A 144,179-nucleotide genomic window follows, 5' to 3' on the forward strand; every position below is an offset into this window, starting at 1 on the left:
GATATAATCCAATAATATCATTATTTATTTGATGCTTACATTGTCCTATATTTGACCAATGGGGGTCTTCACTAATTTGGCTTTGTGTCCATTTGCAATACTGAACTGTTTTTAGAGAAGCTTTACATAGCTTCTAATACAAATAAAATACTTTTAACTCACAGTATTCTCAAGAGATAACACGCCAATTTTACAAGAATTTAAAACAGACAGACATACCTGGAAAGGATCCATAAAATTATACCTAAACCTCCAACTTGTCAATATATAATTACATTTGAAAACTCTGTTCTACCGAGCATTATTCAGTTATGATTATATCAAATAATCAGAATAAAATAAAATATATCTAATTTGCATATCTCAATATTTTACACATTTGCATTATATTAACTGCATTATGCATAATTTCTACATTTTGTAGCATGTCTTATTATATACAGAGGGTGCCAAAAAATGTATACACATTTTAAGAAAGGAAAAAACTGTATTAAAATTGTAATAACATATACCGATAACAAAATATGAATACAAGAGTGTGTATACATTTTTTTGGCACTCCCAGTATTATATAATATCTAAATTTAAATTTAATTATACAAAAAGTGCTTGGTGAGGAGTTTGACAGTGACACTGGTATAGTTTATAATAGCTTTCGGATTTGTTGTTGTTGTTGCAACTCTGCCACCAACATTTATTGTGATTTTCATTTTGTCCCTTAGGTATTTTAGGTCTTATTTTCTTTATCAATAAAATGGATGTGTTTACAATGAGGGTCAACTGTGGCACCCAACATGAAAGTGCTTTTGTATATTATAAATGCATATAAGCTTTAGATATTTTGGAGTGACTACAGATCTCCTATGGAATCATATTTATGGGGAAATCCTCTGGTACTCTGAAATTTATTTTGCTTTTAACTGTAGGTAAAGAACAGCCTTATCTTATCACAAGGCTGGACTACAGGGGGTAAATCCAAATAATCTAGGCTTATTTCTATTCCATGCCTTATTCACCTTACCTATGTTGATGATGTAATTATTTATCAAGTTACTTTGACTAACTTTCATGGTGTCGATCATGTATTAATCCTGTGCTGAGTGTCATTAATACAAATATAGATAAGGCAAGGACTCTGAACTCAGGGAACTTATCTAGTGTGGAAGACAGGAAAACACCAAAATTTACAACGCAGACTGTGATGAACGCTGTCAGCTAGAATTTGGATTTGACTGTGTGCAACAGAAAACCCAGACAACAGTGGTTTAACAAAAAATAAGCTTCATTTTCTCCTCACAGAACAAGAAATACAGAGGAAGTCAATCCAGGTTTAGTAGAATAAGTCAAGAAAATCAAGATAAAGGTCTGCATGATTCTTTTTGGTCTTTCATGGTTGGTGGCAATATGTTGTTCACAGTTCTTGTGATTGCATCCACATTTCAGGCATAAAGTAAGGAGAAATGCAAAACAACAACAACAACAACAACAACAACAAAGCTGGGATGTACCATTTTAATTTGCGTCCCTTTTAAACTTTCTCAGAAGCTCCACCGACCAGCACTCTTAACACATTGACCAGATTTGTCACCTCTACCATGGTCACTTCTACTGCATGGGAAGCAGGAAAATAAAGTAGTATCTAAACACTTTGCTGCCAACAATAAAACTATGATTCTGTTGTAATGGGGAAAATAAAAAGAAATAACACTGAGTGGGCAATTAAAAATTTATATCAGCATAGAAACAAAAATTATGCGTACCATGGGAGTATAAAAGAAGGAAATCTAAATCAAACATAATAGTATGTTATAGGTGTGGATCTAAATTCCTCCCAAAAATACCCCTAAAACTTACTACCCTACCTAGACTTCCTCATATCTGTTAATAGAACTTCCATCCCACCAATCATTCCATTATCAAAGCCAGAAATCTAGGAATCATTAATTCTCCTTGTCTCTCTTTTAACAACCATTTTATTATTCTATTTTTAAATATTATCCTCCAAGGACTTTCCATTGCACCTAGAATAAAATGCCAATTAATCCAAACGTAGTAGGGCTGGGCTACAGGATTACAAATCCCAATCCTGACACAAACTCTAGCTTCGAAACTGAAGAGAAAATGTCAAAATGGTTATAATTGCCAAAGAGATGAATTTTACTATTGAGCAATTGTGAGCCCAACAATGAATTCCCTACCCTGCCTGAGCTTTCTTATGTATGATAAGGAAGTTAACTTGATTAACAGGGACACTTCTAACATCCTAGGAAGAGCAAAAGTAGTGTGGGTCTGCCATTAAAAAGTTTTTAGTACTTTTAGCTGTGCACCTATCTGTCCCTTCATAAAGTTAATGACAAAAGATATTGATTTTTTCAGAGTCCCTCCTGTAGGTGATTCTGTCTCATATGGCTTTTCATCAGGGTAGGCAAATGACAGATTAGTCACACTGAAAATATAGTGTAGCATTGTTGGTATAGCTCAATCCTAAATGCAATACTGGAATTTCTTGTGTTCAGGTACTCTTAATCAAGCTCATTCCAAGCATACAAGGTAGCCAACAAATCAGAAAATTTTTGTGTTCTGAAATGCAAACTAAATTTTCTTGAGAAAGTTTATTTCTCATCATTACTTGAAAAATAAGTTAAATATAAATTGGCAAAATTATCATAGGAACAGAAGTTCACAAACTACACCTCCATGTCTTCTGTAAAGAAATTAAAACATATTTCAGAATCATTAATTTTCAAATTCATGAAAAATTAAAAAGTAAAATTGGGTACCTACTTTATTTAACTATCCAACAAATACTTATTTGATGTTTGTACATTTTGTACATAGAACAAAAATACTCATGTAATTTGGTCCACTATATTTTCAATATACTTTTGCACGTACATTCCAATATGTGTAAAACGCATTATGCCAAAAAAAATCCATATGTATAAAATCCCTCAAGCTATAAAAATAGCATACACTGAATCAATAATTCTCATTGGTTCTTCTCTGACTGGTAGTCGTGTCATCTGATAAAACAGTGCCTCGTCTCCAAAATCCTTGCCATCCCCTAAGCTTCTATTTGCCATCCCTGGAAATGTAATCAGCAAAGCCAACTGTTCTTAACAAACATTTATATCAAGTCCTGTCACTGCTCCAAAGGAGCCATTACAGTGAATAATTTTATGAGTAGGTTGGACTTGAAAAAGCCTAAAAGGCCCATTATAGCCTATTGTGTCAAACAGACTTACAAAAAAGAGGACCCAATTTGACTTTCAAATGGAGAGTGAAATCACTCCCTCAGGATCAATAGTATGCATGTTAAAAGTCTCCCAATACACAAAGATATGAGTCATTTTATTATAGTTTATCAATGATTCATGTTGTCCAAAAGTACCTTAATCAGAGCCAGGAACAGTCCCCTCATTGATTGATTCAGCCACTCTCCCTCTAGCCTTTAAAAATGCAAAACTTTTTTTTTTTTCAGTCATTTGTCAAGAACTATTTAATTTGTGGCACCTCAAATAAGCTACCTGCTAATCTTCTACAGAGTCGGTCTTATCTACTATGCCAGAAATTGTTCCAATTTTCTAGTATAATAAAAGCAATCCATTGCCTCCAAAAAGTCACATAATGTCTTAAAAGTATATGAAAGAACTTAGCTGATGCCTTGGAAATCTTGAGGAGATTATATAAAATAATACGATAATTTAATGACGGGAACACAAAGGGTTCTTACTTGTAAGGGCCACTGTAAGAAAAGCATCTCTTCTATCCCTCCTTCTTTGTATAGCAGCTAGGTGGTATGAGAAAGACTGACTCCTACCCTAGCTTCAAATGTGGACTCTGATGGAACTAAGTGATTTGGGTCATTTTTGGATTCAGGTATGATAACATAACTAAAACCTTAGCCAATTAGAACATGGGACTCCGCTGATATAGTTAATGGTTTAAAAGTGGGTATATAACCAAATTACTCTTGTTGATGTGAGGGTCAGGTTGCTTACTTTTATGCTTATGAGAAGAAAATTCCTGTCTTCCCCTAGATCTATAAAAATACCAGTAGTCATGGATGCTATAACTGGCAGTGCGTTTGCAACCATTGAGATAAACCAGCCTAAGAGCAAGTTAAATGTACAGAGGACAGCACTAGGAAACCACAGAGACACAAGACTGCCACCTCAATGATACGATCGAGTCATTGATATTTGAATTAAACCAACCCTAAATTTCACATCCTCACAGAATTTTCTAGTTATTTAAGCAAATAAATTATTGGTTGAGCCAACGTTCAGTGCACTAAATTATTAACAAGCACAAGTCAAAGGGATATCTAGACAGGGGCTTAAGAAAGGGAAGCAAAAGTACACAAAATATGGAAAAAGCCAATGAGAGCTAAAGATTTACCGATATCCTATTTTTTTCTAGAACTTTGTATGAACACCAAAAACTCACCTTATAAAGTAATATAGCTTAATCTTTATTTTGGGACTCCATTCTGCCTAATGGCAGAAAAGTTAATTCCAGATAAACGGAGTCATTACAAGTATCTACTGAGTCAGTTCAAGCTTTTCCTTCCCACTCCTTCCAGAGAGGCAGAAATTATCCTCGAGAACTTACAGAGCATCATGGCACTGAGGAAGGCATCTGGTTTCTGGTCTTCAGTATTTGTCCCTGCTGGCAGCCCGTGGACAACCGCCACCCTATCTGTCCTCACAGTGGCCATACCTACCAACTGTCACACAGAGTTCAGATCATTGGTCAAGATGCTCTCTTCTGTATTCTCTAGTCATGACGCCCATTTGAATTAATTCACCTTTTCTCATCTACCTCTCAGCACCTCTGGTGTCACAGAGCATTCACAGGGTGGCAGTGCTGCCTGTACATCTAAACATAAAATTCCAACCCTCCCCTTTAAATCCTCTAGTATTGTACCAAGCTGGTATCTTACTTGTTTTCTTGGGCTCCACTCAATAAATGAGAAAAAGTGTACTCTGTACTCCGAGGCCCAAGGTTGCTTGGGCTATTCTCATAATTAACTTGAAATGTGTAAGGAATGCTGTAAATATGTCATCAAGGAAAAAAGTAGAATACAGATTGGCTAATAATCCCATAATAGGATCCCATCACACTGAGTGAATGAAATCATACAAGATAATTATCAGTGATGGGAACTGTGTTATGTTTGTTATAACCTAAAACTGTATTGCTATATCATTTACTATTAATTACAAACCCATGCCTTCTCACTTCCTAGAAAGACAGAAACTGGGGTAGTAGATATTTTTGGATATTGAGCTGCTTGAAACCAGTAAAACCATGGAGAGTTATAAAGTCTAAATAACAACTACAGAAAACAAGACTAAAATGTTTATGTAGATATTTCTGTGTTTAAATTTTTACTTCTATGGATAGCATGTTTCCACGGATAGATGAGGTATTTGTGACTTCAGACATATATTCAATTACTGATCGATTTAATGTGGAATCATGGTTTTTAAAAGCAACAAGAGATAATTCGTCCTTGTATTCCTTATCAGCATCATTTGATCCTAAAATGTCAGTGTCTCATCCAAATTAGCATTGTGTTCATATTTTAAGATGTCAGGGAGATGACTTATCCTAGAAAATTATTATGTAAAGCTATGGTCCAAGACCGTCCTCACTGAAGTGTCCAAGGGTGAACGTAAAAAAGCATATTGCTGGATACTACTGAAGGTCTAGTGACACTGGGACCTAGCAATCTGAATTTCAGCAAGTCCTCTGAGTGATTCTTAATAGATCCTAAAGTTTAAAAGCCCATGGCCAAGTCACAGAAGGACTAATTTCCCCCCGGTTAAAAAGATGAGACAGTATTTTCCTCAGACTCTGGAAGAAAGATAAATTTGAATGACTGTCTTAATCTGACCAAATTTATGGATCCTAACAAGTGCCAGTACCTTCCTGGTGGCCTGAATTGTTCAACATCTAAATTAATCTCTGGAAATGTGTATACTGCATTCCTCGTTTGATTAATTTACAAAATTCATTTGTTCTTCCAGCATTTATTAAGAGGATAAATCTAAGCTAGGACTTCATGGACTGCTTTTTGTTCTCTTTTTGATCTTCAAGTATACAATGTCCGCACTTCTCTCAATCTGTCCCCATTAATTACACAGCTAGCCTTAGCAGTGAGATTCCTAGTACCCCCACTGTGTGTTGTGCCCTGGCTCTGAGGTTCTGGCTTTGCCTGGAGTCAGTTTGGGCACAGGCTGCTTGTGATACAATCCCTTCCATTAATACAATCACCAGTGAAACCATGGGAAGTTTCAAAGTCTCGACCACACATAGGAAATGAGGCTAAACTTTTCATCCTCCCATCAGCACAAGCAGTGGGTCGAGTTCATCGTTGGTACCTGAAAATATCAGACCTTAAATAACCCCTTCAGTCTGAGATTTCACTGCTTGCCAGGATTTCATTTGCCTCCCTTTGCAGGGGGTCGGGTAGGAGAGACAATTATGGGTGCAATTAATTCATGTTTTAAATATATCATTCTGCCATATAAAGAACATTTAGGTATGGCAGACCTTAGAGAATCATTTCGGAGTTGTACTTTCTAATTGAGTTATTCTATATTTTTGTATATTTTGTTATTGTATATTTTCTATTCTTCCATCTCTCCGGATGTTTACTGATTCACTATGCATTACATTCTTTACAATTTATACACATGAAGGAAGAAAAATCACTGGGCCACTCAGCCTTCTGAATCTATCTCTTGGAATTGCTCCTTAACAGTGCAGCATTCACTCAATAAGGCAAAGGGTTGTGTTGGTGGTGATTTGTTTTGTTTTTCTGCCAATACCTTTGCTAGAAATTAAACATCAAAGTCTTTAAAATCCAAAGGTAAATGTCATGCTCAACCTTACATAGCTCAGGTTGGTGCTCTATTTCTAGCTCTCCTCTGCAGACACTTCCTCCCTAGGAGATGTCATTCATAGTCATACTTTGAGAGCTTAGCCTCACACAGATTTCTACGTGAATACCTCTGTGAGGTATCTCTAGTTTCTGTTCTCCAAGTTCCAATCCTACATTTTCTACTCCATGCTCTACCCTTCAGTGTAACTGAGGCAATGTCACCCCAAACATAAGTCCTAACACGCATTATTATTCCCTCAACAACCCAAAAGTCATCGGTTTCAAGTAAAAGCCTGGACCATCATCATGCAATGGAAATATAACGAGAGATACAAATACAAGCCACATGTGTGAACCAAGTGTGTAACTGTAAATATGCTAGTAGCCACATGAAAGTGAAGAGGAACCCGTGAAATTATTTTTATAATATATATGTAATAATATATAGTTAATAATAAATTTAAAATATTATCATTTTAACATGTCATTAGTATAAAGGTTATTAATGAGATATTTTATATTGTCTTATTTCATATTAAGTCTTCAAAATCTGGTGTGTATTTTCCACTTACATCATACCTTAAGGTAACTCGTGGCTACCATATTGGACAGTGCAATGGTAGATCCAATAATCTGTAATTCAAGGTTATCATCCTTCAATGCTCATTCAAGGAAGCCTCTCTTTCCAGTCATAGCATCTATTCCTCCTCCTCAAGCATTTCACACTCCAGTTAGAGTAGACTCTTCCATTAACACTTCCTGCTCTTCCCACTTTTTTTTTCTGCCTTTCAAAGTCCTTCCCACATTTCATGGTCTCTGTGCTCCTAGAGCACTTATAGAAAATGTATTTCTGATTAAGGAAACATGAATGACTTATGTTCTTTAAAGTCAATATCCCTTCAAGTTTCTACTTCCCCCTTTGTTTCCCTTGTGCTGTCCCTTCTAAGTGAAAGTTTTGTAACAGGATAGTCAGCTCTGCCTCATGCTAAGTCTCCTTTATGTTTTAGTGCCAGAAACATGGCAATAAGTTCAGCATCTGCCACAAGAAATTACTAGCATGTAATTCAGGGATCAGACGCCCTATTATCATTAGAGAGCAGACATCTACAGCAGAAGCATCTGCTGACTCCTTGACAGAGCTGTTGGTCACCGAGTCATTCAATCATTAACTCAATCACTTATTCCTTCAGCAGATTAAGTATTGAGCTCTTGATCTCTCTGATGTTACAGACAGCTTCATCATACTGGGTGCTGAATAGGTACATTCACATTTGCTATGAACATCTAATTGTTCTCTACCTTTTTCCTCCCCAATAATTCTCCATACCAAATTTCTTAAAATGTTCTTTACAAAGTCTCTATCCAGGAATAAAAATTTTATTTTAAAAGGATTCTTCCCAAAGATTAAAAGAGAATGCCTACTTATGTCCTAACCAACTGAACTCCTTGCTTAAAGAACAAAGTCAAAAAACAGGCCTCTTAAAATAAATGAGTTTCATATTATATAATCATATCCTCTTTTATGATATCAGCCATACTTAGGTATATGACTTGTTGATATAAATATTGAAGCCCATTTTCCCTAAAATAGCACAAATATATTCTGTTTATGCCACAGTATAAAACATTATTTTACCAATATGCGTTCAATTCTAGTCAAGTCTTATCTGTGTACACTAATAGAATGCAGTACAAAAAAGTATAAATTATATGAACAATATTTTATTTGAGAATTTATAAGTTACATAGCAAAATTCTGTATCTCACTATGTTTTATCTTAGGAAATAGAAATTATGGGGAAAATAAAAAAGGTGATCACATACCAGAGGTCAAACATCAACTAAAATGAAATATTATACATATATATTATACATATATACATATATATTTGTGTATATATATGTATATGTATACATATATATGTATGTATATCTATATGTATATATAGCTTGAGATATTATGGCTAAACAATAAGGAAAGTTCTAGTCACAATTTCCAATCTATGAAAGATTTCTCAAAGTATGAAACATAGCTTACTTAAAGTAAACCAAATGTAAAAACTTGCAGTCAAACTAGATGATTATAAAAACTACTCTCTTTTCAATATGGCAAGGAGACTCCTGCCTGGGATTGTACTAAAGGTAAATAACACATGGAAACAGATTAAATGTGCAACATCGGTGACTGGTTAGGCAAATATACACTGGACACTATATACTCATTAAAAAGGATGTTGAGTATGTATGTGTCCTGACATGGAGAAATAGCTAATACATCTTGTAGGGTGAACAAAAGAAAAAAAACATATATGGCATTATTCCATTCATGTAAAATTGAAATAGGTACAAATTTCATAGTCAAAAACTCAGATTATGCAAACATTATAACTTTTTTGATTTCTTAGTTTTCAACGCCTCATTTCCTCTTAGTAGTAGAAAATTTAAATTTGCCAATTCATGTGAAACTCGGTTATTTCAGGTTTAAAATTTGTTTTAGGGGTACATATTCAATACTTCAGCATTCCAAAACCTAAATATTCCCCTTTCTCCTCTCCCCCTTTCCTCTCCCACTTTACCTTCCCTGTGCCCATGGGTGATCTAAGCTTTTGGAGAGCTCCTATATCATCCTGGCATTAGAAGGAGGTGTCTGGGCCCTGTGAAAGTGCGTCTGTCCAGGCTTGCTTTCACTGATGTGTACAGTCCACACCCATCTCCACTATTCCACATTCCCTCCCTTCCTCATCACCCTCTGCCTTCCAGGCGTCATGTCTATATATGTCATTCTGCTCCCTCCTGGTTTTTGAAACTTCTCAAAGACTGTCTGTGGGATCCCAGCCATGTTCACATCCTTCTTTGGGAAGCATAATACTCCTGGATTCCCTCCCATATCAAGGGGGAAGAGTAGAGGGCAGTTGAGGTATCTTTGAAGCCCACCAACAAGACACCTCATTTAGCCATTGCTGCTAGTTACCATTCTGGATGAAGAGATTCTGCACAAGCCTTGCGTGTTCCACTAGTTTTAGAAAGAGAAACTAGATAATGGTTCTCTGCTATAGATCTCCCCTCACTCCTGTCACACTGAGCACCATCCCTATAGTGCTCATCTGTAAGTGGATGGGTTGCTGAGTCTCTACTCACTGAACCACCATCATCTTAATTCTCTGCTTCCTATAATTGATACCTCATCTCATACAGGACAGGATATAGTTTTTAGATTGTCATGCTTTTTTCTAAATGTATTATTTATGGAATGTAAAAAGAAATGGTGGGTTCATTCCTTGACATTCAACATCCAATCTCTTCTAAAAAAAATATTTTCCTCTCAAAATTTCATATTTTGTAAGCAACAAAGCACCTTCTATTACAGAAGTCAACAAACTTCTTTGTTCTTTCTAGATTCTTTTGGGTGATGCCTTCCATGGGGCAAATAAATCTCCCCTGAGGCAATAAAGGCTATTCCTGGTGGGGAAGCTGGAAGGAGGAAGACTCCAGACAACAGTAAACCTCTGTTAATATTTTGAAATTTTGTGTCAATTCACAGACACACACACACACACACACACACACACACACACACACACACACACACCCTTGGTAAATATGCATAGGAAAATTCATACAAGAAATACAAAATTTTATTCTTGGAAATTACCGGGTGGTTGGGGATTTAGCTGCTTTTTTTCATATCCTATCTTTTTTCCTACAATCTAAATTTTTATAGTGACTACGTATCATTTATTATAACATTTTATAGATTTATCTTTCATAAAATAAAATTCTCTCTTTCAGTTAAGCAGACAGCCTGGGTATTATGAACGAGAAGCTGGCCTTTGAGTGATATTCAGAACTCTTCTGAGAAGCCAGGATGTAAAGATGGGTGATGCCATCAATTGAAGTATTGATGTAATATTTTTCAAAAATAGCACGATCGTTTTCTACCTACTTTGACAGACACTAAAGGAGAATTTAGCTAACTCTTCACCTATGTCCACCTAAAAATGAATATCCAGATTCTGTATGCTACTAACATTATTTTAAATCTCATTCAACTTAAGGCTCAAACACAGGATTTTTATGGATTTCCAACCCATATTATTAAATTCCAGGAAGTCAGAGAACATAGTAGTTACAGGCAAAAAAAAAAAAAAAAAAAAAAAAAAAAAAGAGCAGCAAACAGATGTAGGTGTTAATGTTGTCTGCACCGATTATAATAGTTGTGTGACCTTGGGCAAGGAAACTTTTAAGTTTCAGGATCCTCATCTATGACATGGACTAAAGAATAATACATTCTCCAAATGGTTATGAAAATAAATGTAAAATGCTAAATGTGCAAGAAAAACACATAAAGTTTCTCAATAAAAATTAGCTATTCGACTGAGAACTCAAAGTGCTACAACCACCTGCTGCCACCAACTCCCCTCTGACTATTATTATTCTGCTACCTCCTAGCAGGGTGATCTTCCCTAAAGATAGCAAAGGCCCTTTTACACTCTATCCATGCAGGATGCCCCTGAAATAAGTAACTAACACTGCCTGGTCAGACAGATCCGGTCCAGCTCTGTAACTGGCTAGTGTTATGAATTGGAGCAAATTCCTCAGCATCTTTGAAACTTATCTACAGAATGGGGGTATTAATCCCTACATTCAAGGGTTGTTATACCAGAAATAATCTATAACTAATGCTTAATACAATATTAACATATAGAAAATGCACCATATTGACACTTAATTCTTAGTGAGCACTATGAAATGTCGTTCTCTTTTAATTCTCTAATCTTAGCCTTATTCTTTCTAAATTATCTAGCTATTATAATAAAGAAAAACCCTTTTGTATTTTCTCAATCATACAAGAAAAATATAGTTTTCCATCTATATATCTACTGGCAAGTAGTATAGGACCAAACAAAAAAAACCTAAAAATGAAAGAATTATGAGACTCTAAATAATTGACATGTCAATTATCACTGAAAATCAAACTCATTGATTACCTTTAAACATATTCAAATAAAATAATTTCATATGTGAAGTTCTCAATAATATTTGTCTTGTGTTTTAAGATGCCATTAAGTACAAGCTGTTCATTATTTCCATCTGAAACAATAATAATTGAAGAAGTCTGTTAACATTCAACAGCATGATAATATCTTAAAGTAGCAAAGAGTGTAAGGGGCTGCTGTTCACCTTTTCAACATGAACATTATCTTGTAAAAATCAACATAACAATGAGATAATTATGTTTTTAAGATCACTAACTAAACCATTATTTCAACCCTAACTAAGTGTGTTTTATGAATACATTTTAGGTAGACTGGCAGCCTCAAAGAGCAGCTTACAACAACCAGCCAATTCAATCCTTTTTTAAGGCAGCTGTATATTTTCTCTAATACAATGTGACTGTTTCAACCTTTTAATTTAAACTGAATCTTGGCTTTAATGAAGGTTTATCCTGGCAGGAAACCAAACTGTGTTTCTTGGGTGTGTTTTAATGTGTCTATTCTCTATCTTCAAGCAGAAATATAAGCAACTGAGTCAAGAAAAGAGGTACATGCTCCATTATTATTTTTCTGTCTCTTTTATATTTTGCTTACTGGAAAATGTTGGTTAAAATACTCAGCATCAGGAAGTATTATCATGTAATATAGTTCCAGGGAAGTTAAAAAATGATTCAGACCGTAAGTATTTATATCCCCCCCCCCCATCAGAGATAAGTATCTAGAGCAGGGGTTGGAAATTCTATAATCCTGTAAGTGCCAGACAGTAAATACTTAGCTTGGTGGATTGCAGGGTTTTTGCCCCAACTACTCAGCTCTGCCACAGTAATGTGAAAGCAGCCCTAGATAATACGGAAATGAATGGGTGACCATGGTAGTCATGTTCAGGCTGTAGTGTGCAGACTTTTGATATAATGTATCATATTCAAAATATAGAAAATACAATTCACTGTACAGAATACACTGGATGAAATTCAAGATATAATCAGACAAAGCCACAAATTACTACTAAGCAGATTCTATATCCAAGAGTCAGCATTAGGTGCTATGAAGGTACAACAGTAATGTAAGAACAAATTCTTATCCTCAGAAAGCTTGTGATTTTCCTGGGAAGCCAAGACTTGAACAGAATAAACTGACAGCAGTACCAGACATTATGTAATGAAGTGTTAGGTGAATAGACTTAAATTAAGCTCAGGTCTCTCAGGACTCTCCTGGGAATAGACATTTATTTAATATATTTCAACTGAATAAATTAAAAGTGAATAACACTATTATCTGTGGAAAAGAAAAGTTGGTACTTTATTTACCAGTTAACTTGATATGCAGAATGACCTATTATTCTATATATCTACTTTCTTGATATTTTACAATAATAGACATTTTCAAACATTTATATTTAGTCTATGGACCCAACATAGAATTAGACAAAATTAAATTTAAAATTGCATTTTAAAATTGTTGAAAAAAGATATACATCTTAACATTTATACTCAGAAGACTCCTATCAACCTCTCAGAAATTTGTAATTCATCCTTGTACATTAGCTCCAGTTCAAAGGTCTAAATTCAGGAAGAAAGGGGAAAAAAAACCCAGCAAGTACAAATAGTGCGATTTTTAAAAGGAAGAAGGAGAAAAGCAGAAAAAAGACAAGAAACTTGAGGATATGTACACTCAGCCTGCCATCAGATTCATTGTTAATTATCAAGGAAATTTTAGTGAGATATTTTTGCATTTCTCAGCCTCTCTGAAAAAATGTCCAAAATTAGATGGGTTTTTAAACAACTGCCATTGATAAAAGTCACTGTCTTTATGAAGAGCATTTAAAGATACATCTCAGGAAAAGTATTGCCGCCAGGGATTTATGACCCTGAAGTAGTTGGAGCAAAAACCCTGAGTAGTTGGGGCAAAAACCCTGCAATCCACCAAGCTAAGTATTTACTGTCTGGCACTAACAAATCCTTGCTCTGAAGCACATGTTCGTATGACTCATCAAACTGGAAAATCCTAGAGTGTCTGTTCTACATTTTCAGCTTTGAAACTTTTGAATTATATAGTACTTACTATGCATATCCTGCCCCGTCTCTTGAAAAAATGCTCTTTGCATCTGCTTTCCTAAAGGAAGAGTTGGAATTAAATAGAGAAGTATATCATAGCTTTTTAAAAAGGTACTTCTAAAGCAGCAAAGCATCGGATAGTTTCGATAATCTAGATAACCAATGAAAGTGAACTCAATGGCAAATGGCTTTTTGATGTTTGCCTGCTGCTAACACCTATGCCACCACTTTAAAATATTTGAAAACAAGTTCTAAAAGAAGCCTTGTGTTTCAACACCAAGTCTTGTCTTACTGGAGGCAGAGTGATACAGGAAGGAACGAAAAGGGCTGTTGGAGCATAAATTGAATTTTGAAAGGTAGGTTTCTTCATTAGTACCTGTAAGTTTTGCAAGTTAATGAACATTTTTAACCTCATTTTTTTTCCATTGGTAAATTTATACTAATAGTAATCTACCTGACAGGGATGTTGTGAGATGAGTAGTTTTGACTAGTGCTTTATGGAGGCACACGATAGAGCCTCCATAATTGCTACTAATACTATTAGCAACATCTGAAAAATAAAACTTGTAACAGCTGTGCCCTGGCCCCTGTCACCTCAGCTGGGTAAAGATATCTCTAAAGCAACTCCTTCTAGGTTTCTGAGGATAAAGTGCGAGTGACTCATGAAAGCAAACAGGTTTGCTTCTCCAAAACTCCTCTAACCCATCCTCCACAATCTACTAATAAGACTCTTTTTACTTAATTGAACTATAAATTTATTTTTAATATCATGAGAGCACAACCTGAATGATATACAGTTCTTGGTTCCAGCTAGGAGGCAAGCCAAGATAGTAACGTCATAGCCAGCTGTGTATATCTAAACTACAAAGACGCGTCAGTTATATACTTTCATATTTACAATTTCAGTCTCCAGATAAATTATTTGTTCTGACTGTTTTGAAGAAAAAATGGTACACGTTTAGCATGGGAGGCTTTGTTACTAATTTATATCAGATGGCCTCAAATCTCAGCATAAAGGTAATTTCTTTTGTTAATACCTAAGTTCAATTTTCCTAAGCACATTTTGAACCCTCTTTATGTAAATACCTGTTCTGACCAGATTATTAATTAGGCTAAATTTTTAGACTTAAAAAGTGATTACTATCCTGCAAGAGAAGGCTCTCACCCTCATTCTCTATTACTTGTCACAGATGCTGATATGTCACCATTAAAAGGTAATTCTGGAAAGAAGGAGGTCTAAGCTATATATATAAATATATATATATATATATATATATATATTGCCTGAGACTGGCAGAGACATGTTTGCAAGGAGGCTTAACATGGAAAGCCTATTGACAACTCACAGCCTAATGAATGGACAATTGTTGCCTCATCTGGAAGGCATTACTTAACAGGCTGCTTCTTTAATTTGCCTCTCTTATTTTTCCTTTTCAAAATTGATTATGGCTGACAATGAGAATATAAGTAAAAAAGCTCTGTGAGAAGACAGCATCACAATAAAAATTGCAAATGCACTGAACTTGGGAGAGGCAAATGTTAGGTATACACAATCATATAAGTTAAAGGGTGTCTTGCAAACTTATAAATACAAAACACAGAATTTAAAGTTCGGACCTTAACTAATCCTACCAAGGAAACTAGAGCAAAGGTATATTGCATAGTATTGCATGTTGGATTTTTATCTCATAATCCATAGAATATTCCATCAAAATAGAAGATTATAATATATGGCACATCTGATTAATGAGTTAAAAGTCCTTAAATGTCCACCATCATTTTAATATGAAAACAACAACAATTAAGGTTTATTTAATGCTTATAATCAATAGTGGCTCACATAGGCAAGAGAAACCTATTTGCATATTTCTTTCTAGTTGAGCATCTACTGATGTCATCTTCAGGGTATTTACTCCATGGTGGAAGTATTTACACTACAGCAATTGGCAAACACTATAAATCAGGACTTCTTTTCAGAGTATAAATTGTTAACCATTTACCAGCATTACCTACTATATATCAGAAGCTATTCTAACCACTTAACATTAACTCTCAAAACATCTATTAATTATCCCTAATTTACAATGAGGATATAATGCACAGAGATATTTAAGAGATTTTCCCAACTTCAAACAACCTAGAAATAATAGTTATGATCCAGAGAGATGCTACCTGATTTCACAGCCTGTGCTCTTAATTCCTTCTGCTACCCTGTCTTTCTATGCCAGCTCCAACTGCCTGTTTTTATACCTCAAGGGATTTCAGCATTATCCATGTGCTACTGAACTAGAATGTTCACCCACCAGCATTTTAAATTTGCTTCATTAAAATTAAAATGCTGAACATTAAAAATATTTACCTTCACCATGTGTTACTCTGCTATTGGACCATTTCCCTTAAGACTTTTCCTACTTAATAGAAGCCTATTAATTGTAAAAATATGATATGTGTTCATCTCTGCTCAGTTCAAAATCAAAATGTGAATGAACAATTTACATGCTAATAAACTGTACGTGGAGCCAGAACAAGGTAGCATCCTTAAAAGGAACTTCAAGGATGCTCCATTAAAAGGCAGACATTGTCAGAGAACCATTGTCTATCTGTGCATAGGAACAACAATTTGCCTTCTGCCAAAGGTAGTAGTATCCACTCTTGAGTACAATGGCTCTAGCAAGTAATTTTAATAGCCATTTTAATTCTGGAGTTTTCCTTTGGTCATGAACTTCAGCTGCAACGTATCAAAGGAATCAATGTCAAGGCTCACAGTGAATGTCCTTAAACAGCACTGCAGCATTACAGTGTTTTTTCAGAATCTTTTCAGAATCTTCATGAAAAGACATCCTCAGTAGTGGCTCCCTTTAATATTAGATAGCAAATTCACACTAGAATATCTGCATAAAAGATGTAAGGGGAGTTAAGGAACCAGGATGTATACAGGTTTGGCTTGACAAGCTAGTTAAAAAATAATTACAAGGGTTGGTTTCATACTTAACTCCTGAACTATAGATTTCTCTATTAAAAAAAAAAACAAAAACAAAACAAAAAACAGGAAAGAAAGAAAGAAAATTAAAATATTCCATTCAGAAAATGGCTGAAATTGATGGTTACCTCCTTTTGGCAACAAGCACTTGTTTCCCTCATTACTTTTACTCTTAGTTCCATGTATTCAAAACAGCTCTTACAGCCCCAAATGGTACTGATATAATTAGAATCATTTAGTGTCTGCCCAATAAGGCTCATAAAATGAATACTCAGGTAGGAAAGAGAGACCGACCATGAGTTCAGGGCCCACCATGGGTAGTATGTGATAGCATGTGATATCTTCAAATTGGGATATTCTTGAAAGAAAAGGAAATAGAAATGTACATTTGATGAAAAACATGAGAATATTTAAAGGAATGGAACAGATGTAATGGGACAACCCCAGAAGGGATGTGACTTAGACAACAGTGTTATCTCATGAGGCACCTGCTGGATTCTGGACAGGGGACAGGAAAAAGATATGAAAGCTACACAAAGACTATTAAGGGGAAATTTTACTTCTTTTTCAATTTTACCAGGTGATAACCTTTATGAATCCAAATTAAGTTGGTCCCAATAAGATGAAGGAAGCAGCTTTATAGAAGCAGGTATTCTGCATCAGTATTTCCCAACATGTGGTCTGTGGACCATTAATATCAGAATCCGTTGTTTAAAACGCAGATCCCTGGGCCCTATCATTCTAGATGTGCTTCATAATTTCAAAAACACTGAAGTTAGGCTAAAACAAATGAGAAGGTGTGGCAAACAAATAGCAATGAAAAGAGATTTTAAAATAAAATTTGACAACTAACAGGAAACCAAAGAATGGTCTGAACTCAGTGACAATATGGGAGGAAGGTTAGATTTGAATACTCTGAACATCTGAAGATATCCTGCCAAAATTTTGGCAGTGGCATCTAAGTCTCGGGGTAAAACAGTGACAGGTATGGATTGGGGGTCGGAGGTGGGGGTTACGGTGAATGGCTGCAATGACCAAGTCAAAGTATAGGTTTTGGAAAAAGAGAGATATCAGCATATATTAACAGTTGCGAAAGCGGAATTAAGAATTTACAATATTCTGAATGTAAGTAGAAAGAGAAGAAAAAATTAGAGAAACTGTATGTCTCAAATCAAAGAAAAAAGCTAAATTGTATTTGTTTTACAACATGCTTCTTTTCAAAGAGATGAAAACATATGTCCCATCTTTCTTCTATCTGCATATCTGCTTTTGGAATGAGCATTGCTTTACTAAATCAATCAAGAATTCCCATAGATGTGGTGAACACGCAATGGGATTTATAGACGATGTAATACAGAATTGTACACCTGAAATCTATGTAAATTTACTAACAATTGTCACTCCAATAAAATTAATTAAAAAAAAAAAGAATTCCCATAGATGACATTTACATTCTCTCTTCTCTCTCTCTCTCTCTCTCTCTCTCTCTCTCCAAGGAACCATCTGAAGGTTTTCCACAATCCTTGATATCATGGCAAATTTTGTAAACTGAAGTAGGTCACCTGTGACACTTCGGTGTGTTAATTTGTAATTATAAACAGAAGAATTCAGTCTAGAATTCTGGTGAAAATACATACAAGGCCAAGAATAATTCACATTCCCGTCCTTCATGCGTTTTTCAGAAATTTTGAACTTTCATCTTAGGTTAACAATTTTGGTTTCATTAAATAAATTTAAAGGTGAGAAATAGAAGGCAATAAAAATGAGAATTAATATTTATTAGTGGCATTTACTGAAATTTTAATTGTAAATCCAGCATGTTATTTTCAAAATTCAGTATAAATCCTAGAAGCTTGAAGTGAGAAGGAGACTTAAAAATGATCTATTTAGATCCTCTAATTTTAAAAGTTAAAAAAAAAAAGAAGAAGAATGTGACTCTATTTCACACAAAAGGGAGTTAGAGAACTAGGATCTAAGTTTTCTTCTTGACTTTTGGTCCAGTATTCTGTAGAGACAGTTTTGTAGGAAAGAAAGCAGACCTAAATCTGGTTCTCCAATTCATTCACTTTGTGTCATTAAGCCAGTCACCTAATATGTTTCAGTTTTTTCATTTGCAAAATGGGAACTGAACTGGATGAAATCTCAACAGGCCACTGCAAATTCAACAATCTACAGTTTCACATTTTGCCAAGGTGAACATAACTAGGATGAGAACAAGATTTAATGGTTCTTTGTGGATATAAATTATGGTCACTATGGATATATCTTCTGTCAACATTTTTAATTTCAGAAGGAAAAATGAGAATGTTAGAAAAAGAGTTCTCATCAGAAACTAGATACTATAGTTCTATCAGAAGTATGTAAAATTACCTGGGAGAGTCTGAGGAGAGTCTTGACCTCAAGGTATTTTTTTTTCTTTTCTTTTTTTACTCATTTGGGGATTAATAGTAATAGCAACTATTGAAAATTTACAAGTAGTTTTTCTGCTGTCTAAAGGGTGATAGATTCGAATTTATCTTAGAGGAAGATTGTTCCTTTTGGTACGATGAACAACATCCCAGTGTTACTAGTTTTACAAATAATGAGTAAATACCCTCTTTTGAAATGGAGAGTTTCTAAACAATGTGGATCCAAAGAATTAAAATACTGTCCATGAAATTGAAAAAGCTTATTCCTGAGTAGAGGAAAAATCCTGGAGGGTATGTCTCCTAAGGCAAATATTTCTTTCTCAAGGATGTATTTAGATTGCTGTCTGTTAGTTCATGTTCTTAAAAAGTGGTGGATGTTCTTTCAGATGTTATTTGCAGAACATTGGAAGCTATGATGGAGAGGTCTGAAGAAAGATTGCTTCCTTCACTTTGTGCTGGAGGACATATTGTGTGGTAGGTGGCTGTATTAACAGCCCTAGTGCATGACACCTGCCAGTACCCACACACTTTTGTAGGCCCATGTTGACATTAGATTTGGCTGTGTGATTTGCTTTTGCCAACAGGATATTAGCAAACATTGTGCTTGGAATATAATGTCTCCTGACACACTGGCTTTCACTGAAGAAGCCCAGCCCAGCTTCTTTGAAGAAGACATACCACATGCAAAGCTATGCCAGACAACCCAGTAGTCCCAGTCGAGCCCAGCATCCAACTGTAAACAGCCACTGGCATGAGCCCAGACACTAAGCCACTAGGTTTTGTGTTGGTTTATTACACGGCAAGAGATTATTGAAACAGTCAGCTGGGGAAAGGCTTTTCCTGAATGTAATGTATATTCTCATTGTCAATATCAGGAACAGTTCAATTTCAGCACAGTAAGCCAGGCTTTGGCAACAGTCCTTAAACTGGGCAAGGGTAAAAGAAAAATGATGATCATTTTTCAGAATCCTGGGGTCAGCAGTCTTCGAACTAGAAGACAGAAAAACCCAGAGAGCTCCTGGAAGTACATAGAGGTGAGAAATTGTTCACTGCCACAACGAACCAGGAGCCAGGCATGGAAGCAACTTGCACAAGTGACGCTGAGGACTTCGCACTTGGACTTGACAATATTTCTAAGTTAACTTCTGTGCTCTGTCTCTCTCTCATTGATTTACCACCATTAAGTAATAAGCATAATTTTATTTATTTTTCTTTTTCACTCTCCTTTTATGTGATTCTTTTCCTAAACAGTAAGAGGCATTCTTATTAGCCTAAGTAATAATATGGTTAAAACTGGAGTGTAAAGAGAAAATTGTCATTGAGGCATAATGGGTCTGACTGCCTTGAATTCATAGATGGGCAATAGAATTAATCATTTGTATTTAATATAATCCCAATATGGTTGGCTTTATAGCTATTGTTTTGCTATTTATTTTATATTTGTCCAAAGTGCTCTTTGTTACTTTTTATCTACTTCCTTGCTTTCATTTAGATTAATTGATCTCCACTTTTGGATTATTAGCAAAACCTCTTAATTTTGTATTATTTGGTGACTGCTCTAGGGTTTACAAGATACAACTTTAACTTATTAGTCTTCAAATTTATACAGTAAGAAAATTACAACAATATATTTCCATTTATCCCCCAAATTCTTTGTGCTACTATTGTCATACAGTTTACTCCTACATATGTTAAAAAGTCATTGCTTTTTTAAATTGAAGTATAATTGAAATGTCACATTGTATTAATTTCAGGTGTACAACATAATGATTTGACATTTGTATATGAAATGATCATAAATCTAGTTAACACCTGTCACCAAATGTTGTTACACTTTTTTCTTGTGATGAGAACTTTTAACAACTACTCTCTTAGCAACTTTCAAATATGGAATAGAGTATTGTTAAATATAGTCACCATGCTGTACGTTACATCCTCATGATTTAGTCAGTTTATAACAGGAAGTTCGTAGAAAACAATTATTATTGAGATTTTTAAATGAAAAAAGATGTCTTTGATATTTACCCACACTTGATCATTCTAGCATTCTTCATTTTTTCTTTAGAATCTCTACCTGTGAAGTAAAACATCAGCCCAAGGTGGCAGTCCAGCTGATACGTACTGTATGGAATTTAGCAGGTACATGTATAGTCTAAGCCTCCAACATCACCTTGCTAACTGCAACAGGAGAGTAGCCAGAATGGATTTCTCTCTTTCTCTCTTCCTCTCCATTCCCCTTTTCCTTTTCCTTTCTTTCCCTCTCCTTCTCTCCATCTCCCCTCATTTCCTTTTCCAATTAAGCAATCCCAATAGGATAATTTGGACTAGGAAATTAAGTAATAAGACAATAATAATAGATGGGAATATTGGTGCTTTCCAAATTCTTTATATTTTTCTATAGTTTCCAAATTTTCTACTATGAACATGTATAACAGTAATTATAAAAATATGTTAAAGGGAACATATACAAAAATGTTATCTTCCAGGAACCTAGCTCAATTTAATATACAGTAAATAATAGATGTCTAGTTACAAAAATAAAGAAAAAGTAATACTGCTTGGGACGGGGAGGGGAGAAAATAGTTTTGCTAAGAACAACAATGACACTAGCTAATCATTTCTTAATTACTACAATTCTGTTTCTGTTCTCTTTGACATCCTCTGAAAGTATAACTTTCCTGAAAGCCTCCATGAGATTTCTAACGTTCCGTTTTAAGAAACGTCAACTCAACACTTTCTATAACATATAAAATTGTTAACCTTCATGAAGCAATTTATTCTCTGTAAAAATTAACCCAGTATCCCACAATATAAAAATAGCCAGTGCTAAGTCTAATTCCTAAAAATAACTCTAACACACCTGGCCAAGACTAGATTGCTTCCTGCTGGGTTATTACTCCGAGGATGGCCATTCCACAGCAAACACCTCAGACCTGGCTTGGCAATGGTTTGCTCCCAATGTTGTCCTCAACTAATCTGTAAGAGTATTTGAATCAATGAACAGTTTACTAATAAACCTTAGTACAGAAAAGAACACTTGGGTCCTCTTTCTTTAATCAGAAATAAATACACATCTCACAAAACCAGTTATTCTCACTAAAAGTTAATGTATAGTAAAGAGCGTGTGTATAAATCAAAGTTATCACAAACTAGATAGGAAAAAAATGTTTAATCTATTCTACTTAAATAATTGCACATACTGGCCTAATGCCTGAACTATGTCACACTGGAGACACTTTCTTTTATTTATTTATTTTTTTTACTTTATTTTATTTTTTTAATTTATTAGTTTCAGGTGTACAAGACAAGGTACTACTTAGACGTTCATCATTTATATCCCTCACACTGTGAACCCCCCTCCCTCCATCCACTATCCCTCTGATCTCGCACCGAGCCATCACATTATATATATAAAATTATAGTTGGCATTCATTAATGTTTAGCTTCTGGTGTACAATGCCATGATCGGGCATCCACAGTATCCCTGAGGTGGTCTCCCAAATAGTTGGTCCCAAGGATGTAGGTTATTGTTACGGTGATTAACACTGGAGACACTGTCAAATGCACTTGCAGCTGTGGATGCGGAGCACGAGTACCTTGGGGAAAGCAAGTTCCTAACAGCATTCTTATCACCCTTTAAGCTGCCCCTTCCAATATCATCACCCAGAAGCATATTTACTCTTGTTCTGGGTGGACTGAACATAGAAGGTCTTCAATAAACATTTGTTAAATAGAATTAGATTCAGTGTTAAATTTGGGAAATCATTTGACATACAATTTATTATTTTTAAAAAAAACCTTTAACAAATATTGACACCTGCTTTGGTTCTGTCCTATGGAGCTACTCAGACCCAGATTCTTTACTCCTTTACTCACTACCCTACAGAGGAAATGCCTTCTCGTCTGTGTTCATCCCCACTAGAAGGGGAGCTCCCTAAGAGTGAAGAGCATGTGTGTCATTTCAACCATTTCATGCTGCTTCCCTGTGCCTTCCCCTTGGGGTTTCATTCATTTATCCATTTATCTCTCTATCCAGCCATTCAATAACGAAGTCCATGAATCCTGAAAATATTTGATGACGGTCTGAGCATTCCTTCTAAGTCCTCTCTTCACCCAGCTAAATATTCTCATTTTTTTTTTTTTAAACATTCTCCTTGTGACATGTGTTCTAGCCAATATAAATTAGGGGAATACTAAGATGACAAAGCCAAAATATGGAAGTAAGAAGAAATATTCCCAGTCTTGTTCTAAGTCCAAGTTTCTATTCATCCAATATAAGACACTCATTCAAAATAAATAAATAACTGAGCTTGTTTTGGAAATACAGTCATAAATTGTAAAATATATCTAACATCTAGTAATCCAGGGTGGTAAATTATAGTAAAAAAAACCTCAATGTTACTGAAAAGTGTGTTAGAGGAAGTATATATCAATGCCATGTGAGCCAATCTTTTACCTACAAATACTATTTTACTTTTCTAAACTTTAAAAATGTATCAACATTAAACCTCCAAAGACCACTAACTGTATTCTAGAGATAAAAATAACACCAGCAAAGACACTCTATCAAAGCTCCTACTTAGTATTTCAATATGACATCAGGATGATCCTTAAAACGCACGACAGAATAGTAACTTGATGATCAGCCTTGATCTTTTAACTCCTCTGCACAGAGTGACTCCAGTGAGACTGGTGTTTTTCCACTGATATCTCACTGAATTTTCAAAATAATAATAAGACTGAGGACCAACATTGCAGCGATGCTTTTCAGATTATTGCATGGTCCACATGTGGGGAGGAATCAGGAGAAGGGAGTGCATCCCCCACAACTCGGGGAATGATGCTCTTCAAAATGCTGAACCTGCATTGTGAGAACTAGAGCCACCAGCCACACAGCATGGCCAGTGCTTATCTTTGGATGTCATTAGTGACCTTCATTGTTGTGCAGCTTTTCCTCTCATTAGTCAAACAATTAGTATTTATACCGTCTACCTTGGATTTGTAGAAATAAACCCTCAAACATTAGGCAGGCTTCCAGCAGAATCTCTAATGTGAATGGTTTGGCTTAGAGTCAATGAAAGGTGATATTAGGTTATACAGCCACTTACGTCAAGTCATTTCAGTGGCACTTCGCTAAAATGTCTGAGCTCGGTGATTCATTTTTTTAAAAGCTCTGGGGCTGACATGCCCTCGCTTGAACAAAGTTCCTTTCCAGATCATGGGACCTCTCCACTAATGCCTGAAGTTGCAGCTTTCCTCTTTGGTCTATATTACCTGAGGGACAAAATGCAAGCAAAAAGGAATTCACTTTAGCAAACCTTGTGACTTCTCTGAATCCACAGAGCCTTCGAGAAATCAAGGCTATGTGCCGGCTCATTATTATCCTAGCCATGTGGATCCTCCATTGAGCAATTAGGGAATAAAGAATTTTATTATCCTAGAGAAAAGAGGAATGCAGTGAAATACTCCATGGAAAGAAAGAACATGAAAATCAGAATTCCGTGGCATTCTAGGCTAGCTAATGAGAAAATCCTGTATTCAGTGCAGATACATAAAAAGATAGTAATGGAATTGCACCAGAATTCAGCCTGGAAACTTTTTTTTTTTCCTCTCTGCTCTCCTCCTATATTCAGCCACGTTATTCACTGCCATTTGTTTTACCCTTTCAGATACAAGGTCATGCTTTCTGCTTAGGAGCTTTTATTCAAGGCTTAATCTGACAGAAATCAGTAAGGTTTTCACTGTTGTATCATTCGGAATGGGGACGAATTCTGTTTACACATTTTGAACTCAGAGAAGCCACTGAGACAGAGAAAATAAATAAAACTTTTGAAAGACATGTCAATTGAGCAAAAATATAATTATCAGCTCAAAGAAACATTTGGTCTAAACTTAAGATGTCATCTTTCTTGATTTTATGTTTAATTATAAGCACCACTAATAAAAATCCTTTATTTTGTACTTAATTACCTGTAGCCTTTACCATTCCAATTGATGGGCAAATCAAAATTTAGGTAAATTTTGTATTGTTAAAAACTGCTTTGTGTATGTTAGCCTTACTGTCCTATGCATTTTTTTTAAAAGCTTAAGGGAGGGGACAATGTCAAACTAGCTCCTCACTTTCCTGCACACACATGCACTTTGCTCATGCACTGATATAAATATATACATCATCCACCTTGATAATGCTTGAAACTACACCCTCAAAAATATTTACTTACAGATGAGAACAGGTCAATTGGTAGCTCTTTGCACCGCAAACTGTCCTAAAACTGGTTAGAGGAACTCTGATTGCGGAGGGAAAATTTTAATCACTTATACAAAGTACAAGTTACTAAAGCTAGGAAGCCACTAGATTTCCAGTCAAGATGGCGACAGAGTAAGTAAATGCTGTGTTCACCTCCTCTCAGAACCACGTTAATTACAACTAAAGCACAAGACAGCCATTATTGAGAATCACCTGAAATCTAGCTTAACCGAAGCCCTACAACGACCGTGTTTTCCCAAAAATAAGACTGAGCTGGACCATCAGCTCTAGTGCATATTTTGGAGCAAAAATTAATATAAGACTTATGTGATATAAGACTGGGTCTTATATTAATTTTTGTTCCAAAAGACGCATTAGAGCCGATGGTCTGGCTAGGTCTTGTTTTGGGGGCAGCACGGTACAGACATATAGAAGAAGCCATCTCAAGACTGGTAGGAGAGGGAGACACGTAGGAATGGGCTGGTCCAACACCCATGTGTGACCATTAAAAATCAGAAGAAATATCTCAGCTGCTGAGGTCCGTCCCTGAGGAGCAAGGGGTTCCAGCCCCTCCTCAGCCCAGAGTTTCAGTGCTGGGGAGAGAAGTCCCCATATTTCTGGCTGTGAAAACCAACAGAGATTGTGGCTGAGTGAGACGGAGCTTATCTGCCCTCCCAGGTACCCAGAGGGACTGCGCACAGACTTACTTGCTGATGGAGTCATTTGTTCTTGCGCTCAGCTCCAGTGCTTGGGCAGGAACTTGAAGGGCACTAGGGACATACAAGGAAGAACTGAGTTGTCTAGCCTCAGGGTGAGAACTGGAACTTTCTCCCAGATGGAGGAGTTGGCAGAAGCCGTTCTCTCCATGTTAAGCCTGCCCCCTCCCTGCGTGCACACGCTCACAGAAGCCAATCTGAGTCTCCATCAAACTGACTAATTCCATTCATCTGCCCTGCCCCACTGATTCCCTGAGACCACGCCCCACCCAACTTTCAGGCACGCCCAAATCACTTCCAGTGGCTCCTCCTTCCAAACAGCCTGCCTTGGCTAATGCTACAGACATTCCTAAAACCTCTCAAAGGTTCACAATACCCAAACAAGCAGCATCTGGCTTCAGCATGTCCCATAACTCTGGATAAGCAGCCATAAGCCCGACACTAGCAACAGCTGACCTTCGTTCATGACTTGGCCTCTCAAGGCATCTCCAAGCACAGTGCAGGTGGAAGCAATCTCTGGATTGCTTTGTGGTTAATGCAGGTGGCCCCAGGCAGGGCACAGACTGCAGCTGAACTCTGCCTGCAGTAGGTCCCTTCCCAGGAGGCCCTGGGGCCAGCCGGATCAATAGCCAGCTTCAGACTGGGCCGGAGCATCACCCTGCCACCTCCAAGGACAACACATGCGAAGGGAAGACTGAGCAGGCAACAGAGCTCCATTAAAGTGAACCCTGCTCTATAGGGTCAGCCACTGCACAACAGTTCCTCCACTGTAGTCACAGCCAGTCCTCACAACAAATTAGCCTGATGGTCAACCTCTCCTAGTGATGTGCAAACAGCAATCAAGTCTCAACTACACCAGGAGGGCACACACAACCCACACGAGAGACACACCTGGAATAGGCTATGGCGATCAGGGAGACTACACCACTGGATTCCACAGGACATCTACTACATAAGGCCACTCTACTAAGACCAGGAGGCATAGCAGCCCTATCTAATACATAGAAATAAACACAGTGAGACAGCCAAAATGGGGAGACAGAGATATTTCCCAAAAGAAAGAACAGAACAAAGCCCCAGAAGAAAGATCTAAACAAAATGGAGACAAGCAATCTATCAGACGCACAGTTCAAAACTCTGGTTATAAGGATGCCCAGTGATCTCAGGGAGAAATTCAACAAAGAGATGGAAAGCATAAAAATGGAAATAAAAAACATAAAAACCAGTCATAAATAAAGAGTATGATAACTGAAATGAAGAATATATTAGAGAGAATCAATAGTATATTAAATGAAGCAGAGAATTGAATCAGCAATTTAGAAGATAAGGTAGCAGAAAACACACAATCAGAACAGCAAAAAAAAAAAAAAAAGAATCCAAAAATATTAGAGTTTAAGGGGCTTCTGGGACAACATCAAGCATACCAACATTTGCCTCACAGGGATACCAGAAGGAGAAGAGAGAGAGCAAGATGGAAAATCTATTTGAAGAAATAATGACTGAAAAGTTTCCTAACCTGGTGAAGGAAGTAGATATTCAAGCTCAGGAAGTACAGAGAGTCCCAAACAAGATGAACCCAAACAGGCCCACATCATAATTTAAATGCCAAAGTTAAAGATAAAGAAAGAATCTTAAAAGAAGCAAGAGGAAAGCAGCTAATTACCTACAGAGGAGCTGCTAAGACAATCAGCTGATTTCTCAACAGAACTTTGCAGGCCAGAAGGGATTGGCAGGAAATATTCAAAGTGATGAAAAGCAAGGACCTACAATGAAGATTACTCGACCCTAGTAAGCTGTCATTTAGAATCGAGGAACAGATAAAGAGCTTCCCAGGAAGAAAATGCTAAAGGAATTCCTCCCCACCAAACCAGTATTACAAGGAATGTTAGAAGGACTTCTTTAAGAAAAAAAAAGATTAAAAAATATTAATAATAAAATGGTAATAACTACATATTCATCAACAATTACTTTCAATGTAAATGAAGTAAATGCTCCAATCAAAAGACATAGGAGGGCTGAATGGATAAGAAAACAAGACCCTTACATATCTCGAAACCACACATGAGACTCATCAGATCAAAAGACACACACAGACTGAAAGTGAAGGGATGGGAAAAAAAATATTTCATGAAAATAGAAACAAACCAACAAAAAGCCAAGGTAGCAATCCTTATAGCAGATAATATAGACTTTAAAACAAAGGCTATAACAAGTGACAAAGTATAACTTTTCAGAACACCATCCTTTCCTCTCAAAGTTGTTCCAATTTAGCCAACAAGTATTTGATCACCTTACTTGTCATAAAGGGAATTCTTGGGTTCTGGCCCTAGCTCATTTTATGAAATATGTGTAGCACAGTAAGAAAGATCTATCATAGGGTTCCAATTTTAGATATTTGTTTTCTCTTTAGATGCATAAGGAAACTGTAAGTATAATGATAATCTGTTAAGATATAAAAATACTAGAATTTTGGATCACCTTGCTGAGCTTAGAGAAGAATGATCAAGCAGGATAAATATCAAATGTGGTGTATTCCATTTTTAATATTTAAATTCCAATACAGGCCATTACGTTCTTTGTAGATCCCCAATTGCAATTTGATAGGCCAAGCTTCATCTTTTTATTCCACTATTACATTTAGTTTTATTTGCACGTTAGTACTTAGAATACTCCTTAGCAGAGCTGGCCTCAATTTGATATTCAGTCAAGTTCCTTAGGGCACAGATCTAAATGACCTACTGTGCCATTAAGTCCAAAGCTCACAAGATTGTTCCAAGAATAATGAAGTAATAATAATAATAATAATAATAACGTTGCTAAGAACTTTTATAATGCTTTTCCTTTGACAAACTCTGGATATAATCTCAACAGAATATTCAATTGTTTAAATAATACATAATAAAGTAATAACATATTTAATTTGGTGTATAGTAAATAATTATTTAAAAATGAATGAATAAGTTAATCAATGCAAGTCAATTCATATATATATATATATATATATATATATATATCTCAAAATATTATTTCAAATCAATGGGTGCCACCTTCTTTATGCCAGTAAAATAACATGGAAAATGTAGAGGATTGAAGTGCTAGGTTGATGCAAAAGTAATGGCAGTTTTTGCAATTATTTGTAACTTTTTAAACTGCATTTACTTTTGCAACAACCTAATACTATCCATCTCAACTTTTCTACTTTGAAACTAGTGTCTACCACAGAAAGATCAATTTGAGAGTATAATTGAAAAACACAGGTACAGATATGTTATTTCTTCCTTTTTCAGCTCCTAGTGAAAGTCACTCATTACAAATCCTGTCTAGAATTCTTTTAAGATTGTTACTAGTAAAAACAAATACCAGCAGAACAAAATATTCGTAGATATTTGGGATGCATTATTTAAAAGCCTTAAAATACCTGTCTTATTTATTTTAAGGTATTTTACTAAAATATCAGTGTAAATATTCATGCTCCTAAATGGGTGTGTTTTTAGTGGATCTAGCTACTTTAAAAGTGAAACTTACAAACATTAGCGGAGACTTGTGAAATCCTAAATGCATCCACACACGACCCTTACAGTAACAGAAGATAGTGATCGCCTCCAATGGCTCCTTGTTTCTCAAATGTGTATAATTCAAAATGAATGATGCTCTCAATAAAGGATGGAGAGTGGGGGTAGAGGATCTGCAGAGCATCTCAGAGCTTGGTTGGCAGTAGCTGCATCAGACCAAGAGGTTGTAGACCTGTAGCAAGCCATGCCTGCTGGATGGACAGAAGTCCTTGTGATAAACCAAACTTCTGAGCACCAGAAACATCTGGACCAGAGAGGCAAGCCTGTCAGTTGTCTTCAATGGAAAACCTAGGAGCAGACAATATACATTATTTCCTTCATTTATTCACTTACTAACAAATATCTATTGAGTATGCACAATGTGTCAGGCCCTGGGCTGGGTATAACAGTGAGTGAAAGCAAACACAATTCCTGCCCTCATGAAACTTGCAGACGAACGAAGGAGACAAGCATTAATTGAACAATCTCACCAACGTATATACGATAAACATGAAAAAAGATAGTAGCTCTGAAAAGAAGAGTCATAGTTAGATGAGAATCTATGACAAAACTCCCTGGTCTGTCAAAGAAGCAGGATGTGGAGTCAGTGAAGCCTGATCAATCAGACCTGGAGGATAATTGGGAGATAACCAAGCACATAGTTGGGGGCAAAGAGGTTTGGGCAGGAATCACATTCCAGCCGAAGGGAACAGCCTGTGCAGGAGGGAACATGATGCAATCAGAAAACAGATGTGGCTGGAATGCAAAAAGTGAGCGGAAACATGGCCAGTCTGGAGAGAGAAGCAGACATCAGGAGATGTGAAGAATGTGGTCTTTTCCAGAAATGGGAAAGGAGTCAACATGTAGGAGCTGCTACTGCTACTAGGATATGGGCAGACATTTTCCTGGAATTTTCAGTTCCTGAAAATTTCCTACAGGAAATTTCCTACAGGAAATTTCAGTTCCTGTAGAGTAGGTGGCAGTTTAATCACAACTTAGACAATTATTTCTGTGAAGAAATGAGAAACAAATTACAACCAATTTTGTTGCTACTTGTCTAGTGTGAAATGGCATTGTTCACTATAACATGTATAGAGAAATAGGGTAGCTACTCTGTACTTCAAAATCAGACTGAAAGGGTCCAAACCCTGGCTCTGCCACTTCCCTGCTGTACAACCTCGATTAGTTCACCTAATTTGTTTGTGCTTCAGTTTCCTTAAATTTCAAATGGAGAACTGTTATCATATACCTCATAGAATTAACACATATTATCCTTGTGAAATGCTTGTACGAGTGCTGGACCCTTAAAGCAGTAAGCACGCAATAAACATCAGTCATTATTGTGCCAGGCTTCTGCACCCATCCATCCTCCTGTTGCTGCAAATAGCTCAGAGCTATGTCTCTGTGGAAAAACTGGCTTCAGGGGACAGGAGACAGCTCACCCAGAAATGCTACATCCTACAGCCAATTTTGACTGATATGGAGAACAAAAGCCTGATGCACCTCAAAGTGCAGTACCAGTCATGCACCGGAGCTCCCCACAGGATCAGGCTGAGAGCACACCTTTCTCTGGCTTCTTCCCCGGCCCTATTCTGCTTCCCTCACCTGCTTTCAGGTTTCTTCTGAGAGGACTCTCAGGACACACTTCTCAGCCTCTGTTTCTTGGGAACCCAACCCAGGACGTATTATTTTAATAATTACTGTGTCGATCTACTCTCTTTTTGAGACTTCACATTCTTTTTTTTTTTTTTTTTGCCAGATTAAGAGCTCGGCTCCATTGACTTCCAAAAAAATAGGTCTTTGCCATCTAATAGTTCCATACTCAGTGCTCAATTAGTGCCTTTTACAGGTTTATATTGGTTGTATATTTATTGGTTTATTCCTTTGACAGTATGCCTACTGGGAGATAAACTTCATAAGAGCAAATGTGTGTTATTCAGCATTTACCCAATTAAGTTCGCTCATCCTAGAAAAAGTGCTCCATACCTCAATGCTGAATATCACTATGGTCACCTTCGAAGTTCTCCCCTTGGGAAGCTATGCACTGATGCCAGCGCCTAGTTCACCCTTCAAAGCAATTTTGGAACTCTTTTTCTGGAATGGCCATCACAGCTGTCATCATATTATCCTTGATGTTCTGAATGTCATCAAAATGTCTTCCTTTCAATATTTATTTTATCTTCGGGTAAAGAAAGACATCATTAGGGGCCAGATCAGGTGAGTAGGGAGTGTGTTCCAATACAGTTATTTGTTTCCTGGCTAAAAACTCCCTCACAGACAGTGCCGTATCATGGTGCATTGTCATGATGCAAGAGCCATGAATTGTTGGTGAAAAGTTCAGGTCATTTTTGTCTAACTTTTTCACGTAGCCTTTTCAGCACTTCCAAACAGTAAATTTGGTTAACTGCTTGTCCAGTTGGTACAAATTCATAATGAATAATCTCTCTGATATCAAAAATGTTTAGCTACATAATTGCAACAAGTTTGTGAACTTAATTGTCTGGCCTCATATAATAAGAACTCAGCAATTCAACTCAATCCCCTTGATTATAAAGTGTGAGGCTGTACAATCTGCAGATTATGACACTACTGTCAGAAGCACATCTTCCATGGAAAAAAATGATCTGAGTGTACTTTCACTTTGGGGAGAAACCCAGGCTAACCCAAATAACACTTTTGCTATTCCATCCTGCTGGCTCATCTGTTCATTTGCACACAAAGTTTACTAATGCTGGCTTTCAGTTTTTGCTGCCTCATTCCTATGTATCTTTACAACAGACTTTAAAAATCCTTGAGGCCATAGCATACTGGGAAATGAATCAGGCAAGAAACTGACCATTAAAAAGCCCTTTGGCATTAAGAAAATGACTGTCTGCATGAAAAACTCCACAGTCATCAAATCCTTGAAATTTAGCTTAAAATACTATTATCTACGAAGCACTCACATTCAACATACGGATACACTTGACACTGCTTCCCAACAGAGTAAAAAATATTCAGACAGTAATTTTGAAATAGACAACTGACACCTCATTATTTCACAATGTAGGCTCAACAAAGATTAATGGGGAATTTTAACTGAGGAGCTATTTGCAAATGAAGCAGTTGCCTCATGGAGTCCTAACTGATGAAATGACTGGAGAAGAAGCCTAAACTCAGAAAATTCAGGCAATTAGCTCCTAGATGATTGGGAATGGCCAGCATATGTGTTGCCTCATTTACATACAGCATTCTCCCAGCTGCAAATGCAAGATGTGAATCTATGGTAATCATCTACTATATCCACATATGTGTGCAAATGGAATATCTGATGTAATAAAAGAGGCTTCTGATGCCTTCAGTGCCATAATCAACACATTTATATTCATGCTTCTCCTTTTTTTCATTTCAAGCAGTAGTCACCAAGGAGGAAAAAAGCAGGACTTTTTTTTTTTTAACATCCTAAGTCTTGTTTTTCTCTGTAAATGGGGATAAAACACATTTAGTCACCAAGTCTGACTATCCTTCAGATCCACAATAAATGAAAGAAAAATATGTCAAATGAGTCGTTTTTTCTTTTTTAACTTCAAGACTCAGATAAAAATGAGCACCACCTTCACAGTCAAAAAGAACGGGTTGTCAAGAATGTGTGTTGAAAGCTGATTTGACCAAATAATTTGAAATGGAATATCTGATACACAAAATCATATTTTTTAAAAAAGGACAAACATGGTCATATTTTCCTTTCTCTAAGAAATAGAAATAATCTGGGCACGTGTTACAGCTTTATTTTTAACAAATAAAGGAATAATGGCTCATCTACAGACAAAGACATTCTGAAATTTGCTATTTACACATACATATGGACAAAAACGTAAAATACATAGAAATTTGTCCCTGAGAGAGGAATTTACAGAAAACATTTTAGTGAATAATATCAAGCACAGTGTGAATAATCATTTTCTCCCTGGTAAAAAAATGTCTTAAACAGTGAAAAGCACTTCTTTCTCCTAATTAAGGGCCGCATGCTACCTCTGAAGTGAACACAGGGTCTCATTAGTACCCAGTGAAATTTTGGTATCAATCACATTAAGTAGAGACTGCATATACAATCCCATGTGTTCTGTGTGTGCATCTTTTAGGAGTTGTGGTAATTAAATTCTTTTGACTGCAATCTGATTTGCAGAAATTGGTGTCAGCACTTGGAATATGATTTTGTGTTTTGTTTGTTTTGTTCCTGAGCGGTATGGGGGCGGTGGGGACAGGGTAATACATGTTAGGCAGTGGTGAGTTCAAGTAAGACAGTAAGACATTTCTTATTTTTGATATATGATTTAATACTTTTCCATTAACAATTTACCGTGAGAAACTCAATGTAATGTTAAAGCATTTACAAATAAAGTATGTAGGATCTCTAACATCCTTTCTCCATCGATAGTCTTCCTGTTCTATAAAGGAGAAGATAAGCAAAGATTTAAAAAACATGTATTGAGGACTTTTCTTTGTCTGGCATGGACTGTTTTACCTTGTGGATTTTGAATTATACTAGCAAAGGGAGGTGGAGAGTGGAAACCACTATCTACAACAATCATCAAATGCATTTGGCTGGTAAACTTAGAGCTCAGCAAAAGAACCTAGTATGTTTTAACAATTTGTTGAAAATTTTAGTCCACTGTCTTATGTAAATATAGTCTAATGCACATATTTTAATCCAAGAGTTTCTCGAGAAGCACATTCTGAACATACTTTGAATACTTTTTAGAGTATAAATAGAATGATAAATTTATTGATCGGACTTTCATATTAGACTGTCAATTTCTAGAAGGCAGGAGCTGCATCTTATTCAACTTTATATTTGAAGGTACTTACCACTACAGTTTTATTTTTCATTAAGTGAATGAAGGCTATATGGGGTAAGTGCTGAATAAATGTTTATTGAAGGAAAAAATATTTTACTACATGTGGTGGACAAACAAACCCTAGAGTGACCTCCCATGTTTCCTACCTCCTGGTTTTTATGCTTTTGTACAATCCCCCCACCCCTTGAGTGCAAGTTGGACCTGTGACTTGCTTACAACCTATAGGATTTGCAAAGATGATAGCATGCTATCCCATGATTTGTAAAATTTATAAGACTCTATCTTAGCAGACTGGAGGGGGAGACTCTTGTTGCTGGCTTGATGGAGTAAGCAGCTATACTGGAGAAGTCCCTGTGGAAAAAACTACAGGCAGCCTCTGGGACCTGGGCAGACTCCAGCCGATGCCAGCAAAATACCACCCTCCCTCACATATGATTTCCGGGAACCATCCGCCATGCCTTTTAGTAATTTAAAAAAAACAGCTTAGAACTTAATAAACTGTCTTGCTGTATCGCTAAATTATTCTTGATCCTTCTTGAGAAATAAAGTCATGAGTCACAGAATTTTTAGAGTTTAGGCTCCATAGGTTACAGACACATGCTCACAGGACAGACAGGGAATATAAATGTGCAAAGCAAGTCAGGTACAGGAAAATGTAATGTACAAGGGCTGCATAAATGGAAACTATCATAAACCCTCAGAGTTAGGAATCTACTAAAGGACAGCAGGATTGGGCACGCTACTTAGCACACACCCCATCTAAATGGCTTAGCAGCTTCTTGCCTCCAAATGATCATTGGTCACAGTGTTGATAGATCTTGTGAATTTTTTTCCCCCAAAGAGACCAAAAACATAAATTGTTATTAAGAAAAAAATCATCTAATCTCTAAACATTGAAAAATTAATGATTATAAGTTTTTAAGGTCTGCCTTGATGAGGTACCGGTCAAATAAAACATTCAGTCTGATTTGACGCAAGCCCTCATTTTAGGACTGAGGAAATAAAGATCCAAAAATGGGTAAATTACATGGAAAAGGCCCTACAATTAGGAAATAGCTCATGCTATTGTTCATGTACCTGGAAACTAAAATATGAAATTAGAAATTAAGGATTCACATGCAAACTTTTTCGAGTATAAATTATTAATTTTTGTCAATTGACTAAAACAAGGTACAGATGGTTTTGTGGTGGACATGACATGCTTATGAGATTAAAGAATTCTCTTTGTTTCTTTATTTAGACATTCAAAAGGCAAAAGCAAACTAAATGCAAAATTCATTCAGTCTAAGCATGACAAATCACTATTTACCAGTCATGTGCAACCCTAACATTGTATTAAATATTCATAGACTTCAGAATGAGGCTGTCAGCTTTCTCCTTTGTCTGAATAACATTGCCTCCCACTAACAGAGTGAATGTCAAACCACAGCTGAGTTTCTTGGGATACAGCCAATTAAAGGATTCACAGGAAAGGTATTCCTCCCTAGGGTTCCCAAGGAGTAATGGGGCAAAAGAAACCCAGCATCCCACTCAACCTTTCACAGAGCGCCAGCTTTGATTTATGAGTTAGTGGCATATGGCTCAGGTTTCAGAAAGTCTGATCATTTTAGTGATAATTGCTTAGGTGTGAAAGTGTGAATGATCAATAACATTATTGTGTCCTGGGTGGTCAATGGGTATACACATTCATATGATTTACAACTCTGGCAAATCGGCTGGCAGTTCCACTCAGAATGCCTCATCATGTGGAAGATTAAAAAATGGTAAGGAATGTATCAGTAACCAATTTTCCTTCTCAGGGAAAATCAATGGATTATTAAATGTATATTATATAGCTGTGTTTATTTAATATAGTATTAAGAAGTTTGAAAATGCAGCTCAACCATTATTTATACAAATTGAGGGAGGGGTGATATAGGCAGTCTAAAATAGTGACTAAAAAAGCATTTAGATTTGGCTTTGGGATACATTACAGAATTTTTCACTCATCACATTTACTCTGCTAAATCCTTATGGCAAGGATGAGTCACTAAGTAGCTCTAGAAAAACAGGGGAGGCACTGGGAAAGTAGCCAAACTCATCTTAATTTGATTGATTGAATATGTCCCATTTATTAAAAAAAAAAGACTGAGGGCTACTGACACGTCCTTTGAAGAAACCCTCCATTTCATTCAAATTCCTACTTTCTGTAGGTTTTTCCTCCCTTCCACGCCACCCCCGCCCAAAATGGTGGAAAATTAATCTTTTCTTTTGAAATTGAAAAAAAAAATGTTTATTAAAGTAACGTGTGCACAAAGATTAAACCAACTAAAACTAGTAGAAAAAGCCTTATTTTGAAAGGCACTGAATAATTGTTTGTCATACTTTTTCTATCCCCTATTCCTGCTGGCAAAGGGGAAACCATTTTAATTCTGCTACTTGTTTCTGTTTCAGTTGTAATGTTGATATCTCCAAATCTTAGAAGAAAATCTTATACTATTACTTCCAGACATATTAACTTTCACATATCATTTATTGACTTTTTGCTGTGATAAATGAGGATAAAACTGACTCCCTTGCAGGACTCCTCTGGTTTATAATTGGATAGAGATGGTCAATTCTCATCTTAGTTCTCTTTGGGGGGTGGGGGTAACATTTCAAAGCTAAAAGGAAAAAGGTTCAACTAGTAACATGCATTTCTTCACAGAATGTCTTTTGTCTTATTGCCAAGGACTCTGCTACTCTAAACATCGGTGAATTGGAATTCTACAGAGGTATTAGAATGTTGAAAATGTTGAAACCAAAGAATATGTTTGAAGATATTGGCTGGCAAGCAAATTGAAACTATTATCTTCTCCTTCCTTCTGTTACTCTTAATTTGAATCCCAAGCAAACCATTCTAGGAAATGTTTTAAGGATTCCTTTATCTATAATATGAAATGAGATATTTTAGTTACAGACTTTCCTAATCTATCACTTCTTGGCTTCTTACTTTTTCATTTGAATTTTGGCTTCACTCTTGTCTCTGCCAATGGTTCAGGTTATACTTTTAGTTATTCTACCTATAGGACAGCCTTGTCTCTGCCTCATTATTCAGCCATTTTGTTATCATCGACCCAATCATTCTGTCTTTCTAGTATAATCTGACTTCGTTTTTATTCACATTTATTTAGACATCATGTAGTGGGAAGCATGGACCACCAGAAACCAGCAACCTGACTTCCAGTTGTTGATTTGAATGTGTGAGCTGGGACACATGTAGAAAAAGAAGGGGTTGGATTAAATGAACCCTAAGCTTTGAGTATCTGCTTTACTTGACAGAGCACAGCAGTTAGCATCATGGCTCTCAGGGCTGACATTTAGTCCATATACACCCGTATACACCACTATGGCCACACTTTTGTTCAATTCACTTTTTAAAGTTACAAGTTAAAGAAGTAATATTTTTTTATAAAAGCAATGTAAATTAGTTTTAAATTATAAATAAAAATGAATAAAGCCAATTTCTCGGGGAAAGTCAGTGTAGCCATTTACTTTCTAAATAAATGTCCAATTATCTGTATAATCTCATTTTCCAATCCCTAGCCATATTTATATATTCAGTTATGATTGGAATTTTAAGTCTTCAGAAGAGAGCTTGATTTGACAGAGCAAAATATAAAATAAGATCTTGGAAATAAATAATTCCATTGAGCTCTGCCACTCATAATTCTACTCTTTCTTCAAAACTCCAGTTTGGTTCTAACTGCTCAGCAGACAGATGAGTATGCACTCTGTGCCAGGTCTGTGTGAGCTATCTGGCACACCAAAATGTTTCAAAAATTATCCCCACCTTCAAATAGCTTAGAATGTTAGCTGTGTGACAAGCATAAAACTCTCACATGACTGTAAATGGACATGGCTTGATGAGTCCCTATGTCAGCAGCATTGCCTGAGCAGCCACTGTGGAGTTTCACAGAAAAGGTCTGGAAAAAAGATGGAATACAATAATACATACATATACATCATATATGTGTGTGTGTGTGTGTGTGTGTGTATATATATATATATATAATAGATATATATGTAATACATATATATATTATATGTATTATATAACCACACATATATATAATACATATATATACATATATATAATACATATGCATATGTGTGGTTATGGGTGATATGTATATAGAGTGAGTGAAAGGGGAAAAAAATGAGGACCCATTCTTATCATTAGATTAAAAGAGTAAATACGAAGTGCTTAGAGCAATGCCTAGCATATAGTAAGGGCCATAGAAGGAGGGGTTATCTGGTTATAGGAACACTCTGATGTTGAGAAAGGCCAGTGTACCAGCAAGAGTAACAAATGATTACTGAGCTGCCTCACACCCCAAACCCTAACTCTCTTGCCTTTCTTTCCTGGCACATTTGCCTAGCAGAACCCCACTGGACAGACTTATTTATTACTCCAGAACATGGGGTGCACATACAACCCAGGGAGGCGTATCGAAGTGCCTCACCTGCTTTGCTATTTTGGGTGGGTCCCTCCAGTGGCCAGTAACACTAGCCTCACCAGATCTTTTTTCAGGATTTTTCTCAAACTTATCACTGCCCTATTTCTGCAAAGGTGCAAAAGTACTAAATTTTTTTCACACAAAAAGTAAAAAGAATGTCTATAGGGAGAGATGTCATGGCCTAACAGGAAATAATGTCTGAACAAATTGGATAGCACCATAAAATAGAGTAACTTGGGATTTGTAGGACTTTAAAATATTTAGTCTCAAGAAATATCTATAATCATTCCTTTAACATGAAATTTGTGGAATGAATTTTGAGATTTATGAATAATATTTATTTGTCTGTGAAAAATGTTCTTGTATTCTAATAGTGTACAGTTTCTGACTTGGGTCCTTTCAAAGCTAGCTGTAGATGGAATTTCTCTCTCATTGTGTGAAAGGCTAGCACTTGCTCAATTGGAATGTATATATTCTTTGTAATCTTTCCCTAACAATGTTTTTAAAGCATGTGTCTCCTAAGAAAGCACACTTGTTAGAAAATAAAACCCTCTTGTCTTTTATAAAAATCATCAATATAGGGAGTTATTACCTTGTTTTTTAAAAATATGTATATATTTTTTAAAAGAAATGATGGTTGTACCATCTTGAGTCTGATGACAGAACAAAAGAATTAGTCTTTCTTAATTTACAAGAAAAGACACATAGGGAAGTATTTTTACATTGTAGAGAACAAAGAACTCAAAAATAGTGCCTCCCATGGGATAAATCTCCGAATCTTTCAAGAAACAATTAAGGAAAGTACCCCTAAATCTGCTGTGCTCTGAAAATGCTGAATTAAAAGTCTGTGGTACATCCCCATTTCACTGCAGATGAAGGCTGCTGCTTCTTTCTTAATGAAGTATCCTCTATCAGAAAGCTTTCAGCCAAAAGTAATAGTCCTTTTTCTAACTGCAGATGTTCAGCAGTAGGCATTATCTGTTTCAGTAGGGAAGCTGTTCACCAGATTTTACAGGAAGATGAATATTACAATAAAAACCTGTCAGTCCTGCAGTCACAATTTCAATTCAGCCCTGACCCATAAGCAGGAAATCTACCTGCAGGGTCTTGGTTCCCCTCTGCCTTCTTTCTCAGCCTTGGTCTGCTTTTACAGTATCATTTCCACTGCTATTTCCATTAACCAGTTAGTTGCTGGAGCAGAAATAACCTCAACACTGTCAGCCCTTCATGTGTGATCTCTTTTCCATTGCTTTATGACACAGCCATACTGGTATTCTGTATCGCTAATTGTGTAGATTTTATTAAGCAATTTTTACTACCGATTAATTTGGTAAGACTGTTTCTTAGATTTTGCAGCCATGTAACTAATCCATGCAGAGGAGGAAATAAAGACAAAGACCAATGTACCAAAAGAATGAAAAATCGATGCAGGATTATGCCCTTAAATTAGCCTGCTGACTAGACCAGAACACAGCCATCAGTAAATTGGATGGCTTAGGTGGGACTCTGTTTTAGATACTGCTGTGAGAGGATTACTGAAGAGGTTGATTCAGAAATGGAAATGTCACAAGTTATCTGAATAAACCAGCAGCAGTATACGGGAAGGTTGGCAATCCAGAAAAAGCCAGAACAGCCAAATCCTGCTTTTAAGACTTTACAGGTACTTCTCAGTCCTCCCTAGCTAAAACACTGACCTCTATTCCCCAAAGAAAAGTAATGACCCTGATGTTTATGTTTTAATTACTCATCACAACGTAGGCTGGTGGCCTTGTGCTGAACGCCTTTCAGTTTGTGAACATTTGGGGAGCTGGCCTGAGGCTTTATCTCTAAATCTGAAAGGTAATGTTTTTCTGTATTTCCCTCACATCTTTTCTGAATTTGCAAAAATCACTTACCCTCTGTTTCTCCATCTGCACATCAGGGAAATCACAGCAGACACCAATCTAATTCATGGGGATGTATGAGATTTTAATGAGACAATATTTATACAGTGCTTTGAGCTTCTAGGGAAACTCTGCTATATAAATACTAACTATTCTCAGGGTAATATTAGCACAGCCTATTAACTAAAATGAGGACTCTTATTAAAGATAACTAACGAGAAAAATGGTCTTTCAGCAAAAGAGAAAAAGGCTGTCGGGGGATTACTCTGGAAAACATTAATCTGTCCTCTTTCTCATACTCTGTCTTAGTATGAATGAGGAGGGGAGGTAGGAACAGATGCAAATCAGAGGGACTTGCTAGACTGGGAGCACCTTCACATCTGAGTGTTTGCTTTGGATTTGACCTCTCAACAAGGAAGGGGCACTTGGGCTTCTTATTTAGATTAAAAATACAAGTATAAAGCATATATGTATACACACAAACACACACACGCCAACACAATGGGAGAAATAAGGTGTACCTCTTTCATTTTTGAATTAAATCATCTTTTCTTTAGGAGCCATGCTTTAACTCAAAGGCAAAAATAAAACGTGGGATGAGGAAGGAGATAAAGGGACACAAGCAGACAGTGTGCATAGATAGTAAAGTAAAACTTAGTGGCTACCTCAGTGACTAACATCCACACTATACTTTACAGTGAACCAACATGCCAATGCCATTTATTCCACAAAACAATCTTTGAAGTCAGTGTTATGATATCATACCCTGTATTCATTTGCTCAGGCTGCCATAACAAAGTACCACAGACTGTGTGAGGTAAATAACAGAAATATATTTCCACACAATTCAGGAGGCTGGAAGTCAGATATCAAAATTTCAGTGAGGTTTATTTCTTCTGGGGCCTTTTTCCTTGGCTTATAGATGGCTGTCTTTGTCCTGTGTGTTCACTTGTTCTTTCCTTTGTGTCTCCCTATGTCCTAATCTTCTTTTTAAAAGGACACCAGTCACATTGGATTAGGGCCCATCCTAATGTCCTCATTTAACCTGAATCACCTCTTTAAAGTCTCTATCTCCAAATACAGTCACATTCTGAGGACTTCAACATATGAAGTTGGGATGCGAGGGGCACAATTCAGTCTTTAAAATCCCCGTTTTATGATGGAGAAAATGAAGGTAAAGCAGGGAAAATGATATTTTTAAGGGCCACAGACCTTTTGACTCAAATATGTGGTGGCTTGGTTTCAAGTCCTAGGTTTTGATCCGAATCCTCACTCTTATAGGAAGGATGGACTATCAGGGTCTGAGTGTCAGGGAGTAGCCCAAGTCAGAAATGTGTTTGCATGTCTTTAGGAGACACACTGATTCAGCTGAAGCTATACATCGAAAAAAATAGACCACTTTAAGAAAAAAAGTCTTAGTTACATATTACTGCTTGACATTCAGAAAAATGCCTCAACAACTACAAAGGGGCAAAGAGAAGCTTCGTAAGTACCAGAATTAAATAGAAAGTATCCCCTATAATTAGATCTCTGATAATGTAGCTCACTGATTACAATTTACCTCTAGTTTTTGTAGTTTATCATAGATTTATAAGAATGACTTGGGGAGATGGTGAGAGAGGACGGAGTAGATTAATTGAAGATGGTGGGGGGAGATTTTTATTATTATTATTACTTTGTCACAAAACACAATGGAGAGTTACATCTTACAATATTTCTTTTCCAATTCCACGCCCACTTACACTAGGAACCACCCTAATATCCCAAGATCCTTCACATTTCCACGTTTATTAGATGATTTTACCCTAGGAAGGTGAATAGATATTTCCATCTGTGTTTTTTTCTATTGCCTCTAACCCAAGGCATGTTGTGAGGGTCCAAACATCGGGATAGAGTTTATCAGCCAGATGTCTCAGAAAATATAGCATAGATGTCCAAAAAGAGTGTGAAAGCAAGGAGCCCAGGCAGCAGCTTTAACAGCAGTTAGTTGGATCTCATTTTCCCAAAATTTGTTCTTTATTCCTTTTGCAAAATGATCCCGTATTTAAAAAAAAAAAAAAAAAAAAAAAAAAACACATTCTTCCTCTGTAGGGTTTTTTGCATTTAGTCTATATCATTTTTATTCATTTTCTTAGAAAATCCAAAAGAAAAGGGACATGCTCACCCGCTTAGCCAGAAAGGCAATGCAGGCATCATCAGACCAGTCTCTGCTCTTAACTCATTGACTTATTAAAGTCACTGAACCTTCCTTTTTGACTTGTAACTTGCACATAATAACACCTGCAGGGCTGGCTTCGTGGGTGTTCAATCACACAGGGGACTCACTCTTAGAAGGGCCTCATGGTTGGTTCAATGCTCTGCTGATACGGTCTGAAACTTTTTAATTATTTTTGAACACAGAGACTCACATTTTCATTTTCCACTGGATCCCACAAATTATGTTGCTGGTCCTGCATACCCACTCTATGTATCTCACAAAGCCTGAAAAACTGCCTCGTAAACAACAAAAAACACCTTACACATATCAAAGTTCATTTTCACAATATGAGAATGGAATAATGAGAAAGTACTCTAAATTAGATTGGTTATGAAGAGAAAGCTTGGAGAAAGAGTCAGGAGACTTGGCACCTAGCCCCGGGCCTCTCACTATCTAGGTGGCTAGGGCAAAGCATTTTCACTCTTCATGCCCCAGTTACCTCATTTAATAGTGCTGATTTGGGATTTTCTTCTCTGGTGCATGTTAATGCCATCTGGGGAGATTTTTTAAAATATCAGTTCTGGGTCTTACTCCCAGAAACTCTGATTTAAATTTTCTGTGGTGGAACTCAGGTGGACCTTTAGGTATTGGCATTATTTTTTAAGTCCCTAGATAGGCAAGAATGGGGAGTACCTAGAAATTAAGTGTCAGTTGGAATGACTACTTTGGCAAATGAGTAGTTGTGTACACTAAACTGAACACACACATATCCATGGTCCAGCAATTCCATTCCTGGATATATGCCCAACAAAATGGTTATAAGTGTTCACCAAAGTATTCATAAAGTAATATTTATGGCAGTACTATTTGTAATAGGCAAAAACTTCAATCCACTCAAATGTCCATCAATAGTATAATAGGGAAATAAATGGTGGCATATTCACAAATGGAGCATTAGACAACAATGGAAATGAATATATTACTGCTTATTATGAACTCTCACATAGTGTTGAGCAAGGAAAAAGAAACAGAAAGACACAGAGAGCATAATATACTATTATTCCATGGAAGTAATTTCAAAAATAATCAAAACTAATTTTATGGTATTCAAAGTCAGGACAAGGATTACTGCTATAGGGAGGTAATGACTAGAAGAACATGGGCTTCTGATAACTAGGATCGTTCTGTTTCTCAATCTGGTAGTGGTTACATGGGTACACTGTATTCACCTTGTGAAAATTAATTCATGGTTTGTACATGTTATATTTCAATAACAAGTCAATATGAAAAATGCCTACATAATTTTAATTTGCAGTCAAAGTTGAGAATCACAAGTCTATACATCTATACTGTCCCTTGCAACACCGAACATTTTGTGAAATTTTTCTCAGCCCTTAGTTCCTGTTGAGGTTGAGTAACACAGATAATGTCCTTCATGCTTCACTGATACCTCTTTTCCCTCTGTTCTCACAAGTTCACCTTCAAACGCAAAGATCCCTCTATCTGCTTATACTACATGTTGTTTATTCTGGTAGTCACACTGTCACTGACTCAATCATGCACAAACTATATGATCATGGAACAAAAAGTGATCATTCTCTCATTCGTTTATTATATATTTCATAGATACTCAATGAAGAGAGGGAAGGAGATCTTGGGGGCAATAAGCTGGTGCCACTGGAAGCACCGGGCTTTTGAAAGCACAAAGCACAGTGCATTGAAGAGAATGGAGTGGGTGTGCTCTAGCATTTCCCATTATCCAGGAGATGTCTTGTTTCCTCTGCACCCCATGGCAGTAGATAATAAGCAGCATACTCACTCTCTGACAGAAAAGTGCACGTTGGAGAAATCTACTCTCAAACCAGCAAAAACACCTAATAAAACTCAGGGCCAAGTTTATCAACAAAGACCAATAGTGTGTCCTCCATATTCTGTGCTTTGAACACCAGGTCTAAAAATGTGCCAGTCAGGTAATGACTGCGTTGCTGTCATCATACCCTTTGCACCTTAGGAAATAGAGTGCAAGAGAATTGCATGAATAAGATCATAAACACAAAACTCCCAGTCATCCAGAGAGCACTCAGAATTGCAGAGTAATCAGTTGAACTGCCTCTCAACCCAAAGAGAGAATCAATTCTATAGCCTCACTGAGATCCAAGGACCCAGGGACAATTTGAAGCAAACACATTCATGACCACAGTGAAAGTTTTATGTTTTTTCTTCAGAAGAAAGAATGTTAATAAAAGCACATCTACTGTAGCTAATACTGGTAGCAGATGTAAGGCAATTGTTGTAGGTTCAAAGGCATGGAAATAAGAAGAGTGGCTTGTGGATGATTACATTTTACACTTTACTCTGTTTAGTAGCAGAAGTGGTATTTATACTTTAAAAAAAAGGGAATTGCCTGGAAGGCAATCATATTTAGAATCTCATGACCCTTCAAGAGGAAAGGAAAGCCAGTTTTATATACCTAAGCTGTTAAGATTAAACTGAAAGCAGTCAGGGACATGATTTTTTTTAAAACCTTTAAAAATACTTTTTTTTTTTTTTTTTAATCAACCAGGTTTAAGTCTCAAAACAAGATTCCTTGGAGAAAAAAGTTTGTAAACTTCGTATATCTTTTTATGAACCAAATTTTCAATATAACAATTGTCAGCCAATATAATGAGATTCTTTCCCCCTAAGTTTTTTATAATAAAAATGCACATAAATTTAATAAAGTTAAATTCCTAATTCCTAATCTCTCTCTCTCTCTCTCTCTCTCTCTCTCTCTCTCTCTCTCTCTCTTTATATATATATATATATATATATATATATATATATATATATATATGAATTCTAAAGCTAATATAGGAATTTTAATGTAGCTCAAATATTTTTTTAATGTATAACTATGAACTTATCATTGCAGTTAACTAAATATAAATAGAGAACTCATTAATTCACAGTGGAGATTAGTACAGGGGAAAGTCTATTTCACTGATATAAAATCATATTTTTATCCCAATTAAATAATATCAGTGGATCACATTGTTTTTCCTTGTGAATTAAATATTCACTGAATACCTACTTTTAATAATAGCCTGTCCTTGATGTTATAGGAGATTCAAAGAAGTCTAAGCAAGGCCCCTGTCTTCAAAAAACTTATAAACTCTAATGAATAGAATAGCAAAAGAATGATATGATACATGCAATGAATGTTCTAACAGTTCACAGAGTGACTCTAAACTTAGGCAGTTAGGGACAGATTTGTCAAGTAGGAATTAAGGGGTGGTCAACTCAGATAAATGGAGGGTCTTCTAGAGAGAGGGAACGGCAAGAGCAAAGCCATAAAACAATGTTCCTCAAAATGTGGTCCATTAACAATTTACCTTACAATCCCCCTAAAAAAATGAAACTTAGCCACTCCCCCACTTCAAGGTTCATATTCAGTTAAGTCTGTTCTAAGGCCCAAAAATAAAAACATTTTTTAAGCCTGGCAAGCAATCACTGGCATAAAGAATAGAATGCAAATAATATATTCAAATATAAAACTAATACAAAAAGTAAAAAAAGAGGAGACCTGAGAAAGAGGTTTAAAGTGTTAGTTTGGAAATAGAGTATAGACTTCCTTGAATACCAGAATAAAGAGTGTGGATTTTTTTGATAAACAAGGAAAACTTACTGAACTATTTTAAACAGAGGAGTAACAAGGTCCAATAGTTAGTGTTCACTGACTCAGAAACGGTGTGAAAGGCAGTGGAGCAGGTGGAGTGAGAGAGGTTGGTGGTGGGGAGTGAGGTGCCACTGGAATTGTCTAGACATGAGGGAATAATTGATGTGGATGGAAGATGAGGGAATAGAGGGAAATAAATAGATTTGAGAAAATGAAAAGCAGACTGTGATGTGCACAACAGAAAATAGAAAATTCTCAGGCTACTGCACCACCATGTTCAGAGTAAGACATAGGCCAGGCCACTCTCTGACCATAAAATAGAGCTTCCTCTCACCTTTCTCTGAGTGGCTGCTGCTTCTTTACAAATGATACCTCGAGCATTGTTTACTGCCCTCTGCCTTTTAGATAAAAAATATTAAAAATCCCAATCACTGAATTCCCCTGCTTCTTTTTTTCGAATTGACATATAATTGATATATGACCATTGTGCAAGTTTAATGTGTGCAACATGGTAATTTGATACATTTATATATTGTAATATGATTCCCACCAGGGCATTAGCTAATAGCGTTATCATGTCCCATAATTATCTTTTCTTTTTTATTCTGAGAACAATTAAGATCTAGTCTTTTAGCAACTTTGAAGTTTATAATACAATGTTGTTGACAATAATTAGCATTCTATGCATAGGCTCTCCAGAACATATTCACCTTTTAGTTGAAAGTTTGTGTCCTTAAACATCTCCCCCTTCCCCACCCCACGCTCTCCCCCAGCCCAATAGCCACCATGCTACTCTGTGTTTCTATGAGTTTGGCTTTTTGATAATCCACATATAAGTGATACCATACAGTTTTTATCTCACTTAGCATAATGCCTTCCTTTTGATAGCATTCAATCCAGTAAGGCCTCTACTTCACTAATCCCTCCTCAAAAGCTTCCAAAAAAAAGTCCAAATCCAATAAAAAGCCCCTCCCAAATCCCATCACTGAAATGCTCCTGAGGTTTTGCTAGAGTGTGTTCTCCCTGGCTATAGCAAGCTAAATAAACCTAACTTTGTTCAACCACAGGTATGTCCACAGTAGGCTTTAATACATAGGATATCAAGAAGGACAAATCAATAACACTAAATGGTTGACTGAAGAGAGAAGATTAAAAAATTCACTTTACAGTTTGAACACCTAGTGAGTATAATAACACCACTGAAAGGAATAGAAATATCAGAAGTGTGAGTTGATTTTAGACTTGCTGAACTTGAAGGGACAGCATGACATTCAAGAGAAAATTTGGGGCAGACAGTATGTTTATGGGCCTCCAACAGTGGAGGAGGAGGCAACAAGAAGAAGTAGAGCTAAAGCACCTTTGGACAAAGGTATGTCTTTTAACCAGGTAAATACCTTCCTCCTTATCCAGCCCTGAAGGTCATTCAAAGATCTTTATTAAAGCATCCTCAGTGGTTTCTGACCAAGCAACTTCTTTGCACAGCACCACTGAGGAGGTCAACAAGTCACTATCTAGATTATTTTACTCAGCCTTAAAAAGGAAGAAACTACTGCCATTTGCAACAATATGTCTAAATCTGGAGGACAATATGTCTAAATCTGGAGGATTTTGCTAAGTGAAATAAGCCAGACATAAAAAGATAAATACTACATGATCTCACTTATATGTGGAATCTAAAAAAAGTTAAATTCATAGTAACAGTGAGTATAATGGGGAAGGGAGATTTCGGTCAAAGAGTACAAACTTTCAGTCATAAGACGAATAAGTTCTGGAGATCTAACGTACAGCATGGGAATTATAGTTAATAATAATATATTGTACACTTGAAATTTGCTAAGAAAGTATATCTCATGTTCTCACCATAAAAAAGAAAAATAGTAACTATGTGAATTGATATATATGTTAATTAGCTTAATTGTAATCATTTCCATACATACATATAATGTATATAAAAATCACATTGTATACTTTAACTATACACAATTTTTATTCATACTTCAATGAAGCTGGGATGGGGGTAAGAGTCCATGAAAGCAATGACCTAATCTGTTCTGCTGTGTTCTCAGCACCAGCTCTAGCACATTCCACAGGCACTCAATACATATATGTTCAATGAATGAAGAAAAGGAACAATGGAATCCAAAGGTGTTGGTCCGCAGAATGCTGGGAATTTGGTCAACTTCTTATCCCTGCACTAGCTCTGGGAGCAATGGACAAAGTTCCTAGTGACAGAAATTAAAAAAGTAGAGATCGTTCAAGAATTTTACAATCGAATGCAATAGAAACCTAAAACAAACCAGGCATGCACGGCTGAGAGAGCATCACCATTCAAAGTGTGCACCCCAGACAAAAAGACTGAGTTCAAATCCCAGTTCTACCAACTAATACCCCAGGAAACTCACTGGTATTCTCTAAGCCCCCATTTCCTCAACAGTAAATTGGGAGAAACAACGCCTGATCATAGGATTGTGGTGAGGATTAAATGAGCAGTTTATATAAAGCACTTCGCACAATGTCTGGTACATGGTTGATGATTAATAAACAATAGTGAAAAACAGTAACAACAAAGTCATAATGAGATATCACTTACACCTAACAGGATGACTACTATTGAAAATAAGAAGTGCTGGTGAAGACATGGAGAAATAGCAACTCTTGTGCATTGCTAGTAGGAATGTAAAATGACGCAGCAGCTATGGAAAAAGTATGGGAGTTCCTCCAAAATTTAAAAATAGAATCACCAGATGATCCATCAATTCCACTCTAGGTATATATACAAGAGAATTGAAAGCAGGGTTTCAAAGAGATATGTGTAATCCATGTTCATAGAAGCATTATTTACAATATCTTAAAGGTGGAAGCAACCCAAATGTCTATCAACAGATGGATAAAGAAAATGTGATATATACACAATGTAATATTATTTAGCCTTAAAAAGGAAGGAAATTCTGATACATGCTACAACATGGATGAATCATGAGGACATTGTCCTAAGTGAAATAAACCAATCACAAAAAAGACAAATACTGTATAATTCTACTTACATAAGGAAACTAGAGTAGTCAAATTCATAGAGACAGCAAATAGAATGGTAGTTGCCAGGGGAAGGAGGGAGGGGAACTGGAAGTTAGTTTTTAATGGGTATAGATTTTCAATTTAGCATGATGAAAACAGTTCTGGAGATTTGTTGCATAACAGTGAGAATGTCCTTAACACTACCAAACTGCACCCTTAAAAATGGGGGTAAGGTGCTAAATTTTATGTTACTGAAACCTTTACCACAGTTTAAAAAGAAAAGAAAGAAAAACTGTAATCGTGCATGACAAGAGAAAGGGGTGAACTGTGTCCACCAGAGGTCACCGTCATTTAGAGTTGGGCCTGCATCCATTACTGCCCAATAGCACCTCTCTTTGGAGCAATACTTTGCAGCAATGGTTTTGTTCAGGGACTTCAGTAAGGGTCAGAGAGAATAAAATGAGTAACCAGGTAACAAGAGAGGCACTCAAGAAACGTTAGAGAAAGCCATTGTCCTCAGAATTATTCCCCACAGAAATAATGGACCCTACTTTAGGGGACCAAAACAAAAAAACCAGGGAGCTAAGATTTTTACATTATAGCAGTTAGAAAGATGGATGGAGTCACAGAGAGAACATGATGCAAGAAAAGCCAAACTTCAGGAGGAAGAGTGTGAAGCTAGAGAATTCCAAATGCAGGGAAGAGAGGTAAATGATCAGAAAAGCAAACCACACTACTACATGAGTGGAAAAGGAGGTCATGAAGAGACCAGGGGGTAAGTTACATCTGACAGGGAACAGAAGCAGGGTTCTTCTATATTCTGACCTAGGTCATTGGGCTCCATCCTCCCTGCTTGTTATGGGAACTCTGTAACTGCCAACTAGTTTCTCGAACACATTCTGACACACAGAGAGGAAAAAGATCAACAAGTTTGGTGATTAGGTGGCCCAGGCAGGGCTTGGAGAGAACATTCTTAGTATGTTGGTGGGATTTGAAGTTATATTAATTACAAGAGATCAAAGAGTGAGAGTGACATGAAAAATGGAGGGGAAAGATAGAGATCATTATTCTTTGAAGAAAGTTGTTTTGGAAAGAAAGAGAGAAATAAGACGTTATGCTTAGAGGTCAGCAGGGACAAGCATGAAAGATATTAATGTTTTTGTTCCTTCTGTGATAGGGCAGATGAGGTTTCCACTTACTGAGCTATTCACACCCTAAGTCTTAGCATCTGTAAATACGTTACCTTATATGGCGAAAGGGACTTTGCAAATTTGATTAATGTTAAGAAGCTTGAGATGGGGAGATTATCTGGGTGAACCCAAACTAATCATATGAATCCTTAAAAGTAGAGAAATATTCCTGGCTGGGTCAGAGATGCCACCCATCTTCCTGGCTTTGAAGATGGAGGAATGGGTCATGAACCAAGGAAGGCAGGAGGTCACTGGAAGCTGAAAAGCCAGGGAAACAGATTCTACTCTAGAGCTTCCAGAAGAAACCAGCCCTCTGTCGCCATGATTTTAGCCCTGTGAGGCCTGTGTTGGACATCTGACCTCCAAAACTGTAAGAGAGTAAATTGGTGTTGTTTTTAGGCCAATACATTTACAGTAATTTGTTACAGCAGAAACAGGAAACTAAGATACCTCTTGACAAGTAAGCTTTTTCAAATTGCAATCATACATTGTAGCAGGGTACAAAATCATGTTACATGGTATGCTATTAACTAAGGGATACACACATTTGAGTTATTTTAGCCATGAGAATACCTACTTACTATAAATAGGTTACTTGAGAATGAAAATGCATTCATCTTAAATGACTAAAAAGAAACACAACAAACAAAAGCATCCTTGAACTGTAGAAACATTGCTTCTGGATCAGTTTATTCATCATTTATTCAACATGTATTTATTGTGTGTTTTCTCTGTGTCCTACGCTGTAGTACACTGTGGTGATAAGAACAAAAAACAAGACAAACTCATTGTTCTCCAAGAGTTTACATTCTACTGGTGGACTGTAACAATAAAAAAATGAGCAAGTAAAATAGGTCAAATGATAAGTACCTGGAAGAAAAATAAAATGGAAATCAGGAATATGGGGTGACCAAAGGTGATGCTAATATACAATGATCAGGGAAAGTCTTTCTGAAAAGGAGACTTCAGAGACGCCCCATAAATAAAATAAGGGAGGAAAAAGTCAATGCATATTTGGGGATACATGTTCTAGGCAGAGGGAACAGTAAATGCAAAGTCCCCAGGGTACGTGTACATTTCACAAGCTGAAAGGATAGTAGGAAGTCCCATATGTAGCACAATGAGAACAGGAGAACTGGTAGGAAATAAGCTCAACAGGAATAAATGGGTGAGGCAGATGACATGGGACCTTATAGGCCATTTTTCACACTTTAGCTTTTACTCTAAGACATAAAGCTATTGGAAATAAGGTTTTGAACAAAGCTATAACATGATCCAACTTAAACATTAGAAGAACCACTCAGAGTGCTACGTTGAAACTAATTGAGGAAAACGGGGGTGACAAACATACAACAAGAATCCAGTTAGAACTAAAAGAGAAGGTGACCTGGACTACAGCTGTAACCTTGGAGGAGGTGGTTGGGATCTAGAGCTGATAGGCTTTGCTGATTGGTTGTGGTTTGTGAAAGAGATAAAGAAGTCAACAATGACTCCAAGATTGGGGGCCTGGACAACCGGAAAATAGAATTGCCAACCTGAGATCCTTGCAAAATGACTTACTGTCAGTTACCATTTGGCTCTAGGGAAACGTCCCAAATCAGTTAGCCTAAGTCTAGATTGCTGCCACACTCCCTCACTGTGCTCTCTATTGGCTCTACAGGTGTAGTCTTCTCCAGTCAGCCTCCCGCCTCCAGACTTTTCCATTATCTGTGGCCCACAAACTCCAAGGATGCAGCCTAGCCCTCTTGGTAGTGCCTTCACTCAGCTTGAAATTTGGAACGGAAAGAGAAACAACATAGTTTTCTCTATTTCTTGCAAGTCCCTTTCAAAGTATTCTCTCCTAATAAATCAAAAATAAATCTCTGTCTGTTGGTGGTGGTAACGAGTCTCTGAAGAACATAGAACCTGAAGTTAAAAACATGGTGGCACTGTTCCCCATCATCCTCAGCTTTGAGACTTTAACCAAAATTTTGAGGCAACAGGAAAAAAGTCCCTTTCTGCATCATGCTAAATACATGTGATACCATATGGCCAATAAAATGACAATTATGAATTAAAATTTTTAATTTATGAAATTAATTTAATTCAAAATCAAATTACTGAATTTAAAAGGTGACTTACCCTCAATATAAAAATGAAAAAATAAAAATAAATTACAAAATTTATTTACATAAATTTACAAAATAAATACTAATATATTAATATGGGATAACTATATGAAAACTGTCAACTCTCATTAATATGAAATGAATAAAAAATTAAAACTAGGAGATAACATCTGCCTATTAAATTGGATGATTTATAGAAGCATTCCATTACTTTGATATGCAGCATGGGACTGGCAAATTCTGTTTTGATAAGAATTTATAGATTCCATAAATGTACTTTAAAAATAACTAAGGAATGACAAATATCTATGGGAATTTTTATTGCAGCATTATTTGTAAAAGTAAACATTTGGAAGCAATGTGAAAGTATAATACTAGATGATTGATTAAATCAATTATAGAATACCCACATGATGGAATATTATGTGTTTATTAAAATGTGTATATACATATCTATCTATCTATCTCTATATATATTTATATATACATACATGTAAAGATATTCATAATGCATTTCTAAGCAACAAAAAACATTGCAAAATAATCATAATGTGATCACATACTTGGAATACATAAATATTATAGACTGAGTATAAAGGTATACACACACTACCAATAGCATTAGTAGTTTTTATTGCCTTTATTCTCTAATTTTTTCTGTAAGAGTAAATCGTGTTGCTAGAAAAAAACATCAATAAAAGTAATGCAGATGTTGTTTTCAGATTTATATTGACTTAAGAAATGTTTATGATATAATGCTGATGGGGGAAATGGAATACAAAATTACACACACAGAATGAGTGCAAGTAGGTTGAAAAAATTTTGAGTAGAAAAAGACTATGAGGAAATACACTGAAATATTCACAATGGTGATCTTTAGCTTATTTTCTTCTTTTACAGTTTATAAATTTCCTACATCTAGCCTATATTATCTTTATCACCAAAAAAAAAGTTATTTTAAGACTTTTTATTGCTCTACTTGTCTCCTTAGTTGGATTGGTTTGTGAGCTCAAAGTTGAGAAGAGAACTGGTTTTTGTTAATTGTTCCCCTTTTTTACATTAGGTACTCTTCTAATTGTGAAGAAGCTGGCAGCTAATTGATTTCACACTTCATCTTTGCTTTTCTACCAAGCCCATGTTATCTTCAACCCAGCCCTTGTTTCTACTTGTTTCTGTCTCCTCTATTTCACCCTGGATGGTTGTTCTGAAATATGATTCATTATTCTGAAATATGAGCATCAATCGCAACAGAGAAAAATCTATGCAGGTAGAAGTAGAATACTCTAGACTTTCATAATGAAATGTCTAATACTGATATCCACAAGGGGATTTCTATGTGGAAAGGATACCATCCAGCAAAAGAGACAAAGATGAGGTTTCTGACATCCCGACGAGAGGGAAAAAAATGAAAAAACAAAAAACAAAACAGGATCCTTGACTATTAAGATGTAGCAGGAGGGAGATACAGCTCTGAGTCACCAAACTAGATTAGGTCCTCAAGGAAATCTGTAAAATTAAGTCTATAAATGCTGGCCCAGCTGGTTAATTAGCACACTGTACAGCAGATTATGTTTTATAGTTTGATTTTTATATTCTAAGCTACAACCTAATAAGTCAAGCAAATTATATTACCAAGGACTTGATGACTTCTTTCTCATATGAGCTCACCACCAGTTGCTAAACTTGCATTTATATATAGTCACGACCATTTTTGTTACACGTCTGATTTCTCAAACCTCCATGTCAAAATAAAGCAGCAACAGACAGGGAAATGTTTCCAGAATTGCTAACCCACAGAATGCTATGTTCAGACCCCAAATAGTGCCAGCTAAAGGAAATGATTCATTTATTAAGGTTGTAATTACAGCTATGAAACGGCTGGTTATGGGTTCTTTCTCCCGGCCTGAGCTACTTCCTCACATCTGCTAGTATGAGAGAGAAAGGCACTGACTTATCCTTCCAATATCTTCTCCTAGACAGGAGAGGGCTTAGGGTGTTCATCCAGAACAATAAACAAAAGATCAAATGTTGTGGGGTGCAAGATGACCAATATGAGAACTTGAATAGGACCATATGCTGAAAATCTAGTGATGTCTTTCAATTAAGATTTAAAAAGACCAAAAGCATGCATGCCATCCTCTATTGCCCACCAGTTCCACGCTTATGATGATGATGACAATGGTGATGATGGTGGTGACGTCTAATTGCATTGGCTTTCCAGTTCCATCTCATTGTACAATCTGTTTTAGTGCTTTCCTTTATATAATTCATTGTGTTTCTCCCTGCCTCCTCCCCCCACCCACACACAGACAATAAACTTTCATTTTCTTCCTGAATATATTCTGTATTTTTCCATTTTATATTGTCCCATGCTGTTTCATTAGCTCAACATGCCACTTTCTTTTACCCCACCACCTCCTCCTGCAAGAATCTTATTCATCCTTACTTACAATCCAAACAAGCTTTTTTCATGAACACTTTCTGGCTTGTTTTCAACTGGATATTGTTGTGAGATGAGTCAGTACAGTACGGTTGTCTAGAAAGATCATTGGATCCACTCGGCATAAGTTCAACTCTATGTTTTGCCACTTCTTACCTGCATGATGTTGGGCAAGCTACTTTACCTCTCTTTGTCAGGTTCTTTATCAATAAAATGAGAATAATAAATAGTATCTTCTGGAAGAATAAAATGAGATCACATTTGTAAATTTCCTAAAATGATGAGTAGCAGGTAGTAAGTGCTCCAAAAGCTATTTTTCTTAGCTTCTGCAGTATGAAACTCTCTCTACCCAAAGCACTATTGTGGAGAAAATATTTGAATGCTGAGATCACCTAAGTAAAACTAATTACATATTTTCTGATGATCTCCTCCAAATAGAATTAATGAAGAGATTCAACATTCTATTCAAGAGCTGCCTGTTTCAATCATAAATATTCATCCTCATGTTCCAGAAACAAAATGATAATTTGGTTCACTCTAGGTAATTTAGAATAGATAGGAGTCCTTCTACTGTTTGGTCACCCTGTGTTAATACTGTAGTTGGGTGATATCTCTTTGCCATAAAGATTTCCCTCACATTTCCAGGGTATAACCTCTAAGAATATATTTAATATATACAAAATCCCCCATCCCTGACATTAATCATACAATAGGAGACACAGTGAGGAATGAGTCAGATTTAGAGTAATATTATTAGGACAATTAGCAATAATTACCAGTGTTATACAAATGGAAGAATCTTACTGCTGCTTTAGGAGATATGTGAAGAGAATGATTCAAAATTAAGTTTAAGGATTTTGATCTCAATAAATTACTTTCAGGATGCTAAGCAAGGGCCAGCATTTTTGATACTTCCATTTTGGATTATTTCATGAGAAAAACATCGTTGAGAGCTTTGTTCTTTGGAGGCTTAAATTATGTCAGACAGTGAATTACCTCATCTTTTAAGATCGATAAACCACTTCAGGCTTGACAACGAGGTTCCTCTTTCAAGCCATGAATATAATGAGATGACACAGCAAATTACCAAGAGAAGAAGATAACACTAAGAAAAGGAAAGTCATACCAACTGAAAGTCAATACCATTAGCATTTGTTAAGAATAAAAGTAGGCACGATAGCAACTTTGTAGATTATCCAATAAGTAAGTTCTTATGTATTCTGACCTGCTGCCAATTGTTCTATTCTGGGGAATAAACGAGTTAAAAGTAAAGTATAAAGGGCAGAGTTTGATATTATTTATACAGTCTGGAAAACATATTTTCTACCAAGTTTCGATAAATACTTGTTAAATGTCTAGATCCCACACCTGTGCTTGTTTCTGAACATTATGTGGCTTGTTTTGTCACTGTAACAGAGTGGGAACAAAAGCTCAAGTGCTATTTTAGTGTTTAAAGTTAGATAAAGGGATACAGACTTCATAAATTGGCTTGCCTTAATAGAAAACTGTTGTTGGCGATGTACATCCATAGTAACGAGGTGAGGCTTCCTAATACCTAGCAATATTCTTTTTTCCTTATGGTAGAACTGAGCAGTTAAGTAAATGAAAAACAGACAGCTTGATTGTGTCTTTAGTCTTGAGATTACACTTACCGTGTTTCCCCAAAAGTAAGATCTAGCCAGACCATCAGCTCTAATGGGTCTTTTGGAGCAAAAATTAATATGAGACCTGGTCTTATTTTACTATAAGACCAGGTCTCATATTAATTTATATGATTTATATATATATAAATTATAAATGTTATTATATATATAATATATATATATTTAATTATATATATATATATAAATAATATATATTAATATATATATATTATATATATAAATTATATATTAATTATATTATATAATTAATATAATATGATACCAGGTATAATATAATATAATATAATATAATATAATATAACATAATACAGAGTCTTATATTAATTTTTGCTCCAAAAGACTCATTAGAGCTGATGGTCCGGCTAGGTCTTATTTTCGGGGAAACATGGTACTAGTGAAGCCAAAAGGATGGAAATGAAATATTTCATCTGCCTGACTCCTTAAAGTATATAACCATCCTTCACATTTGAGACTATCATGCCCAACCAGACAGAGTATTTGGGAAAGCAGTACTGGTCTGTGAAAGAGGCTTTATCCTTTTTTGCATGCACTGCTTATATCAGTAGGACAGATGGAGACTTGGCTAGAGCAGCTGAGGATATAGAGATGTCCTCTAAAATTACATCATATTTTGTAGTCACTACATCCAATCTATGGATTCATCTTGAAATTTGAATGTTAACCTCAATACTCACTCTCCCTCCCAGTCAATTCCTGTTGATTCTACCCTTTTAAATGGGTCATGAATCCATCCCTTCCTTTCCATTCCCTCTGCCATTGCAGCAATCTTTATTTCTGTCTAGGTAACAGAGACAAAAGCTTTTGGAGGATGGGTGATCGTGCTGTAAATGAGGATAGAAACCATCACTCATAGGCATGAAATATATAAGATCCAATGCCTTAGATGAGGAAAAGGCATTAAATTATAAGAACCCATTGTTAGAAATTTTTGATTCAGTTAGTCTGCTGAACTGGTTTAACAGGTTAACCCTGAGAGTCCTGAGGAATTATATACTGACAGGCAAACAGGGTTGCCATAGAGGTCCAGAACCCAGGGGAAAGGATAACACTTAATCACATCTTCCTAACATGCAACAATAGTTTTACAGATGATGCAACTTCAAGGTACACATTAGAAAAAACCTTTAGATAATAGACATCTAACAAGAAGTGCTATTCTGCATTTGAGAGTCTCTTTTATACAGGGGAGAACCTGGATTTTCCTTCTACCTTCAGGACTGCAGGACAGCATGCACATGGGCACAAGGGGGACTGCCCCTGACCCATTGCAGCATCCCCAGGGCCGCCCAGCAGCTGGCATCGCCACTGCAGAGGAGAGCCCAGGCCCAAGGAGATCTCACCACGTCATAGATGTTCTCACCCTTTGGTACATCAGAATCTCCAGGAACAAAATACAAATACCTAGGCCCCTTCCAGAAGATTCTGAATTACACTTCTGATTGTTGAACACCGAGGGGTGAGAACCTCGGTTCCAGCTAGGACTGAAACAGATGAAGGAAATAATAATAATTACAACCTGTAATTGAGTACCTGCTCTATTTTATATACTTTACCCAGTATTTTACATTTAATATTTCATCTTCACAATAATCTTCATAGCCTCGTTTAATATTTGATCTTCACAATAATGTGAAGCAGTTGTTAGCTCCATTTTAGCCACAAGGAATCTGAAACTCTAAGAGCAACTTGTAAGTGACAGAGCCAGAATTAACCTGGCTCCAGTTTATGCCAATCCATAGCCTTAACCTACCACTACACAATCCTCCTCTTTGAGATTCTGTCATGGCTGTAACCCCCACATATATACACTTACTCTATGAGCTTGAATGACTGTTTTCACAATCCGGGAAGAAGGTGTTCAGCACACCTTACTTTCTTTGACACCTTATTTGAAAACTGATATGCTCTTTTCAAGAACTTTTTAAGATAGGGCCCCAGAAAGAAGTTAAGAGAATTAACAACTGTAACAGATCTTTTCATCTGCAGATTTCTCATAGATATTTTAGAAAATATCAAGATTTTAAATGGCTTCCATATCCTTCCCAATGGCTGGGAAGCAAACATTCGTCATGTGCCCTGAGGTCTGTTTATGGATTCTAATCTCTCCACCCTCACAACATTTCTTAGGCCTGTTTCTAAGCCCTCCTAGTCACAAATCAGAGGTTCATTAAGCTTTTTTCCATATTTCCTCTTTTGTCCTAATGCCAGCAGCTTATTTTCAGTTGACTTAACTGATCAGGGCACTCCATCACTACTCTTTTTCCTATTTTTTTTTTACCATTTTTTCCCCTCAGAGTGAAAGACTAGGTTCACCACTACTGAAATCAAAGAGCAAATACCTTCAGCAGAACTCTGTTAAAAATCTTAGAGTTAACTCCTGTGGTTTTGTTAAACTTACAATGAACTTGCAACAACGAAGACTTCTTGGCCTTCTACAGTGTGCAAATATCGTAAATTTATTACCGGTACATAAAATTTCTTGTACCTTATATTTGTTCTTGTGTTTTGCAATTATTTGTTACATAAAATTTCTTGAACCATAATATGTTAAAAAAATAAATACTAAAATCTCTTTATAATACAAAAATAAATGTTTAAATGTAAACAAATAAAAATTTGAATTAAAAAAATTAAAACGAAAGAGTTTTTCCTTGAAAGTTTGGGCCAAAAACATGGGTGTGCATTATACATGGGAGCTCATTATACACGGCAAAATACAGTAAGTGTCCCAAGTGAGACTCTGACACACCTAGTGACATAGATGCTCCCAATAAGTAAAATGCCAAAAGATGTGCTATGGAAAAATTCTGGTAAAAGTGTAGTAGAGTTGTATATCTAACATAACATTTGGTATTCCTACTCAACTACTTCCATGACTAGGAAAATAAAAGAATGTGAATCAATGGCTGAATTTTATAAGAAACTAAAATTGTCTATCAAATTAATAGGTCTTTCAGTCCTAGATATTGAAGTCAGTGAGAAAGTTCTATGGAGGAAGGTTTGGGAATTAATAATAAATGACTAAATATCCACTATGTGCCAGGTATTTTTTACCATTCTTATTCCTAATTCTCATGACCCATGTGTTCCAGAAGACTTTTGATTATTTAAATTCTCCTCTGTAAAACTTACGCCCCCTATAACATTTCCCACACATGTAAGAACATATTTTCCATTCTCTTGGGAATAAGTAGAAATTATATATTACGACTGTTAATATTATTCATAGGTACATCTTTTTCAAGAAGACAGTTTTCATTGTTTTAACAAATGGAACATTAATGCATTTAAAATTCTTGTCAGAAATCTTTATTCAAAAATCTCTATTAAAAAAATTGTATACTACTACTAAAAAAAGAGAGCTAGGGAGACTAATTATAACTGAAAGCCACCACAGTGGACAAGAGACAAAGCTGATTTGAAGCATCTTAAAGTGATTTTACTTAAAAAAGGCAAGCTAGGGAAACAACGGGACTTCAACAGCAAGTCTGAGTGAACATAGATCACAAAGTACTGAAGGCTAATTTGAGAAGCATAAATGGCCACAGAGAATAAGTAAATGAGAAATTTCCAGCAATGTGGAATGCAATCTCATTTCTCCATGAACCCATTAAGCAACTATGAGAAGAAGCGTTGTCTTTAAATACATGTTAAGTCCAATGGAAACTCAATGTCAGAATTAGGCAGTCAAGTGAGACCTTCTTTCTCACCCTAATCCTTTACCCATTCCTCCAACTCCCAGTTGTACTCTGAAGAGTAAGAAGCCACAGCAAGTAAGTGGAGAGGAAGGTAGAAGGGGCGGGGGATAGAGGGACCCATTTTAAAACAAGAACTTCCATGTCCCAGGAACCCCCTTAGTACCGAACCCCAACAAATGGGGTGATTGGTCACTTTAGAGAGTACCGAAGTCAAAGAGTTCTTGTTTTTCAAAATTTCTTTCCTTCAGTTTGCATAAGCTTGGAGAGAGGAAGAGCCTTAAGTTTGAATGATACTAAACAAGTTTTTAATTCAAGGAGACAAGGAGAAAATAGCCTATGAAATATTTAAGGACAAACCAAGTTGCTTTATAAGAGCATGACTCTCTCGATGTACCCATTGCATAAAGTACTATTGTTTACACTTCAAATTTAATGCACTTGGAATTGATATTTATCTATCATGAGATAATAATAAAATATTTTTTTGAATGTGAGCATCCATTTATTGCATAATTTAAACTTTGTCCACTAATTGCAATTTCCTTTCTGTCATTTAATAAATTTCCATATATATGAAAGTCTGTTAATAAACTGCATATTCTATGGCACAAATATATAACAATTCTAAAATAATTACTGTAGCTTTCTAAAAATTCTTACCATCTAAGCGAAGTCTTCCCCGTTCTTCAAAATTGTTTGACTATCCTGTTTTTTCCTCATTCAAATATGATGTTTTTGTTTTTTTGCTTTTTTAATTAAAGCTTATTGGGGTGACAATTATTAGTAAAGTTACATAGATTTCAGGTGTACAATTCTGACATACATCATATATATGATATATATATATCACATTGTGTGTTCACCACCCAGAGTCAGTTCTCCTTCCATCACCATATATTTGATCCACTTTACCCACATCTACACACACTCCAACCCCTTTAATCTTCTGGTAACCATTAAACTATAGTCTGTGTCTATGAGTATTTGTTTCTTCATTTGTTTGTCTTGTTCTTTTATTGTTTTTAGTTTTATACACCACCTATCAGTGAAATTATATGATTCTCGACTTTTTCTGTCTTATTTCACTCAGCATAATAATCTCAAGATTCATCCATGTTGTCACAAATGGTACTATTTCATCTTTTCTTACAGCAGAATAGTATTCCATTGTGTGTGTGTGTGTGTGTGTGTGTGTGTGTGTGTGTGTGTGTGTATCTCACAACTTCTTAACCCAATCATCTATCAAAGGACATTTATTTTGGTTGTTTCCATGTCTTGTCCTCCGCAAATAAAGCTGCAATGAACATTGGAGCATATATGTCTTTACGGATAAATGTTTTCAGATTATGTGCCTAGATACCCAGGAGAAGGATTGCTTGGTCATATGGTAATTCTATTCTTAATTTTTTGAGAAACTTCCACACTGCCTTCCATAGCAGCTGCACAAATCTGCATTCCCACCAACAGGGTATGAGGGTTCCTTTTTCTCCACAGCCTCTCCAACACTTGTTGCTATTTATCTCGTTGATGATAGCCATTTTAACTGGGGTGAGGTAATATCTCATTGTGGTTTTTATTTGCATTTCTCTGAGGATTAGTGATGTTGAACATTTTTTCGTGTTCAGTATATTTGGCTATTTATATGTCTTTTTTGGAGAAATGTCTCTTCAGGTCCTCTGCCCATTTTTAATTGGATTGTTTGTTTTGTTGTTGTTGTTGAGTTGTATGAGCCCCTTATATATTTTGGATATTAGCCCCTTATTGGAGGCATTGTTTGCAAAAATTTTCTCCCATTCAGTTGGTTGCTTCTTTATCTTGTCGATGGTTTCTTTTGCTGTGCAGAAGCTTTTTAGCTTGATAGAGTTCCATTCATTTATTTCAGCTTTTACTTCTCTTGCCTTTAAGGTCAAATTCATACAATGCTCTTAGAACCCAAGGTCCATAAGTTTAGTGCCTATGTTTTCTTCTACGCATTTTATTATTTCAGGCTTTATGTTTAGGTATTTGATCCATTTTGACTTAATTTTTGTACAAAGTAACAGATAGCAGTCCAGTTTCATTCTTTTGCACGTGGCTTTCCAATTCTCCCAGCACCATTTATTGAAGAGGCTGTCTTTTCTCTAAATGGTTTTTGGTCTTTGTCAAAAATTATCTGTCCATATTTATGTGGTTTATTTCTGGGTTCTCAATTCTATTCCATTGGTCTGTGTGTCTCTTTTTCTGCCAATACCATGCTGCTTTGATTATTGTTGCCCTGTAGTACAAACTGAAGTCAGGGAGTGTGATACCTCCAGCATTGTTTTTTTCTTAGGATTGCTTTGGCTAGTCAGGGTCTTTTGTGATTCCATACAAATCTGATAATTTTTTGTTCTGTTTTTTTTTAAAAAATGCCATTGGGATTTTGATGGGGATTGAATTACATCTGTATATTGCTTTGGGTAATAGGGCCATTTTAACTATGTTGATTCTTCCAATCCACGAACATGGAACATCTTTCCATTTCTTTCTGTCTTCTTCAGTTTCTTTTAAAAATATCTTAAGAGTTTTCAGTATACAGGTCTTTCACATCCTTGGTTAAGTTTATTCCTAGGTATTTTATTATTTTGTTGCAATTGCTAAAGGAATTGTTTTCTTTTTTTTTAGTTTATTTTGATGAAGTTTCATTGTTAGTATATAGGAATGCAATGGACTTTTGTATACGTTGATTTTGCCAGCAAGTTTATTGTATTTGTTTATTGTTTCTAGTAGCTTTATGGTGGAGTCTTTACAGTTTTCTATATATAGCATCATGTCATCTGCAAAAAAATGACAATTTAACTTTCTTCATTCCCAATTTGGATGCATTTGATTTCTTTCTCTTGCCTGATTGCTCTGGCTAGGACTTTCAATACTATGTTGAAAAGTGGAGGTGATAGGGGACAGCCCTGTCGTGTTCCTGAAAGTAAAGCAAAGGGCTTCAGTTTTTCATCGTTAATTATGATATTAGCTGAGGGTTTGTCATATATGACCTTTTTATATTAAGGTATTTTCCTTCTATACCTATTTTACTAAGTGTTTTAATCACAAATGGATGTTGAATCTTTTCAAACACTTTTTCTTCATCAATTGACATAATCATATTATTTTTGTCCTTTATTCTGTTTATGTGATGTATCACATTGATCAATTTGCATATGTTGAACCATCCTAGTGCCCTGGAATGAACCTCACTTGGTCGTGATGAATAATTTTTTCAGTGCATTGTTGCATTCGATTTGCTAGAATTTTGTTTAGGATTTTTGTCTCTGTTTTCATCAGACATATTGGTCTGTAATTTTCTTTTTTGTGTTATCCTTACTAGGTTTTGGTATCAGGGTAATGTTGGCCTCACAAAATGAGTTAGGGAGTACTGACTCTTCTTCAATTTTTTTGGAAGAGTTGAGTAGGACAGGTATTAGATCCTCTTTGAATGTTCCGTAGAATTCACTAGTAAAAACTTTAGCTTTTGGAAAGTTTTGGATGACTGAGTCAATGTCCTTACTGTTTATCAGTCTACTTAGATTTTTCAATTTTTTGTGATTCAGCCTAGGAAAGCCATCTGTTTCTAAGAACATGTCCATTTTTTCTAGGTTTTTGAATTTGGTGGCATCTAGTCCTTCATAGTATTCTTGGATGATCCTTTGTATTTCGGTGGCATCACACGTTTCAAAATCAGCTTGTTTTACACAAAAATATCTTTGGGTATTTTGATTAAAATTCAAAAAAATAGATTAAGTGGTGGATAACTGACATATTTATGATAATATATGGCATATTTTTAAACATATTTCGGAAGAGTTTTATCACTGCCTGTATAACAGCTTCACACAACTTTCAGTAATTTAAATCAAGGTATCTTACAATTTTAGTAACTTATTTAAATAACGTATTTTAATAAATTTTCTAAATATTTGCTGCTGGCTTTAGGACTGTTTTACTTTCTATATATTAAACCTAATACTAACAACTCTGAGGAACTCCTTTATCAATTTTAATATTTGGTAGATTCTGTTGCATTTTCTATATAAACAATATATCCATACATAATGACAGTTTTGCTTCTACCTTTTTAATCCTACTTTTTATATATTTTTTGTTGTCTTCGTGGGGTGACTAGGATCTCCAAAAATGAATTGGAAACAGCAAGCATTGTAGCTTTACTTCTGATTTATGGAAAATGATTATATCATTTCATTGTCAATTAAGTGTTTTGCTGTATCTTTTAGTACATAACTTTGATAAACTTTATCTAGTTAAAAATTTTTTCCTTCTATTTCTAGTATTTGCATACTATGAAAACTGTTGTCTGATCTGTTTTTATGCACAAATGCATGTTAAATTTTATTGAATCCTTCTATGAAAGAGACTGTATTAAAAGATGCTTTCTTAAACCCTCCTCAGTTTCTTGAATACACCTAACTTGGTCATGTACGTATGTATGTAGGTAGGTATATATATATGTATATATGTACATGTATGCATCTTGTTAGATTTTGTCAGCTATTTTTTTCCAGGATTTTTCATCCATCTTCATTATATTCCCTATATTTTTTTTATTTTGTATTCCTTTATCTGGTTTTGATATCAAGATTATATTAGCCTGAAAAAATGATTCCAGGGATATTTCCTTGTTTAATTCCCTAGAAGCGTTTTGTGCTTTTTTTTTTTTTAAGATTAGAATTATCTGTTCTTTGAATGATTGGTAAAACTGTTCTTTAAAGTAATCTGATGGTTAGTGATTTTTCCTTGTATATTTAAGTTTAACTACTGATTAATTTCTTAATGATCAGAAGATGACTTCAATCTTTTATTTCCTTTTTAGTCAGTTTGATATGAACCATTTTATTAGACAATGTCTATTTTTAAAAAATTATAACATATTACATAAAATTGTTAATTTTTCCTTTTTTAGTAATGATATATTGAATCCTTACTCATAACTTTTTAAAATATATTGCTTTTAGTGATGCATGTAAATGTTAGTTAAAAACATCTTGAAATACCATCCCTAAAACACAAGTACACTATTCTTAAAAACAAAAACATTTCTTACATATCAAAAATAGCATTAGCACAAGTAACAAATTACTAATTGTAACTATTCCATTTTTTGTAATCATTTTATACTGTAATATATAGACAGAAGTGCATAAATTATGTGTATCATTCAATGAACTTCTCAAAATGAACACACACATATAACCAATACCCAGATCAAGATAAAGATTACCAGTACTCCAAAAAGAACATCCAGTTGCTCCTTCATATCACTAAATTCCCTAAAGGAAACCACTACTATACTGACTTCTAACACCATAGATTATTTGGCCTGTTTTTGAATTTTATATAATATATATTCATAATACCATTCACATTCATTTTTATTTAGCTTATTTCACTCAACATTATCTTTGTAAGATTTAATTATGCTGTTGTGGGTAGGAATAATTTATTCATTTTAATTGTATGAATGAAGGGATCCAGACTATATCACTATAAAGAGATTTTTCTTACTTCTTTCTCCGCTTATCTGTCTAAAAACATAGCCTTCTGAAAGAATTCAATTGTCATAAATCCCCTTCCTGAGTCATAAACAGGAAAGACTGATTCCTGTCACCAGAGACAACTTGGAATAAGAAATCACCTAAATAAAATCATGGTCACAAAATTATTATATCTCTCATCTTTTCTCTTAAGGGCCCATTTGTCTTTCCAAAAGCCATTTGTTTTCTCATAAGTACTCTTTCTCCTCCTCCACTACCTCTATTAGGATAATATATGATTCCCAAATTCTAACCCCCTCTTGGAGTTACATTTTTCTGTGAACTCCCACTTACACTATTTAAATAAAAATCAGTCTTTGTCTCTTGCTAATCTGTCTTTGTCAGTTTAATTAACAGGCCTCCAAATACTGAACCTAAAAGGATAGAAGAAAAGTTTTTCTTCCCCAACATTTTTTTTTCCCCAAAGATAATGTCTAAATGTCCGATGAGGATATGACAGTGTGCTCTATATCAACAGGGACAAGTATTCATTGTATTTTAATGAATAAAGTTGCTCTGACTGTTCGTTTGTGTATCTACCCATGCTTATATGTATGCATTTCTATTGAATGTATTTTTAAAATGGGATTTCTGGATCATAGAATTTGCATATGCCGAGGGTCAGTAAATACTGCCATACAATTTTTCATAGTAATTGCGGTAATGTATACCACCAGTAAATCAAATGTATGAAAATTCCAGCTATTCCATACCCTTGCCATTATCAATCTTGTTAATTTTAACTATTCTGGTGAATATATGCTGCTATTTCATTGTGGTTTTAATATGCACGTCCCTGTTGATGCAAAGCACGCTGTCATATCCTCATTGAATATTTAGACATTATCTTTGGGGGGAAAAATCAAGCCTCTTGCCCATTTTACTATCATTCTTGTTTTTTTTAAATTTTGTATTGTTTTGCAGGAGACTTTTTAAATATTCTGGATATAAATACTTATTTTTGGTTATTTGTGTTATAAAATATTTTCTCCCCTGTCTTGCCTTTTCAATGCTTAATAATGTCTTCTGATAAACAGATGTTCCTATTCTTTATGTAGTTCAATGTGTCTTTACTTTCACACTTGTTTGTCAGCATATGGAAAGGTATGTTTGCTGTCTTTTATCTAGCATTTTGTATCAAAAGAATTTTTCAATAATCTGATCTCCCCTATTGTCAGAAACATATGACATTTGCTTCTTTTTAAGGATATAAAATCAATTTTTCTGTTAAAGAAATATCAATACATAGGTCACCTGCTTTCCCTTTTCTTATTTGCCATGGTTAAAAAATCATGACCAGAATTTTAAAAATTAATCTAAGTATTACAGGTGAAGTTTGATAGTGAGTCCTTGTCTTAGCTTCTTAGCCTCGAGAGACTTTTGAAAGTTCAATCCAAAGTTCATTATAAGAAGTTCCAAGAAGCAAACTCAAAAGACCGATGTTGTCAATCACTATTCTTGCAGTATTTATGCAAATAATCAGGGCTGAGTTTAAGGAGACTAGCTTTATTTTATAAACAGATTAGTCTTACTTTGAATAGCTTTAACAAAAATGGGAGTGATTATAGAAAGAAAATTATGTTTCAATTGAAAACTATAGTACATATTTGTGGGTATTAGTCCTAGTCCTGTTGATTGTCTTTGAGGTTTGCTTACCTACCTGTAAATTGGACTGAATCCTGAATTTTTCAGTTTCCTTCAATATGTGGTTACTGGACTCCAAACAAACATTTCCAATTTTTCCCCCACTCTTCTGACTTGGATGACTGAACACTTAAACTGCCTTTTTCCTGAAGCCCTACAAACTGAAGCTGGACAACTTGACATAAATTTCAGAAAAATCACAACAGTTCATGTACAGATAACATTGTGACTGATGTTGTATGAGCCAATCAGAAAGTTCACTGGAAAACTTAAAGGCATTGCCAGAGCCATACATACTACAGAACAGGAAAATCTGTCAGATGGCCACTGCCTGCCCTCACTCCATCTGAAGATGCTTCAAGACCAACTTGTAGTAGAAATCTTGACTGACTGCCCTCTGGAGTAAAAAACTGAATTTATAGTCTGTTCTAATCATTTCAGGATGGAGAGACTGGTTCAATGGATCATGAGAAGAACTACTAACTCAGTTGCTGGCATGTGAAACCACTTGGGAAAGTTTCAGATGGGAAACGATGGGGTTGAGGACACACTGCCCCCAAACATGGCACGTTGGCATGTTGAATATTTTAAGCTGAAGGAATTGTAGAAAATGGTAGAAGCAGGAAGGTCTCTCTGACTTTCCTCTTGCCTTTTTCCCCTGAAATAGGTCACAAAACCCTTAAATAAGAGATGGGCTTCCTAAATCCAGAAAAAAAGAACATTCTTCTTTCCAAGACAGAGGAATACCAAGAAGAATCTGAATGAACAGGCCTTGCTAGGTATCACCCAGTTCACTACACTTACTTCGTACCCATTGCTCTATAGTATTTCTGCACAACTGTCCACTTTTCATCAAACTAGCATAAAACTATTCAGGTTTAACCATTTCATGAGTCCTCATTTCCTTACAAAGGCTCCCATGTCACATAAAATTTATATTAAATAAATTTGTATGCTTTTTCTCTTGTTAGTCTGTCCTTTTCAATTTAATTTTCAGACCCAGCCAGCAATCCTAATAGCTTCAAGGAAGACATTTTAGGTCCTCTACACTCTTACACATTAAGTTGGACAGCCACCAGTTTATTGAAATCTTTTATCTAGCCCACAGGTTTTTCTAATATTTAAACAGCCACAAATCAAAAATTTGGTTCGTCTTATCAAAGAACCATCTTCATGAATTGGTATTTTAGGTATGATATAGAGAGGTACTTGTTAGACTGGTAACAATTACAGTGGCTCCCCAAAAGGCTTGGAACCTTGCATCAAAAGAAACTAAGCACGGGGCATTTTGGATTAGCTTCAGAGAATTTTTTGCTAAACCAAAAGCAAACCAGAATGTATTTTATTATGAAATAGATGTACTGTGCTGGAAGAATTAGTATTTTCAGAGAAAACAGGTCTTCTGTTAGTCATATTAATTTATTAACTGTTTCCTTAAGATTTTTCTTTCAAAACAAACTCTTACTGTCCAGTCACATGTTTTCTATATAAAACTTAATTAAATCACCAAGATTTCTAATCATATAAAGAGAGAGAAGCATACACACACCCATACACACACACAAATATGAAATGAGGTAGAAGAAAATTTCAAAGGTCATTTTTTTCCCTGATTAAAATTCATGATAAAATTAGAACAGCTATGTTTTTCATCAAGGAAGTATTTAAGCAGCTAATTTTTATATAAATATACTCCATGATAGTTCAATAAATTAGAAAAAGGAGCATAATCTTGTTAAGATGCAATTCAGAGGGAACAGTGGGTAGGTAGCTATTAACATGTGAAAGCAATGAATGAATGTACTGAATAAATAAACCCTATAAATTACTTATAGCTAACCAACAGAATATAGGTAATTTTTTTCATAAATTAGGTGAGACCTTAAAATACTTTTTAACATGCCAGGAAAATTTCCTTTTGCATATCTCGATGGCAGTTGAGTTCCACAGCAGTTTGGGAGTAAAGGCCAAGATCACTGTGACAGGCTCTGTCATTTTGCCCAGGACTTGATGCCCTGATGAGCCTGTTAGTGGCAACTTCAGAAATACCACAAAGAATTACAGGTTCCTATCAAGCAGCCAAGGACAAAGATGATGGTATATTTTATTCCATCTCCCCATTTGTTTTTATTTTATGGTATTTCTCCCACAATCCAATTTTCATAAGTCATAAAATACTTTATTTCTTTCATCCACTTCAAAAAAGACAGATACTGCAAACTACAAGTTGCCAGTCTTTCCGTTTTTGTTCGTATTTTCTATCAGCATTAAGGACAAAGAGAACCTGTGTGTCTCATTTCTCAGCTGGAAGGCTTGTCTTGGCCTAACAAGGTACTTACATGATTTCATCTTTCACATGTAATATCAAGGCCTTATTAAGTTTAGCCTAAATAGATAAAATTACAAATGAGGAGACGAGGCAGTATACATTGGGAGAGAAAACATCTCTAGAGATATTCTGGGTTTCACCTTTTTTTTCATCTTCAATATTTTAGTGATTGCTAGTCACCCCAAAGTAGGAAGCAACTGTCTTGTTCTTAACCCTATATTTCAATACCAATTTTCATTTAATAACATTATAAAACAAAATTATTGTATTAATACAGTACTATTTTTAAAAAACTATTTTGAAATGCTACCGTTTAATTTAGCATTTTCTGAACGCTTATTTAAAATGTGTAAATGAGAGAAAATGGAATTTTAAAAAGGGTAAAGTTTCTAAATTTGAAAGACAAACTAAGAACATAAATTGCGAACAGCCATAGGAATCTTTTAATAAGTTATTTTCACATCACAGGCAAAACTACTTCTTAGTCCGGCAAACTGAGAAATAAGAAGATAATTAAAGATTTTTTCGCAAAGAGGCTTAAAAATCAAACAGATGCTATTTCATAGATGGCCCTGCCAGAGGATCATAATAGTTTGCTGTTTCTTTCAGATGAACCTTACAGTAAAGGCAGATGTTGCTTTGCTTTGTTTCCTTTATCAACTTAAAAAAGACAAGCACAGTTAAAATGTGTAGTAGCTAAAACTTCTTGATAGCATTTACATTACTATAAATTCCATGAAATGTTGATGCTTTACATGGGGTCCATAGAAAGGAGTAGCAGCCTTAAAGTAAACAGCAATACAAGTAAATAAGATTTTGATACTCCAAGAAAGTTTTATATAGATAACTCTTACCAATGTTTGATTGAGTTTAATACATAAAGTTAAAAGGACTTCATCTAGTGGTTCTCATCCTTCTAAATATTGCTAATTTGATTTCCCTTGGTTGATCATTTCTTATAGACAAAATCTAATTTACACCAAAACTAAAGTGAAAAAATATTTTTATCACAAAGTACAACTGCCTGTATACCATAGTTGTCTTTTATTCTGACATTCTTGTATGAAGCTGTATTAGAAATGGCTGCACTGGAGAGTTCAAGCATCAGTCTACAGTTTGCAATTCAAATCATTCATTCTTTCAAAAGATTTGATTCAGCACCTACTATGTGCCAGGACAGTGTTAGGCATTGAGGGCAACAATGTGAGTAAGGCAGACACATACCTGACTTCAGGAGTTTGCAATTACTGGGAAAGGTAGACATGAATAACATAAACAAAATCTTAGGGCAATTCTTTCAGATGGTGTGACCCTGTTCCACGCCTGCCACCACTGAAATCAAAACTGAGAAGTCCCTCTGGAGCCATAGAACTATCACTCACCCTTCAAAGTGGAAGAGATGAAGTGTGAAAACCTTCTAAATTTGAGTATTTCTGGCGCTTTCTTATTCCATGTAGTAAGAAAAGGAACTACAATTGTCTCTTCCCATCCTGGCTGGCTCTCTGCAGAAAAGCAAAAGAAAATAGGGTTGAGTAAATCTTTGGAGGTACACTTGGGAGCAATTTTATCTGATGACCCATCGAACAGTATAACTTAAGGAATAAAAGATGAACCCTAAATCTACAAAAGAATTAAAATCAGAATTTCAAAGATGTACCTGCACTCCCATGTTCACTGCAGCACTATTTGCAATAGCCAAGATATGGACACAATCTACATGTTGTTAAAGACAATGTGATACATACATGCAATGAAATGTTACTTAGCCTAAAGACAGAAGGAAATCCTGCCATTTGAAACAGCATGGATGGATCTGGAGGACATTATGCTAAGTGAAATAAACCAGTCACAGAGGACAAATACTGCATGATTCCACTTACGGGAGGTATCTAAAATACTCAAACACTCAGAGTGTATAATGGTGGTTGTCAGAGGCTGTAGGGAGGGGAAATGGACAGTTGCTGTATTGTATGCAATTATAAACTTTGGGTACATAGTTTCAGTTATTCAAGGTGAATAAGTTCTAGAAGTCTGCTGTGCAACATTGTCTATAGTAAGTATTTTAGCATGCACTTAAAAATTTCTCAGAAGGGTAGATCTCGTGTTAAGTATTCTTACAGAAAGGAAGGAAGGAAGAAAGGAAGGAATAAAGGAAGGAAGGAAGGAAGATGAATGGAATAGATAAAAGAATGAACGAATAAAATAAAAATCTACTTAAAAAAATATTAACCAAAATCATTGGTCTCACCTCACTTCTTCCACTCCCACTTCTAGAAACTAGGGCTGAAAGTGGGGTCAGACCAGCAGAAAGCTGAATCTGAGTTACTTTCCCTATTCTTTGTGAAAGCAACTTTGTATTCCCATTGAACAACTTCCTTATTCTATTGTAAGTTTTCATCCATTTATCAGGCAGTTAAGCCATACAGCTAAACAGAAAGCCTATGTTTCAGGATCTCACCTGTTCCACATGGTACACAGAAGCCTGATCCCAGGAAAATGGAATGATTGGATTGGGCACAAGTCAAAAATGTAATCCAGGGGCACTGGGCACACTACTCAAAGTGCTGGTTAACTACACATTTGACCTTAGTATCAGGAAAAAATATCACTTAAGAGTGAATCTATACAGCCCCCAATCATCCTTGTTGACTTATTTCTTCCACCATTGTTAAAAGGTCTAATTCTGCAAGATTATCATTTGAGAAGTCTCCAGTATCACTTTTACCAACTTTATGAAATTTTACATCTTTTGTAAGATTTGCCATTTTATTGGACAATTTGCCCTGCATTTGTATTATATTGTCAGCTAGCAAGAATAGATGGTGCTACTTCATCCTAAAACATCAGACTATACATTTTTTTCTAGCATACATGGAACATTCTCAAGGATACACAATATATTGGGGCATAAAACTAACCTCAGCAAATTTAAGAACATTGAAATCATGCCAAGCATATTCTCTGATCACAAAGCTTTGAAACTGGATGTCAACTGCAAAAATAAAGCAGGAAAAACCACAAATACATGGAAATTAAACAACATACTCTTAAAGAATGATTAGGTCAAAAAAGAAATTAGAGGAGAGATCAAAAGATACATAGAAATAAATGACAATGAAAATACATCCTACCAAAATTTTGGGGATGCAGCGAAAGCAGTTTTAAGAGGGAAATTTATATCATTACAGGCCCATCTCAAGAAACAAGAAAAATCCCAAATAAATAACCTCATGTTATACCTTAAAGAACTAGAAAAAGAAGAACAAATCAAACCCAAAGTCAGCAGAAGAAAGGAAATAATAAAAATCAGAGCAGAACTAAATGAAAGAGAGAACAAAAAGACAATAGAAAAAGTTAATGTGACAAAGAGCTGATTCTTTGAAAAGATTAACAAAATTGACAAACCCTTGGCTAGACTCACTAAGATAAAAAGAGAGAAGACACTGATAAACAAAATCAGCAATGAGAAAGGAGAAGTTATCTCGGACACCACAGAAATACAAAGGATCATCCAAGAATACTATGAAGGACTATGTGCCACCAAATTTAATATCCCAGAAGAAATGAACAAGTTCATAGAAACATAGCCTTCCCAGACTGAACCATGAAGAACTGGAAAATCTAAACAGACCAATCACCAGTAACAAAATTGAATCAGTCATCCAAAACCTTCCCAAAAGCAAAAGTCTGGGACCAGATGGCTTCACTAGTGAATTCTACCAAACCTTCAAAGAGGATCTAATACCAACCCTTCTCAAACTCCTCCTAAAAATTGAAGAAGAGACAATACTCCCTGACTCATTTTATGAGGCCAACGTTACCCTCATACCAAAACATGGTAAGGACAACATAAAAAAAGAGAACTACAGACCAATACCTCTGATGAATACAGATGCAAAAATCCTAAACAAAATTCTAGCAAATCGAATACAACAATGCATTAAAAAGATTTTTCATCACAACCACGTGGGGTTCATCCCCAGGGTACAAGGATGGTTCAACATCCGCAAATCCATCAATGTGATACATCACATAAAGAAAAGGACAAAAATCATATGATTATATCAATTGATGCAGAAAAGGTATTTGACAAGATACAACATCCATTTATGATTAAAACACTTAATAAAAAAGGTATAGAAGGAAAACACCTTAACATAATGAAGGCCATATATGACAAGTCCTCAGCTAATCTCATAATTAATGGTGAAAAACTGAAGCCCTTTGCTCTACATTCAGGAACACGACAGGGCTGTCCCACATCACCTCTGCTTTTCAACATAGTGTTGGAAGTCCTCGCCAGAGCAATCAGGCAAGATAAAAAAATAAAAGGCATCCAATTTGGAAATGAAGAAGTTAAATTGTCACTCTTTGCCCATGACATGATGCTATATATAGAAAATCCTAAAGACTCCACCAAAAAGCTGTTAGAAACAATCAACGAATACAGTAAAGTTGCGGGCTACAAAATCAAAGTAAAAAAGTCCATTGCATTCCTGTATACTAACAATGAAATCTCAGAAAAAGAAATAAAAAAACAATTCCTTTTGTAATTGCATCAAAAAGAATAAAATACCTAGGAATAAACTTAACAAGGATGTGACAGACCTATATACTGAAAACTATAAGACATTTTTAAAAGAAATTGAAGAAGACACAAAGAAAGGAAAAGCCATTCCGTGCTCATGGATTGGAAGAATCAACATAGTTAAAATGGCCATATTACCCAAGGCAACATACAGATTTAATACAATCCCCATCAAAATCCCAATGGCATTTTTTAAAGAAATAGAACAAAAAAATCATCAGAATTTTTTGAAACCACAAAAGACCCCGAATGGCCAAAGCAATCTTGAGAGAAAAGAGCAATGCTGGAGGTATCACACTCCCTGACTTTAGCTTGTAATACAGGGCTACAATAATCATATAATAATCAATAATGGTATTGGCAGAAAAACAGACACACAGACCAATGGAATAGAATTTGGAACTCAGAAATAAAACCACATAATTATGGACAGATAATTTTTGACAAAGAAACAAAAAACATATAATGGAGAAAAGACAACCTCTTCAATAAATGGTACTGAGAGAATTGGAAAGCCACGTGCAAAAGAATGAAACTGGACTGCTATCTGTCACCATGTACCAAAATTAATTCAAAATGGATCAAAGACTTAAGCATAAGACCTAAAACAATAAACTGCATAGAAGAAAACATAGGTACTAAACTTACGGACCTTGGGTTCAAAGACCATTTTATGAATTTGACTCTTAAGGCAAGGAAAGTAAAAGCTAAAATAAATGAATGGGACTATATCAAACTTAAAAGCTTCTCCACAGCAAAAGAAACCATCAACAAAATAAAGAGGCAACCAACTAAATGGGAGAAGATTTTTGCAAACAGTGCCTGTGATAAGGGGCTAATATCCAAAATATACAAGGAACTCATGCAACTCAACAACAAAAATCAAACAACCCACTTGAAAAATGGGCAGAGGACCTGAAGAGACATTTCTCCGGAAGACATATAATTGGCAAATAGACATTTGAAAAAATACTCAGCATCACTAATCATCAGAGAAATGCAAATAAAAACCACAATGAGATATCACCTCAGCCCAGTTAGAATGTCTATCATCAACGAGACAAATAGCAACAAGTGTTGGAGAGGCTGTGGAGAAAAAGGAACGCTCATACACTGTTGGTGGGAATGCAGACTGGTGCAACCGTTATGGAAAGCAGTGTGGAGGTTCCTCAAAAAATTACAAATAGAATTACAGTATGGCCCAGCAATCCCTCTCCTGGGTATCTACCCAAAAAATCTGAAAACATTTATACATAAAGACACGTGTGCTCCAATATTCATTACAGCTTTATTTATAGTGGCCAAGACATGAAAACAATCAAAATGTCCTTCAAAAGATGAATGAATAAAGAAGTTGTGGTATATATACAAAATGGAATATTATTCGGCCGTAAGAAAAGATGAAATAGGAGCATTTGTTGCAATATGGATGGATCTTGAGATTATAATGCTAAACGAAATCAGTCAGAAAAAGCAGAGAACCATATGATTTCACTGATATGTGGTATATGAACCAAAAACAACAAAAGAACAAGACAAACAAATGAGAAACAAAAACACATAGACACAGACAATAGATAGTGGTTACCAGAGGGTAAGGGGGTTGAGGGTGGGAGATAAGGGTAAGGGGGATCAAATATATGGTGATGGAAGAACTGACTCTGGGTGGTGAACACACAATGGGATTTATAGATGTTGTAATACAGAATTGTACACCTGAAATCTATGTAATTTTATTAACAATTGTCACCCCAATAAACTTTAATTAAAAAAAAAAGAATAGATGGTGCTAGCTAGTACTACATGCTACCGTGTTTCCCTGAAAATAAGACCTAGCCAATCATCTCTAATGCGAATTTCGGAATAAAAATTTATATAAGACCCGGTCTTATTTTAATGTAATATAAGACCAGGTATGATATGATATATGATATGATATATGACATAATATAATACCATGTCTTATATTAATTTTTGCTCCAAAAGAAGCATTAGAGCTGATGGTCTGGTTAGGTCTTATTTTTGGAAAAAACAGTAATTAGTACTTCGTGAAGAGAGGTGATTAAGTTTTCATGTGCTTGAGTTATCAGGGAATAATTTTTATGAAGTGACATCAATCAACATTAGGACTGCAGCAACTCAGATAATAAATAGTTGGATAACTTAGAAATGAGTAGAATATCCTGTTAAGACCAAGAGACCCTTGCCTATAGCATGCTGACCCAGCAGGTAGAAAGGATTCATATCTGGTTAAAATTGAAGGAGACTCTATCACTGTCATAAATTCTCACAAACCCAGCAGCTTAAAATAATACCCAGTTATTTTCTCACTGTTTCCTTACGTCAGAAGTCTCACCAATATGCTTCCCATGGGTTCTCTGCTTAGGTTTTCACAAGGCTAAATTCAAGGTGTCAGCCAGCCTGGACTCATATCTGGACACACTGGGGAGGAGAAGAAGCTTCCAGGCTCATTCATGTTGTTGGCAGAATTAAGGGGTTTGCAATTTTAGGACACAGGTCCATGCTCCCTTGATGGTTTGCCATGTGGGCATTGTTCTCAGCTTCTAAAAGCTGCCCATTCTTCGGCTTGTGGTCCCTCTATTTTCAAAGCCAGAAACAGTGTGTGGAGCCCTTCCCATGCATTGAATCTCTCTGTTTTCCTCTTACGCTTTTAATAAGCATAGATTTTAAATGATATTGGATTCCCTGGATAGTCTGGGATAATTTACTTATTTTAAGGTCATCTGATTCATAATTTTAATTACATCTGCTAAAGCTCCTTTTGCCATATCATATAATAGAACCGCAGGAATAACACTGGGGGTGAACATCATGGGGATCATAGTTTTGCTTACTAAAGAGACCTGGGGTGTAGGATGAGGATTTCAGAAATGTCAGCTGTGGCTTGGACATGGATGCTGAGGAGGCCTAATTTCAAAACCCACTGGTAAGGTTGAGGGTTAGAATCCTTTAAGATTGGAACACCAGCTGGAATAACAGGAGAAAGGTAGAAGGGTTATCAGTAGGGCCTACGTAAGGAGCTGGGAAAAGCAGAAGACAGAAAGTCAAAAATTATCCATATCGCATGCACGTTGAGTCACTATCAACTAAATTAGGTTTTAGGATAGAAAGATGGAAGATTTGACTTCCACTGTAACTTGCTAGTCAAGTAATAAAATAATTAAAAATTATTTGGGCAGCCAGTTAGCTCAGTTGGTTAGAGAGCTGTGCTCCTAATACCAAGGTTTGTCGGTTCAATCCCCACATGGGCCACTTTGAGCTGTGCCCTTCTTTGAAAAAAAAAGGAAGGAAAATGTTAAAAAAAAAAAAATATATATATATATATATATATATATAAATATATATGTATATATAAATATATATGTATATATAAATATATATGTATGTATATATATATATATATATATATATACACAAATTCATCCTTATTACATATTGTTCTGGCTTTAATAATTTCTCACCTGATTTTTCGTTTACTTCTTTTTCATTGTTGCTCAGTGTTTTTATATAACCCTTATAATCATCATTTCAGTGGTGGATATTTATAAGGAGATTCTCCAAAATTTACTTAAAAACAACCCAATAAAATAAAACATTTGTTTCAAATTTTCCACAAATATAAACAATGCTAAAATAAACATCTTCCTGCAGATACATTTTTCCATACTTTCTATTTCTTCCTCAACATGGGTACTCAGAGAGGAACTTAAAAGCTAAAAGGGGTCGGGATGTTTATGCTCTTGACCCCTGTTCGAATAAACACGCTAGTCTCACTGTGTCCTTAAACCATGCAGGGTATATTTCTTGTTTGTTCCTGATTTAAGAGGCAAAATCTGTGAATTCTGATTTTGTGTTCTTTGAGTATTAGCGAAAATGCATACTTTCCCATTGATCGATGTGCTAGGTGCCTGAAATACACATCTAGACGAAATGTCTGATCAGGCCCTTTTCCTGCTTGCTAATGAGAGCTACGTCTTAGCTTCAGGACCAGCACAAAGTCTTCAGTGAAGAAGCGCCGGCAGAGATCTAATCCACCAGCCTCTGCCCGTTACTCCCTGAGATCACGTTGTTATATTTCTTTTACTGCACCTGAATGAGGATCAGTGCTCTTATAAGAGATTCAAAGAGCTTCCTAGCTCCTTTCCCCAGGGGAGGACAGAACAAAAAGTGCCTGGTATGAACCACGAAGCTTGCTCTCACTAGACATTGAATCTGCCACCTTCTTGATGTTGGACTTTGCAGCCTCCAGAACTGTCCGAAAATAATTTCTGTTGTTTGTAAAGCCACCCAATCTGTGATACTTTTTATAGCATCTGAAAGGAATACAACAGATGGTGATAAGAGAGAGTATTTTCAATGAGTCCAATAATCATTTATGCATTTAACATTTCAAGAGTGTGCAACACAACCAGTGGCTTATCTTTTTGACTACATGTTTTGTATTTCTAAAAGCTGTTACTATTGATAAAAAGTTATGCTTTTATTTGGATAATAGCAATTGTTCAAATAAAGCTAGCACACAGGCTAATTTTAAGTATATTCATGCATTAAAGTTCTCCAAGGATTAAAGCTATTTTGTGAAATTTTTATATGGCTTTACCATCGAGTCATTTAAAATAATGTTGTTGATTTTTTTCTTATGGACTCTATTTCATTGAACCTAAAGTATTGCATATTTATTTGTATAAAACAGATGCAGGGTTTCATGGCTATGATTCAATCTCATTTCCATCCGGTGGAAAAACATTATATGTAATCAATTTACTATGGGTTATTTATTATGATAAAATGCTTTGGAACCATAGTTATTATGTCTCCAATGTACCCTGATATTTTTCAGAGTTATAAAATGAGACCATGTAACACCCAAAATATACATTTCAATGTCAGTGTGACAAATGACAAATTACAGGATGCCAATGATTTTTCTTTCTCTCCTCAATTCTTTCTTTGTGTGCATGTATACACAACACACACACACACACACACACACACACATACAGAGTTATATACACACTGGTGTCCAAATATTCCTGGACTTCAAAAATATACTTGCTGAATCCCTTAATAAAATTAAATCCATTACCACATAAAAAAGGGCAGGTAGAGTCTGTAGTTCAAGCTATTGTCTGCTGATATTACCTATTCTAACCCAAAAGAATATGGGTTTGATTTTATTCAGAATTGACAGATTGCCTTCTGTATGATGTCAGTAGTGGGATCTATTCAGCAAACAATCTTCTCAGATACTCGAAGCTAAAGATAATTAAAGCAAATTATTAAGCCAGAATATTTGGGGTGTGTGTGTGTGTGTGTGTGTATCTCAGGGGTGCCAAAATAAATGTATACACGTGACTTGTATTCATCTTTTGTTATTGGTATATATTGGGTATTACAATTTTAATACAGTTTCTTCCTTTCCTAAAATGTGTATATATGTTTTTGGCACCCCCTATCTAGCTATATATACAGAGGGTGCCAAAAACATGCATACACAATTTAAGAAAGGAAAATAAAAACTTTATTAAAGTTTTAATAGTCAATATATACCAGTATCAAAAGAGGAATACAAGTCACTTTTGACTTCTGCAATGGCCAGAGGTACTCAAAGTGGTTACCATCAGACTCCAGACACTTATTACGCCAAACCACTGTTTGAGCAACATTGACAAAAGTGCCCACTTGTACACATATTTTTGGCACCCTGGTATATATATATATTCCCCTTGTTATTCCTAGGCTTTTGGTGAGTCCCTATTTAAATGTTCTAGATACCCTTCCTTCATGAAGATTCTCCCACTATAGTAAACAATGGGACTCACCAGCATCCATTCTGCTGATTCAGAGATGAGCAGTGCTAAGCGAATTTGGGTTAATGGCATGCATAAAGAAGGTTTCACAGACATTTTGGAAATGAAAAGTTTCTCTCCTGCTGGACATTAACGAGGAAACATCTGGACTCAATGACCACTGGTAGCTATCTTGCAACTATAAAGAGAGGAATTCACGCTACTATGAAGTGGACCCTGAGGGTGACAGAATGGAGAAAGAAGATTAACCTGGACTCTTTAAATGACGTAATTTAACTGCTATCATGTCTGGAACCTTCCCAACTTTTGGACTTATAGTTAACTGGAAAAAAGTCCTTGTTTTTAACCACTTTTTAACTTACTTTCAACCTCAAATATTATAAATGATCTACAAACCATAAAGGACATAAGAAGTTATAATTGCTTCTCTATAGGCTAAGTAGAGATTCAGTGCTGTCTCCCTTAACTCACCCCGCCACAGTGCACACACTGAGGTCCACAGAGACACTGAGGTAAAATAACTCCTAAAAGAACCAAGACAAATTAATTTTTTTACAGAGTGTAATTTTATTTTATTACAGAGTGTAATTTATTTTTAACCCATAGGTTCAACTTAATTTTGAAATGAGGGTATAGTTGGTATTGAGAAAAAATAATGCTTGATATTCTGAGCAAATGTTTAGCTCTGGTGGCATCAGTGGGTTCGAGTTCCCATGAGTAAATAAGCCACCTTCACGTCTGAAGGCCAGGGTACTGAATGACTCAATCACTTCTAGCTGAAATATCAAAGGGTATGCAACAGAAAAAGATCTTTAAGTGTGTGTGTGTGTGTGTGTGTGTGTGTGTGTGTTTATTTTAATGTCAGTCAAGCAAAGGGTACAACATTGCACAGATGGAAAAAAAGGGTGGCAAAAAGGAAGCAAAACTGTCTCTGATGTTCAAATATTGGTGTTCTTTCTCTCTTAGGGACTACAATGTTGGGGAGGAAATGCTCAACTCAGAAACACAATGACCCTTTGCAACCAGCGTGAGCACAAAGAAAGAGGATTCAGAAACACGTTTTTGGCATCAAGTGCAAAAAACCAAAAAAGTTTAGCTAAAGTTCAAATCCATAACCTTCATAAACTAACTTAATAACTCCCTAAAAAGAAATACTATGATGAATATGTACTGTAAACTAGAACTGATGGAAACAATTTTAAATGCTTAAACTGTTTTTATAGTTCCACTAATTGTAGGAATGTTGCTTGCACCTGAAATCAAGCCAAAGAACAAGCTTCCAATTGGGAAAACATTTTCAACCCAATTTAATTGTATAGGTCTTAGAGGTCTATGCAAATACTTTGCTTAACATTCTGGTTGCTGGGCTATCTAATAGAGTCTAATAAATAGCTTTTATCTATTTCATCTAATTAAAAAATTGAGAATACTGCTTAAAATGTATATTTTTAATTTGGATCAGAAGTACTCCTTTTTCTTCTTTTGAAGCAGCTTTACTCTTGTGTGTCATCCAGGATAAGCAAGAGAAAGCTGGTGGCCAGATCAGCCAAATGGAGCTCATCACAACTGAATGAATTTATTATTTATTTAACCATAATCTCTAGTCACTATGATCTCTAGTCACATAATCTCTAGTCACATCTTCAGCTTGCTCCTGCTCTTAAGACTTTCTTTTTTTTTTAACTACATATGCTAAAATTAACATTGTCTACAATAGTTTTAGAGACTACAGGAAATACGCAAAATTATATATTTCTATCAGATAATTATCAGAAGAAAAATAAAAATAATCAAATAACATAGACCAGTATTGACAAACATTTAAAGATAGATTACAGCCTGAAAGGAATAACTGCATAAGTCATTTAGCTTTTGGCAAGCCAGAAAGAGAAAGAGGGAAATCAAATGCTGCTGTTCTGAGATACCATTGAATTCTCCCTAAGATTTAGTTAAAAAAAATTCTTCCTAGCATTTAGTTAAAACGAATTCACACTACCAGTGACAGTCCATTTCGAGTGTCTGATCTTACCTCTTAATTCATGCATTCGTCACCCTTTGTCTACATCCTATTACAGAGTTTCCTAATAGGTCTAGCTGCCTCCAGTCTCCCATTTTCCGAGTCCATACTCTACAATACTCAGGTGATCTGTCTGAAATTCATATTACTCACCTACTTTAAAAACTCAAATGACTTCATTGCCAAAACAATAAATTCAAGCCCTTTAGAATGCAATACCATGTTGTCACGCAGGATGGCATGCGGGGTCTCAGCTCCCGCTCCTTACGTAAGAACGCAGGACATAGTGAGGCCAAACAGGAACACCCACGGAGTCACAGATAGGGGAGTCAGACCACTATATTCTCGCTGGCGGCACCTACCTCTCTGCAATCTGCAATCCACAATCCGCTCTTGCTAGCCCCCTCCATTTGCTGCTAGCATAGCCATGGCAGGTATATTAGTGGCCAATGGCTCACTGATTACAGCTGATGGCCAACTAGCTACAGCTGATGGCCATCCAACACAGTTGACATCCATTTACTACTCGAGTGAGCACCTTTCCACATGAGAGCAAGAGCCTGGAAACTGCACTCCTGGCTCTGTCCCCTCACATGTTCTTTAATATCTGCTCTGACCCAGCTTCATTTCCTATCGCCTTGTTCATACTTAGTATTTCATAAATTTCAAATTAACTGCAGGTTCCCACATTTGATAATCTTTCATGCTTCTTAACACTGCTGGCCATGCTTACTCAACACTTGGCCCTAATTCCTTCTCAAAAACTTCTTTTGGATGCTTCTAAACCCACCTGTCGAGCAGGATGGCATGAGGGGTCTCAACTCCCACTCCCGCACTAGAACACAGGATATGGTGAGGCCAAAAAGGAACACCAACAGAACTATAGGTAGGGGAGTCATACCACTATAGTCTCACTATAGTGAGACTCATGGATTCACATGACGTGTGACCTGCTGTCCGCTTTTCTGCCAACCAACCAATCACTCTCTCCACCACAGCTGCGGCAGTTATATCAGTGGCCAATGTCTCAATGGTTACAGCTGATGGACAACTAGCCACAGCCCATGGCCATCTACTACCCAAGCCAGCACCTTTCCATGTGAGGCCGAGAGCCTGGAAACTGCTCTCTGGGACTCTGTCCCCACACCACCTGTGTGTCACCATTTCTCTGATGTCATCATTAACAAATCATGGAAGATAAAATGTAAGGATGTCTCCAACAGAAAATTGAAACAACTAACATTCGTGGCCTTTATAACCTATAGAGCTTACTATATATGCTAAATACTAGGTCACACATAGCACTTACATGTTAAACATGCAAAGTCTTATATTTCAATACAAAAAATATCTTGTATCTCTATTAGATTGTCATTAGAGCTAATTCTATGCTTCATTAAGATAGTTGAATAGAGCTCTATTAACCTTTATGGTGTTCACTACCATGTTTCCCCAAAAAATAAGACCTAACTGGAAAATAAGCCCCAGCATGATTTTTCAGGATGACATCCCCTGAACATAAGCCCTAATACATCTTTTGGAGCAAAAATTAATATTAGACCCAGTCTTATTTTCAGGGAAACATGGTATATTTTGTACAATCTATCACAATATAAAAGATGCTTCAATCATAACACTTGAATAGTAAAAAGTGATAGAACTATCAATTATTTAGGTCAGAATAACCAAATATTAAGTTCTTGAGAGGATCTCTAGGTTATCTTTTATCATCCCTTTAACTGAGTTTCAGAGAGGTGAAATGAAATGCCCAGGATTAGACAGTTAGGTAAAGGAAAATCCAGGAATGGACTCCTCGGGCTCTGACTCCTAATCGGCCACAAGGTCTGGCCTCTGGGATATACCTGAACACCTAACACTCCTCCATGTCATCTTGGACCACACTATCCAGCTCCTTATGCCAACTACTTTTGTTATCCTCTTTAGCTTTCTCTTAGTGAGGAAATTCCAGGTTAAAACTCTGTTAAATGAATGCAGTATTATTTATTAGAACTGTTTTAACATATGTAAGAATGCATAAAGATTTCCTTAGATACATTATTTGTGTTTATTTTTGATGAATTACTAATTATCTTGGCAGGATTTTCTAAACCTCAGAGTCATCTTAAACTTGAGACTCATCTATTACAAACATAGACTTAAACATAAAACATATTAAACATATTACATATTAGACTTAAACATATTAGACTTAAACATATTAGACTTGAACATATTACAAACTAGACTTAAACATAAGAGTTTTAAAAGTTGAGTGTATTGAGTTTCTATATTTCTGGGAGTAGATATGTGGTATGTGTGTTCAATTTAATTTTTAAGTAAGAAACATTTTACAATTCAAAATTTGAAAAGTATAAAATAGAATCTTCTGACCTCTAGCCTACCCAGTTCCCATCCTCGGATGCTACAGTATACTTAGGTTTTAACTATGGGTATTCTTCCAGAAATCTTATGCATATATACACTTGCACGCACATGCGGAGGTGCACACGTGCACACACACACACACACACACACATTTTTTTTCATTGCCAAAGTGGTAAACTACTATAATCAGTTCTTCACTTTGCTATTTTTGCTTAATATTAGGTTGGTGCAAACGTAATTGTGGTTTTTGCAATTAGTTTTAACATTTTAAACTACAATCACTTTTGCACCAACCTAATATATCTTGATGGTCTTTCCATAATAGTCCATAATGGGTTGTTTCATTCTTTTCACTACTGCATAATCTGACACTATTTGGCTATAATGGAATTTACTTAAACCAGTCCACATTCATTTATTCAAAACAGTCCACACACCTGATGGACAATTAGGTTGTCTGCAATCTTTCATTATCACCACAGTTAACATATTTACATATACTTCATCCCATGTAAATATGAGTATGTCTATAAGATAAGTTTCCAGAAGCTGAATAGCTAAGTTAAGGGTCTATGCACTAGTAATTTTAATAAATATGCCTAATTTCCCTCTGTGGGAGTTGCACAATCTTGCATTATGACAGCAAAGAGTGAAAATACTTGGTTCCTCACATTCCCTTAACAACATAGTATATTATCAAACTTCTGTGACTTTGCCTAGCTTATAAGTGACAAGATGTCATTTTAGTCTTATTAGATTGCTTTTATCTTATTAAGAGTTAAGTTAGTCTTTTTTAGATTTTTTAAGAGCATTTATATTATTTTATCTGTGAAGTATCAATGCATACGCTTTGTCCATTTTGCTATTTGGTGATTGTTTTTCTTAATCTTAATTTCTCTTGGGTTGTTGATATTCTGGTTGTATGACTTACAAATAAATTCTTATTTTTGTTATTTGTATTTTAAATTTGCTTATGGCAGTTTTTTCCATACACAAATTTTTATTTAAATATAAGATTTATCCATTTATTTTTGTATTCTGAATTTTATATTGTTAGTGAAGCTTTTCTTACACCAACTATAACATATTTCTGGTATTTTTACGGTATCATATTATAATGTAAATATTGATCCATTTATAATATATTCTGGTGTGAAGAATGGAACCACTTTTTTTTGAATGGCCACTGACTCATTCCAACATCATTCATTTCCACACTGATGTGACTTTTCTTGTGGGAGTATAAAAACGGGAATAGATATTATTTCCAATATTTGCCAATCTAAGGGATATTGTTAGTTGTAAAATTTTATCTTTGTGAGCTGCCTCATGCTAGGAAATCATCACATGAGGGACAATTTATTGGGAATGCAAGAAAATGGAAATGTTCATGTGAGTACATTGTACATTAGATATAAATAACTGTGCTCAAGACTGCATCCAGTGTTGGGAGTACTAATGTTTTGTTCAGATAGGGACATAACAAAGTCAACATAAAATAAACCAAATACATCCCACAACTAACTCAGTTTTGAATGAATATTGGTACTTCAATTTTTCTATATTCGCGAAGGCATGGTCTACCTATTTACATAAACATGAACTTTTTAAAAAGCATAGTAAACCATGTTCAAATGTTATCTCTGGCTGTTTAGAGCCTGTATCTGCCAAAAGCCCCCATAATAGAGAATTGTAAAACTAATCTCAAAGCAACAAGACTTCTAGAAAGCATAGGATTTACATTTTGCTGATGCAAAACAAACAAACCAATCAGTGTTTGCAAGTAACTAATACTAATTGTTGAAATGTTAATGGAATAACAATGAAAGATTCTTCATCTCTAGAAGACATTTTTATTCCCTGCAATAAATAAGGGTAAAAACACAATGTTTAAGTAATGCAAGTAAATTATTTTGATAGCAAATGGGAGAATGCTAAGTGCTTCCTGGTTTAAGAATCTTTCAATATGACATTCAAATACCCAGAAATCATGGAGCTGAATGAGTTTTGTAGATATCTGATTCCTCTGAATAATTTCAAGATTTAGGCAACATGACCTGAGAAGCAGGTGTGGAAATATGCAATTGGCAAAGAGTGGCCTACAGTCAGAATGGAGGAAAGTGTGTATTCTTAGAAAAAGAGAGAATGGAAATAAAGCTTTTTGTTTTGGTTTGGTTTTGCTTCCAACTATATTAGTCTCATTTTATTCCTTTGGTAATCTCTCCCAGAGTTAACTACTTCTGTTTGTAGGTGATGAAGTGTCTAAGGAATCCAACTTCAAATGTCGGCTGTGCTGTGAGCATGGTCATTCCCTTCACTTCAACTCCAAACTAAGACTTTTGATCCTTCTTTTTTATATTCCAGTCCCAGAAGTAGCTTTGACTGTAGAAGTTACCCGAAGGCAGTCTTATGCTTTATAGTAATGGTCTACCAGGCTCTAGCTTCTCCAGGAACACAGCACAGGACGAATTTAAATATGTATTGAACTGAGAGGCATACTCTCAAATGAGTTTAAATGCATTTTATTTTTAAACAACCCACATGACATGTTTTTCTTAAAAATAATGCCTCCACTCCAAATAAATCAAGGTCAAAATAAATGAAGAGCTCAAGATAACATCAGTCCCATCTGTCCTAGTCCTGGTGTGGGGATGAAAAGCAGCAGCCAATTATGATGATGACAGATGACAGATCCAAATTGCTACATTTGTTAACATTTTTCTACGTATAAGCCATCCTTAAAGAAAATCATATGTGGGGTCACACCATCTTCACCGTAGTCCAGCAGTGCAACCATGCCATCTGGATTCATGTTTTCACCAGTAAAGAACTGGTAGTTTTTGAAATTAGAAAGGATGTGCTTGATTAGTTGTGCAGCACCTGTCATAGAAGGTTTTACTCTTTCTGGTCTCTGTTCTTCAAGTGACCCTTTGATTGATTACATGTAATCTCTGATGTACTTCGTGTAGGCTTCTTTTGTGAAGCTGGTTTCCTGCAAATGATGGCTCATGACAATATCAACACCAGTGATTACTGTGCTTTGGGTACCTTCGCCATTGGAGCCTTCAGAGGAGGCATTTCCACCACTGAGTGAGTCATCAGTGTTACCCTCTGTCCCACTGACCACTTTCCCCTCCACCTCCAGGCACAGCCCGTCCGAAATCTCCCCGATCTTGTAGATGTCGGAAAACAAACATGTCATCATGGCTGAGGAGGTCCCAGTAGACGATCATGATAGCTGTCGGAAAACAACGGCAGGCTTAGCAGGAACTCAGAGCAAGGGGGACGCAGCCAGAGAAGTTCTAGGGGGAGGGGGAAGAGGACAGAAAAGCAGAAGTAAAGTTTTAAAGGTTAAGTCGGTTCTTGTTGAAGTAAATGAAGGCTAAGTAAAGCAAATGTGAATATAGTCACATTATTCATGGGCTCTTGCTAAGTGTGTCTGCTTTTAACCAAAGAGATAGAATAATAAAGTAGAATTTCTGTAACTGATTTCCTACTACAGAGATCACTTTGAAAATTGTTTTCTAGCAGAAAAGCCAATTTATATAATCCTGAGCCATCGGTTTGTTAAGTGAAGACAAGTAGCCGCCATCCTCTGACAGCTACTTCATGTTCACAGATTCACAGTGGAGCTGGGAAGGTAATTTTTCCTTTTGCAGTGTCTCAGACTGAACAAGTAAAATGGGTTCCTTTGTGCTGTTAATTCTCTGATAGAGTCAATTGCAACTTGAATCTACACAACACTGATTTTTAAAACACTAGGAATGTTCCAAAAAGTGACATCTGAAACCTGCACTTTAAGTTTTACATGAGAAAAAAAGAACATCTACAGGAGTCAGAGAAAAATATTTATTCCCTGAGAATAAGTCTGTGACTGACAGCACAATACTACCAAAACAGAAAATATTGAGCTTTTTTGTAAGGCTTCCTTCAAGAGACTTCGGATATAAGTCAGTTTATACATATCTGTGTGTATAAGTCATGAAGCACAGCTTTGTCTAGTTTGGTACTCTCGCTTTGAAAAAAAAAAGAGGGAGACGTCAGTCAGCTGTGAAAAATCTGATAGTATTTTCTGAAATAATTATTTACTATCAACATTTTATTTGCTATTTGAATATCTTCATTTGGCAACCCTGAATAAACTATCTGGCACATAATAGCCACTCAAGTTTGAAAAAAATCAAGGAAATAATATGTTACTATAAAATTTCATAAAAATTTAGTTCTATGAATTTTACTGATTTTCTCTCAATTTAAATATGGCCCTTATATGTATATATACCAGGTTGTTTAATGGCTAAATAGGACAGTATTACATACTTGCAATCATTGAAGAGAGGTAGCCATAATAATTAAAATCCTGTAGAGACCCCTTTTTTCTGGGGGGAAAAAAACTGGTCCTTTTTCAGAAGATCATGTAATGAAGATGCTGAAATTCTTCAGAGTGCAAAGCCTACATATAATAGCCATCATGTGAAAACATGACTGAAATAAAGTTACATACAAAACTAAATCAGGTATCATTTTATCCACATGCCACCTGTTGGCCTTTGGATGCTGGCAACTTGGATGGAGATCAGAGAAGATGAGGACAATCAGAGTTAAGAAACGTTGGCAAAGAGCAGGCTCAGCCCCACTGATTTTTCAGATTATGAAACATACCTCGTGTTAAAAGCAAGTCAAGGGGATATTTGTCAAATAACTTCTTAAACAGAAACAAGGCACAATAGTAAAGAAAAAGGACAAAATGGATACCATTCCATTCCTGAGCAATTACCATTTTGCTGGTCTCATACCAGCTCTCATGGGCAATACTTTCCATTCTATGTGCATGTGCATACCACACATATAGGCAAGCTGAAAAGCTGTGATGAAGAGATGGCCTGCCGAATGGAGCAGCGAGAATTATCAGTAAAGGTCTGTAAACACATCTAAAAACCATACGATATAAAATCCCTTCATATCTCTTCAATATCACCAGGTAACCCTTCTGTGAAGCAGATGGAATTAATAGTCTGCATCTCTTTTCTGTTCTCCTTTAACTGCACAATCATTTGTGTCCCTTTTCTAGAGGATAAGATATACTGAGATAAGAAACAATGACACCCCTAAAGAATCCCTTATCAGAGCCTCATTGTTGGGAAATTCTAACAATTTCCTCTCTACGCTTCTATGAGATAATAGAAATAAACCTGCCACCTATGCTTTAACTGAGGCAAAAAGATAATGATCGCAAGTCACATGAAACCAGACTCAACGAGTCTCATGATGTCACCATGGCCCCACCAATTCTTCCAGAGTTTCTAGAAAAGTGTTTCGAACATGGTGTCCAGCAAAGAAGTTGCCTCAAAGCATTGCAGTGAGTTGTAGGAAGTCTGTCTGCCCATAAAACCAAGTGAAGTATGCGAGGACCTCTCAAGAATTTCACTCAAGAGAGAACTGAAAACATCGCAGATATCACCAACATGGTACTCAGCATTGCCTTGGATTAGGAATACAACAAAATTAGACCTAGCTTGTGAAAAAAGGACATTTTTTTTAATTTTGCAAGGTTCTAAATCAATAGTTCTCCACTACAGAAGCCACTGGGCAAAAGTTACAAAGGGTATATGCTAGTGGTCCCTCTCCCACTGCTTGCCTTCCTCTTCATGCTCACTTTGAGAACCACAGTCTAAAACCATTGTAATTAAAGAGAAAGAAAACCCCCAGAGAACACAGAGCTTTTGTTTTTTGTTTTTTGTTTTTAGTCCTGGACAGTGAGCAAGTGGAGATTTACAACATGGATTTAAATTGTGAGAAATAATAGTATATTCTCTCAACAGGGATTCCAGTTCCATCCCAAATGTTTTCAAGTGGTGGGCAGCACCGGAAGAGTCTGACGAGCTAATGATTACTGAGTAATGGACTCAGGAGGGCGTCCACACCATGTGCGTCTCCTCTCTCCAGACCACAGGGGAAAAGGTCCCTCTAGCTCAAGACTCAGCCCTTCTTTGCTGATCTAAAGTTTTGCTTTTCCTTTCTCCTTTAGTAATCTGTTCAACATTGCTGCTGGCCTTCTTTATAGACTACAATTATTTTCAAATATCTTTCATAGAAAAACAAGCAAAAGTCCCTAATTACTTGTATCTCCCTATAGCTACCTTAATTTTTCTCTCCTCTTCTTCACATCTAAGTAAGCACCCTAAAAGAAGTTCATCCTCCATCTTCTCTCTCTCACCTCTCATTTATTGCTCAAACTACATAATTACGCTTCCATCTCTGAAACTGTCTTTAAGAATATCACCTGCTGCCAATACTAACGATCTCTTTCAGTCCTTTGTTACCCAACCCCTCTGCTGCATTTGGTACTATGTCTTACTTATTTACCTTAAATTCTTTCTCTAGTATTATCCTCTCCTAAAAGTAGCCTCTGCCCGTGACTCCCTACATGTTAAATTTATAAAACACATGCTGCAAAATACAAAAGTGAGTTTAAAAATACAATTTTTATCTTGGTCTGATCCTCAACCTGTAATGAACTACAAAGAAAAGGACAGACCAACGTGACATAATGCCCAAATGTGCCAAGCCATTTCATGCCTCGGCCTGGAATGCCCTCTCTCATCTGAATGTTATTGGTGCTTGAGATGTATATGTATATAAATACATATGTGTATATATATATACATATATATATATATATATCTTCTCAAGCACCAATAGCCTTCATATATATATATGTATATATATACATATATATATATATACACACATATATACATATATATATCAAAACCAAACCTCCCTCAGTTCCCTGTATGAATTGAGAGAGAGATGCAATAGGCAAACAGATGTACCAATATACTTATTCCTGATGATGTTGATTCTAGATACGTGGCTTAGGTCCATAGCAACAGCAGACTTGCATCCCCTGAATTACTCACCCTGTTGGTACAGGGGGATAATCTCAGCCCACACTATCAGAAGAGGTGTCTGCTCTACCAAACCTCCCTCACATCAAAGAGAAAATGAAATTGTATCCTTCCTCCTGATAGGCATATAACCAAAGGGAAGAGAGAAGGGTGACTCACACAAACTCCGATCCTTATGTCAAACCCACCAATCAGTTATGCATTTCTTCTTGCACAGGATGGAATGAATAAGGATGTATAGAAAGGAGAGGGTAAAACTTTATTAAAGCCTTAGTGTAGGACAGTGATCAAGAGCATCAGCTCTAGAACAATATTGCCTGGATTTGAGTCTATATGTTAATTAGCTTTATTAATTAGCAATGATACTAGTTTAGGCAAGTTCCTTAATTTCCCTGTGACTCAGTTTGCTCATATCTACAATGGGTAATTAATATCACTAAGTTCATCGGAGTGAAAGGAGGATTAAAGGAGTCAAAATCTGTAGAGTACTTAATAGTGCCCAACGTGTAGTAAGTATACGTGAAAAACTTAAATCTGAAAAACCTTTTTATTGTAGAAGTTCCCTAGTTCAAATCTTTATTGTATTACCATAGTATTTATATGTATCTAAAAGATAATATGTATCTTTATATAGTTTTTATTTATTGGTGTATCAATCTTCCACATTACATTGTGAATATTTTGAAGTTAGAAGCTGGGTGTTCTTCATCTGTGTATCTATAACTCCTGGCACACAGTGTGTATCAGTAGTTTACTGAATTAATGAATAAATTAATTTTAAATGGTCTGCCATTTATTTTGTGGTGCAGTACAGAGACTGACATGACTTTCTTCAAAAGATTGATAAACTTGCTTTATGACCCCAAAAAGGACTTCATTTATAGCAAATTGGCAGATTGCGGTTGCTTTTGTGGAAATTAAGTTCTGCTAATGGAGCATTTAACAAAAGAATACAATTTTAAAACAAAATCACAGTAAGAAGCATGTATTTGTCAAGGTTCCAATGGAAACCAGACAGCACAAATTACTGCAATTCAAGGAGAGTCTATTTTCAAAAGGTCTGTCCACTAACAAGATAGAGGAAGAACCCAGGGCTACCAGCAGTCAAGCCCAAAGGGATGATCAGAGAAGAGAGAAGTTTCCTGGACCAGACAGGAGAGTCATGTAGAATGACATGTTTGGAAAGAAGGAGGGACTTGCAGGTGCATGATGTGGAAGTCACAGCAAACACCAGGTGACCTCCTAGGAGAAGCCGAGGGAATAAACACACCAACCTCATTCTGCCCTCATTGTGCTCTTTTGCCGCAGCTCTCCATGGGCCAAGTCCAATCAGAGGCAAGAGAACTGGAACCCTGTTAATGTGTTCATTCAGTTCAACTTTCCAGGACAAAGAGCAAGGTGGAGAAGGGTAGAGAGTAAACCCGGTGGGGCAAAAAGAAAACATCCAGCATAGCACAGTGTACAAAGTTCCTAAGAAATTACAAAAACAACACACTTAACTTTGTGCCTCCATACGAATACACTACAACAAACAAGCAATTCATAATTCATTGAGAATAGTGTCTTATTCATTTGCCAACTATGTCTGAGTTTTTGATGTGCACAGGAGATACATTAGTGTCGGTGACACAAAAATGAATGAGATGGGCCCCTCCTGCCAAGCAGCTTAACGTCTAACAGAAGACCAACAAGGCCCAATGTAGTGAATATTATAACAAATGAAATAGATAAAGCACTCCATGTTCAAGTTTTTAAAATCCACTTGAATTTACTATTATTTTGTGTACTTGCAATTTATAACACTTGCTTTTTTGTTTGATTTTTGCCACCAAAATAATACTTAGGCTTAATTCCCAAAAAAAGTCATATTTAAATAATACGTGTGTACAATAGTTCATAAGTAACAAAACTAATTATCAACCAACAATTGGAAAAACTAGAGGAGAAAGTCCAGAATAATCACTGATCTAGCACAAATTTAATTTACTACCATGCAACATTCAGGTTAGTTTTATGTTTCCATAAACATCACATATGCACAAAAGTGAAAATGATAAAATTTATACAGACATGTTAATGTTTGTTAAGCTTATAAACAGGAAACAGAAAAAAGAAATCAATCAGTAAAAATATGTCATACTCTACTCATATACATATTTAGTTATATATAGTAATAAAGTACACGAAAACCCAATATTTTTGGTGTGAAGAAGACATGTTAAAGCTCTATAAACACATGGCGTATATTCTGTAAGTATTTTATGTGTTAAAACAATATAATTAATAATCTATTGCATTTTCCAAAAATGCAATTAATATAAGGGAAACAACTGTTTGGTTCTCAGATGTAGCCTACAAATTACATCAAGTCTTGCTAATGTCAAGGAGGATTCCTTATGAAAGTATTTGAGCTTCAACTTCACTTCTAGAAGGAGGCAAAAGAGCAAACAAAAATAAAATTCTAGTGACTAAAATGAGGTGTAACAGTAAGTTTATACACAAAGGATCAAGAAAAGGAATAGCAAATTCTCCTCAGAAAATTATCCATCTCTTTCTTTTGTTAATCCACACATCTGGGCAGAATACAGTAATGTAAGCAGTAAGACCCAATATTTCCCACAGTTTTTCACCTTTTGGTTGTTAATAATCTAAAGTTATCTGAACAGAGAAGTATGAACAAAATTTTAAATAGTACAATTATTGATCTATTGTTTTTCATAAGCCTTAACCTAAGTGTTTTCAAGATTCCACGATCAGAATAGTGGAGGACAGACATTCATAGAACCTTGAGTTCTACACTTATTTTAAAAATTGCTAACTTGAAGTATGTCCCACGCCTACAAAAATATATCATGTTAGTATGGGTTAGAGTGGTGTTTGACCTTTCTACAAACAGCTTTCATCACTGAAATCCACCTCAGGTCCCTGCTGTCCTCATGAATGAAACTAATCCCTGATAATCAAATGCATTGGAAAAAACATATGGGACAAACATACCATTTTAAGAATAACCTATATATTGGCTCAGCCAATATCTGAATTAACAAAGTCCTTATGCATCTGGACATTGAATTTCTGTATGGAGCTACCTCATCCTTTAGAGATAGTAAACTCTGTAAATGACAAAGTATCTACTAATTCAATTATTGATTAGTGTCACAAATATCATTGGCATTTTACATTCAAACTGTTTTGCTTCATAATCACAATAAAAAGTACTACGACAAACACTCATCATCAGAATTTTTTTTAAACTGCTATATTTTTCACGAAGGTAATAAGTTCACAATCTTAATTTCTTAAAATACTTCCAGGAAATATAATGATACATCAAAATGGTCTGAGTTGTCAATCATTTTGTGTGTGTGCGTTATATCAAAATCCAATAATAGAAGTAGAAGGCAGTTTGGCAGTTTCTTACAAAACTAACTATACTCTTACCATTTGATTTAGCAATCGTGCTCCTTAGTATTTATCCAAAGGAGACGGAAACTTACATCCACACAAAAACCTGCACACAGATGTTTGTAGCAGCTTTATTCATAATTGCCAAAACTTGGAAGCAACCAAGATGTCTTTCAGTAGGTAAATAGAAAAATAAACTCTGGTACACCCAGACAATACGATATTATAGCATCATACAGGGTATTTTCATTACCATAAAAATCCTGTGTTCTGCCTACTCAGCCTGCCCCCCGCCCCACCAACTCTTGGCAATCACTAATCTTTTTATTGTTTTCATAGTTTTGCCTTTTCCAGAATGTCACATAGTTAGTATCATAGTATGTGGCGTTTTCATGTTGGCTTTTTTCATTTAGTAATATACATTTAAGTTTCCTCCATGTCTTTTCATGACTTGATAGCTCATTTCTTTTTAGTGCTAAAGATTTTTGGATTCACCCATATAGTTACCATTTCTGGTTCTTCCCTTTTTTTCTTTACCGTGAAGTTTCAATCTAGTATTATTTTGCTTCATCTTGAAAAATAACTTTCTCAAGCATTTCTTATATTATAGGTCTGCTGGTGATGAATTCTCTCAGCTTTTATTCATCTGAAAATGTCACTATTTTCTATCATTTTTGGAAGATATTTTCAGTAGGATTCTAAAGTGACTGTTTTTATTTTTCTCTCGTCATTTTAAAGATGATGCTACATTTGTTCTGGCCTCCGTTGTTCATGATGAGAAGTCAGCTGTCTTTCTTTTCATTGCAATCCTATATGTCTTTTCCTCTGGGTGCTTTTAAGATTTTTCTCATATATCAAATCATCACATTTTACACTTTAAATTTATACAATGTTATATATCAAATATACCTCAACAGAGCTGATGAGAATAAGATTCTTTCTCTTTATATTTGGTTTTCAGCAGTGTGCTATGAAGTGTTTGGGTGTGATTTTTACTTATATTGATTCTGCTTATATGGTTCCCAACTATGGCGTCTTTCTCAGCAGAAGAATTGACACTCTAAATCTTCTTAGAGAGTATAATATTTAGTGCTAAGAAAAATCCTGGCTAAAATAAATGAGATAATTGACCATAGTTAATACCTCACAGGAATACCTAAATTCAACTGCATATCATTTATAGACTCCCAGACGTACGCTGATTGCTAAAGAACTAAAGAAAAGTGCCATGAAATATAAATAAGCTATGTAATTTTACTTTTGAAATTTGCATCTTTCCACGCCCTGGTGGAAAAAATGTCCCAGATGAAAATTTTGTTTTTGAATTTACTGTCAAGAAAAATCTTAGTGTCTATTGGATAACTGTTGTATTCCCCATTTTCTAATAGGACTGCCTAAAAGTTTACCCTCACAGCTAGCCCATGTGTAGTATCATTCCTGCCTCAGTAACAATTTTAGTTTTAATAAATATAAATGTTATGTTTTTGTTAAGTTCTTTCTAGGCAGAGGACCAGTAAATTAATACAAATAAAACACATGCACACACACACACCAGAGAGAATAAAGCACAAAAAGAAAAGACAAGTTTCATAAAATAGCACGCATCCCAATATGTGGTATTCTTAAGACAGTGGCTCTCAGGCAGGAGTGAGTGTGCTCCCCAGGAAACATTTGGCAATGTTTGGGGACATTTTTTTTAATTGTCACAACTGGGAGGACGCTACTGGCAACTAGTGGGTAGAGGCCAGCGACGCTGTTACATATCCTACAACGGACAAGACAGCACCCCCACAACAAATGATTACCCATCCCAAAACATCCATAGTGTCACTGTTGAGAGATCTTCTTTTAGGCTATTTCCGCTGTACATCTTTCAAGCTATTTTGTTTTCACAGCTGTAGACATAAGTAGAGTGTCACCAAGCCCTACAGAAACTGATAGCCAAACAAAGTAAGAAACAGGCTGACTACTCTCCACCTTGGAAGCTATTACCATAATTTAAATAACCAAACGTGTACAGGTGCTCTTTGTTCTCTAAATACAGGACCCATGTTGTTTTGTTCTTTTTTCTTTTTGTTGTGTTTTTCTTTGTTTCAGTAGCCTCATATAAGATACTCAGTCAGTTTATGAGTTGAACGATATTACTAAGCTGAATTGATTAGCTCTACTCCAAAACACAATGGATAATTTATTTAAAAAAATAAAAGATATAAATCATGACTAACATATCTAGGTACAACTGAATTCCAGATTTACACATTTGTATTCCTGTGCTTAACTGGACAGAGTAGTATGGAAACATCTCACACAGGTAGAGGTCTTAAGTAAATTTCCTCGACTGCTAACTAGTTTGTAAAGGTATGAATCATTCTGGTTTACAACTGAGTCAAATTTTCTACTTTACCAAAAGTAAATTTAAATACTTTAGAAATATTTTTGATCATTTACATTGTTTGGGTTTATTATTTCCTATAAAAGACTATATTGACTCTTGTAACCTCTTTCATTAGTACATTCTTAAAATGCTACAGAGTCGGGTGTAGAGCACTCCAGTGAGCTCAAGTTTAAGTGGATAACTAAAGAATATATTTGCTCACAGTATGTTTGGTCCTCTGGATAAATACACCTTTTGAAAAAAGATGTTTAATTTCATCTGTTACTGCCAGAAGACTTGGCTAACGTCCTTACATAGCTGCCATGAAAATCAGGTCCTGCTGAGAAATCATTCTCAAAGCCAGAATGTGCTACTTCAAAATACTGGCTTGAAACACCACAGATTTTTCAATTAAGTTCTTTGAACAACATTTTATATAAATGGTTTAGCACTTTTTCTCTCCAAATGGTAAAATGAACTGACTAACATTCTAATCACCTGGTGGTAAAAAGTCATAAGTTAAATTGAATAACATGATCATAATGCTTGTCACAGAACCACCATGAAATCTGACTAACGAAGTAGTCTCAAACTTGAGAGGGCCATAGGTTGATTGGACAACTAACAAAAGTTTAATTAATGCCACATTTCTCAGAAGTTAAGTTAAAGAGAATTGGCAACTAGAAAATGTTGACATCCTGATGGGTTTCACACCTAAAAAGGTGCTAATTTTTAACATTAACTAATCTTTTCAAAGATCTCTTTCTTTCAATGTAAAGTTAAATTGCACACCCAAATTGTAGAGTGTCGATTTTGAGGTCAATCACACTATGTTCATTGTTCCCAGAAGAATTAGACTGCCTTTCAAATATTGTACATGTAGCTCAAGTAAATTTCCTTTAAATTCTGCATTGAAGGGCATTTAAAAAAGAAAAAAAAAAACAAGATCACTTGACAATTCTACTGTAAGCTCCTTATAAAGCTTCTGGACTTAAAAAGATACCCTGGTTTTAACACATCTGAATTATAGTCATGAATACACCAGAACACTTAACAAATTTGTTAGTTGCTTCAACAATTCAGAGAAATGTGAAGATGGGTCTTGGCAGACAATTATTTATTAACATTGTGTGCAACATAATGATTCATCTTTATTTGTGATATTTTTAATACTTAAATATCCACATGAAAGCACTGAATAACTTCAAATCTTAAAAGTTATAAAACACCTGCCAGAAAAATTTGATAAAATGTAATGCATTTGTGGTTCCCTTTTAATTTGGGATATGTGGGAAGAGGGACAAGTATATGTGTACGTGTTTCTGTGAATATATGTAGAAATTTATTCTTACTGAATTAAACAAAATGCATAGGCTGTTTAATAATAACAATATAACAGATGTCCCAATCACCATACTGAGGTGATCTTTATATTTTGCAAACAGCTAATTATACACATATTACATCAACTATAGTCGTCTTTGAATTGCTACTGAAATCTAGAGCAGTATTGTCATTTAATTTAATTAATTTAATTTAATGTGGATTTTTCCCTCTATCACATTGCATGTTCTTTAAAGATAAGCCACATTGCTCTCCTACAATCTTTAAATTAGTGCCACACTCATAGTATTCATTTAATACATATAATGATGGTTCCTTCGGTAAAAGTAAAGAGCTGGCTTTCTTCAGACAACTTTAAAATAGATGCCCACATCTCAAAAATAAAATCCTTTCATGATTTTTGCACCTTCAACCAGCTGTCGCACAGCTTTCTGTGAAGAACTGGATACTTACAGCATCTTTCTAAGCTCTCACTGATAGCTCACTGTGTATATCTGATTTATTCCTCTTTCTGAATCACCTGACTTTGCACCACTAGGTCACTCCAGGTAATTACACCATCGCAAGAATGACGCTGCTTCACTGGCTGCGAATAGGGATGTCAGTGTTTCTAAGTTTGGCAATGTGAGATTGGTGTGAGATATACTGCCTTTTAAATTTATAAAGAGGATTTGATTAATCAGAAATGGTCTTTGTTTGGATATCCATTGTTCATAGGTTCTGCACCTTCTAATTACTTACTCTATGGCGGGTATTGTTCTGATAGATATTAGATATTAACTAAGATATATTAGTTTGTTTAATCTTAAGCATAACCCAGTGGGATAAGCATTATTATCATACCATATTACAGAGATAACTGAGGTATAGAAAGGTAGTCAAGGTCACACAGTTAGAAAGCGCTTGAAGCCAATTGTCTTTGGTTTTATGTGAGTCTCACGGAGAGGTACGTATACCTTTCCCTAAATATAAATTATACAAATTACAATAAAGGGAGGAGATATGTAATGCCTCCAAAATACCCATGAGAAGTGTCTCCCTATTCCAAAAGTATGTCTGTTTATTATTTCAGATATCTATTTGAAAAAGCCTGCAATCCGTTGAGTTATAAATGGAAATCAGTGAAGCTAAACATTTCCACTTCAAGGGAAGTAATGAGAGGACTCTGATCATTTCTGCCCTTTCTTGAAGTCACCCATTTGTGCCTTCAGAAGTTGCCTGTAGGTGGGAGACAAGCCTTCCTAGATCTGCTTCTTAAAATAAAGTGAGGCCTGCAATACATAACAGACGCCAAGCACTGATTTAAGTTCTTTGCACCCCAGTGCTGCTCAAAGGAAAGTAGTTAGAAGTACACTGTGAAGCACAGAAATTGAGAAGAAGCATTTAGAAGCTTTTATAGCAAACCGTAAGAGTCATTTTTTTGGTTCAATCGGCTTTTTTTTTTAGAATTGAGACTAGTGTTTTGTGTCCTTGTTTCTTTATTTAATTTTTCTAGTAATTCTGTGTATTGTGTTTTACAAAAATGTGAGCAACAGATTGGAAATTTTAAAACAGGGAGACTTATAACCATGGAGAGAATGAAAAGTGTCCCTTTGTGTAGATTGACTCATTTAACTCTTACAACTCTATGACATGACTATTAGCATTAGCCATATGTTCAGATGACGATAGTCAGGCACAGATAGGTGAAGCAAAGTTAGACAATTCAGGGCAGAAACTCAATCCCCAACATTTAGTTTGCAAAACATGCCCTTACCCACTGTGATACAGTGCCTTTCCCAAACCCATCTTTGGTGGATATCTGAAAAGCAGTGCTAGAAAATCCAACTCATGGTCTTGAATAGTGAACAAAGGTGTCAGTAGAATGATCTTTTGATTTCCCTGATGTCCAGACACTCCCACCCCACTACAATTGTAAAACAGTGCTGAGGCTTACCCAGCCAGAGTAGGGTACCATCATTAACATGATATTTCCTCCACTACTGGAGCTTTCGTGGAGCCTTAATTTTCTGGTTTCTTCTCATTGGCAAGATTCTTCAAGACTTGGCAGCCTAACTCTGGCTGGAGTATGTAGAGACTGAGGTTCCAGAACTTAGTCAAGTCCCAAGCCACACACTGCAGACACAATCTTTTGATGATAAGTCACTTGCAATCATAAAACAAACATATGTGTGTGGAATACTCATTCTGTACGATAATCTGCATTCTTTTTTATAGGAGTATGTTGTACTAAATTTTTGCTGTCCTGCATTTTAAATCCATTTGGTTTGGATTATTAAAACTCAGACTTTAACTAACATACTTGGACGTTGATTTGAACTTAAACCAATTTATTCTCAATCGGTACAAAGCAATTAAGTCTAGAATGTACTCCATTTGTTGTTTCCTTTTTCTGTTCGTTTTATTGAGGTTGCCAATTCTCCTCCTTGCCAGGCAACAAAGTGCAGTAGATAGAGATTGGAATTTGAAGCCAAAGTTTAGGATCTGATTCTTCCAGTTATCCATCTATTCAACAAATACTGGGCTCCTATCATGGATGAAGGCACTGCTCAACCTGCAGCACTGAGGGGACAAGCTTCCTACTCTCCTGGATCTGACATTTGAGGATCAGACATTAAACAAATACACTAATGAATGAGAAAGTAGGAATAAGTGTTATGAAGAAAATAAAACAGCAGTGAGATAAAGAGTGACTGGTAGGGGTGCTTTAGATTGTATATCAGGGAAAGTGGTCTCCGAAAAGGCAGCAGTTGAACTGAGAGAGCCGAATGCCAAACAGGAAGTAGATATTTAACAACTGGAGGAAAGAGAATTCCAGGAGAAGCAATCTTTTATCATACTAGAAAAAGAAACAAACTTGTTTAAATCAAAGAAGAGTAGATATTGACTAATATGCATGGAAGCTCAAAGTTAGTGTAGTTCAGGGCTCTTGCAATCCAGTGGCTCTGTGATCTTCTCAATTCAGCCTTTATCTTTGTGTCAACCTCAATCCCGTACTGATGGCAAGAGAGTTGCCAAAGTCCCAGGCTTTGCACAGAATATCTTACAAAGGGATTGTCTCTTGATGTTGCTTTATTTTAAGAGTAAGAAAATATTTCCCAGGCACCTAGGGCAAATTTTCCCTGTGAGTCATTCATCTGAATATGGTCACCTGCCCAGTCGTAACTCAATCCCTGTGAGTGAGGAAATTTTTGTATTGCCTGGCATGGCACCTCGTTCAATACCTAACAAAGGATTGGGAACGTCACTAATGGCTTTGACTACTGATAATTATCCATAGAACAGGAATCAATCCCAGAAATTCTGTGACTACAATCTAACCAGAAAGGTGGACACCTGAACAAAAATGAACTGCTATCAGGGAGAGGCCAACACACAATGAACAGAAGCTGCAGAAGCAGTCAACAATGTCCAGGATAAAAAGCTGGTAAAAAACCTCTGATCCATTAGAGATAAGAAAGGAAGTTCAAAGTGGCTAGGGTGTTAATAGGGAAGGAGGGGAGGGTGATAAGGAGTGGGGTCATGGCAGACAAAGGTCAACTCCTGCAGGTACTTATAGGTCAGGGGGATGAGTTTAGATTTTATTTAAAGCATGATAGCAAGCCATCACACTGTCTTAAACAGAGTAGCATTATGGGGCTGCAATATGAGATCTGAGCTGGTGTTGAGAGCAGAGGGTAGTGGTGTACCACTGGATCATTTGGTTGCAAATTTACTTCAGCTTTCTAAATTCTATTTATGGTATTTTAAAGAAAAAATGGTTTGACTATTCATTACAAAGGGTTGTTTTAAGTTGTAAATGAAAAATGTGTAAAAGGGCTTTGGAATTCTCTGTTAAACAAATACTAACAAATGCATTGTCACTCCTTCAGTCTCGCTGAAGTCATCTTCTCAGAGGCTTATCTGTCCAAACCAGCCCCATACTGACTGCTCTTTCCTCTGAATTCCCATGATGTTTTATGCCCACAAAAATCATTTTAGTCTTAAAGTTTATAATTATAACAGTGTAGGGTACTGTACACCTGCTGAGTATATTATAATTTAACAGCATATTAAAATATGCACATTGGCACATACCAATTATGTGCAAATGTCGTGTGCATGTATCCTCAACCATATTTTGAGTGTGAGACATACATTAAAGTTTCTAACTCAGTGTCTGGCACAAAACAAGTGCTTAATAAATAAGAATTTCCTTTCTTTGGGCTCCAGCCCCATGCTTATACTTGTACAGTTCACTTTCTCTTTTCCCTATGAACCTACCCCAGGTATAACCCACTGGGGAAAAACAAAAATACAGGTACTTAATCAGTAGTTATTAAAAGAATTATGCACCCATTTAAGCTACAGAAACTTTTAAAGTAGCAGTGCTAAAAGGGAAAAAAAATAAATGACAAAGAAACTAAATAAAAACAATAACATTTTCTGTTGCATATCATTAGCTTAGAATTGTTAGATTTTCATTTTAGTAGAATTTAATTTTACTAAGGAGTTAAATCCGTAACTACTGTTTTGGTTCTTTCCTGGAAGTTCCTATAGGAAAAGCTGGAAATAGACCTAGCACATGTCTACAGTTAGGTTTTGAGCATGAGGAAGACAGAATGATCCACAGAAAAGAGCCAAACTTTTAGGTGATTATTCAGAAATGCAATACATTTCAAAAACAAAGGGGCAGAGCAAAGCTCACATGCCAAGGAATGAATCATTTAAACACACGTACAGCACCTACTGTACACATTCAAGAAGTTTTAGCATGACTTTCTCACACACTCTGGCTGACATATTAGTAATGTCAACATCCCAGATTAAACAGCTCAGACCTTGAATCACTTTAATCTATGTAAAGTAATAAACCTTCAAGATAAGACAAATAAAATAGCAGAATTCGCTGAAAAACCATGTGCAGACCATTTTATGTTTGATTTATTGAACAAAGGGTGGATGCTAACAGCTCTTTTTGTTACCCTTCTTTGGAAATATTAATTCAGAGTTAGTAAGATCATATACTGCATAGGGTTAAGAAATAAACATTATCAATTTTCCTGACACAGCAGAATAAAGTGTAAACTCAATTTAGGACAAGATTCAACAGAAAAGCTAACAGTCACAAAAGGAATAAAATGAGATCAAAATGTAATACAAATATGCTTTATTACTTTACAAGTGCAGGCAAGACTGAAGGCTCATAATTATATAATATTTAATGCTTAATTTTATTTTCTGTGGTACCTCTATAAGCCATCAGTCATGAAAAATATTAAAGAGCGTACATTTCCATACTACATAATTAAAATAAACGTCAGTTGCTATATTTTGCTTACTTTGCATTTGTGATTTATATATTCTCCTGAATACATAGTTAAGGCAATATGTGCTCAGTAGGAGAAGCAATATCACCCCTGCATGCCCCACAAATCATCCACAAAAGTGTTGCATGTACCACCATTTACTTAGAGCAAATGGTTGTTTTTCTATAAACACATTATTTATGAGAACATCAGATGCAATCTGCATGCTAATGTAGTCTTCTGTTTCACAAAATTGTCCACATGCTTTAAGTGGGTTTTCTCTCTCCACAATCACCACCTCCCTCCACCCACAATTAATTGCATTCCTACTTAGATCTCCACCAGGCAGTATCTGTACACATAGGCTGAAAAAAGTTGAAAAACAGCCATAGAGAAATAACTGAAATCACAAAAACCTCCTAAGCCCTGACAATTATAGTCTTTATTTAATCAATTGATTCCCACAAACAAATTCATCACCATCCAATTTTGAAAACCTCCAAAACAGATCTACATAAAGTAAGCTGTTAAAACAGACTATACAAAGTAGGTTGCCAGTTCCATGCAGAGCAAGTCCAAAATAGTGGTAGTCACATATTAAAGAAAAAACTCAAATCTAAGAACAAGGATCCAGGCTATGTTATCTCAGAATAGCAAGATATTATTACATTTATTTGCCAATATTTATACAATTTTATATATCAAATTATCATGTTTTAATTATAACTTCACCCAGAGGCATACAACTTCCTGTGTGCTTAAAGTGTACGATCTGTCTTAGACTCAACTTTGAGAAAAATGAATCTGTATTACAGAGGTTGGCACTGTCACCTCTCCCTGACTTGGTGCCAGACTCTGTGACACTACCTAGCAACCTCCCATATCGCACAGAATACAACAATGTACGGGTGGTTTGAGGACAACAAGACATAATAAAAATTTACATAAAACAAATGACTTTCTAAAGGGCAAATATTCGTCTACTTAATATACTATACTGAAGTCCATTAAAGATTTCATAAGCCAATGAAAATGCAAATGGAATATAACTTGAATTTTGATGACTAGAAAGCCTTTCATTGTCTGATAGTTATGTGGTTTTTATATAGTCATCTTTGTGTGTTTTATTCTGTCAAAACTGTGATTCCCCACTATGCTTTCACAATAACATACTAAAATATACTGTAGTAAACAATATTTAGTGATTAATCAGACTTGAGACCTTTAAGAAATTTATTAACTAAGCTGAACTAACTGCAAGAAATCACTGATTTCTCATTGTTTATGTATTTCCATGAGATCTGCTATGAACTGAATTGTGTGCCCCCCCAAATTCATATGCTAAAGCCTTAACCCCCAATATGATGGTATTGTGAGATAGACCTTTGAGAGATAATTAGTTTTAGATAAGGTCATGAAGGTGGGGTCCTCATGATGGACTCAGTGCCCTTACAAGAGGAGACACCAGAAAGCATGCCATCTCTCTCTCTCCGACATGTAAGGATGCAATGAAAATGCAGTTCATATATAATCCAGGAAGACAGTTCTCACCAAAAAATAACCATACTGGCACACTCACCTTGGACTTCAAGACTCCAGAACTATGACAAAATAAATTTCTGTTGTTGAAGTCACACAGTCTGTGGTATTCTTATGACAGCCCAAGAAGACTAATACAAGACCCCTATAGAAACAACTTCTGCAGAATATACTGGAGTATCATCAGAAATCATAACTATCGGCTTCTCCTCATGTTCATTTACATCATTCTTTTTAACAAGTCATGATTTTTAAGTAACTATTCTAGAGGCATTGATTTTTATGCTTCAGAAAATTAAGAATTAGTGGATAAATTTTAACTAATCTTATATTATGTGAAGAATAATATAAATCATCCAAAAGTCTCGATGTGCTTTGATTAAAATTTCCTGCTTGACAACTGGCCTATGACCTGGCATATTTGAAAAAATACAATTAATGCCAATTGTATTTATAAACTCAATCTTGGACATAGCAGGAAATGGAAAAAAAATTTTTTTTTCAAATTTGAAAGTAACATACTGTAAATATAAAACACGTAATTTTTAAAGAAAATAAAAATTACAATATACACTTTAGTTCATACCCTCTAGTATGTAATATGTAAAGCTATGTGTGTGATTGTCCCTTGGCCATTAGGATGAGAGGTAGAAATAACTGCCCACCATGAACACCCATAGTGGAAGAGGATCAATCTCCAAAAGAAAATGAGGCACAATTAAAAATAGGAAGAGCTGTTGGGCAACAAACAATAACAAATGTTCACTGTAACTGACAGAATTTAGTGCCTATCATGCCTTCCTCCCTGCTTTCATACACTAATTCTTAAACCAACCTTTGTCAAGCTGAAGACTGCAACATATCAGTGAGTCATGAGATCATATCCATCTATTTAAAAACAAAATTCAATGAAACAGAAAATATCAGAGCACACTGCTTATAGGCAGTCTGTGAACCTTCTATTTCTTTTATATACGGGGTGTATGTGTGTTTGTGTGCACATCTGTGAATGTAGGTTGTGGTCAAAAACATTTGAAAAAAACTTTGCTCTGATCCTTACCAGGAGCTCGCTGCTGAACCAAGTTACCGTATTTTGCCGTGTATAATGCGCACTCACGTTTTTGGCCCAAACGTCCAGGGAAAAAATTTTACGTTTTAATTTTTTAATTCAGATTTGTATTTGTTTACATTTAGACACTTGTTTTTTGTATTATAAAGGAATTTTAGCATCTATTTTTTAACATGGTACAAGAAATTTTATGTAATGAATATTTACAAAACACAAGAACAGATCAGATACAAGGTACAAGAAATTTTATGTACCGGTAACAAATTTACGATATTTACAAATAGAAGACCCAGAACTCATCCTCATTGCAAGTTCATCTAAGTTCAACAAAACTGATGATTGTATTCCAGGGTATTATTTTGCATACAGATATCGTTATTGATTTCTAGAGTTACACTTTTAACTCATAAGCAAAAATAAAGAATTAAAAACATTTATATATATACAGAATTACTACTACTACCCATGTATAATGTGCATCCTTATTTTTCCCTCACAAATTTGGGCAATAAAGTGCACATTATACACAGCAAAATATGGTATATGCACTCCCTACCCAGACTATTACAGCCTGAGAAGGGCAAATCCAATCCCCTGTAACTGGTATTATGAGGCCTTCATGATGAATCACTGCACAGGAAGCAGCTTATGTTATGAAGTGATTTCATCATTTATATCACCACATACGGTCATTAAATTGTATTTAATTAGGACAAATAATCTATGCAATCATTTATTTGAGCATAAGTATATACATCATGTCTGAAATCTTACTGCTGCTGTAAATGAGAAAATACCCAACGTTTTAAAAAAAAACTACAATTTTTCATTGTAAATATTTTTATATCATTGTAATTTTATTAGTCATGTTAAGTCATTCAACTTTCGCTTCTTCCATGAGATTTTCTCCAATTACTACAACCCACACTGATTGCTCTCCTTTTACTGAACCGCTTTGACACTTAGCTATCATTAGTTCATCACATAACTATAACACCTCATCCAAATGAAAACCAGGTACAGATAAAAGATATCTGAGTAGTCCAAAGAGAAATCACAAAACTCATACACTAAAATGAGTGAATTTTATTCCTAAGAAAATTCCCTAGCATCTTGTCTGAAGCTCATTTTTTCCTGCTTTACACATAATCATAATAAGTATACTACAGAGCCCAAGGGAGACAATCAATAAATAATTGCTGAATAAGTGAATGGATGGGGAGGGGTGAGATAGAGAGATGAAGAGGAAGATAAAGAGGGAGAGGGAGATGGAGATTCAAGAGGGAGAAAGGGGGAGAAAGAGAAGGAGGAAAGAAGGAAGGAAGGAAGGAAGGAAGGAAGGAAGGAAGGAAGGAAGGAAGGAAGGAAGGAAGGGAGGGAGGGACAGAGGGAGGGAGGGAAGGAGGGAGGGAAGGAGGAAGGAAGGAAGGAAGGAAAGAAGGAAGGAAGGAAGGAAGGAAGGAAGGAAGGAAGGAAGGAAGGAAGGAAGGAAGGAAGGAAGAAAGGAAGGAAGGGAGCAAGGAAGGAATGTTGGTTTCTAAGTCCAAAGCAAATTAGAAGCAAAATGCAAGAGAAAAAGGAGTGAAACAAGTATGGAGATGTACCATTGCAAAGTGGACATCAATGACAAATTCTCTCTCTCACATGCACACATACATTTAAGAACACAAAATTCACAATAGTTTTGGGTTATTTCAGAAGAAATACATTAAAACAAAAGAAAACATTTCAATAGAACCTGAGTGTATTATCTAAAGAGCAAATTCTCATAATAAAGACCTTGAATCTTCAGAGATTGAAAGGTATTCAGTACATTCTATTTACAGCAAAAAAAAAAATGGTGATATTTTATCGTTTTTAGTTTCCAAATGGTTAAAAGTTAAATATTCTGTTACCTTTATCGAACTGAAAAACTTGGTGTCCCAAAACACTCTTTCCTCAAAGATTCTTTGTAATTGAATTTTCCTGTTATTATTTCATCAAATATAATTTCATCTCTGTGACCTAATTATAAACAATTTGAGGACAACAGTCGTATCTTATGCTTATTTCCTGAGGTGCTTCAGATTTATTAGTTGGAAACAATATCAGAAATATGTGAGTCCCATACATTAGAAATATATAAATGCATAAACCTTTAATAAAATGATTGGATAAATTTTAAATATTATTCTTCAACTAATAATCTAATTTAAAGTAAAATATCAATAGCAAAGACAATCCTGTGAATGACGTAAAGAACTGATGCCACTAAGTATTTTAAAAGGAAGAAGAAAAAATCAATTTTACTGAATCATGGTCTCTGCAGTAAACAGGTACCTAAGTAAAGTATGGAGTCACTCAGGACCAAATCCTGGGACCTTGAGAGATTCACGTTCAAATGGTGATCCTGCCTGTCAAGGACCCATCTGACTTATTAACCATATTTTAATGAAGAACAGAATTCTATTCCACAAATGGTTTACATAACACCTCCGGGTCATTTTCATGAAGAATTTATGTAGAGTGTTTCATTCATATGACTAATATGCACCCATCTGGATTATGGTCCTAACAAAGACCAGTCACCCCAGGTTTCAAAATGACAAAGAAGAAGGGGTACATATACGTAAACACAGAGCATATAAGTTCTTCATCAGGTTTGTATGTGTATATACATAAATCTTTCTCACACAACTTTGTCCTTCAAAAAACATGGTTTTATCAAATTCTGCTTCATCTAAAAGTGACCATTTGGTGTTTTACTAAGATTTATTTAGCTGAAATTGGAAACTTTATATTAAGGAGTATTTGTGGACTCTTAGTTTCTCAAATAGTGAAGATTTTAATTCTTCTCAAACTCTATAGAAACTATATTCTAGCCTGATACATATCGAGTTACATATAACTAGAAACAGGATTCAAATACTTGTTGTTTATTTGCTTTTTATAACAAGTGTGTATGCATATTTCTAAAATGAATATATTTAAATACATGCATTTTAAAACTGTACCAATCAGGTCAAAGAATACTAAGCCTGTAAAAATCAAAGAAACTTTTCACTCATACCACATCATCTGTTTAAATTAAGTAATAATGGTAGTTTCTAGGGCTTTACTGGAAGTATGGATTCTGACAGCTCATTTGCATACTGTCAATCCTTCCAATAAATTGTGTTGGGGTTAAAATATTAATTTATAGATTTAGGGATTTAAATCAACACAATATTGAAAATGATTCTATATAACAGACCAACAGATATTTTCAATATGCAGAGTATAATTTCTGCTCTCAAAATAATCTTAGATGTATATAGATAAAATTGGTAAAATTCACAAAAACATAAAATATATTTTTATAAAATATGTTAAATTGCTTCTGATATTATTTCACTTATAAAAGTCATGGGCATGCTTTCAATAAGATCCTCTAGCTAAGCATGAAATCATGCAAAATACTTTGTCAGAAAAATGAGAAAATGCTAATGTTGCAAGTGAAGGCAACAATCCCCAAAGGGACAAGTAGCCAAAATTATGCCTCTCTGGGGGCAGTGGAAAAAGACCAGAACTGGCACATTTGCTAGTCAAAAGGTGATATCCTTTATTAAACCAATTCTATTCTACTTTATTTCAATAATAAAATCAGAAGGAAATGTTAATTAAGAGTGAATCATTATAAACTGAGCACATCAGAGCATTGCTAGCTATGTTCTCAAGCTTTGTCATAGCATGGCACACATAGAAAATGATGCTATTTGTACAGCACAGGGAGATAATTCAATGAGATAATTGACTGCACAATTCCAACTACCTTAGGCTGCCTCAGGGCTGAGAAGACAAGTAACTCAGTCTATCCATAAAGAATTCTTGAACATAGAGATTAGAAATCTCTAACCAACTGAAAATGGAAATGTGTTCTATAACAATACCCCAAGTTGACACATGTTAACTTCCACATGCTAAACAAAATTAAAAATATTCATTGAATGTCTACTTTGCAAGGTTCTACATTCAATGATTAAAACTCAATAAAGCTGGGGAAAAAATGACTGAGTCAGCAAGTGGATTTGAATACCAAGCTAAGTTTGAACATCACCCCGTAGGAGCAAAGTTCGATGAAAGATTTGAATAAAGGGTAACGGGAATAAAATAAACACATAAATACAAATTTAGAAAAATTCAAGACAATTTTGAAAGATATTAGGAAAATAGTTCAGTCCCAATTGTTTTTAATTAGGTTGGTACAGAACTAATTTCAGTTTTTGCAATTATTTTTAACCTTTTAAACCGCAATCACTTTTGCACCAACCTAATATTTTGCAGGGGAGAGGAAGTGAGTTGATTAGAATAATGTATTGAATGAGGCACGTAAATGTTCAACAAAGGGTAAGAGAAGAAGCAAGAAATCAGTTGGCTGTGGTACTTCACACAGTTTAATGTGGCAGCAAAATGTTCTGCAACTTGGAAAGGAGAGAAAGTGAAGCCACGGAAACCAGGTGTGGTAAGTGAGTGAAAGAAAGGGCTTCAAGGACAGGAATGAAAAAGACATGCAGATACAACAAAATATAATAATGGACAGAGTTCTACAACTTTATGACTCAATTAAATATAGTTACGAACAGACATAGGAAGCAGAAAGAAAAATTTAAGATGTGTACAGGTTTCTGATCTAGGTCAGGAAATAGGTGACATTATTAGAGTGAATTTGAGAAAAATTGACAACTTAGATTTTAAACATTTTGAGCTTAGATGACAGACCATCCAAGAGTTAGCCAAATATGTTGATCTAAAGCTTAAGAGAGAGGTGATATTTGAAACTGTAAACATGAATGAATGACAAAGAGTGACAAAGTAGTAATTAGTGAGTCAAATTATATAAATTCCTAATGACAATATTATTAAAATGGAAAAGTATATATAAGTTTAACAACATGCCATATAAAAATGATTATCCCAAAAATCTCGTCCAACTATCCACAGATGATTTACTCAAACAATATTCAGCAAACATTTAAATGCCAACTGTGGCAGGACTGGGACATACCATGGAAAACAAAATCAACATGGTTCCTGATTTCACGAACCTTACAGCATACTGGGAGAAACCAGTGTCAAACAAAGTCACCTGAAAATAAATATTTAATTGCCAAGTGGGAATAAATACTGTGAATTCAATTTTAAAACGCCACGAGATATTATTACTGTCAAGTCATAAACCTGCCATGTACTAAATTCATGCTCTAATTGATATTCAAGGAACAATATTGTATAGTTAGTATTCAGTGTTGACCTTAATAAAGAATTAATTTACATTCAAAATATTAATTTCAAAACTATTTTATTACACTGAGACGTTTACAATACACATGAACAAGATAACCAAGGATCAGGTGTCCCTTTCTGGAATACCATAACTGCCTTGACTCCCCATTCCTGAAGTCTGTTTGTTTCATCATATGCCCCAGTGTCCACACAAACTATTTCTTAAAAAAATACGAAACAATTTTATTTTTAGTAAAATAAATTTTATAATGCATATTTATAAAATATATCAATCCTCTCAAATATATAAAATTTTCATATTTAATTTTTATAAAGATGAGGCTGGAATGAGTCATCTCTCTTTCAAAATTTATTTATTTATTTATTTATTTATTTATTTATTTATTAATAAGGAATTGGGGGCAGGGGAATGACCTTCCTAATCATATAGAGTTAAAATAATTAGTTCAGAAATAAATAGTAGATTAGATATAGCGGATAAGATCTTGAAGTTTAATAAAAACAAATTTCCAAATTCATTAAATTTTTAATACAACCATCTGGAAAATTATGTAACTAGTAAGGGGGTGGGGGGTGGGTGATGAGGGTAAAGGGGATCAAATATATGGTGATGGAAGGAGAACTGACTCTGGGTGGTGAACACGCAATGGGATTTATAGACGATGTAATACAGAATTGTACACCTGAAATCTATGTAAATTTACTAACAATTGTCACCCCAATAAAATTAATTAAAAAAAAAAAAAAACAGTTTTCTTTGAAAAATAGGGGCATCTTTCATCAATATTAACCTCAATTAAAAATGGGCACATGCCACAATAGTGCCATGTTTGGCTTTTATATTAGGTTGCAAGTTCCATCGCATGTTGATTAGATGGCGTCATAAAGTAACCATTGCTGCTGAACCACGAAGTTCATTCTAGACACTGAGAGGATAATTCTTCCTTCTAAAGTTGCTTTTCTGAAGCCATAGATGTACCATTTTTGAAGAGGTTACATGTGTTAGAGTCATAAAGGAGGATGAGACAGAGGTGAAAACTTATTCTATTAAAGTCTATTAAAATTATTCATTTTTGGCTGTTCTATTTGAGATAACCATATGTTTTATTTAATTCAGTGGCCTATAAGCTTTCTATTTCAAGGTGAAAATAAATTTTATTTTATTTATTTAGTAATACAGATACCTCTGAATTATTCAGTAATTTCTATTTTTCTCATTTATTTTTAAGAATTATGTTTGGTTTTAAATTTTGTTAAGTCTATTTTTCATAGCCTGCTAATATTTTCAGGGTTCTGTATTTAAGGAATTAAATTCTTTCTTCCCCAATATTTTTTTGCTTGGCTAAAATCATCAACAATGGCCTTCAACCTGTGTGTCTATAAATTACTTGTCAAAGTATATTAACACCACTATTGCTTAGTTAATTCTGATTAACTAAGACTTAAAATTGACTTAAGTCTTTTTAGACTTAAAATTGATAAAAATTCCGCCTAAAAATAATCTATTGAGACATAAGACAAAAAAAGTTATAATATCTAGGCAATGTCATTGCTTAACTTAGAAGGTCAAAAAAACAAAAAAAATTCAATTAAGAAAACACCCTCATGCTGGATAACTAAGGTATTAGGGTTGCAGTGGAGGGAATTTTACATCTCCTTGCAAATCCATTTTCCACCGAATTTACTATTAACCATAAAAAGAATTTATTTAGAGCAATACATTTGAATTTACTTTATCATAAGATAAAATGGGTAATAGAAATGTTTTATTTGTTGAGAAACAGATAAAACTGTTTCAGTATCTTCATTTTACAAAAATACGAGTAGCATGCAAATGAATGAAAAAAAATTATCTGCTGTGACATACCTTCCTTAAAATTCAATTATACTCAAAGTATTCTCTTATTATCCCGTAGTCAATATGTTTACATGAAAATGATGCACAAATTAAAGTAAGAGATCTACAATTACTATGGTAATTTATCATCTAGACTAAGCGTTAGGTTCAATATGAAAATTAAAGCTATTTTAAATAAAATCATTTTATGTCTCATCTTTTTAATCATCCAATCAATAGTCTTATAAATTATAACATAAAAATCCCAATTCATCATTCTTACTCCAGACACAAAGTGTTTTTCTTTATATCTGAAAATAAAGTCAATTTGCATTCATATCTCACATATCACTTTCATACAAAATATAGTTTCATTTATTCAGCTGTAGCATAAAAAAAAATTGAAATACTGACTGAGTAAAATAACTATTTCCTGAAATAAAAAAGCCCAAATTCAAGTTCTATGGTTGAATTCATATGAATCTTTATTCAGAATTTAACTTCTCTGGACCCTTGCAATTTGAATTTAAGAAGTTAAGATTCAAAAAATAATAATAACAAAATAAAATCTATCACTGGCCTTAAAAATATAAACCATTGTAATCACTCATCTTTATCCTTTTGAGAAAATGCACCATCTCAAATCTAATTTTTTGTTTAAATCTGTGAGAAGGAACTAAATATGGTATGACCTATCTTGGGAATGTTTATCTATGTATCAGCCTTGTTTCCATTAGAGGTAAGGCTGTGGTAGCATTTTGTTAAGGCAAAGGCAAAGCTTCTTACTGGGAATTCACAATTTGGCCTGTCAGGGAAAAAATGATATGGGAGACTTAAAAATGTAAACCCACAACCCCTCATTTTCTCCTCCCAGTTCATCTCAGCGGATAGCAAGGTGTCTACAGTAACATGAAAGATGAAGGTCATTTTTGTTCCCCTTAATCTTCTTTAGCCTCATATTCTTTGAAGTTGCTCTTTTTTTTCTGAAGAAATCTATGCCTTTGTGTGGCAGCTAGACACTTCTCTGTGAGACAAAAGGAGCTTCACTTGAGACAAGGAAAAGTCCTTGCATCTCTTCTCTCTGTCCCTAGCTGTACTCTGAAGGGGCACACGGGTGCCAACATGTTCAAACATAAGAGAGTCAACATTACTGTAAACAGAGGAGGAGGAAAATCTCATCTTCTGTCCAGCCCACACCCTTCTCAGAAATCCAAAGCTTACTCCGTCTACTGAAAAAAGCAGAATCAGATACCAACAAAGTCTTAATGCTAGACACCAAGGCCAGCTGCTTCTTTATTAGGTCAGAAAAGTTAAGTTCAAACATATGAATTGGTATGTCCAAGGTCTACCATTATCTTCACTCTAGTGGCAGCATTAACCATAAATTCTGTATCTGGAGCAGAGTTCTGCCCACGCTCAGGTGGCAGCCCCCAACCTGCCATGTTCTTTTTCACTTTGGGCTTTTGCTCCCACCGTTCCTTTTCTGCTCCTGGATCTTCCCAAGATTCTTCCTCATTTCAGATACTTCTCAAAAAAACCTTGCCAGACCCTTCTAACTAAAATTACCCACCCCTCTCTCTCTTAGCATATAGTTATAACAACTGAAAATTATCTTCTTTATTTGATTGCTCAGTCACTGTTTCTTTTCCACTGGAATATAAGTTCCATTAGGCAGAGACCATAATTATTCTCTCTACAACACTGTATGGTGTACAGACTGACATGGCAGAAACAAAGACAAAGGAGCCAAATTTCTCCCCACCAGGAACCCACAATGAAAAGCAAGAAGCAACTACTTGAGTAAATGAGCTTGAATAAAAATGGATTTTTTAAAGGTATATGTCATATGAAAAAAGGACGGAGTAAATAAGTATAAAGCCAGAGGTTTCTTTGAGGAGTAGATTTTTTTTAGCTGGGGTAGGGCTTGGTTTTAGCAAATGTTCCAGAGGAAAAAACATTCCAGAAAAGGGGAAGATATTGACCAAAATATCTTCCTTAGAAAAGGCAAAAATTCCAAAGTTTAAAGACAAAGAGAGAATCTTAAAAGCAGCAAAAGAAAAGCCATTAATTTCCTCCAAGGGAGCTCTCAGAAGACTCAGCTGATTTCTCAACAGAAATTTTGCAGGACAGAAGGGATTAGCAGGAAACATTCAAGTGATGAAAAGCAAGAACCTACAACCAAGATTACTCTGCCCAGCAAAGCTATCATTTGAATCAAAGGACAGATAAAAAGCTTCCCAGACAAGAAAAAGTGAAAAGAGTTCATCACCATCAAACCAAACAAACACAAATTTAAATGCTAACAAAAAATAAAGTAGGGTTCTTGTACACAGAAGAAAAAAAAAAAGAACAATTTGTTAAATAACCTAATTACTAAATGTTGACAACTAATTTTTCTAACTGACTAGTGTTCAAGACAAATTTTGGCCTCCAATGCTTTTCTGATCGCTAAGTTTGATCCTTCAACAACAAATGTAGCTTTCAGTGTAATCGCTATGTGATTATTGGTAAATGTAATTCCATATCAATTGATCTAAAATACTATATGATACAAAACACTAATTTCCAAGATTCCCCAGAAAAAGAAAATCATGTGTCACTTTTTAAATTTGGCAGCTCAAAAAATGTTCATAGATTCTCAGAGGGAGGGAGACTTTAATTGTTTAGACACAGATGTGTCTGTGTCTAAACAATTATACTTTCTTAAAAATCTTAATTGTTTTAGAAAGTAATTCCAGGTATCAAATGTTAATAGACTTTTTTACAGTGGTGAAATGAGGCTACGGATCTTGATCTTTATTCAAAGGAAGTGGTCACTCACAAATTTACATATCCAGCCCATACAACTGCATCTGGGAGCAAATTCATAATCTTGATCTTCCCTTTGGATCTGTTTCCTTTCCCATCCTCCCATGGCAGTAACTGGCAACTCTATCGTTCTAGACACTCATGCCAGAAACCCAGAGTGATCCTCAAAGCTGCAGTTTCATCACCCACCCCCATAACCAATTAGTTACCAACCCTTGTGGATTCTACCTTCAAGGAGCAATTCAAATCCATCCATTTCTCTATCTCACTGCTGTCACTCTTCTCTAACTTACCTTCCCTGAGCTACCTACCACATGATCCACTTTTTGTCTGGCCTCCCTTCAATTCTTTCTCCACACCACAGTCAGATGACATTTTAAAGTATTAAATTTAAAATCATTCCTCTGCACCAAAGCCTTTAATGACTTCTCACTGGGCTTGGGATAAATCCCAAACCCTTTAACATAGCCTATGAACCATGCATGATCTGATCCATGCCTCCTTGTCCAGCTAAATTCCCTTTGCTTTTTCCCTTCATTCCAGCAAAACTGGCCTTTTCTCAGTTGCTTTGAAATAACAAGTTCTCTCCTGCCTTAGGACCTTCCTACTTGCTATTCACCCTGCCTGGGTGCTCCTCTCCACTCCTTACCTAATTTTAATCTACCACTTAGGATTCTGCTTAATTAACACTTCTTCAAAAGGGCCCAATCAGCCCCAACACTCTTCACTGTCAATTCCCACAGCAAAAATCTCTCATGATAGTCTTTAATTTTCCTTAATGAGACTTACCACGATTCACATCTATGCATTTATTTGGATCTTCATGTGTGTTATAACTAACTTCCACACTAGGCTGTAATTTATTTAAGGTCAGGGTCTATATCTATTGTATTCACTGCTTTATCCCCAGTGCCTGGGACATACCTGACACATGCATTAGAAGGAATTCAGTAACTTTTTCATCGCCTAATGCTGAATTAAGTAAGTAAACATTACAAATAAAATGAAAAGCTTGAGAAACATGTTTAACTTAATAGCACTGACATGAGAGTCTACAGGGATGATTTACCTGGCAAAGGGCTTCACGGCGTCACATGTATAGAACATGAAATGAGCTTAAATAGTCTCCATGAGCCTCTCTTACTAAAAGCAGCACTAGCACCTCCTCCTAAATCTGAAGAGACCAGTTTTTCCAGGTTAAATACCTTGCAAAAACCTCGCATTTGGAAGTTGCCTTCTAAGAAGATATCAATTTTCTTATTACTTACTATGATCTCTTATTATCTCTATACCTAGAAATATAGTAGGTCCCACCAAACTTCAGGTAAAATCTGGCCCAGAAGAAAACTGCATATATTCCAAATAATTGCAAGATTTTGCTAACACATTTGGGTGAAAACCTGAAGAGTATATTTAAAAATGGATTCTAAATCTAAATCTAAAATTTAGACTAAAGTGACTAGAATATAGCATGGGATTAAGTTTGAGTTTCTTATATATTTAAATATGTACTGAACATATAACCCAGCAGGTCCACACCTAGGTATTTAGTCAAAATAAATGAAAACATACGCCCACAAATACTTAAAAATGAATGTTTACAACACTATTCAGAATATCAAAAAGCTGAAAGTAACCCAAATGTTCACCAACTAGTGAATGGCTACACAAGTTCATATATTTACGCAATGGAACGCTGTTCAACAATAAGAAGGAACAAACATATTTACAGCATAATATTACACTGAGTGAAAAAAGCCTGACATAAAAAGAATATATACTATGTGATTCCATTTAAATGAAATTCTACAACAGGCAACACTAAACTATAGTGATAGAAATCAGATCAGTACTTGCCTATGGCAGGGAGTTGGGGAGATTAACTGCAATGGGCACAAGGGAAATTTTTTGATTGGAGCAATGGATTATACAGTCATAGACATCTGTCAGTCATTTCTCTGTAGATTAAGATGTGTGAATTTTATTGTTTATAAATTATAAATCAATAAAGTTTTTTTAATTGGATTTCATTGAATTTATTGATATGGGTACACTTACCCAAGATTCTGGCTTTAATGTGCTAGCTCATTAAAAAAAAAAGTAGCTGAGAAATGGCTCTAACAATTTTCTTGATTGGTTAACTAAGAAACAAATAATTAATCATGGTTTACCTTCAATGAAGTCAAGATGCCAGATATCCACAGCATAATGCAGAAGAAGGAATCCAAAAGCCTAAAGCTTTTTAAAAAATATATTAGCATGTTTTTAAAAATCTTAAAATGGATTTACCACATGCAGCCTAACCCCATCTAACCCCGTCCACCAAAAAATCTAAGAAGACCCTCCCTTCACTAATATTTCAAGAAATATACCAGTGAAAATCAGCATTCTTAAGAGTTCTGTGGTGGTGCCCTCTGTAGGATGGGCTCCCTAACATCAATGCTTATGATGGGATCCCAGAGGAACCCGAGCCATGTAGCAGCACTGAACCACCAGAAAGAAAAAAATGATGCAATGAATGTAATAAAGAGCAAGGATAAGTACTAGTAATCAGAATGCCCTAATTTGCAGGAATCTTTGCAATGACTGATTGTGGTGTCTTAGAAAGAAAATAGGCCCCTGATTAAAATGTTATCCATATAACATTTTGATTTGTATAGCACAGAAGACTCAAGAGCCGATAAGCAGAAATCTGAATTCTGGGAAGAAAAGCAACTTCTCACCCAGTTTCCAGCTCTAAGCAAAACCCAGAGCTCCTTGATCAACAGGCAGACCAGTTCCCCTTAATAATAAATAGTCCTTGCAACACAGGCACAAAAATATATATGGTAAATCTTTTTCAAAAAAATCTTTCTACGGAGGGAAAAATGTGCACTAGGGAATAAGAAATACTCTTTGGAGAACTGGCTGATACTGGAGTGTGACTCCATTTTTTAATGTTTAACTTCTGATAGCTTTTATAATAAACCTCGCCTCTTTCTTGTCGCTTTCTTCCCTGCATTTGTGCAAGCTGATAAGAAATTCTAAGCTGCTCCCTCCTTTGGCATCAACAGGAAATTCAAACCACTTGCAGGAATCTCATTCTGATGCCACTACGAAATACCATAAAACCCCCAAGTCAGTCTTCTTTCCCTGCTCTCTTATTTTCAGACCAGCTTGGGGAACCTACAATGCTCTCCCCAGAAAGATTCATTTGTGAGTAATAAAGCTTTCTAAATCCCTTGGTGTGTGTGTGTGTGTGTGTGTGTGTGTGTGTGTGTGTGTGTGTGTGACCATCAGTCTCAATATTTAAACCAAATTTTGAGGGAGGAAGTGTGTGTCCATCTCACTTCCACAGAATGACCTACAACACCGAAAATACCATTGTGGTTCAGTAAAGTGGGGCTTATGGTGGTATAATAAATAGAGCTCTGTTTCTCCTCAGATCCACTCAGTTATTTCTCACTTCTTGAATATATAATTGAAATGCATATACTCATCCACTGGCTGATATTGCCACATTCATGGTTAGTGAAGGGAGACTTACTATGGCAGAAAGACCCAAGTAGAAGCTCCTGGAACTTCCTCTCCTCATCAGGGTAGAAAACCAAACATAATACCCCATATCCGATAAAACTGAATACTATATTATTAATGCCACCATAAAAGACTTCAAAAATATAAGGTGACGATTTTTATCGCATCCACATTTAACTTGCCTATTTGACCTGTGCAGATGGTGGATAGATCTTTGAAAATAAAACTCGATGAGCTGGTGACTCCAGTTGCAGCTGTATGATGCAGTCAGAGTATCTTATTGGACCAAATCAACACAAATCCTGACACTTGATACACAGCTAGTGCTTTGACAAATACTTTCCTTTTTTTCTATACCAATTTGAAAGTATGATCAGACACAGTACCTTCTCACCTGGAACGGGTCATAGAACATTTGCAGGGCCATCTCAACTTTCTTGCTTTCCAACCTAACTGAGTCTGCAGAGGTTTTAATCATCTTGCATCTCACAGAAAATCTGGTCCCTTATATTGATGACATGATGTGATTGGACCAGATAAGCAACAAGTAGCAAGTAGCATTGTAAGAGACATGCATGCCAAAAGATGGTAAATAAACCCATGAAAATTCAGAGACTTGCCACCATGAAGTTTCTACAACTTCACTGATGTAGAGCATGTCCAGACATCTTTGTAAAGTAAAAGACCTGTTGTACTTTGCACTGATTACTGCTACAAAAAAAGTCATTAGGATCCGTAGTCCTCATTTGATTTTAGAAACAACATGGAACAGAGTCTGCTGTTCCAATCCATGTCCCAGGTAACTCATAAGGCTGCTAAATTTCAATGGAGCTCAGAAAAAGGAAAGGTTCTACAGCAGGTTTAATCTTCTGTACAAGCTGCTCTCCCACTTGGGCCTCATGACTCAGTAGATTTAATGGTACTTGAAGTGGCAAATAAACATACTGTACAGAGATTACTTGAAAAGAAGAATTATAGCACAGACACCAAGATTTTTGGAGCAAGGCATATCCTGTTCTGCCCATGCTTCTTCCCTTTTTGAGATGGATTTTGTGACTGATGCTAGAGATGGACGACGTGAGCAGAAGGAGTCTGTAGCTCCGCTTTCTGAAGAGAGAATAAGAGAATCTTACCCTCTCTTACTCGACTCTGTGATACTTGGGCTTTGACTCTGCAAACTACATTTCCCAGATTAATTTGCCAGCAGACTTCCCATTAGATTATCTCAATAGGAGGATACGGGGGTGGAGTAAAATGGGTGGGAGATGCTAAGTCTGAAGCTCATATATTTACAGTACATTCAGGATGAAAAAACATTTTGGAATGCAATTGTAATTCAAAATTTGAGTTCACGAAATTTACTCTTTTAGCAATGAAGTGCCCCATGGGAAGACAAATTATAATATTTTATAGTGAAAAGACATTAAATAAAAATTAAACTTAATATTAAATATTGTAAATCTAGATATGTTGTGCTGTGTGCTAAGCATAAGTGTGTGCTCAAGAAATAAACCAGTATCATTAGGTCTGCATATTTTAAAGGTTGATATTATTTGTCTCCCTAATACAAAACTTCAAAAGATTTGTAATATTAATAATTTCATTCAGCCCACATTCTACTGAGGACCTACTAGATTCCAAAGACTACTAAAAAATGTGTCAGGTAGACACAAACACATAACTCAGTGTTTCATAACTGAATTTAAAAGTGCTAAGCTTGCGTTTTTACATCAAGCAAGGTACTGATGTTTCTGCGAGTGTCAAAATTAGCACATTGCTGTAGCATTCCTCCAGAGACTGATTACATATCCTCAGATGATTTATCACTCTAGCATTTCGAGGAAGTCTGCGGAGTTGGCTTGTAGGACCTTTGTCCTGCGGCTAGAATGAGGTTTGGTGTTTGCCTTGTGGCATGCAGGTGTCTGCACAACTTACTCTGTTAGGTCCCAACGGCACTTTGTGAAAAACAAAGGTTAGGAAAAGATATCGCAAACACTGGGAATTAAAAGGAAGTTAATTATGCAGGGTGAAAGGCCACAGAATTCTATTTTAGCACCTGCAAAAGTATGCCAATATTTATACAACAATCTTCCGGGACTTATGGGAGATGTCAATTTTTAAGACACTCTACCTTTCCTATTTTTTTTTTTTTTTTTACTTCCAGCCATCTGTAGGTAATACGCGTGGAGAGGGGATGATCTGACAAAGTATGAAACACAACAAACCAAGACTTTGAGCCTTGTATAACAAAATATAAAAACAAAGATCAAAGCCACAAGGCGCACTGGATGATTATTTGGTTTTTTCAAAGAACAGCCCAAAGCAAGGAAAAAACTTCCCCAACTTCTAAACAACCAGAATATCAGCAAAACATAAACAAGAGCATGTTTATCTTATACCTACCACAGAATCTGCTTGTGTCCCTTTCTTGTTGAAGCCTTTAGCCAGCTGGACACACAGTAAGCTGGGCAGCCTGCTTTAATTTACTCAGAATGAGAAATTATTTTGAAGATCTGGTGGTATTTTTTATGAAGTCAAATCCAAGAAACCAAACTCACATTGTGTAAATGTAGAAAAGCTAGATATACAATATGATGAAAACGAATTCCATAAAACACCCCCACCAAAAAAAATCCAAGTAATATAGATCCAAAAGCTGATAAATGACTTTCAATCTGTAACGAGAGAAACTTTGCTCTGTAAAAGTGTCTTTGCTCATAAAGACACTTTTATGATGTTGTTGGATTTTTTCTTCCATGAGCTAAATGTGTACCAGCGATAACACATATTTTTTTCTGAGTAAGAAGGTAGGTTCCTCACTTGTACTTAGCTAGACATGGAAACACCTAATTTTCCAGTTTTTTCTGCACTATCCTCTAATGGTAAAAGAAGAGAATATTTTATCCTATCTTCTTAGATCAAATTTATGTATCTAGCTTCATAAATCCACTTTTATGTCAATTCTATAATAGGAGCTTTTAAAGGTTGCTTTAGTATTCAGAGAAATGAACCCTAAGTGAATAACACTATCTTTATCATGTTAACTGTAGTGCTCAATACTGTTTCATATTGATTAATACAAAAACATTGGAACAGAAAACATACAATAAGTGACTTAAGAACAGAAAAGTAAACTGAATTTAGTACATGGCTTTTAAACTCTATAATCATTGTTTTGGTTGCTGGCCATGAACAAAGGATACTTTTGAAGTCCAGCTTCATCTTTAAATAAATCTCTGATTGATCGTTTAAATACATCTTAAAAAGTACCTTTTTTATTGTTTTCCTTCCCATTTCAGCTACTATAATCTAACTTAGGCTTCTATCACCACATAAATTTGTTAATTTTACTAGGTTTTCTCCGAAGATTTGTGGGGTCTGAACCAAGAATACAAATCAAAACCCATATACCCTGTTTCCCAGAAAATAAGACCTAGCCGGACAATCAGCTCTAATGTGTTTTTTGGAGCAAAAATTAATATAAGACCTGTTGTATTATATTATATCATATCACATCATATCATATCATATCATATCATATCGTATCATATTATATTACATGAGACCCAGTCTTATAGTAAAATAAGACCAGGTCTTATATTAATTTTTGATCCAATAGACACATTAGAGCTGATTGTCCAGCTAGGTCTTATTTTTGGGGGATAACGGTAGCATTTGCCTAAAAATGTAAAAGTCATAAATCAAGCTAACAGATTATTAAATAAAATGTACTGTCTTCCTACCTTGAAAAATATATTTCATATTTATTAGATGAGCCAAGTTTGAATTTAGAATTTTGGGATTCCTCAGAGCTCTGCTCTAGAACTTGATGACATGAGAGGAAGAGCTTGTTCTCAATCCCTGGTCTCTGACACGCAGCCTCTTTCTCCTCCCACTGTCAGCTTCACCCTGCACCACAAGCTGCCCTGTGTGCACATTTCATCCTGCACGTGCTACTTCTATCCCTTCACGCCCATAGCAAACAGCTGTCCATTAGCCACTCCTTGGGCATAGGTATGTGTAACAAGGCCATGTGGTCCACCCTTGGGAGGAAAAATGTAGGGAAAGACCTGTACAGGCTCTTATAATATGCTTGGAGCTGTGTGACCAGAGAATTTTGTGGATCCAGGCACCCAGGGGCAGAGGCTGCCAGCTCTAGGTAGACCCATCCCCTTGACCCATGGAGGGAGCACAGCTGGATGACAGTCCAAAGGGCTTCTCATGAGCACAAGGCCCAGGGGAGGGACTCCTTTGTCCTGACCTATTGGTGATACTGAATTTCCCTGCCTATGCTGACACCTTTAATTCACTCTACATGTAAATGCCATATCAAAATTATATTCATCATCATTTTGTGAGTACATACTCGCTTTCTTCGGATTTCCCTAATATGGCAAGGAAAGCATCACAATTCAAATATTTGTTTAAACTAGAAATTTTAGGGTCATCTTAGACTCTTCTTTCACCACTTTTTCCCAATCCTCTTTATTCTTTAGCTGAAACACCTCTAATGTCAGTAGGCTCTTTTCCATTCAAATTGCAGTTGTACTAGACAAAGCCTCATTCTTGTTTTGCATTATAGCCCTAACCTCTTGAATGGTTTTCCTGTCCATGTTATGTCTGAGCCCAGTTAATCCCCTGCTGTTTTTAAAGCGCACCGTAGTTAAGTCATTGTTATCTTTAAAAAACTTTTGTACTGTCCACTGCCAAAATGATAAACATAGGAGTTTAGTTAGCATAGACAGCTATTTTTCAGTGTGGCCTCATCCTCATCAGTAGCCATTCCTCCCTGGGCCCATTTTGCCTTTCTGTGTCTGCGTTGGACTGTTCATTTTCTCAGAATAGTTCATGTTTTTTTACTCCTTCCCCTTTGCTCGTGCTATTTCTTCTACCTGGGATAGTTTTCTCCAGTTCTTTGAGCCCCACATTAAAGAATTCTTTCCTCACCCATGACCTGATTGAATTTTATGTCTAAATTTCTTACAGCACTTATCAAATATGCTAATTCATATTGAGTTTAGCAGAATGACAGAAGTGATTGTGCAATTAATAGCTCTTAGTTTGGATTTCTTCCAAAGCACACGCTGAGACTAGGATTTGTGTGCAAATACTTTATTTGACAAGTCCCGACATCACTGGTACAGAGCATGGAAGTGAAACAAGGAAAGGAAAACGGCCAATAAAGTCTCCATCGTGGCAGGCGGCTGAGGTACACTAACTCCCATTGGCAATGTCTACGGGCTGAGCCCAGAGGTCACAATTCCCCTGTGTTTCTGGCCAGCTTTAGATACAGAGTGTCTTCCCCTTCTGAAGAAAAACTCAATCAGCAGCAATGGGAAGTTACTGGAAAGCACTATGTTGAGGCCCTTGTCAAGCGTTCAGGAAGTCCAAGGCTAGAATCCTGTTGTCTCTATGGCATGGTGTGCGGTAAGCGGGGAATGAGGGCTTCTGGGCCTTCCATTATTACCAATCCATTCCTTACTCTCTAGCCATATTACCACTGCCGGAAGGCTAACAATGCAGCAATCACTACAAAAGTTCTACTGCACTTAATCTTCACAGCACACAGTCCTTTGACAGAGGAAGAAACTAATATTCAGAGAATTTAATTCATAGAATTTAAGTCAGAAAATTTGGTTCATAGAGCTAAAGACTTCCAGAACAGGCATTTGAACCCAATTTTCTTTTTAAAAAAAGAAAATTCAAATGCTTACTATAAAGCTCTTAGGAAAACTAATCTAGCTTTTCCAGCCTTAGAATGTCATCTATTTATATTTAATTTTAGAGTCAAAATGTGGATTAAAATGGGCATTTTTATTTTCATGTCTATGCCTAAATTAAAAAAATAAACTATATTTAATCCAAATTTGTAAAACCTAAATAAGAGCTTTAGTTATTTGTAAATTTCTAACTATGAGAATAATTAGCAAAAAAAAAAAAAAATGTATTATTTATTTTCAAAAATCAATGATAAAAAGCACACAGTGCCAAATTTAGTAAGGAAAGATACTAAACTTCATTATAAAATGCTAGAAACATGTTCTAAGTGCCTAAATATGTCATTATTAGAAAAATTAATGGATCCTTAACTCTAAAATTTGTAACTAGATTTGCACTTAATATTTTTTTAAAGAAAACATTAAATGTAAATAAATATACACCTTATGGAGTTTATCTATGAAAACTGTCCAAAAATTTTGAAATAGATTTTATTTTTTCACTTGTAATAAAAATCCTGGTCACTTTATACTTGAATGATATTTTCATTCCTATACATTTTATAATTTGCTCCCAACTTTTTTGGAAGTAGGTGGAATATAAAACATTAAAATAATGATTTCAACATCTACAGTGCAAGCACAGCTAATACTCTGATATTATACACCCATGAACAATCATTAGGCCAGCTCAGATGATCAACCTTCCCCCAAAAAGGAGGAATTCTTCGAAGTATTTGGTATAATATTTTGTCCCATTAAGCAAAATGTTCTACAAACATTATCAAGAGCTTATAGGTATTGGGATAAATGGAAAATCATCCCAATGATATAAAAGAACATTACCTGTTTTGCCAAGAAGTTCAGTAGAAAATTAGTGTCAATTTGCTTTTGACTTAAAATAATGCAAAGAAGTGAGCATCATAGTTCTTGATGATTTCTGGTCAAAAGTTATAGTAAATTATTTTTTAATTTTTTTTAAAGAACTATTTAAGGTTTAGTCGTTAACTCTCTTAATTCAACATTTGCTCATAGATGTATGTGGGTATAATTTATACTGAGTGCTTCCTCACCAATCCTACTGAAGATCTTAGCCCTGATTTCTCTCTTAAAAAATAATAATAATGACTTGTTGACCAAGCAAAGATCATCAACACAAAATATTAAAGCAAAAGGTCTGGATGTTTAGAATTATCCAGAAAAGCTTAATTTGTGTTGTCTTTCAAAGGAAGAAAAAACACAACTATTCCTCGTCATATTCTAAGGCTGGGAGTTACCTATCAGAGTTCAGGCATATTTAATGATATACCTTTAAAATAATACATTTTTTAAAAGAAAGGAATGGAGGGAGGGAGAGAAGGAGAAAAGGAGGGAAAGAAAGACAAAGAGAGAATTATATATTTGTGACTAAATTGTATTTTAAAGACTTTCCCATTTTATAGCCATATAAGCTGTGGCACATTCTAAATAAAACAGCCATAAAATTCCTTCTATCCCATATGTATTCTGCATTTGTAAATTCTGTCTCAAGTAAAATAAGCAATTGGGTGCGACATTTGCAAACTTTTATAAATACTGTTTTAATTACTCTACACTCCTGTATCCATCTGTTTGGATTCAAGACAGTGATGTCAAACATTATGAGAGTGTTTATTGCTTTGGAGTGGGAAGCGACACTTACATGGCACATCTGTGTATTTTAGAAGACTGCACTATATAACTCAAACACACATAGCTTTAGAGGTAATTTCATTTTTATGTCAGATTAACACAAAATAATTATTAGTTTCTGAGTCTAACACTTCATAATATTTCAGCTTAAACAAAAAATAATATTTTACAATTCCAACTGGCTTCTGAATTCATTGTATTTCCAACCATGATAACAAACCAAAAAGAAATGTTAGCAATATAAATCAATCTTTTACGAGGGAGAATTCTAAGAAGGCCATGAATTGGCATTAATCAGTTTTATCACGAGCCTTTATTTTACTCACTAATGCGTTCATTTATTCAACAAATGCTTATTGATCTTCTTCTATTGGTAGCCCTTGGACTGGACACTTAATAACACAAAATACAATAGAAAATAAGTATTTCCCCTTAACTGATGCCAGTTGGTGATTCTATCCTCCTTTCCTTTGAAGGAGGTACCCTATCTAATTTGAAATACAAAAGACAATGTACTCCTGTAGTGCAAGTCTTGCAAATAAATTCTCTTTTAACTTTCATGGGGTTCCTCCCTTTAGAAATTAAAGTTCATGACAGTTTACAGAACTTTATTCCACATCAGCAACCCTCACCCATATTACCACATCTAGAACAGTTCCACTTCTGGAATCATAAACTTAATTATCTTTTTCTGGCCCAATTATCCCATTAGTTCACTTTCTCACTGTCTTACTTTTGTTACAAGTATCATTCCACATCATCAAAATCCTCTAGTCTATTTCTTTTATACTATCATTCTGCGGTTCTTCATTTCCTTTCCTGAACAGTCTATAGCCCATGACCCATCATTTCCCATTACTACTTTCCAGTCCCACTTAACCCTAAATAAATTCCGAGATGTATGTTTGTGTTCCTATAGCCAGACTTCTAGGTACTGTAGGACAAAATCACACAACTCTATTGATTTGTTTCATGACATAGTGAAGGTCTCCCAGTCACCTGGGTTTCCAATCAGGGACAACAAATTACGTATGTAACTGTCCACAGTCAGATACCTCTCTCATTTTCGCCAGATTTATGAATGTATTTAGGTCCCGTAATGCTAGGTCCTTACCACTTACCAACTTACTATTTTTTTACTTTTTTTTCCCTTAATCCCTTTGGCAAGAGTGTCATTAGCTTGTACTTCTTTTCATTTATCTATATTCCAACCCATCTTCCTTGCTCAAGACTAAATAAATCTTTACCCTCCTCCTCACAGATTGTGCTTCACTAAGTTCATACTTTCTCCTCCATCTTTTTCTTCTCTATACTTTACCTCATGTCAAATCTTTACCATCTTACAGAACTTTTCCCTGACTTATAACGGACTCTCTTTTTTTTTCAAAGAAAAAGACTGCTTTCTATAGTCAAGATTCTCGGAATGCTCTACCAATAGTTTTCCCTATTTTTCCCATTCTTAACCCGTGACCGTTTGCTTCCAACCCATTTCCATTGGTGGTATTTACTAATGCCTCCCAATTTCAAAATTAAATGGAAATGTTTTTGTCAACACACAATTTGACAACTCTGTCATACCTGACATTAGTAAACACCACTTGAAATTCTCTTCGTCCTTGGTTTTCATGAACATTATTTATGATTTTTCATCCTTCCTTAAGACCGCTCTTCAGCAGAGTCCATCTAGGATCTATTTCCTTCACCCACACCTCTATAGATGTGTGTTCTCTATGTCGCTGACATTTCCACTCCTCTATGCTAGAGATTTCTCATGGCTGATTTCCATGGTGTCATCTGGCACATAAACACTGGTGACTCCCCCACCACCCCAGACTATATAACCATCTTAGATCTCCCTCTTAAGCAAAAGACTCATGTAATACTGCTGTGTGATGGCCAATTGGGCTTCAAATAGAGAATAATATTTGTTAAGTACTACTTAATAGGTACTGTTGTACAAATTAGACACTGTTCTACTACTTAGAATAGGCACTGCTCTACATATTTAAATACGTGGATTCATTTAGTCTTCACAACAATCCTAGGAGGCAACTATCATCATTATCCTGTTTTATAGATGAGGAAACTGAGGCTAAGAATATTCACCAAAGGACGTTTAGCTTGTAAATGAAAAAGCAATCTCAACTAATATGCTAAATTGTTTCTTTAGAGGTCCTACAAATACTCAAAGCTGAAAACATTTTAACCCTAAGAACCCTTCCTTACTTGGTTAGACTGGGTTGGGTGCCCTGCTTTTGTTGCCAAGGCTCACTAGTTAGTACCCTTCCGTAAATCTTTTGGGGTTTTTTGGGGTTTTTTGGGGTTTTTTTTTCATTTTCTATCCATTTTACTACATTATTAGCTGCTTTAAGCCTAGATCATATATTTTATTTCTGAAAGCACAAGACCCAACCCAAAGTTTTGTACATAATAGGCATTTAATTATAGTTAAGTAAATTAGTTTTAACATATTTTCCATAATATTTTTCTAATATTTGTTTCACTGATCTCTATAAGAAATATTATAATGTGAAACAGCATCAAAATAGTTCTCTTTTTCTTTTTCCTCAAGACAAACCCTTAGAAATTAATATAGGTTTTGCTTATTTGTTTTGGCCATAGATTGAAATCTACCTTTCAGTTTAGTTGATTTAATACTTTTGATATGCCAAATTTCAAAACAATTTTCCAAAACTGCTATATTCCATTAAGAAAAGAAAACTATGTGTATGTAAACACACATATATTACACAGATAAAGAAAAAAAGGCGAGTGGCTATTTCTCTAACTGGGGATAGTAATGATTTCTGGGGAATGGGATTGGGAAAAGTTCATTTCCTACATTATAAATATTTATGTCATTTGTATTTTCTACAGGGAACGTTTTAAATTTCATGAGTATTTTTTATATTTAAAAAATGAAAGCAGGACTTCAATTTGCAAAGAAAAGTATTTCATCCCAGAATCTCACCATAACATTACAAGTATAATGAGATTATCCTCCTAAATAAGCAATTAAATTCCCTTAGAGAGGTCCAAGATGAACCTACTACATGTCACATTCTGTGAAAATACCACAAGTTCCAAATGCATTTATCCAATTTCTGAAGAGGTTGCTTCTTTAACCTGTTATTCACATACACTAACACTCAAACAACTTCCACTAATGTATTATAATTTTTGTTGCTGTTATTGTTCATTTAAAAATTGCCAGTGAAAGGCCTCCTGAGACATTTTTCTTCCCTGCAATTTCCAAAGCACTTGTTTTTAAAATCCAAACAGTGGTTTAGAATTCCAAATCAGTAACAATGTGTGTTTAGACTGAAAAATTAAAATACATTTCAAACTAAATATTTCAAAATCAATTTCTTTCATGTTTACTCATCAATTCTTTGGTTCCAGGCTCTGTTTTCCCTGAAACAGTTGACAGTTTTGCTTTTGGTATTAAATAACATAGGATTAGTTGCCTAAGGGACCATCTGTTGTTCTATGCTCTGTCATGACAATTCTGAAGCCTTCAGAACTGTATCCTGCGGTTTCTTGTTAAGGGGAGAAGGGCATTCTCTATCATGAGCCTAAGCCTCAGAAATGTTGTCCATTCCAAATGAATCAACATGCAGCTGTGACATGTGTCAAGCAAGACAGGATGTTTTTGTTTCATTATATGTGAACATTACTTGATGTTTTAGCAGATGGGAATGTAAGTTTTGTGTGTGTGTTTTTATTTCACAAGACTGTGCTTTATGCTGTGAATATATTATTAAATGCTTTAAGAGGTTTTCTCCAATTATTTTATAAATTATTGCTGACATTCTTGATCAAGCTATAAGTAAAAACAAAATCTTATTTATTATGTCAATTAGTTTTAGACAATCAACAATATTTATATCCTTTTAAAGTCACAAGAGATGAAGGTTGTCTTATTTTTCAACTTCAAAGATCTTTTAACAAAGTCTTAAAAAGCTCAAGAATATATGAATTAAGCACATTCAAATAAGGGTGTTACAAATAAGGGTAAACAAATTCATGTGGACTCAGTAAGGTAAGGTTAAGGAAATCTTTCCAGCAGTAAGGAGATTTATACTAAGTGGCAAAAAACTTTGTGAGATGTGTGGCAGAAAAGAATGTGGTGAAAGTTGTTCCTGGGTCTACCCCATAATTCCTTCTCTTTTAAAAAAAAGAATAAATACCTTTATCCTTTATATAAAGTTGAATACCTGTACCAATTTTGTTTTTATATTTATTTCTATCTACATGTAACTATTTGAAAAATATAAACAAACTAGTCGTATTTTATTCATCAGATTCTTAAATATCCATGACGTATATATAAGACACAAGTCATGGACCATGGGGTTACAGAAAGATAACTGTGGTCTAAAGGGCTCAGAATGAGGACATCCAAGAATCACGATCCCCTCCTGAAATGCAAAGGAAGACCCAATATGAAATAGAAGTGCAAGTATATGGTCATCTCCAGAAGTAGCAAACTTGAAAGATTCCCTGTGAACGTGTTTACAAATGAGATCACAGTGGCCTCAGATCTCCAGCAAGAGGCCCAGGGGATTCAGTTCTGTAAGAAATACACCTCTCACCTCCTACGTAAGTCAATTCACTAATACAAAGAGGGAGTTAGGCGACTACCAATTTTACTATAATGTGTCTTAGACAATTAGATAAACTTAGAAATCTTTTGTTTAATTAGAAAAATTAAATTAGAAAAACTGCAGAATCTAAGGAAAAAAACCTGAGCAAAGAAGAAGAGTTTGTGTCAATCATGTCCATGTATCTCAAGAATATAGACCTTGTTTTGGGAAGAAAAAGTGTTCAACTAGATAGCTATATTTGGTACCATGACAAATCACTTCAAGACTTCTGAATGAAATATCCCCCAAACTATCACAAACATTTTGTTCCTATTTTGTAGAGCACCCTTCTGGTTACTAATTTTGTTTTACAATTTCCTTCACACCTAGAAGGTGATGATACCCAGGTATACAATATTTCCCTGAAAATAAGACCTAGCCGGACCATCAGCTCTAATGTGTCTTTTGGAGCAAAAATTAATATAAGACCAGGTCTTATTTTAATATACGACTGGGTATGGTATAATGTAATATAATATAATATAATATAATATAATATAATATAATTAATATAATATAATATAATTAATATAATATAATATAATATAATATAATATAATATAATATAATATAATATAAGACCAGGTCTTATATTAATTTTTGCTCCAAAAGACACATTAGAGCTGATGATCCGGCTAGGTCTGATTTTCAGGAAAACACGGTATATCTCCCTAAAAATTAATAAGTTAGCCCTGCAACTTACAAAACCTTCTATGATGAGTTTAAATAGTATGAATTGACTGATTCAATGTCCATGGGAGCACAAACAACGTAATTTGGAATGTGAAATCTAACATCATGAAAGGTAACCCAAAAGGCCCTGCTTCCACCCAGGAGTGACGTACATGTCACCTCTTAATGCTACTGAGCCTCCAAAAGTCATCAGGACAAAAGTCAGTTCCCAGGAAGCTCAAAGCCTAATAATAGACTTAAATGTGTATAATTACCATATCGGAACAGAATGATCAGCCTATCACAGATAATCCAGCACAGTGAAAACATTGACGAAGAAAAGATAGGATACGTTGTAGTGAAGGAATGAGAGAAGTTTAATAAAGGAATCAGACAGCCAGTCAAAAATTATTTTTCAGGCCTTGTGGCATGAGCTGGGATTTGAATTTGGACAGAGTGGAAGGAAAGGAAATGGCAACCTACAAAAAAATGGATACCATGAGTGAAGTGTTGGACTTCACTGAATGCTTAAGTAATTGAGAGATTCTAGTTTGACTGATTTAACTATATATAACAGGAGAAGAATCTATAAAGGTTAATTGGGTTTGGATCCTTGTCCAGACCTGGATTTCCTCGTATACCAAGCTAAGGAGTATAATTTTAAGCACCTGGAAGAGGAATGTTTTGAGCAGACATACTACATGCAGGGTCTTGTCTATGCTCACGTTATTCTGACAACAGCAGGAAGGGCAGATTTTGTATGAAAGAGTCAGGAGGCAGTGGAATCACTAGAGAAGCTATTGTGACAGTTGAGGTGAGAGTTAACAGGACCTAGCCTAGCAAAGTGGCAACAGAATGAAAAGAAAGTAGGAGATAGGTCATCATAAAATTTAGTTAGCAATTCTATTGTTTTATTGATATGCCTTGTGTATCCAAATCTTGATATTAAATTACAACATTAAAGCCTTCAGTTACAATGAACTAAAAGATAATACCAATCTAAAATAAAATAATTTCATAATGTATGTATTTATACACCATTTATTGTAAATCTCAGAAGAAAAAAAAAACCTGCCATTGTAGGTACAATTATGTAAGAGTTCAATAATATTACCTGTTTTATAGAGATGTAACTTTGATCAGATTGATTTGATCCCCTCTCTCAACTGAGAAAGTTACTGACAGAATTAAAATCCCTAGCCATCTGGAACTGAGGAATAAGAAAAGCTAAATAAACGTGATTAATATAAAGATGGTGCTGCTGATCACACTGTGTCATCCTCACTCTGAGTAGCTGATCCAGGATTGTTGAATCTTTTCTTTACCAAAGAAGGTGAAATGGGAACATACGAATCGAGTCTTCCTAGAAAGATCCATTTATCCACTTCATTCACTCAGTTGACCCACACTTATTTAGCACTCACTGTATGCCAGACAGAATATTAGGCTCTGGGAACTAGAGATGAAAGAAGACAAAGTCGGTGGCTTTGAGGAGCTGATCTCTATAATCAGAGCAGTGGCCAAGAAAGTGCACAGCACCTGGGTGATGTGTTACGACAGAATAAAGGGTACAGTAGGCAGTGGACCTGAATATCAAAAAAGGGAGGGAGAGACAGGGTGGCCAGAAAATTTCACCCAGTAAAAGGCATACCTAAGTACTAATGAATGAGAAGTGACAATTATTCAGACCAAGAAGGGAGAAAGAGAATGGTATGAAGGAAAAGAGAGTAGCAGAATACGCAAAAGCAATGGGAAGGTAGATGGCCCATCCAGGAAACTGTTTCAGAAAGACTAGATGAAGTGGCATGTGATAAGAAAGGAAAGGAAAATAAAACTGTCTAGGTACGAAGGGACCGTCAAAGTGAGGGCTCTTACATATGGCACAGGATTAGAACTTTAGTACTAGGTGAAGAGCCAATACAGGGTTTTAAGCAAATGGTAATGTAATCTTATCAGTTTTGCATTTTAAAAAAATAATCAAACTTTACACTCCTAAAATTTGGCTCCACTTCAATAATATATGTATCTTACCAAAATTTACTAAAGTAATCCTTCATATTCCAAACACCTTCAAATTTTATTAAATAATAGTAAAATATAATCATATCTTAATATTAGGACTTTATACTTCTTTTGCTAATACTTTGAGCTGATTTCTCTCAGTTTAATACAGATATGTAGCTAACAATGTTTTAATTTTTCTTTTAATGTCACAGTAAGAAATTTATCTAGTTATTATTTCTAGATTTCTAAACTTAGTGTTCAATTAAAATTTGGTAAAATTAATCATTATTAAAGCATTGCATACTTAAAGGACAAATTTGAAACCATCATCCTTTTCTACAGTTTATTAAATTAAAATATGTGCTTTAACCCAGCAAAAAAAAAAAAAAAAAAAAAAAAGATACCATACAGAGAGCTACGTAGTTCCTTGCCCTCTCCTGTTGGTGCCTAAACTTAATCATTAGTCATTGCTTTCTGGATGATTATTTAGGAGCAAAGGTATATTTAATTGAAAGTGTTGATGTGGAAATTTTCTGAAGTCAAAATTCTAGTGGGGAAATGTTTCTAGAGATCATGTAGTCCAACCTCCTATATTTTTGCAGCTACAGGTAAATTGAGGCCCAAAGCATATAAATGGCTTACAAGTTTATACATTCAGCTGTTTTGAGATCTAGGAATAAGATCCAGGTCTCCTCAGAACACAGTGTTCTTTCCACTTTTGTAATTTGCTGATGGGTTAGCTGCTGCTTTATGATATGACACAACTACTTGACCAAACTTGGCATGACTCACCTATTGTCTGTTCTTCCTTCTGTAGATACCACCTTGAATGAAATGATCATCTACCTTGCTAAATACCCGTAAGTCATTCCAGGATCCTTTATGCCACAAATCCAATTGGCCACCATGTCCTGTTAGTTCTACTTCCAAATAAATTTCAAATCTATCCTCCCTCGTTGTTCTTCCTGCTGTTGATATAATTTGGGCAGTTATCATATCCAACTTTGATTACTCTAATAATTTTCCTACCTTTAGTCTCTCCTCCAATCGAACGTTGCACTTGCTCTAGAATGAACTTTTATTTTTAAGATTACAATTCCAATCATTGACTGCCAGTTTAAAGTCCTCCAATGGCCGACTACTACTTTAAAGACAATAATCCAACGGTACCAAATACTACATAATCTGGCCCCAGATCATTTCTTCCACCAAAATCCCACTGTACCCTGCGAGCAGTTTCCTGAACGTGACAAGCTGTTTCTTGCCTCTATGCATATTGTTATCTCTCTTAAGAATACCCTCCTCCTCCTTATCATGCAGCCAACTTATTCTCACCTTCCAAGATACCCTCAAGTGAAACGTTCTCTGCAGAGTCTTCACTGGAATTCCTCCAACACCTGGAGGAATTAGGTGCCTCATTTTTAAGTTCCCAAAGCACTTTGGGCACAAATCAATCATACTACTACCCAACTGCAATGTAACTGTAAATTTACATGTCTATCTCTTACACTAATCTTAAACTTCTTAAAAGTGGGGACCCCTTTCATCTCTGCATCGTGAGAACCTAACACAATAACTAATACATAATTTGCACCCAACAAGTGTTTGTTGAATAAGTGAAGAAATTATTAAAAATGAATAAATAAAATGACTAAATGAACTGTCTATAATGCAAATAAATCAGAAGCCGATATATAAAAATATAACTACTACAGGAGAAGGCACCAGAGAAATGATTTTGCTACATAAGCCTAAAAGTAATAGATAAAAGAAATATGTAAAGTTTTGAGCCTATGCATTACCCATTGTAAAATAGAAATATATTTATGAATGATAGTTTTTTGTTAAGAATATGTTTTGTATGTTTAACTGCTATGTTCTTTAAACTAAAAGGTCTTCTGAGGTGCTGGAGTCCTCAACATAATCAGTTCTTAAACTCCTGGTCATGAGATCCACTTCTACCTTTTTAATCAACTAAGGAGATATCCACTAGAGCCTGACATTTCATAAATAGAAAATGTGGGAGCCTGTCTTCTGTGATGCTACTGTAGGCTGCCATGAATACAAGCACTGTAAAGCTTGGTGGCAGAGGTATGAACTAATCCTAAACAATATTAAGAATACAAATACAATGGAGACGAGTATCAATCAAAAGAAAAAGATGTATCCCTCACCATTTAAACCTCTGACTAAATGCCACAGCAAGTCTTCCTTTGATCTTTTCTGTGACCTTTTCAATCACTAATTATTTTTTTAAATGTTCTGTGAGTACAAATATATGTTTGCTATTGCCCTTCCTATAATGCATTATAAAGGCATTAGCAAAACAACATGAATCTGATATGGAAGGTTTAATTGCACAGCTTTTGCATATACTTTAATAGGCAATGCAAAACCTTCTCAGCAGGTGCACTATGAGATGAGGTGATTTTTCATGAATAATTCAGTTTTTTAAAAAAAGCACTTCTGCTAAGATACAATTTGCAATAATGTTTTTGAAGAGCAATCAGTGAAAATCCAAAGCTGTCATTGCCAATTTGTTTTAGTTCAGATTCAAAAGGTCACCAACTTGACACAATGAAAACTAGAAATGCCCTTTTCTTTTCCCATGTCAACATGTTATGCTCGATATTTTCTATCTAAAATACTTTTGAGACCTGAAAGTAATAAATTTTATGCTACACAATAAAAATTACTTAGAAAAAATAAAATTTTATAAAAATTCCCAATAAATTAATTTCAATAGAATTCTCTAAGAGGGTGGAAATCATCTCAAGATCTCCTTCTATAAATTATCTGAAGAATTTATATAAAAATGCCATCTTATGCTAACAGGTACCTGGATACCTGGTTCAAATCAGGCCCTATATAGACTTCCATTAAAAATGTCATTTTTTTTCTCTCTCATGGAGAGATAAAAGCCTCCATATAGGCTTTTACTGACATTATACCATTTTATACTGGACATTAATATATAAAGGGAGGCAGGTAGATAGACAATAACTTCATTTTTAAGTAGAAAAAAACTGATAGCAAGAAAAGCTAAAAGTCACAAAACTTAAGCTAAGAGGTAAGACCAAAATTTCAGGAAACAGCTTTATCAAGTATTATGGTTGCCTAGGATACCAGAATCACTATTCCCATGAAGATTTTTCTCCATACAAAGCATAATTTGAATTATAGGTTAGAGATATCATTTTATATGCTAGATGAAATAACAAATATAGTCTATCAAAGTTTAGATTTAAGGGGCAAAATAAATCCATATATTATAAATACATATATTCTGAATTATTTACCCCTGAAAAATAAAATTTGGATAGACTGTATTCTTTATCTAACAATATTACACTATATTTCTTATCTAATATAAAAATATATTTTTAAGATTTTTGTTAAACAATATAGCTAACACACAACATTATATCAGTTTCAGCGGTACACCATAGTTATTTAACATTTATATACCTAAAGAAGTGATCACCATGATAAGTCCAGCAACCATCTGACACTGTACCACACTATCACAGTATTACTGACTATATTCCCTATGCTGTATATTGCATCCCCATGACTTATTTGTTTTATACCTTAAATTTGGGAACTTCACCTTTTTCCCCTTTTTGGATTTTTCAGTTACAGTTGACATTCAACATTATTTTACTTTAATTTCAGGTGTACAGCATAGTGATTAGACAACTATGTAATTCAAGAAGTGATTCCCCGACTAGTCTAGTGCCCATCTGGCACTATACACAGTTATTACCATATCATTGACTATATTCCCTATGCTGTACTTTACATCCCCACGACTATTTTGTAACTACCAATGTGTACTTTTAATCCCTTCACCTTTTTCACCCTGTCCCCCAATTCCCTTCCCATCTATCACCCCAACAAATCTAGTACCCATGTGGCATCATACATAGTTATTATAATATTATTGACTATATTCCTTATGCTCTACTTTACATCCCCATGACTACTTTGTTACAGTCAATTTGTACTTGTTAATCCCTTTCGTTTTTCACCCATCCCCTCAATACCCCTCCCATCTGGCAACCATCAAAATGTTCTCTGTATCTTTGAGTTTATTTCTGGTTTGTTTGTTTCTTTATTTTGTTCATTAGATTCCACATATAGGTGAAATCACATTGTATCTGTCTTACATTCCACGCAGCACAGTACTCTCCAGGTCCATCCACGCTGCCACAGATGGCAAAAACCCATTCTCTTCCATGGCTGAGCAATATTCCGTTGCATTAAATTTTTTTCTTAAAGAATACTTTCTATCATACTGTTTATCTCCACCATTACTTAAAAACAACATATATATGTGTATATATATATATATATATATATATATATATATATGTATGTATATATATTCTAATAATGCCAATCATATTACTGGTATTCTAGTAATTTTAGACTATATATATTATATATTATATATTATATATTATATATTATATATTATATATTATATATTATATATTATATATTATATATTATATATTATATATTATATATTGTATATGATATAATTCCATTTATATATAATTTATATTATATAATATATAAATTTCATTTATATATGTACATATATATATATATGTATATGTATATATATCCTAACAGTTTTTGACTAAGCATAAGAGTTAGTATAAGTTAGAGACCCTAAAAGGTGAAGAGCCTTTTTTTTGGTTATCAAAAGGGAGAAAGACTGACCTTCATTTTTGTTAGAATTAAAAAAAAAAAAAATACTAAATGTGCGATAAAACAGGTTCAGATCATACTGTTTGCTACAACTTTACCTAACTGGCTTGGTCAAGGCAAGGTTAATGAAATCTCAATGACTTGGAAATGTTTAAGAAGGTCTGATAGTCTAGGAGGGACTTGGAGGTTGAAGTGGTTGCTGACACAAAACAGGTTGAAGCAGCAGAGACTGAACCCAGGTGCTTTAATGCAAGTTCTGAATTTTCTGTTATCAGCAACTTCAAATCATTGCAGTTATCTATCTCCTCCAGGAAGCATTTCCTCCCTCTCAGCTGCTTTTAGTCCCAGGTCCTGTATTCAATTACTTTTCTTCATCATTCACTTCTCCTACAGCTTCTCCTACAGAGGTGCTCTTCTAACACTGACTCCCAACCTCCCTGTCCCACTTCTGGGGTACAATGAAAGGTGGCATAAACAAACTACGATTTGGAAGCAGGATCTAGAACTGTCCTCCTTGTTTCTAGCATCTTCTACCTCTGTTCCAGGGTACGTTCTCCTGTGTTTGATTCTTAAGAAACACACAAGCAAACACAACCAACGACTCAACAAAAATATTTGTTGAATCCTCAACTTCTTATTCATTCACTTCTTTTTTTCCCTTCCTGTATGCTGGCTTCTTGTTAAGAAATCTTTAAAACTGATCGAGAGACTTAAAACTCAGCAATAAGAAAACAAACAACGCAATTAAAAAACAGGCAAAAGATCTGAATTGAAACTTTACCAGAGAAAACATACAGATGGCAAATAAGCATATGAAAAGATACTCAACACCATTTGTCATTAGAGAATTGCAAAAAAAAACAATAATGAGATAACACTAACACTCTATTAGAAGCTAAAATCCAAAAAACTGACAACACCAATTGCTGTCAAGGATGCAGGGCAACAAGAACTTTAATTTATTCCTGGTGAAGATGCAAAATGGCACAGCTTCTATGGAAGACAATCTGGTAGTTTCTTACAAAGCTAAACATGGCAACTCCATAGCAAAACAAAAAAGAAAGAAAAAAGAAATTTGATTTAAAAATGAGCAGAGGAACTAAATAGACATTTTCCCAAAGACATACAGACGGCCAACAGGTCAATGAAAAGATACTCAACATCACTATTCATCATGGAAATGAAAATCAAAACCACGAGGAGCTATCTCCTCACACCTGTTAGAATGTTTATAATAAAAAGTCAAGAGCTAACAAGTGTTGGCTAGTATGTGAAGAAAAGAGAACCTTTGTGCACTGTTGGTGGGAATGTAAATTGATGCAGCCACTATGGAAAACAGTATAGAGTTTCCTCAAAAAATTAAAAATAGACTAGTATATGATCCAGCAATTGCATTCCTGTGTATTTATCTGAAGAAAACAAAACACTAACTCAAAAGGATATGTGCAACCCCATGTTCACTGCAGCGTTATTTACAATAGCCAAGATATGGAAGAAACCTAAGCGTCCATTGATGAATAAATGCATAAAGAAAATGTAGCATATATGAGGTCTGACAATTAAGTTTACGAACTCATCCTAGAAAAAAGTGCTACATACCTCATTGCTGAATATCACTATGGTCACTTTCGAAGTACTCTCCTTGGGAAGCTATGCATTGATGCCAGTACCTAGTCCATCCTTCAAAGCAATTTTGGAACTCTTTTTCTGGAACGGCCATCAGATCTGTCACCATACTACCCTTGATGTCTTGAATGTCTTCAAAATGTTTTCCTTTCAACATTTCCTTTATCTTCGGGTAAAGAAAGAAGTCATTGGGGGCCAGATCAGAGTGGGGGTGGTAGTGGTGTTCCAATACAGTTATCTGTTTACTGGCTAAAAGCTCCCTCACAGACAGTGCTATATGAGCTGGTGCATAGTCGTGATGCAAGAGCCATGAATTGTTGGTGACAAGTTCAGGTTACCTAAATTTTTCATGCAGCCTTTTCAGCACTTCCAAACAGTAAATTTGGTTAACTGATTGTCCAGTTGGTACAAATTCATAATGAGTAATCCCTTTGACATTAAAGAAGGTTAGTAACATTGTTGCAACAAGTTCTCAAACTTAATTGTCAGACATTCCTCTGTGTATGTGTGTGTGTGTGTTGTGTGTGTGTGGTGTGTGTGTGTGTTGTGTGTGTGTGTGTCTGTGTACACACTGGAATATTATTCAACCATCAAAAGAAGAAAAGAAGAAAATCTTGCCATTTACAACAACATAGATAGACGTTAAGGGCATTATGCTAAGTGAAATAATACAGAGAAAGACAAATACCATATGATCTCATTTATATGGGAATCAAAAAAAAAAACAAGCTCATATACAGGGAATTGGGTGAAGGGAGTTAAAAAGTATACACTTCCAGCTATAAAATAAATATGTCATGGGGATTGTACTGTAGAGCACGGTGACTATAACTTTTTTAATTAAATTTATTGGGGTGACAATGGTTAGTAAAATCACATAGGTTTCAAGTGTACAATTCTATAATACATCATCTATATATCACATTGGGTGTTCACCACCCTGAGTCGTTTCTCCTTCCATCAGCATAGTGACTATAACTAATAATACTGCATTGCATATTTGGAAGTTGTTAAGAGAGTGTATTTGGAAGATTTCATCACAAAAGAACAATTGTAACTACCTATGGTAATGGATGTTAACTAGAGTTATTGTGGTGATTTGTTCACAATACATACAAATATCAAATCATTATGCTGTACATCTAAAACTAATATAATGTTGTATGTCAATTATATCTAAATTTAGGAAAAGCTAAACATAGTATTACCATACAATTAAGCAAATTACACTCCTGGGTATTTACCAAATTGATTTGAAAACACACACACACACAAGTGTGCACACAAATGTTTATATCAGTATAATTCATAATCACCAAAAACTATAAGCAATCAAGATGTTTTTCAATGAATGAATGTATAAAAATAGTCTGGCACATATCTACAATGCAATATTATTGAGTGATTTTTTTAAAAGATGAGCTAAAAATCCATGAAAAATTGTGGATGAATCTTAAATGTGTATTGCTATTTGAGAAAAGCTATTCTGAAAGGACTAAATACAATATGTTTCTATTTATGACAATCTGGAAAAGACAAAACTACCGAGATAATAGACACATCAGTGGTTGCCAGAGGTTCAAGTGGGTGAGGAGGGTTAAATAGGTAAAACTTGTCTGTATGATATTATAATGATGAATAGAAGACATTAAACATTTGTTATACCATTTGAACTATTCAGCATAAATAGTGAACCTTAATATACTCGTATGCAAATGTTTTGGAAAATCATTTAGGATGTCAGGTGATCACAGGATAAAAGAAGATTGTGATGAAAGAAACTAACTGTATTACAAATGTGTGAAACAACCTTACTGAAGGAGGTAAGGGAAAAGGTACTGACCTAAGTAACTTTGGAAATGAGTGGAGTCTGTACAATTAAAGGCAAATAAATTGTATATAAGCATTTGTGCTATAGTTGATTAAAGTGATAGTGGAAGAGGGTGTGGGTTAACAATTCTAATGCTACTATGCAAGTGTACTAGAATGGAACAATGAAGTGAATGGATGGTGGATGGCAGGAGCCAGGTTCAGAGTGGTAGGTTATAGATAAACAAGAGGAGGAGTATAGAATATCCACATAGTGATGGATTATAGTCTGAGATATCAGCATAACTAGTGTTTAGCTTAATATAGATTTAGATGGTTACACAAAGAAATATTTTTATAGATGTATGTACATACACAGCTTGTTATACACACACATATATCCTTGCTCTGCCAGTTGAGAGTGCTTACAAGCAATGATACCCCAGTGGCAATGGCACACCTAGCCCCAGGCCTTGCTTTCTAATACCACCCTTCAATAAAAAGAACTAAGACTCCTGGGAGAAATGGGTGGTTCCAGGACTGGGGCAAAAGCTATAGAAGATGAGCCTGGAGTGTCT

General features: G+C 35.4%; 1 pseudogene across 1 annotated transcript; it reads right to left on the bottom strand.

Annotated features, from left to right (window-relative positions):
* Positions 1-88,094: 88,094 nt before the first annotated feature.
* Positions 88,095-88,617, bottom strand: LOC308499554 (translationally-controlled tumor protein-like; annotated as a pseudogene). Its single transcript has one exon. The product of its transcript is annotated as a translationally-controlled tumor protein-like (transcript).
* Between the last annotated feature and the right edge of the window lie 55,562 nt (positions 88,618-144,179).

This window comes from Rhinolophus hipposideros (assembly GCF_964194185.1).
Source record: "Rhinolophus hipposideros genome assembly, chromosome: 7".
NCBI classification, from domain to species: Eukaryota; Metazoa; Chordata; class Mammalia; order Chiroptera; family Rhinolophidae; genus Rhinolophus; species Rhinolophus hipposideros.